The 120944-nt window shown below is 48.0% G+C and overlaps 7 protein-coding genes across 13 annotated transcripts; 3 read left to right on the forward strand and 4 right to left on the reverse strand.

Annotated features, from left to right (window-relative positions):
• The first annotated feature begins 5974 nt into the window (after window positions 1–5974).
• TMBIM1 (transmembrane BAX inhibitor motif containing 1) lies at window positions 5975–23142 on the forward strand. The gene is made up of 12 exons (XM_045559060.1): window positions 5975–6073; window positions 15210–15450; window positions 16618–16718; window positions 17433–17497; window positions 17687–17740; window positions 18235–18285; window positions 19156–19195; window positions 19455–19492; window positions 19654–19741; window positions 20058–20153; window positions 21239–21292; window positions 21683–23142. Exons 2-12 carry the CDS (start codon window positions 15249–15251, stop codon window positions 21827–21829), a joined length of 936 nt encoding a protein of 311 aa, XP_045415016.1. The 5' UTR covers window positions 5975–6073; window positions 15210–15248; the 3' UTR covers window positions 21830–23142.
• A 714-nt stretch (window positions 23143–23856) lies between these two features.
• On the reverse strand, window positions 23857–26489 carry LOC123643501 (probable hydrolase PNKD). The gene is made up of 3 exons (XM_045559061.1): window positions 26285–26489; window positions 25342–25510; window positions 23857–24246 (listed from the first exon to the last, which is right to left on the reverse strand). Exons 1-3 carry the CDS (start codon window positions 26349–26351, stop codon window positions 24054–24056), a joined length of 429 nt encoding a protein of 142 aa, XP_045415017.1. The 5' UTR covers window positions 26352–26489; the 3' UTR covers window positions 23857–24053.
• Window positions 26490–26637: 148 nt separating this feature from the next.
• LOC123643503 (angio associated migratory cell protein) lies at window positions 26638–31943 on the forward strand. 2 transcript variants are annotated; one of them, XM_045559063.1, is made up of 11 exons: window positions 26638–26920; window positions 27383–27538; window positions 28257–28376; window positions 29007–29146; window positions 29406–29550; window positions 29860–29943; window positions 30059–30174; window positions 30324–30427; window positions 30579–30669; window positions 30862–31016; window positions 31460–31943. In XM_045559063.1, exons 1-11 carry the CDS (start codon window positions 26800–26802, stop codon window positions 31533–31535), a joined length of 1308 nt encoding a protein of 435 aa, XP_045415019.1. In that variant the 5' UTR covers window positions 26638–26799; the 3' UTR covers window positions 31536–31943. The 2 variants fall into 2 exon arrangements, with proteins under 2 accessions (XP_045415019.1, XP_045415018.1); XM_045559062.1 differs by having other exon boundaries at window positions 26714–26920; window positions 27380–27538.
• Window positions 31944–32191: 248 nt separating this feature from the next.
• Window positions 32192–35458, reverse strand: GPBAR1 (G protein-coupled bile acid receptor 1). 2 transcript variants are annotated; one of them, XM_045559065.1, is made up of 2 exons: window positions 34882–35458; window positions 32192–33368 (listed from the first exon to the last, which is right to left on the reverse strand). In XM_045559065.1, exon 2 carries the CDS (start codon window positions 33321–33323, stop codon window positions 32334–32336), a length of 990 nt encoding a protein of 329 aa, XP_045415021.1. In that variant the 5' UTR covers window positions 33324–33368; window positions 34882–35458; the 3' UTR covers window positions 32192–32333. The 2 variants fall into 2 exon arrangements, with proteins under 2 accessions (XP_045415021.1, XP_045415020.1); XM_045559064.1 differs by lacking the exon at window positions 34882–35458 and having other exon boundaries at window positions 32192–33672.
• Window positions 35459–40425: 4967 nt separating this feature from the next.
• ARPC2 (actin related protein 2/3 complex subunit 2) lies at window positions 40426–68059 on the reverse strand. 2 transcript variants are annotated; one of them, XM_045559067.1, is made up of 11 exons: window positions 67932–68059; window positions 67634–67715; window positions 60060–60094; window positions 58935–59047; window positions 54148–54193; window positions 51343–51529; window positions 50716–50809; window positions 45572–45698; window positions 43950–44050; window positions 43499–43599; window positions 40426–40880 (listed from the first exon to the last, which is right to left on the reverse strand). In XM_045559067.1, exons 2-11 carry the CDS (start codon window positions 67705–67707, stop codon window positions 40856–40858), a joined length of 903 nt encoding a protein of 300 aa, XP_045415023.1. In that variant the 5' UTR covers window positions 67708–67715; window positions 67932–68059; the 3' UTR covers window positions 40426–40855. The 2 variants fall into 2 exon arrangements, with proteins under 2 accessions (XP_045415023.1, XP_045415024.1); XM_045559068.1 differs by having other exon boundaries at window positions 67634–68002.
• A 13805-nt stretch (window positions 68060–81864) lies between these two features.
• On the forward strand, window positions 81865–86235 carry CXCR1 (C-X-C motif chemokine receptor 1). Its single transcript, XM_045559069.1, has 2 exons — window positions 81865–81935; window positions 83499–86235. Exon 2 carries the CDS (start codon window positions 83507–83509, stop codon window positions 84569–84571), a length of 1065 nt encoding a protein of 354 aa, XP_045415025.1. The 5' UTR covers window positions 81865–81935; window positions 83499–83506; the 3' UTR covers window positions 84572–86235.
• Window positions 86236–106270: 20035 nt separating this feature from the next.
• CXCR2 (C-X-C motif chemokine receptor 2) lies at window positions 106271–116210 on the reverse strand. 4 transcript variants are annotated; one of them, XM_045559275.1, is made up of 3 exons: window positions 115927–116007; window positions 113212–113256; window positions 106271–108513 (listed from the first exon to the last, which is right to left on the reverse strand). In XM_045559275.1, exon 3 carries the CDS (start codon window positions 108407–108409, stop codon window positions 107534–107536), a length of 876 nt encoding a protein of 291 aa, XP_045415231.1. In that variant the 5' UTR covers window positions 108410–108513; window positions 113212–113256; window positions 115927–116007; the 3' UTR covers window positions 106271–107533. The 4 variants fall into 4 exon arrangements, with proteins under 4 accessions (XP_045415231.1, XP_045415229.1, XP_045415232.1 ...); XM_045559273.1 differs by having other exon boundaries at window positions 106271–108638; XM_045559276.1 differs by lacking the exon at window positions 113212–113256 and having other exon boundaries at window positions 115927–116210.
• Window positions 116211–120944: the final 4734 nt, after the last annotated feature.

Consider the following 120944-nt stretch of genomic DNA (forward strand, 5'->3'; position numbering starts at 1 on the left):
GGTGTGAGGGCACCGCGGGAGCCCGGCTGGCTTGGCACCCGGCACATTCATCCCTCCAGGCCCTGTGTAGTCTGAAAGGAGGTTGTGTTCATCACTGAGCGAATCACTGGGCTTCTAGCTCACAAACAACAATAACAATTGACAGTTTTAATTCTACGTGACAATTGGTATATTTATTTATTAATTTTTTTTTTTTTTTTAAGACAGAGTCTCTGTTGCCTGGGCTGGAGTGCCGTGGTGTCAGCTTAGCTCATAGCAACCTCGAACTCCTGGGCTCCAGCGATCCTCCTGCCTCAGCCTCCCGAGTAGCTGGGACTGCAGGCCTGTGCCACCACACCTGGCTAATCTTTTCTGTTTTTAGTTGCCTGGCTAATTTCTTTCTAATTTTAGTAGAGATGGGTCTCCCTCTTGCTGAGGCTGGTCTCGAGCTCCTGAGCTGAAGGGATCCCCCTGCTTCAGCCTCTCAGAGTGCTAGGATCACAGGCCTGAGCCACTGTGCCAGGCCAAAGTGGTTTTTTTTTTTTTGGCAGGTGAGTCGTTACACACTCCTTAGCAGATTCCCTCTTTCAGGGCCATCGCCCTGATAACTGCTGTTTTTGATACTTACCACAGCCCTGTGTTAAGGCTCAGAGCAGTTAAGTAATATGCCCAAGGTCACACAGCCACTAAAGAGATCTGAAGTGGGATTCAAACCCAGGTCTGCCTGGCACCAAAGCTGGGTCTACTTATAGGAGGATCTACTCATACTGCTGTTACCTGGGGCTGGGAATAAGACAAGAGGAAATATCTGTTGGCTGGTGCTGGCTGGTGATTCAGCTGGGGCCGTTTGTTTACACATCCCATGAAGATTCTGATTCACAGGTCCAGAAAGAGGTATCCCCAAGGGAATCAGCATGTTTTCATGAGCACCTCAGGTGACACTGATGGTCAGGGGAGATTGGAAAGCATCGCCCTCGCTGGCTGGGTGCCAGGCTGGTTCGGTGGCTGGGCTTCCTCATGGGGCAACCCACTTCCAGTTCCGGCAGGGTTTGAGTCACTATCAACAGTGACTATCAACCAGTGCCCTTTTCACTGCCTTTCACTTAGATGACTTCATCTGAGGCTTCAAAAGTCCCAGGAGGTAGAAGAAAGCTGTATGAGTGGACCCACTTCTAAGCAAAGTGCCAAAGCTGGAACAAAAGCCTCGCGATCAGGACATCCAAATTCACCATTCTTCCCACTCCCTATTTCTTTAGGAAAGTGCTAAGTAATGTCTCTGAATAAGGAGGCCAATTTTAGGGGAAGCAGCCCCAAAACTCCACCCCCACCTCCCCTGCACACCATCATTCCTGCCGGAGAGCCTCCCCCAGCCCACCTTGGGGCATTAGAGTTCCTTCAAGTCAGCTGTGCCCAGGCCTGGGGATGAATGAGACTTTGTCCTTGCCCTCCAGTGGGGAGAAAAAGGCATATTTATTTACCTCAGGCTGCGTGAAATGCCTCAATTCAGTAAATACAAAATCCTCTGAAAAAAGGCAACTTCTTTGAGAAAGTTAGTGATAAACACTTGGGTGGGGTAACCCGTTAAATGCCAGGTAATCAGGCAGCTATGGGAGGAATTAGTGGAGCCCTGGGGCTGGGCTGGAGGGCACATAGCAACACAGAAAGTTCTCTGCTTCCACAGATCCAATTATGTTTCCCCTACCCACTCCCTTCAGGATCCAGCCCCATCAGTCACTGAGCTTTAGTGACTCCAGTCCTGAAATAAACTCCGGCCTGATTCCTTTCGTTCCCCTACCCCTCTTCCTGCTGCCAGGGATGTGACTTGACTTGACTTTCTTCCCAGGCAGGGTTGCCAGAAAGTACAAGGTGCTTAGTAAAATTTGAATTTCAGACAAACAATGAACACTTTTTGAGTATAAGTATTCCCAATATTGTATGGGACAATGGGAGATACTTATACAAAAAAATTGCTTGTTGTTTGTCTGAAATTCAAATTTAACTGGTAGTCCTGCATCTTTGCTTGCTAAAGCTGGAAGCCCTACCCCAAGGCCCCTGCCAAAGCCTCCCACAGCCTCCCAACCTTTCTCAAGATGGCTATTCTCTGGCTCCCCATTCCCCAGAGGGTAAAACCTCAATTCCTGGCCCCCTGCCTCCTTGCCCAGTCCTATTTCTTACCCTTCCTACCCCACTGCACTTGCCCCCCGCCCCTCAATCCTAGCTTGCTGGGACAATGGGCCCTAAGCCCCTTGCTTCGGACACTGTTCCCTCTACTGGAGAACCTTCTCCCCTCCCCCTCCTCTGGCTAGGCTAATTCCTGACACCCCAACACTCAATTCAGGTGTCAGCTCTTCGGAAGATCCTCCCTCAACCCTCACTCCACTCCCCACCCGGGTTAGGAGCTCCTTTCTCTCTGATCCTGAAGAACCAAGTGAATATTTCTTTATCCCAACACAGTCAAACTGTCAAAATTGTAATAGTGTGGTGTTTACCAGCTGCCTTGGAGTATGAGTTTCTGGAGAGCAGGGGCTGTGTTCTTCAGCTCTGTTCTCTCTAGAACTGGAAATACCTGTCTGGTTGGCAAATCGCAGGGGCTTAATCGATAATTTTACAGATAAGGGCCTTGGTAAAGAGGACACGTCATTTATTGAATGCCTCTCGCCAGCTAAGCACTGTTGCTCTGGGCCAGCGGTTTCAGGTATTATTTTTGATCCCATGACCAGAAGACGGTTCAGGAGACAGCATGCAGCGAGGCTTGTGCGGGACTTGGTTGTGTGTGCTCCATATTCCACTCCTTCAGTTGGGCAGATGTGAGGCCTTGGTGTTTGCTGGCTGGAAAATGAATCTCCTTGGAAACCATCCTGGCAGTTCTAGAAAGTGGAGGTTGCTTTCCAGAGAAGGGGCCTCCTATGGTTTGAACGTTGGTGCCCCGACAAATTCATTTGGTGAAACTTAATCCTGGGTGCAATAGTATTAAGAGGTGGGGCCCTGAGGAAGTGATTAGGTCATGAGGCTGAACCTTCAGGAATGGATTTGTGCCCTTATAAAAGAGGCTGGATGGCCGGGCACAGTGGCTCACGCCTGTAATCCTAACACTCTGGGAGGCTGAGGTGGGTGGATTGCTCAAGGTCAGGAGTTCAAGACCAGCCTGAGCAAGAGCGAGACCCCCGTGTCTACTAAAAATAAAAAGAAATTAGCTGGACAACTAAAAAAAAAATACATATATATATAATATATATATGTATAAAATTAGTCTGGCATGGTGGCACATGCCTGTAGTCCCAGCTACTCAGGAGGCTGAGGCAGTAGGATTGCTTGAGCCCAGGAGTTTGAGGTTGCTGTGAGCTAGGCTGACACCACAGCACTCTAGCCAGGGCAGCAGAGCCAGACCCTATCTCAAAAAAAAAAAAAAAGGAGGCTGGATGTTGTCTATTCACTGTAACGATAGTTTCTTTGGCTGTGCAGAAGCTTTTTAATTTGCTTTTTGGGTCTTCTTTATAAATTCTTTGCCTAGGCTGATGTCTATAAGAGTTTTTCCTACATTTTCTTCTAGAATTCTTACAGTTTCCTGCCTTATGTTTAAGTCTGTTATCCATCAAGAGTTGATTTTTATGAGTGGTGAGAGGTGTGGATCCTGTTTCAGTCTTCTACATGTGGCTATCCAATTTTCCCAGCACCACTTATAGAGAAGGGATTCTTTCCCCCAGTGTATGTTCTTGTCTGCTTTGTCAAAGTGGATTAATAAAATGTGGTATATGTATACCATGGGGTACTACTCAGCCACAAAAAACAATGGTGATCTAGCACCTCTTGTATTATCCTGGATGGAGCTACAGCTCACTCTACTAAGTGAAGTATCACAAGAATGGAAAAAAGCACCACATGTACTCACCATCGAATTGGTACTAATTGATCAACACTTATGTGCACATACAGAAGTAACATTCACTGGGGATCAGGCAGGTGGGAGAGAGGAGGAGGGGACGGGTAAATTCATACCTAATGGATGCAGTACTCATGGTCTGGAAGGGGCACACTTGTAGCTCTGACTTGGGTGGTGCAAATGCAATAGATGTAACCCAAACGTTTATACCCCTCTAAAAAAGTTGAAATTAAAAAAAACAAAAGAGGCTGGAGGGAGGCTGTTTGTCTCTTCCTTTGGCTATGAGAGGATGCCACTAGAAGATACCACCATCTATGAAGCAGAGAAAGCCCCCACCAGACACCTAATCTGCTGGTGCCTTGATCTTGGATTTCCCAGCATGCAGAACTGTGAGCTATAAATTTCTATTATATATAAATTACCCGGTTTAAGGTATTTTTGTTTGGCAGCCAAAATGGACTAAGACAAGAGCCAAAGTGTAGAGAGCATGGAATGATGTCAGGACATCTGGCCAGATTCTATAGGGCTGTGCAGTTCACCTAGGGCTCTATTCCTCTAGTAAGGGCGAGTCAGAAATTGAGCAGAGCTGTGCTTGCTCTTATGAGTTCACACTTTGGGAGGAAACTTCCTAAATTGAGGTTTGTGTCCCATAGGAACTGGAATTACATTGAAGGGTTGGGTAGCTGGGAGAGCTGGCCTACCATAATGACCACCACCCTCCTAAGTAACTCCTACTTAAATTATATCTATCTATGCAAATAAACATACATAGTGTGGATGTGTTGGGGGGCACCTTTAAAATCATCTTTAATTGGTCTGAAATATATGATCTAAGTGGTAACTTCTTACGATGCTTACTACAGTAGGCCCATGGCTGTCACTTATGCTTACTATGCAAATGAGTCTCCAGGTAAATCCACAGGCCTCTCCTTCCTAAAGCTTGCTCTGTGAAAAAGCTGGACTAGCTAGTAAATAAAAGTGCTTAGTGATGGGTTTGGTTTCAGGAGGTGCTCAGGTAGTCTCAGACTAGCTCTATTAATTTCTAGCTGTGTTTTGTCAAGTCAATCCCTGTTCATCGAAAGTGTCATAGCACAAGATAAGCACTGTAAACATAACTGCTCAACCACCTGCAGCCTTGGCGTCATGGAAAGAATGTAGACTTTGGAACCCACACACTTGGGCAAGCTGGAGTGACATTTCAAAACTTCCTGAACCCCACTTCTTCCTGGAACCACTGCGGCATTCTTCACTGGGTGGCTTGAGGGTTGCAAAGCCCCCAGCCCACTACTGCTAACAGTAGTAATCTACATCTCAGTGCAGGACTCCAGGAGAACACCTGCTTTCCTGGTTGAAGGAATTCCAAGCAGAGATTCTAGGTTCCATCTCCACATTTGCATATTAGAGGTTTTAAACTTGAAAAGTTCATTTAGCTTAAAAGCATGGAATTGTCAAGGATATTCATCTTGGATTTATTTATGATAATGTAAAACTGGGAAACAAATATCCTCCAGTAGGAAACCGATTTCATAAATCGGTCCAGCCACGTGATGAAATACTTTGCAGCATTAAAATTATGCTTTTGAAGACTATTTAGTGACAAGAAAAATGTCTATGTGGGGGATGGACAGGCTTGAAGCTCTGACTCGGGTGGGGCAAGGGCAATATACGTAACCTAAACACTTGTACCCCGCTAATATGCTGAAATAAAAAAAAAAATTAAAAAAAAAGAAAAATGTCCACGATAAAATGTTGACTACAAAGAAGAGCAGCAAACAAAACATCACACAATATGACCCCACTCTAAGAAACAAGTAAAATACATAGATAAATATAACAGGCAAAGAAGCACCAAAACAAGCGCTTTCCCCCGGGAGTTGGGAGGGGTGGAAAAAGTTATTTTCTTCCCGTGAGTTTTCTAAGTTTCCATCAATAATCCCGTAATGCCTTTATGGGCTCAGCACGCTGCGGCTTCCCAGCGCTGTTATATTGCCTTTAAATCCGAAAATAACCACCGAGTTATTCGTAAGCCGTCGTGGGGGCCACCCGAGGCACGCAGACCGGGGCGGACCCCTGCGCCCCCTGGCGGCGCCCCGAGGCCCCGCCCCACGGGGCAGGAGCGACGGGGCGGGGCGCGGCGCCCGGCCCAGCCCAGCCCTGCCCGGGCACGATTCGCAACACCCGGAGGCCCGGAACGCTCCGTCGGGAACCGCGCAGGCAAGCCAGGGTGGCGGGGCCGGCGGAATGGGGGGCTGTGGGCCGGCGGGGACGGGGCAAGGGCCGCGGTGGCGCCAGGTTGGGGTCCTCAAACTTTCTCGGAGCGCGCGGGCGGCTGGGCCCGCTCCCGGGACTTAGCTTCGGGCCGGGGCCCAGCGCGAGGAGCCCGCGCCAGAATGGGGATCTCTCGCGCTGACCGCTGGGGGTTTCGCTTTCCCTGTGCGCCCGGGGCAGGCGGATAGGCGTGTGGCACCTGGTTAGCCTTGGGGGCCGAGCTGCGTGTTGTGGGCACCCGAGAGCGGACCAGGGTCCCCGCTTACTGGCACGAGTGGCCTGTCTGTCGCAGGGCGTGCCCGCCGTGGCAGCCCCAGAGTGGCCAGCTATGTGTGGGATGGGGACTTTCATGGCCCTCGCTGGTGGGAAGAGGGAAGGGAGACAGACCAGGTCCTGGCACTGAGCCCAGGTTGCCCCCGCATGCCCTGTCAACAGTCTTGGTGCAGACAGGTGAATATTTAAGGGGTGGGGGTATGCGGGCTCCTAGCTTGGAGTTGGCCGTGGAACCCAATGAGCAGCCAAAGGAGAAGCAACCGCTGTCACCATGACTTTGCCCTCAGCCAGTCCTGCTTCCAGGTGCCGCTCCCTGGGCTGGGTTCAGAAAGCTACAGGGAAGGGCCATCCTCCTGGTGACCTCTTTGGGTGAGAGTAAAAACAAAACAGTGAAATGGGGAAAGGGAAACCAAGTGGAGAAGACTGGGGCAGGAGCCAGGGAACAGTGAGTGGGAGGAAGTAGAGGGAGGCTGCTGGAAGGCTTGGCCTTGACCTTGTGGGCTCTGCACCCGTTCTTGTCCCTGTGGGGTCTCCATTCTCCTCACTCCACTGTGGCCTCCGTGCAGTACCTAGAGGCTTGGGGTTCTAGCTGAGCACCCTGGATGTGGGATAAGTGGGGGCCTGGGAATGAGGGTCAGAGCCATATGTCATGGCAGGGCCCTCAGGTGTCCAGTTCTCTGGGCTCTGAAATATTCATCTCACTGGTGAGCTTTGGTTTCAGAGGTGGTGCCTTTGGCCTGGCCAGTGAGTGGTAGCAAGGGAGCCGGGTGCTGTCTGGGGCAAAGGGAGAAACATACTTCTCGTCTGCCTGCCTTCCTTGTCTCTCCAGTCATGAGGACCCAGAGAACTGGTTTATAGCTTAGAAAGAAGTGGCAGGACCACACAATGTTGGGGTGCTGACTGCCTCCGTCTTCTTGTGCTATGACATCAGGGCCTCACTTGTAAAAATGAGCATGTCACAGAGGTAATGATGGGTTATACTGTAAGTGTCAGGAGAACCTAATGTCATGAGCTGGGGTAATAGCCACCTCGGCTCAGCCTCCTCCCCTGAGAATGGGGGCCTCAGCCAGAAACTGTCAACCTCAGAGCACCTCCAGCCCCAAAACTGCTCACTCTGGGCCCTTCAGAAAGAGCAGAAGACACAGAGAAGTGACACACATACTTGTGTGTTTTCAGAGGGCTGAACTGGGAGGACCAGAGTGGAAGCTCATACAACTCTCTGGGAGGAAGTTCTGCTAACAGTATGGCTGACCATGATGGGGCCTTCTGGATGCATTCTGTTGGGAATGCTGTGCAAGGGTTGACCTTGACAGAATCTGCCAACCCTAAGATTCTGGGATTCTAGGCAAAAGCCCGAGACTTGTTTTGAAGTAGAAATGAAATCCTTTTTGTTCTAGTGGAGTCAGAAAAAAAAAAAAAAATCCAGAAGTCCACAGGCCACAGTGGTGGGTACCTAGAGGGTTCTCAATACATTGGTTGGGGAGGAAGGTACTAATGAGTCCTCACTCTTGTATAATGATTTGTACTTCTCCAGGACACAGAGGTGAGGTTAGGGGGTGCCAGTTTCCTGGTTCTGTGCTAGCTGGCGTGTCCCCCAGCCCTTAGCAGTAAATCCCACCGTAGAAGTTATAATGGCAGCTGTGTGGAATGGGGGAGAAGGGAGGACAATTGCAGAGGATCCTGGCACTGGGATGACTCCCTGAAGGAGGGCATGCCTGGCACTTAATGTGACGGCTCTGAGGGGCGTACTTGGTATAAGCACAGGCGTTTTAAGATTTGAGGAGGTTGGACATGAATTACTCTCAGGGTTGGGTCTGTCTGTAACACAAGGAGGCCTGGATCAGCATCCCACAGGATATTAACAGATGCACCTTGATTGACGTGTTTCAGACTTAAGGAAGTCTGAAGGAACACTTGGTTAAACAAAGTTGGGCAGATTTGCTTACTGCTGGACTTCTCTGAGACAGAATGTGCCACTGTGCCTTGTGAATTTCCAGAAGGGGATGTGGACTGTTTCTCAGACTCATCTGTTTCCAGAGCTTATCCATTAAGGTCTCCTGGGGCGTGACTGTCTGGGAAATTCCTGGCTAGGTGATTCTGTCTCTCTGCTTTCTGGTTTCCAGTAAACTAGTCCCTATTCCTCTGCCTCAGAGGGGCTGATAGGGATAAAGGGAGGCCAGAGGAAGTTATTTGCCTGGATTCCCACAGCTAGTTAATGACCCCGGGTCTCCTGACTTCCTGCCTCATACTCTTTCTTTTCTACAGTGTCTTGCTGTTTGTCTGTAGGCTCTGGGCTAACTGAGCACCCAGGAGGAACTGGCCAGGGTCCAGAGGGCATTATGGGGGCAGTTTGGGAGGGAGGGAGTTACAGCCATCCCCATACCTAGAACATGCCATGCACTTCTGTCTCTGTGGATGTCCTCTGACCAGCTGCACATCAGTAGTGACCCCCAGTGTAGACTGGGAGGTGTGTCATTCTGCCCTGAAGCCTTCTGTCAGGCAGTTCATTCAGAATCAGAAACTGGCAGAGTTAGAGTGGCCTTTGATCTTTCTACTCAGCGTACTCATCTGAAAAACTGAGTCCAGAGATAGGAAGTGGCCTACCGTGACTCACGTCACACGACGGAGTCCGTACCAAAACTGGGACAAGCGTTGGTGGTATAGGGGTGAGGATAGCTGCCTTCCAAAGCCGGGACAAAAACTCAGGTCCCTGCCTCCTAACCCAGGCTCAGGCATCAGACCAAGCGACTTTCCGCAGGGAAAAGGAATTGTCCTCAGCAATACACCTGCTCAGCTCTTTTCTGCTGTTTTGGTCTCTGCCGACTGACCCCTGCCCCAGCTGCTGCCTATTCACGCAGGTGACTGGTGGGGGTGTCTCCGGGGCTTCTGCTCCAGCCGGGTGTAAAGCAAAGGGGTGCACTTTAAATCTGACATCAGGTCTGGATTTAGACCCATCTCTGCTGTTTGCCTCCCATGGGATCTTAGATCTGTTTTTCTCTGAATCTCACCGACAGAGTGGGGGTAAGAATATCTATCTGGCAGGGCTGTAGTGAGGATCAGATGTGACGTAGTTACTACAGGTTGAGTGTCCCTTATCCAAAATGCTTGGGACCAGAAGTGCTTTAGATTTTGGATATTTTCAGATTTTGGAATATTTGTGTCATACTTAAGGGTTGAGCATCCCTAATGTGAAAATCCGATATCCAATGCTCATTGGAGCATTTCCTTAGAGTGTTATGTCGGTGCTCAAAAAGTTTTAAATGTTGGAGCATTTTGGATGAGGGATACTCAGCCTGTACTTACTTAGTTGCTTAGTAAGTACTTCTAGTACTTACTACTCTAAGTAGTTCTCTTCCCTGCCCATCCCCAGTTCTCCAATGCGGGTTGTTAATTATCTGTTGGGTTGTTAATTATCTGTTGAATTCCTCTGCCTCTCTTCCCTCCTGATCTTGAAGTTCGACTGAAAAGAAACACAAAGAAGGAGGTGGATAGGGCCTGCTCTTCGGAAGTGGCAACCGCCAGCCAGTTAATGGTTTCCTTTTCCTTATACGTGCTCCAGGCCATCTGACTCCTGACTTGGCTGGGGTCTCTGAGATTAGCACGCTGATGACAGGATTCTGCCCCTAGAGACTAGCGTGATGGGGGAACTGTGGTGCCTGGGTCCTCCTTGGAGCTGGGAGCTGCCCCTCTGTCTCCAGGGAGAGGCCGCCCTGCCTGGCAAGAGATGGGGCTGGAGGGTGGGGCGGAGCTGGGGCGGGAAGTCCTGGGCTGGCAGCCTTTAACTACCGAGCCAGGAGATCACTAGAGAACGGAGGGAATGGTGGCTTGTTCTGGCTCCTCCCGAGGGGGGTGTGTGCTTGTGTCTGTCACTGAGTTCTCAGACAGTGGGCAGAACCGGGAAGGGAAGTTCCAAACCTATGACCAAGAGGCCCTGGGGTGGAGCAGGAACTTTCTTGGCTCTGGGGGAGTCCTTGTCTGTCACATGACCACATGATTCCGAAAGTCCCTTCCAGCTCTGGTATTTCAGTTTAGGTCCCTTCAGTTTTATCCTCTTGAGTAGGGTAGGTAAAGGAAAAGGGAGGGAGGGAAACAGGAAATGTCTGAGAGATCCGAGCGTGGCGGCTCAGCTGTGCGCCTGTGCTGCTGGGTGGGGTTTCCTGAGATACACACTCTGAGCTATTCTTTCCATTCTGGCTCTGGGCGACCGTCCCTGGCAGGGAGGAGGGCAGGCTGCCTGGACCCGTCAGCTGCTCCTTTCCATCCCTCCCTCCGGCACACACCCCCTCTTGCTGTAACCCTGGTAGCTCAGGCCTCCTCTACAGATTCAAGAGCCTTAACCCTGCAGATGCCCCCAGGAGAGCCCAAGCCCGGCTCCAGGGGAGGAGAGGCTTCTCGCCCTTAGACCTGAAAACCTTGACACCCAGCAAGTCCTGCTGTTTGAGCCCACCCACTTCTGCTGCCATCATGGCTGAGTCTCGGGTGCTACAGGAGAAAGTGGGGACTCTGGTTCCTTCCTGACAGGGGACTGGGGCCATGAGAGGAGCAAACTTAGATCTGTAATGGTCAAGGAGGGGCAGGGTCCAAATGCCGCTGTAAAGGTGTGAGAGGGGACAGATCTAGAGATTCAGGCTGCTGCAGACACAGCTGCCTGCTCCCTGCTGCTGGAGTTGGTTCCAGCAGAAGCCGCATGCCTACTGTATTCAGGAAAATTTGGGCTTCCAGTGGGAACTTTAAAGGTCCTTTTAGCCCCTGGAGACTTTGAGTCCCTTCAGGAGGCACCAGCAGGTCCCTGAAGGCCTGATGTCTGGTCTTTGGGCATCACCCTCACTGACGGGCATGACCTCCCTGCCCTTTGCCCTCCTTCCTTCTGTTCTCCATCTTCTCCAGCCCCCACCCTCAGACACAGCTGGGAGAGTAAACCTGGTGCTTCCCTGTTTCCCTGCTGCCTAGACAGACGGCAGCCCCAAACCTCATCCCCAGAGAGGTGGCCAGGGCACTCACGTAGGTGGGAGCGGCCTGGGAGCAGGCTGCGGAGCTGCACGCCTGGCAGCCTGGGCCCCAGCGGCTCCTGCGGTCAGACAGTGTTTTTGGCACTGCTCAGAGGCAGGTGTGGCTGAGTTTAGAAACTCCCCTGACGGGCACTAATGCTGGGGGTTTCCTCTCCTGTGCCCAGCTGTCTTTACACCAGAGAGCTAGCAGCCCGTCCTGGCCCCAGGGCCAGCTCTGTGATCGAGGATAGGTCACTCTGCCTCCCTGCACTGTGGCTGCCTGGTGGGTGAAGTGGGCTTGGCTTGCCTTGGGTGAGTGAGTTTCCTTTCAGCTCTGACCTTTATGAATCTCTGTGCCTGGACCACCCTCTTCTCCTTGGGCTGTGGGACGGGGTTTGAGCCCTGTGGCATTGTGGAGGGTCTTCCGTCGTCACAAGAGGGTCTCAGATAGGGAGCCCTGGTGGCAGTGATGAGAAGCTGGAAGGACAGGGTGCCCAAGTGAGGGACTAGGAACAGGGCCTGGGGAGTCAGTCTTGGGCCTCCAGTCTTGACTTCACCCCACCTGGCTAGGTAGCCTTGGCCAAGTGACTCCATTTTTCTAAGCCTTAATTTCTTCATTTGTAAATGGGACTAGTAATAACAGTACTCACCCTGGACCACTGTAAGGATTTAATGAAATAATAACTGAAAATAGCTAACATTTATCCCTGTTTACCAGGGGTTAGGCATTGTTCTGAGTGCTCTATGTGTATTTTTTCATTTAACTTTTAGAAGAAGTCTGTGGGGGGTACTATTATTAGTGGTGAACCCATTTTCCAGGTGAAGAAACTGAGGCATAGTGAAGTTCAGGGGTCAGTGGTGGTCTCTGGTGTAGACAGGCTGGTGGCTGAGGCCCCAGAGAACTGGAGTGGGACCTGTTGTGTTCCCAGCACACAGGCCTACTGGAGAATTCCTCTGACACCAGAAGCGTGAAGGGGCGGGCTGGGGAGCGCAGGAGGGCCTCTTTGTGAGTCAGCAGCCTGTGGGGCTGGTCTAGAACCCCGGAGCCCTGGTGGCCCATCCCAGGCTGACCCTTCTGTCCCTGAGTCACCTCTCACCCTTGGTCTGGGAAGGGACCTGTTTGCCCTGCGTGGCTTAGGGGTGGGAGGGAGGGGCAGATGTCTGGCCAGGCAGAGGGCAGGCCCTGCGTAGCCCAGTGTCCAGGACCAAAGTCTGTTGTCAGAGCTGGCAGTGGGCTCAGAGATCGTCTGGCCTGCCCCACCTCATTTCACAGAGGTGCACCCCAAGGAGGTGAAGGGATAGGTCATGGTGACATCATGGTTTGGTGGCCCTTCCGGCCAATGTCTCTTGTGCCATGTTCACCCAGCCACCTGGCACCGCCTCTCTGATGGTGGACGTCAGATGGGCCCGGGGTGCTGAGCTGATGGCAATAATGACAGACACCCCTACTCCAAAGGTGACCTGCCCTCCAAATAGGACGCCATTCTTTTTGTGGAGCCAGAAGTGTGTTTTCAAAGGGGCCAGGTAGAGGGGTCCCAGGAAGGGGAGCCTCTTGCTCCAGGGGAAGACAGGGCCCAGCTTCTCTCTCTCTCCTTTTTCTTTTATCCTATTAAGAGACTTCACATAGTACAACTACTTAATATTATTTTCCTACCCTGACATAAACCAAGACATTTTCAAAAACAGTTCAAATCTCTGCATCTTAAGCTCCCAACACTCTTTGTTGCCCTTCGCTTGTTCTCTCGCTCCGAGTTTCTTTGGGGTGTTCTGCCCACTGCGTGGTGTCTCCCCCACTCCCCCCTCCTGGTGCCTGGCTTGCCGCCTCACCTCCTCGCGGTTGGCAGGGCACTTCTCATTTCTGACCTGACGTTCCCGCTCTGGCTCGATCCCGTCTACTCTGGGGAGATGGCAAACAGCTTTCCTCAAAATAACCCACTTAGGCACCTGACCTGTCATTCAAGCTCCCTTCCCAGCCCTCCGTGCACCGTCCCCTCTCCACCTCATCCCAGTTGTCGTGAGAGAAGAGATAAGACAGTCCTCATCTGATTCCCGAGCTGCACAGGGTGACCTAAAAAGAGAAGCAGGTCTCTCTTGCTTCCAGCAGAGGTTCTGACGGATGCTGGCCTGGGTCTGGGGTATCCTCCCCGGGGGTCCTGAAGGTCTGGCCCCTGGGGGATGCACTAGGAGAGGCGCTGGCACTGTCCAGGGGCTCAGACTCTGCCAAGGCTTGTCCTCACCAGGGACACAGGGGCCTTCCAGGGACCTCCTCCTTAGCTTTTCCCAAATCTCCAATTCTGCCACCTCACAGGGTAATGCCAGGCCGGAGGCTGTTTCTTCGGCAGAGAAGGCATAAGAGCACAGCGTGACATAAAGGACGGGGCCCAGGATCCTGAAGGCCTCGATTCTGGTTATGCCACTAACCTGCTAGTTCAGTGATCCTGGGCGTCACTTCACTGTTCTGAGCCTTGATTCTCTCATCTGAAATGAACGTTTCGGGGTTGTACAACCTCCGGGTCCCCTCTAGCTCTCTTTCTGGGGTTCCTTGCCCGCCCTGCCCCCTGGCTGTGGGGCTCTTCTGGTCTTGTGGCCTGACTCCTCAGTTCCCCTTCCCCGCTAGCCACTGCCCTGGGGGAAGGCAGGCAGAAACCATAGTGATTCCAGAGACCCTGGGATTGCAAATGTGTGTCTCCCCTCCTAGCGGGGTCTGGGGCCCTGCACTCACTATCCATTCCTTAGCAGGGCCAGTGAAGACAGCAGCCACAGTCACAGGCTGCCACATGCCTTTCTAACACGCCACAGCTGTTATTTGAAGGAACCAGAAAGTCCTGTCTCAGGCCTGCCCTTTCCTGCGGCTTCCCAGCCCCCACGGCCAGCTCTGTGCACCCTCCCGCCCAGCCTCTCAGCTCCCCTGACTCAGCCTGCCCTGGTCCACTGGTCCACTGGCCCCTTCCCCCTGGGGCCTGGCAGCTCTGGCACTGGGGCTGGCTTGTTTTCCTCCTCCTCCTCCTCCTCCTCGCTTTCTACTTTGAGCCTTGGCTCTGTCCCAGCTCTGGCTTTCAGGGCTGGTGTTCTTGGCAGCTGCCTTGGGGGTGGGGCTGACCCTTTGAAAGGGTCGCAGCTGGCCCTGTGAGTCACCAGGAGGCTTCTTCTCTGGTTCTGCTGTCAAGCCCAACACTGGAAGGTTTTCTTTGTTTCTTTTTTTTTTTTTTTTGAGACAGGGTCTTGCCCTGTCACCCAGGCTAGGGTGCCGTGGTGTCACCATAGCTCACTGCAACCTCAAACTCCTAGGCCCAAGTGATCCTCCTGCCTCAGCCTCCCAAGTAGCTGGGACTACAGGCTCGTGCCACGACACTCGGCTAATTTTTGTATTTTTAGTAGAGACGGAGTCTTGCTCTTGCTCAAACTGGTTTCAAATTCCTGGCTTCAAGCGATCCTCTTGCCTCGGCCTCCCAGAGTGCTAGGATTACAGGCGTGAGCCACCGCACCCGCCTGGAAGGTTTTCTTAATTGCGAACAGGAAGTCCTGGGCTGCCCTGTCCTTGCCTCCCCCAGCACCGAAGCTCAGTGGCTCCTCTGGGCTCCCGAGCTGACCCTCCTCCTCCTGCTCTCCCAGGGCCAGGTTGGTGCAGTGAGGAGAGGCGCGAGGGGCAGGGGTTAGCTGGTGGGGAAGTGTCTGTGGACAGTGAATGACAGGCTGTGATCTAGAGAGAAAATAGGAAGATCTCCTCTGTGGACGCAGCCTGGACTGGGCTGGAAGGGGGCCGGGTGGCTGGGGAGCTGGGCCTGGGCACTCATGACTGTTGTCCTTGTCTCCCATTTCAGGTCCCAGCAGCTGGGGTTTCCCCTCAGCCCTTGAGCACCATGTCCAACCCCAGTGCCCCACCTCCGTATGAAGACCGCAACCCCCTGTACCCTGGCTCTCCGCCTCCTGGGGGCTACGGGCAGCCGTCCGTCCTGCCTGGCGGGTACCCTGCCTACCCTGGCTACCCACAGCCTGGCTACGGTCACCCTGCTGGCTACCCGCAGCCCATGCCCCCCGTCCACCCGATGCCCATGCACTACGGTGAGTGTCGGAAGGGCAGATGGTGCGTGGGTGGGAGGGGCGACACTTGGAGCAGATGAGGCCACCTTTCGTCCCTGTCTCTTCCACTTCCCCTCTGATTCCCTTTCCCTGCGTCTCCGTTTAGAGCTCTCCTTCTGTTTGCCGTGGTCGCTAACCCCCTTAGCACCTGTCCCCCAGCCACTTCATTCAGCAAGGATACCGAGTCCATGAGACTCGTACCAGAACCTACGCCCCAGAGGAGACACTGTGGATGGGTGAAGCAATGACTTCCGAGCCTTACCCCAGGCCGTTCCTGTTTCCCAACACGGCGCCTGCCACCCACCCAGGCTCCATGTCTTCCTTAGCAACTGCCTTTGGAACCCAAAGCACTTTTTTTTTAAAATTAATATTAATAGCCTTGGTGCTGAGAGATCCTCATCCTTTAAGGTAAAATCTGATTTTTGCAAACATCCAGAAGTTATTTGGAACCAAATTTGGTAAACGTCATGGCAGGTAAATGCTATATTTGGTCAGAAAGGAGGTGAGATTAGAATGCAGTGAGATTCCTTTCCTGGGTGGCTCACATGCAGATTTTGAAAGCACTTCCCCAAAAGGCATTCAGGGAATGTGTGGAGCCCCTGCAGCGTCTCTGGAATCTTGCAGTGAGTGTCCTGCCAACTCTCTGGATGTGTGTGCCGTGCGCATCTCAGCGCGCCATAGTTTACGGTCACGCACACCTGGGACGTGTCTGTCCTGTGAGGCCCGGTGCAGACCGGTTTCACCCTGTGTCCCCCCACCCCACACACATATCCTGCACTTTGCTACCTCCTTTCCTCTGACCCTCCATCCCCGCGTGCCCCACTCGACCCCAGCCAGCTGCACCCACTGAGGCTCCAAGGCCTGCTCTTGCCTACGCTGTGACCCTGCCGCCTGCCCTCAGTGGCATGGGCTGGGCACAGATCTATGCTGATGGAATGGCTCACACCTAAGCCCTCTCGTGACAGGCCAGCTCTGGGTGGCTCTGAGGGCATCTTAGAGGACCCTGGTTGGGCGAGGAGTTCCTGCGTTATAACACTTGTCTTTTGGTTGGAGATACTCAAGACCTTGTTTGAGACAGTGTCAGGGAGGCTTTGGGATTGAGGCCACATGTCCCAGGTCCCCAGTTGGTTATGTGTGATCTGTCCCTAGGCCCGGGCCAGGGCTACGATGGGGAGGAGAGAGCAGTGAGTGACAACTTTGGGCCTGGAGAGTGGGATGACCGGAAAGTCCGACACACCTTCATCCGAAAGGTGAGATGTGGGCTGGGAGGCAGATGTGCCCGGGGACCCTCAGTCCCATGGAACATGCTGGCTGCCTGCCTTCTCTAGCCCTGTGCCCTCCTCAGAGGGGTACTCGGCTCCTCTAATCCCAGTGTTCCCCTCCTTTTGCTCTTCTCTTCCTGACCTTGTTTTGGGAGAACAGATTCAATCTGGGAGAACCTCTTGGGTGGCCTCTGCCAAAGTGTTCCGCCGTCCCCAGACATCTTTCTCCCGTTAGACTGTACGCAACTTGGAGCCAGAAATGACCAACTTGCGCGTAATCCACCCTCCCCAGCTCACAGCTGCACAACACGTGCAGACCGGACGCTGGCAGTGCAGCGGCCGCACGGGTAGAGCCCTGGCAGTGACGCAGGGCGAGTTGGTGGTAACCGAGGCAGGTGCTGGACAGGAGGGGGAAGCCAGGGAGCCTGAGTGCGGGCAAGGAAGAGGTGATAGAGCAGCTAAGTCAGGTGCCTCACGGGGTCACCTCTGGGCCAGGCTGCAGCTGGGGAGGGCTCCAGAGTGGGAACAAGGTAAGAGCAGATACTTCAGCATGAAGTGGCCCCTCCCACCACTAACAGGACAGGGAGTGGCAGGGGTCCGGTGGGCTTTGGGTTCCTTGGTCTTGGGGGATGGCGGCTTCCTGGGAGAGGCCAGGGATGCAGGACGGTGACCCCCGCCCTGCCCGGGCTGCCTGTGTTCCAGGTTTACTCCATCATCTCCGTCCAGCTCCTCCTCACGGTGGCCATCATCGCCATCTTCACCTTCGTGTGAGTCTCTGCCTCGCCGCCTTACCAGCCCTGGGGTGTCGGGGTCGCCTGCTGGGAGCTGGGTTGTGTGGGGCCCGCTCTCAGAGCGACCGTGGGTGATTAGAGAAGATGGAGCCCTGGGCTGCCTGGTGGGCTTGGTGGCGTCACACAAGCCACGGTGTGACTCCTGGGTCCTCCCCCGCCCCACAGGGAACCGGTCAGCGCCTTCGTGAGGAGAAACACGGCTGTCTACTACGTGTCCTAGTGAGTGGTGCTGCTCCCTGCCCAGGGCCAGGGGGAGGAGGGCGGCGGCCTCTGTTGCTGGCTGACAGCTTTGCTGAGGGCAGGATCAAATGCTTTTGGAGAGGGGCCCCCCAGGTTGCCGGTGCCAGTTTTTCATGCTGGGGAGTGCAGGTGTGTGTGGCCAGATGAGTGCAGACTCCTGGAACTCACGGGAGCGGGGGTGGGGCGCTCTGGTGGCAACATGCACGCTGCACAGCAGTCCCCACCACCTCAGCTTCTCTTAGCCTGCCTGCTGCGGCCTCCCTAAACCTTCCTGGCCCACACCTGGTGTTTTGGAGCTTCTCACTGCCCCTGGCTGGGGTGGTCTCATCCTTGCTTCCTGCTGAGCAGCTGCCCTCAGACCTCCAGCTTTTGGGCCAGCAACCCATCAGCCTGGGGCTGCTGCCAGGAGGGGCTCGGAGGGGGCTGAGGCAGGTTTGGGCCTGTAGACTACTCCCTCATCTCTTTCTCCCCAGTGCCGTCTTCCTCGTCACCTACTTGACCCTTGCCTGTTGCCAAGGACCCAGGTGAGTGCCAGAGAACTTAGACAATGAGAAGGGATGGCAGGGGGTGGGACAGGGGCCAAGTAGTTTGGGAAGAAAACGGATTCCCGATAACAGTTGAATGGAGACTTACAAGAAATGATGATGATGATGATGGCAACTACTGTTCCAGCGTGTAAAAGGACCTTGTGTGTGCAGGACCTATCTAGCTATCATTCTCACGGCAACCCTGCAAATATGTGGTATCTTAGTCATTTAACAAATAGGAAGATGGCTGAGCACCACGGCTCACGCTGTAATCCTAGCGCTTCAGGAGGCTGAGGCAGGAGGATGGCTCAAGGTCAGGAGTTAAGATCAGCCTGAGCAACATAGCAAGACCCCATCTCTACAAAAAATAGATGCCTGTAGTCTCAGCCACTCAGGAGGCTAGAGCAGGAGAATTGATTGAGCCCAGGAGTTTGAGATTGTAGTGAGCTGTGATGATGCCACTGCCCTCGTGCCTGGGCAACAAAGTGAGACCCTGTCTCAAAAAAAAAAAAAAAAAACAACAAAAAAACCCCCCAAAACAAAAACAAAGCCAAAACAGAAACAAACAAAAAACAAACAGGAAGAACCCAAGACTCAAGGAGGCTGAGGATCTTTCCCAGTCACGCAGGCAGGCAGTGTAAGAGCTGCAGATGAATTCAGGTCTTTCCACACTGCACGGCTGTCCCACTGCCCCATATTGTCCCTGCATAGAACACCTGAGCCGGTGCCAAAGGCCACGCCAGCCTCCCCTCCGTGGGGTCAAGGCTTAATCCTCCCGGCACAGGAGCCAAGTGCTTCCTTCTGCTGCAGAAGCTGCTACTGCCTGACCAGCCAAGTCATTTAATCAGGGTTTCTCTTTCGCTTCAGACGCCGTTTCCCATGGAACATCATCCTGTTGACCCTCTTTGTGAGTCTGGAAGGGTATCAGGAGGGTGTGGAGATGGTTTGAGGGAGGGCTGGTCCCAGGGAAGGGATGGAGACGCCATTGTGGAAGGATGTCCCTTGCTGTCCCCTCACCTCATCACTGCTCTCAGTCTCCTCTGTGGCTGCCTCTCTCCAGCTTGGTCACATTTACCCCCAGCTCTGGGAGGCCACCATGACCATTCCCCCAGGGCCCTGCCTTTCTTTTTAAGTGTTTTTCACTCTTATTTCTCTCCTTCCCTTAGACTTTTGCCATGGGCTTCATGACGGGCACCATTTCCAGGTACGTTCAGGGAGGGACAAACCACTACACTCTTGGGAAGGTGTACTGCGGGGGAGTGGGGTGTTCCCGGGCTGGCAAGAGCCTTCTGGAAGCGGTGATTTTGAAGTCATTTGCACATGGCTCATGCCTTTGGCCTCTCTTAACTCCTTCTTTCCCCCTAGTATGTATCAAACCAAAGCCGTCATAATTGCAATGATCATCACTGCTGTGGTGGCCATTTCAGTCACCATCTTCTGCTTTCAGACCAAGGTGAGGACATGGGGGCCCTTCCCTGGCCACCTACCCCCTTTCTTATCAGACCTGGCCCTTTGGGCCTGGCACTTGAACAGGCCTGGGTGGGCCCAGAGCTCAGTGTACCAGGAGTTTTCCTTAGAGACCTGATCTCTTTCCCCTCATCTGCACCTATAAAACTGCTTCCTGTGTCTGTCCTTAAAATGTCATGGTCACTCTCATGCCCCCTAGGAGGCTGCACTGGAACTCCCCAGCAGGGGCTGCAAGGCCAGTCAGGCTGGGCTGCTGGTTGTGGCAGTCGTCTGACAGGTGCCCTCTTCTCCCTTCCTGGCAGGTGGACTTCACCTCGTGTACAGGCCTCTTCTGTGTCCTGGGAATTGTGCTCATGGTGACTGGGATTGTTACTGGCATTGTGCTGTACTTCAAATATGTGAGTTTCCCAGGAGAGCTGGGGGCAGGGAGCCCAGTGCTCAGAGCAGACTTCCTGTACAGCACGGTGTAGCGGGCCCCCTCTCGGGCCTGCAAGGCCTCTGGGCAGGCTCTGGCCTCCAGGTCCTGGCTAGCAAGGGTACCAACACGGAAGCACCATCCTTTGGGTGAGGTGTAATCTCTGGCCCTGGGAGCTACAGTACCTGAAGCCGGGGACAGGATCACTGATGTCCTACGGGAAGGGGTGGATTAGATCCATCTGACAGCTGAGACCAGGTTCCAGGAGGCAGACTGGGAGAGGAACCCAGAGAGGTTCGAGACGGTGGGCTTGGGTGGGAGGGAACTTAGGGATTTCTGGGTCCAATTCCATCTTTTACTCCAGTCAGCTGGGGGAGGCTATGAGCCCCTAGGCTGAAAGAGAACAGTCCTGAAGGGGCAGGATGTGAGCACGAGGGCTGCCTGCTCACTTCACCACGCCAGCCCTGCCCTCTGTGGACAGGCACCCATGGGAGTGTCACACAGGCTGTCCCGTGGGTGCCCCCTGACTCTAACACTCCCCAGAGTGGCTGGGGAGCTTCCTTCCCCATCCCCTGGTCTGTCCCTCCCAGGCTGGGCCGCAGGAACACTCTCCTGAATGCTGACTGTGACAGGGTCTGCCCCGTCCTGAGTTAGAATTCAGCCACCTTCTTTTCTTCAGAAGTATAGTGGACACCTCAGTACCTTGACTAACTTTGGAGACTGGTTTGGCTAAAAGATGCCGTGATTAGTTTTATTTTTGATTAATTCATTTTTTTTTTTTTACATTTACCTTTCTAAAAAATTTGTGCAAATGTTTGGGGTACTGTGATTGGCTTTATATGGCCCTTGTAGGATGGCCACTGCTTTCTCTGTCAACTGTATCACCATTCTTAATTTCTTGCAGGATCTAGAAAGGCAGTAGTCTTTCTAGCTGTCTAGTAGGAAAGCTAGTTTCCTGGCGCTACCCGCTCTCTTGCTAGAATCCCAGGGAGAAGCTGGGGGTGAGGGCCTGCCTTGGTCTGTGCTTTGCTAAGGTTTCTAACGCCATCCCCTGTCCTCCCTTCCCAGGTTTACTGGCTCCACATGGTCTATGCCGCTCTGGGGGCCATTTGTTTCACCCTGGTAAGTCCCTGCCCCACTCTAGGAAGGGGAGGTGAAGGGGTGGAGCATGAATTTAGGCTGCTTGGGAGGCAGGGAGTGGGGTATAGCTGGTCTTTCCTCTCCCCACTGTCAAGAGGTTCCATTGATTTTTCTGGGCATTCCCGCCATCCCTTGTTCATGTTGCCTGCTATTGGATCACTCGGTAGGCCATTATTATAGAGGACAGTGTGTCTCTTTCCTATTCTATACTGTGATATGCTCGAGGGTATATCCCACGTGTTATGCTGTTCATTAATGTGTCCCCTAAGCACACTGCATGGCACATAGGCTCCTAGGACAAACCTGCCGACCAGAAATGAGCTTTGGACACTGAGCTCTGGGTTCTCACTTCTGGCTTCTCTATCCTTGCAGTTCCTGGCTTACGACACACAGCTGGTCCTGGGGAACCGGAAACACACCATCAGCCCGGAGGACTACATCACCGGTGCCCTGCAGATTTACACAGACATCGTCTACATCTTCACCTTTGTGCTGCAGCTGGTGGGGGATCGCAATTAAGGAGCACCCCCCTGTTTCACCCCACCCTGGGCTTTCCCTTCCCTAGAGGGCTGTGCCCTGTGACTGCTCAGGGCCTCAGACCCCTCTCCTTCCCGTCAAAGAGTATGCCCAGTTTCCTTTCTGTCCTGGAGATGGTGGTCTCCGTCTCTCTGGCTCTGGATGGGGAAGTACCTAGTGGGGATGGAGAAGCTGGGGCCTAACTGTTGCCCTTGGTGAGCTTGGCAGGGACTAGGCTGAAGATGTGTCTTCTCCCCTCCACCTAATACATGGCACCACATTACAGCTGGGGTTGGGGGGAAGATGAAAAGAGCCTATTCTGTAGCTGAAAGGGAATATGAAAGGTAGAAGTGACTTCAAGGTAATGAGGGTCCCCTCCCACCTCTGCCAAAGACTTCTGGGCTAGGCACCTGGAGCTGTTTCCTCTCCCACCCTCAACAAAGCCAGCAAGCTTTGTCCCCAGCCTCCTGGACACATAGACCATTATCCTATACTCCTTTGGCTTGGCACCTTTTAGCTCAGAAAGGAGAAGCAATCTGTGCCCACGAGTCTCCTCACTTCGGCCCCTTGTTGTTTCAGTGAGACGTGTATATTGTTTATCTGGGTATCCCAGGGATGGGGGGGGGAAGAAGAGAGTGAGCAAGGTGAAGCTCCAGGGGCCAATATGGAGCAGAATCTACCCAGGGCTGCCTTGTGACAGCAGTAGAGAGAGCAGGCTGGCTGTAGCCAACTGGTCCCCATTCTCCAAAGCTGCTTGGGGCCTCCCCAGGTGCTTTTGAGATCTCTGGTCAGAGTGACTTCTTGCTTTCTGTGCTCAGGCAGCTCAGAGGAAGCGAGGGGCAAGGGTTAGGAAATGGGGTGGTATAAGGATCATGAGTGAGGTCAGGAATTAACCAGGGGGAAAAGAGACGAGGTGGGGGAGGCAAAGAAAATTCTTCGGGGTCCCCTACTTGGCCTGAGACATACTGAAGCCTACTGTGGTGCCCAAGATGACTTCTGTGTTCTTTCCTTCTGCTAACCCAAGGAGGGCCCTGAGGGGAAGGTGAGTTCCTCTCTCAGTTTGTTCTTAACTTGCACTGGGAGATTTTTGACTTAGGCCCCATTTCTCCAGCCAGCCACCGATTTCTTTGTAATATCAAAGTGCCTCAAGCTGGAATGGGGAAGGGGGGACGAGGGTCAGTCTGTCGGGTGGGGGTGGAAACCGAATCAGCCCAAGGACATACTTGGGATTTCTCTATTAAGTACTTGATGCTAAATGTATTACGCAAAGGGACGCAACTAGAAATGTAATAAAGTTTTATGTGTAGATGTTAAAACCCTGTAAGGCTCTGGTTTTCTTCACTTGACAGCTCATTCTGGGAGCATCTCTCTGGCTGTGTCCGAAGCATCCACTTCCTACTTCTGCATTCTGGCTTGGTCTTTCTCACCTTTTCCAGGGTAAATAAATACTTCGCAGCACATCCTGGGGGTGGATGCAATAGGCTGGTGACAGGGGAGCTCAACCGTGCAACACTGGATCTGGAAGGGACCTCTCAGCCAGAGTGCTGACCCCTTCTGTGCCATGGACCCTTTCCAGAAGCTCACCAGAACTATTAACTCTCTTCCCCACTAAGCTGTATGTACACATACCATTTTGCAGATGGGGGAGGGGATGGACTGCAGGTTCAGGTTCAGAACTCCATCTTAGAAATCACTAGTCCAATCTCTTACAAGCGAGGAAACTGAGGCCCAGAGATGTTGAGTCATTTGGACTTAGCCAAGAGTAGTGCTTTTTGGCCTCCACACCCTGAATGCCTTCTTTGATTCTCTTTATTTGTTTCAAGGCTGAGCAGAGCCCCACCCTCCCTGCCAGCATCTCTGAGGGCTGGGTCCCCAGGGCCTGAGCCTAGGCTTGTTGCACTTAAGTCTCTGTGGTTGCCCCACCATCCAGCCGGGAACACTGAGCTCTTCTGTGAGAGGGAGCACACATGAGTAACCAGCCCCACCCTCTACCCCTCCCGTCCCAAGGGACTCACAAACCCAGACCTGGATCCTTTTCACTCCAACACTCAATCACTTTATTTGCCTTTGGCTGGCTCCTTGGTGTGGGAGGGGCGGGGGCTGGCAGCAGCCTGGGCTTCGCGCGCCCTCTGGTGGACCTCAGAGGTAAGGGCTAGAATCAAGGCCAAACCTGAGGACTTCACAGTCAATATGATTGATACAGTCTAGCCGAGGGTTGCAGCACTCCTCAGGCCTGCACCCCGGGCCCAGCTTCAGGGGACCGGGCATGTTGGAAGGAGGCCCTGAACCTCTGGCTCTCATACTCGCCCGTGTTGGACGCCCGCATGTTCTGCCGAGCCTTCATCTGCTTCAAACGGTCCTTGTCCACTTCCCGCTTGGTGAGGATGAAGAGGAGGATACCACAGGGGAAGCCGATGGCCCTACGGGTGGGGAGATGTGCACGGGGTTTGGGGAGGGGCCCAGCCTGAGCCAGAGGCGCTGGGGAGAATCATTCCAGCTTTTATCAACTGTATGAATTTTGCAACATCTCTTGTGTCTAATTCGTCCTCCGTGCTGGCTGCTAGAGGGACCCACACAAATCAGATCCTAATGCTGCCCTGCTTAAAACCCCGTAACAACTCTCCATCACTTTCTGGCCAAGTTTAAACTCCTAGGCATGGCACAAAAGGCCCACTGTGGTTGGGTCTCTGCCTACCTCTCTTCACTCCTTTTCCCTAGAGCCCCACACTCCTCAGCTCTCCTGAGCTTCTGGAAAGGGTCCTAGAGCCCTGTACTCCTGCCATAGCACCTGTGTGTGATTCTCCAGGCCACCCAGCCTCTTTCCCTGGGTCTTGGCAAAGGCCCCATCTGCCTAATTGCCCCATATCCCCTCTCAGACTCCCCTTCTTAATCTGAGTAACTGCGACTTAGAAGGCAGCTTGGTATGGGGGAAAGAGCACACAGTCACAAGACCTAGTGAAAATCTAGCTCTGAGCCTCAGTTCTCTCCTCTGTAAAATGGGGATGTAATATTAATCTTAGAAAACTAAAACATTACATGGTAAAGCACTGGCACACCCCAGGTGCTGAAAAAAATGTTAATTTCATCCTCCTTTCCCTTTAATTTTGATCAATAATAGGTATTAGGGTCAGAGTTGCATCCAAATAACAGTGTAATACCTTCTAGGCCCTGTACATAACTAATATAATCTCACATGACCTCAATTAACTAATTACTGAAACTTGGGTCTCACCCCAAGCTCTCAAAAGGGAGGATGAGGCCAGGGACCCAAGTGTGAATCAGATCAGCTCAGCTTACTTCACAGAAAACCCACTCTCTCCCCACTTCCACATATTTCCCCACCTCCCTTGCCCTACTCCTCTGAGATTCAGATCCTTGAACCCAGCAACTCTGTTCCCACACACAACTTTGGATTCAACTCACCGTGACCTGAAACTTGGAGAAGTTTCTGAGTCCTGCCCTCCCCTGGATGTCAATTCCCATTAGTGGGCAACTTAAACTCACTTAAAACTCACCAGGCTAGTCCCACCGCTTTCATGGGGTTCTTGCCTCTCTTTCTGGGAATGTATTCCAGCTCAGGGGATAGGGGCTCAGGTTCCTCCTTGCACTCTGGGGAGCTGTGGCTTTGCAGTGCCCGGGTCCGGTTGTGGGAAGCCCTGTTAGCCGTAGCTCCTGAGAGAATCCCTGTGGATGGAGGTAAGGAAGGTCAGTAAGAGGGGATGAGGAGAAAGAAAAAGGAGAGGAGGGATAAGGGCTGGGAGGAGTGGTTGAGATCTGAGGAAGGGGAGCCACTGCAGTCTGAAGTAACAGTGCCAGGGAGAATCCAAAGAGAAATGGGAAAATCGCCATCGAGGTGGCACTTTTGGAAGCCACTTCCACGTCACTGCAGGCTCATCACCCTGGTGCGAGGAAGGCGAGATTCGCTGTTCTTCATCTCAGACGACAGGATGGGAAGGACTGCAGTGGGACTCACATGAGACGTATGAAAGAGATCCGGGAAAACGTTTTCAAACTACAGAATGTTAGCACTGCAAGGGAGCTTAAAGATAGTCTACTCCATCCCCTCGTTTTATAGAAGAGGAAACTGAAGCCCTGAGAGACGAACTACTTCTCCCAAGGTCAAACTGCTAATTTTCCGGGGCTAGAACCCAAGCCTCCAGAAGCCCGGGGCTCTTTCCTCTGCACTGCGGTGAGTGTAAAACACCTGGAGCGCGGGAGTCTAAAAGGCTTCCTTGGGTCTCCCTCTTGCAGCAAGACCCCAGAAGTGTCGTGTAGCCCGAAGGCAGGGGGATGGACTGGGTGATCTCTAGAGAGCATCTTTTCACCCCTAGATTCTTTAGGATCCTGCAGAGAAGTATGGGCAGGAATAGACAGCCCTGACCTCCTGCATCGCTGGGTGAGATGTGAAAGAAAAGGGATCTCCTGTAGTCCTGCCCTCCCCGGGGTCCCTCTCCTTACCCCGGAGGACGCGGGCATTTCTCGCCCCCCGGCCCTTCAGCGCCGTAGCAGCTACCACCGCCGCCATGTTCAGATCCCACCCCCCTACGCCGCGCTCCCCGCCGGGAATTGTAGTTTGCGTAAGGGGCCTCCCCCGCTCCTTCCGTCCTGCCTACAGGCCAGAAACTACAACTCCCAGAAACCCGCGGGACGGACCCGAGAGAACTACTCTTCCCAGGAGACCCCGGAGGCGCGCACGCTCGCTTGTTTCCCTCCTGTTGTGGGCGGAGTCAGGTGGGGCGGAGTTTGGGTTCTCTCCGCCACGCCCCGACCCGGTCTTCCAACTCTGCCCTGTGATTGGTGGCTCAGCCAGCCAACCCCTATCGCTAGTGGCCGAAGGGCCGTCGCTCTTCCTGCCGGAGACTCGCCTACGCCTACTTCCTCCCGGGAGGAGGGGCTCGAGTTCCGCGTCGTCGCGCAGAGCTGACTCTGGGAGGCGTTTGGGCCCGGAGAAGTGGATCGGCCGCTTGCGCCGCATGGAGTCCGAATCGGAAAGCGGGGCTGCCGCTGACACCCCCCCACTGGAGACCCTAAGCTTCCATGGTGATGAAGAGATTATCGAGGTGGTAGAACTGGATCCCGGTCCACCGGACCCGGGTGAGAACTGCCGTTCCTCAGGCCATGGGGCAGGCAGGAGGCGCTCACCCATGGCCTCTGACCCCTGCTGCTACCCCCCTCTCCTCCACATCCCACCGGTCATTCCTACCAACATCCTTCCCCCTCCTCCTCCCCCACCCCCACAGTTAGTTCTCAGGCCTGACGGGGTGGGGGTTCCCTGACGCCTCCTCTGGCCCTTCCCCTCACACACCCCCTTCCCATCATCCCCTAGGCCCTCCCTCCCTGCACCGTCGCTGGCCAGCTCCAGGTCCTCAGACCTGGCCTCCCGTCCTCCGTCCCACACGCCCCCTCCTCCCTGCCGCTTCTCGCCCCCCTGCACCCTGTGGGTCTGACTCCACCTTACCCTCTGGCCACATGACCCAGCCTCAGGCCTGCAGACGCTTCCCTCCCTCCCTCTTACCGCCTCCTGAGCCCCATCTTTTAACCCTCTCCTCAAAGCAGATGATCTGGCGCAGGAGATGGAAGATGTGGACTTTGAGGAAGAGGAAGAAGAGGAAGAGGGCAATGAGGAGGGCTGGGTTCTGGAACCCCAGGAAGGAGTGGTCGGCAGCATGGAGGGCCCCGACGATAGCGAGGTCACCTTTCCATTGCACTCAGGTAGGTCTCCGGGGAGATCCACCTTAAATCAGTCCAGGTGGGCATGTGAGCATTAGACATCTGCCGTGGACAGAGCACTATGAGGGACCCAGAGATGGGAAGGATACTGGCCTTGCCCTGGAGGAGCCCACAGGTAGGGTGCATTATGGTGGGATGGGTGAGAGCTTGGGTGTGGAGTCTGTTGAGACACCTGTGTGCAAATCCTACCTCTCTTACTTGCCCACTAACCTTAATCTCTCTGAGTCTGAGTTTGCTTTTAAAAAGTTATCTTTGATAAGAGTTAATGAAAGTAAGCTGAGTGTAAATTAGAGGTACCTTATGAGCATATTTTTAATAATGTTCTCAAATACTAGTTCTTAGTGAGAAACCCACAACACGGTGCTCTCCTGGCTTTCTTTGTACCCAGCCCGGTGGTACCCCATGCTGAGAACTGTGAGCCCTGCACATGGACCCCTTGTCCATGGCATCAGTGTGGGTGGTGAGGGGAGCAGCACATAAGGTGCATCTGCTCTGGAGAAGGACTTGAGTTTGGCGAGTTAGGGGAAGGCTTTCTCTAACAGCCTGATTCTTGAAACTTGCAAGGACTTGGATTCTTTTCCAGAAGGAAAGAAAGTCAAGTTGCTTTGGGTGAAAAGGGGTGGGCTGCCTGAAGGTTCTGAAGGACAGAACCTTAGGTAGGAGCTCTGTCCCCTCACCCATGGACTATCTGTTGGGACAGCATCAGTGTTTTGTGTGAGCCTGGATCCCAAGACCAACACCTTGGCAGTGACAGGGGGTGAAGACGACAAAGCCTTTGTGTGGAGGCTCAGCGATGGAGAGCTGCTCTTTGAGTGTGCAGGTGAGAGACCAAGGTAGAGGCCTGGGGGGTCACGTTCCTTTGGAGATCTTAGGGGGCTGGTCTCCAGTGGTTGTGCATCCAACAGCTATTTAGTGACCTCTGTTTTGTGCCAGCTCTGTGCTGGGCCTCAGGGCCACAAAGGGGGAGTATATAATAGTCTGTTGCAGGCTCAGGAGCAGGAGGCATTAATTGACCTAGGGAGTCTAGGAAAGGCCTGGGGACACTGGTGTAGAAGTAGGTGGGTGGAGGGGGGGATGTGGGTTTTAAGGAGAGGTGTAGAGTGAACAGAAGTGGTAAGAGATAGGAGGCCTGGGATATGCTTGGGTGAGGGGGGCCAGTGGTGTCTCCTGGAGATACCTGGGGCTCTTGTTTCCTGGAGCACCTGTGAGTTCTGTCACCTGTTCTACTGGGGCTCGCCCCTCTTTTATTTATTTATTTTTGAGATGTAGTCTTGCTGTTACCCAGGCTGGACTTGAACCCAAGTAGCTGGGACTACAGGCATGTGCCAGCACGCCCTGCCCCTCTTTTTTTCCTCACTAGTCCTTTCAGCGGGCCAGATACTGGCGTCATGTGCCCCCAGCAGTCGGTACCCTATTGTTTTTTTCTCTTTTTGCCCACTTTTCTTTGCAGGCCATAAAGATTCTGTGACTTGTGCTGGTTTCAGCCACGACTCCACCCTAGTGGCCACAGGGGACATGAGTGGCCTCTTGAAAGTGTGGCAGGTGGACACCAAAGAGGAGGTCTGGTCCTTTGAAGCAGGAGACCTGGAGGTGAGATCATCAGAGTGGGATTCATCTCTGTGAGGCCTTGGGTTGGGGGCTGAGAGCTTGGGGGGCCAGTCCTACCTCTATGGGAACAAGCCAGCTCTGAGCCAGTGTGCCACAAGGTGCAGCAAGAATGTCAATACTTGTTTCCTGGATAGTCCCTGGTGACCCCAGAAGCAGGGAAACCTTAGGTGGGGCTCGTGGGGCAGGCTTCTAGGTCGGGTGGGGTGATGGGCCTCCCTGCTGCCTCTTCTTCCCTGCCCAGTGGATGGAGTGGCACCCTCGGGCACCTGTCCTATTGGCGGGCACAGCTGATGGCAACACCTGGATGTGGAAGGTCCCGAATGGTGACTGCAAGACCTTCCAGGGCCCCAACTGCCCAGCCACCTGTGGCCGAGTCCTCCCGGATGGTGAGAGCAGCTCCCTTGAGTGTCCCTTCCTGGGTACAGAGGTTGAATCCAGGGTTAGGCACCTCCCTAAGCTCCCTCCTGGGCCGCAGCTGGCAAACTCTGAGGCCTGCCCTTGGCCTCAGTGCTGACCTCCCAGGCCCCAAAGCTGACAGCACCTTCTTCCTGCCCTGAACTGGGTCTCATCTGTGTTCCCTGGGGCAGCATCTGTGCCGTTGCTCTCTTCTCGCCTCTCCCCTTCCCCCATTCCCTTGCTCGTTGTCTCTGAGTGCACACTCTGTCCTCTTTTCACCTGGGCCTCTGGCCCTTTAGGGAAGAGAGCTGTGGTAGGCTATGAAGATGGCACTATCAGGATTTGGGACCTGAAGCAGGGAAACCCCATCCACGTACTAAAAGGTATCAGAGGTGGGGGAAGTGTTAACCTGGGCCCTGGGGGAGGGGCTGAGAACCCAGGGCAGGTCTTAGAGGGTAGAGGGGACGAAGTCTGTCTTGCCCCCCCGCTCTACCCTAGGGACTGAGGGTCACCAGGGCCCTCTGACCTGCGTCGCCACCAATCAGGATGGCAGCCTGATCCTGACTGGCTCTGTGGACTGCCAGGCCAAGCTGGTCAGTGCCACCACTGGCAAGGTGAGTGGACCTGGAGCCTGGCTGGGGCTTCTGCTCTCCCGTATCCTCTCTCCTTTCTTTCTCATTCTTCACTCCGCCTCCCCTCCCACCATCTTTCTCTTTATCGGAGGACCGAGATTCCAGGCCCCCTCTGATCCTCTTGCTTATAGGTGGTAGGTGTTTTCAGACCCGAGACTGTGGCCTCCCAGCCCAACCTGGGAGAAGGGGAGGAGAGTGAGTCCAACTCAGTGGAGTCCTTGGGCTTTTGCAGCGTGTGAGTGTGACCCAGGGCCTTGGCCCGGAGACGGCGTGGAGTGGGGAGGAGGGGGCTTGTTGGGGGTGCCTGGGCTGGAGCCCCAGGGAGAGGCAGGTACGCCCGGTAGAGGCAGGGCACGTGCATCCTCACAGTGTTCTCCTTGGCACAGGATGCCTCTAGCAGCTGTTGGTTACCTGGATGGGACCTTGGCCATCTATGACCTGTCTACACAGACCCTTAGGCATCAGTGTCAGCACCAGGTATGGACAGCTGGACCTGGGTTCCCCATGGGCTGTGGCCATGGGGAAGCCCAGGCCTTTGGGGGCATCTACCCCAGACCTGGCTCCTGCTTGGTCCTTCTCTGTGGCTGTCCTTTGTTGATGGTTGGGGACAGATGCCTCTCCACTCTCTTAACCCTGACGTCCACCCTGCATCTGTCACACCCGGGGCAGTCGGGCATCGTGCAGCTGCTGTGGGAGGCAGGCACCGCCGTGGTTTACACCTGCAGCCTGGATGGCATCGTGCGCCTCTGGGACGCCCGGACCGGCCGCCTGCTCACTGACTACCGGGGCCATACAGCCGAGATCCTGGACTTCGCCCTCAGCAAGTAAGCGCATGGGGCGAGGGCTGGGATCTCTGTATTTGAAAGGGTCCTTGGGGTGTGGGAGGGGATTGCTGGGGGAAGCTGGGCCCGAGGCCTGGTTGTGCCCTGTGAGGCAGGAATACTGGGAAGCCTGAGGGTTCACAGCTCAGGGAGTTGTCACTGCTGATCCAGCCCCCACCCCAGTGGGTGACAGCGACCTACCCTGGATCTCACATCCCAGTCACGGGGGTAGGAGACTGCGATCCATTTCCCCTGCCCAAGTCAGCTCCGTGCTTCTCCGTGCTGGGCTTTCCTTCTTCCGTCTGCTTGCTGGTCACGTGGAGGTGTCAGCAAAGCCTTAGGCACTGGAGTCTAGCGTTGAGGATGTGCTGGAGGAGGCCCTAGGGTGGGCTTGGGCTGGTCCCCAGGTCATCCCGTCCCTTCACCCACATGCTTTCTGTTTACAGAGATGCCTCCCTGGTGGTGACCACATCAGGAGACCATAAAGCGAAAGTATTTTGTGTCCAGAGACCCGACCGTTAATGGCTGCAGCCCCTGCCTTTGTGTCTGGTGTTGAGGGGCACGAAGGGAGCTCCCCCACCAGCAGAGGCGGTAGGGTACAGAGGGAAGAGGAGGGGAGGGGGCCTCGGACTACTTTCCAACCCCTTCAGCTGACTTGCCCCTCTCTGTCCTTTTCTTCTCTTTAGAGACCCAGCCCTGGGCCCCCTCCCCTTCCCCCTGCCCAGGCCCAGTGGGCCCTTCCAAGGCCCTTCAGGCCTCTGTCTCTTTCACTTTCACTTGCTGGTGTGAGCCATGGGGGTGTGTGTTTGTATGTGGGGAGTAGGTGTTTGAGGTTCCCGTTCTTTCCCTTCCCAGGTCTCTGGGGGTGGAAAGAAGGAAGAGATACTAGTTACAGATTTTAAAAAATGTAAATAAAATATACTTCCCAGAGAGGGCGTCTGTGTGGATTTTGTGGTGGCTGGGGAGCAAGGAGGAGCTAGTGAGGGCCACGTCAGGGTGACGCTCCCCTCCAGATCTGCTCCATGTCAAGATGTGTCAGCGCACCCTCTCTCAGGGGTGGTCTGTTCACACTAACAATTAATTTCCTGTCTGGGCTGGAATCTCCCCTGCTCCACATGTCTGTCCTTAGGTTCTTTCTGTAGTGGGTCCACCTGCCTCTGCCTTTCTGAGATATGGAGTGAGATAACCATAAACAGCCTTTATTGGGTCAGGGAGGAGTCAGATGGGACAGGGTCTCTGACCCAGAGACATGGGGACCTGTGGAGACAGGCTTGGCTGAGTAGGATGGATGCTCTGGTAGGGTCAGCAGAGGCCCTTCCCCTAGTTCAAGTCCAGGTCAACGCTTTGGCTGCTGGTGTGGTAGGCAGTGCTGGGGCCGGGACTGCCCTGGGAGGCCCTTCCCCGTAGCCCCTGCAGGCACCTTTGTGCAGCCGCCCTCCAGGGAGCTGTGTAGCGCTGATCACCCAGCCCCATGGCCACAGGCACAGCTGCCGCGCTGGCACTGCCCAGTGAGAGGAGGGACAATAGCGTTCCAGGCCCCAGCGGTGGGCGCTGCTCATAGGCCAGGACCGAGAGGAGCAGGGTGGCCACGTAGGGCCCCCAGCACAGCCCGAAGAGCAGTGTGGCTCCTGCCTGTGCCCTTGCCTGCCTCCAGGTGAGGGCCCGGGCCAGGGCTGAAGGCTCATCGCGGTACACTGCCCGCTCCAGCCGGCGGATGTCCTGCAGCTGGCGATGGGCGGCAACCAGCACGCAGGCAGAGAGGAGGGCGGCAGCACCCACGGCGGGCAGCAGGAGCCCATAGGTTTCAAGGTAGAGGTAGGGGGCTGGGAAGACAGCCTGGGAGCTGCAGTTGGTGCCAGGGGTCCAGTGGTTCCACCCCAGAGCAGGCAGGCTGGCAAAGGACAGGGGGCCGGCCCAGGTGAGGAGCAGGGCCAGCCGTGTGCTCCCAGGAGGCCGGAGTGGCCACAGCACGGCCATGTAGCGCTCCCCGTGCACCAGCAGAAGGTTGGCGAGCAGGGAGAGGAAGGAGAAGTTGGGAGCCAAGTAGAGGAAGAGGCAGGACCAGTAACCCCGGCGGCTCTGGCTCCACAGCCCTGGCAGCATGGGCAGCGCCAGCCCTGTGAGCAGCCCAGCCAACAGCAGGCTCAGGAAGAAGCAGCCAGCAGGTGGGCTGCGCAGACGGCGGTCACAGGCGATGCCCAGGGCCAGGAGCAGGTTGGCAACAACGATGAGGCTCGCCAGGGCCAGGGAGAGCCCCAGGGCCCCATTGGGAACAGGGCTGGGCCACTCCTCCGTGCTGTTGGCTGTCATCTTGGGCCTGGGGATGGAGCGGGCCTGGCGCAGCAGCCAGCATGCCTGCATGGAGGACCGGGCGCCAGAGTTAGGATGGGGTGAGGTTGCTGTCCTGGTGGGGACTGCATGTGAATCCAGAGGGTGTGGATCCACAGGCTGGGGGCCATATCCTATTTGCTGATACACATAATTTTTCAATTCATTGCCAATTAAAAGTTTATATAAAATTCATATTATGTTTTTGGTTTTTCTTGAAAAATCAGGTAGGTCTGGTAACACATCTGTATGGTAGAAGCCAGCAGAGCTTACTGGTGATTGCTCTCAGACAGTCCCCACCGGGCCAGCTCCACCCATTTCTGCTGTGTGCCCGGCCTCCCCTGGCAGCCGTGATTCCGCCTGTTTAGACTGCGAGGCAGACGGCTGGCCCCGCAGCGTGCAGCAGAGGAGCTGTGCATCCTGGCCTCCACCTGGGTGGCCTCTACATGGACCAAATGGGAGGACAAGTCCTGCCAGTGTGCAGTGGTCTTCTAGCAAGTCATCAGGAGAGAGGCTCCTTTGAGCCAGGTCTGGGGCACAACTGGGGTGCCCTGTCCCCTGCACTCCTCCCCCCATCTGTCCTTGTAGCCCATTACAGTTCAGTGAGCAGCCTCCGGGTAGGACTTCCAGCCCATAAACTTGACTCGTCCGCTCCGCACTAGCAACAGGTCCCTTCCTGGGAACTGGAGGGAGGAGAGGAGACGGGGAGGGGACGCCTGGCAGTGAATGTGGAGATGCCAGCAGCAAGGAGATGACCCCCAACACCCCCAGAGCCTGAAGCTGAGCCCAGAGGACAGGGAGGAGGAGCCACTGGGCAGGGCCTGGCCTCTCTGTGGCTCTGTCCCTGTCCTCCCCTTCACTTCACTCCTTGGTCTCAGTCCTCCAGTGCCATGGCCCCACAGCCCTATCCTGGGGACAGGGGGAGGGGTCCTGGGTCCTGTGGGAGCCCCTGCTTATGTCAACAGGGGAGCAGCTGCTGTTGCTAGGATTAAAGTCAATAAGGAAAGGATTCCTACTCCTCACCCCCTCCAGGTCAGAGGATCAGGGCCCCACGGCCACCCTGAGCTGAGAGAAGATGCTTCCCTCCATTCTCAGGTTCCCCAGTGTGCTAACCCCGGCCACCAAGCCCCACCCTACACTTCTGGGTCCCTTTCCCCTGACCTCAGCCCCTGGTTCCTCTTCCTCAGTGTCCCCTGTGCTGTCCACTGAGGTCATCTTTCCCTCTCCAGAGGCCCTCAGTTTCTGTTCCCCTTCCTCCTTGCACCGTAACCTTTATTAAACCCCATGAGACCCAGGGTCTGTTACCCCAAACCTGGCCTGAGCCAGAGCTCCCAGTGGAGTGGTTCTTTCCACCCCACCTCCACCAGGGCAGTAAGAAGGCAGGGAGCAGCCTGCTGCTGTGATTTCTCAGCGGGATGCTGGCTGTGCCACCCTCACAGCCTGGAGGGGCTGGTGGCTTGGACTGGGTGCAGCGGGCTCTCCAGAATCTGGGGCTGAGGTCTTGAGGTGTGGCCCAGGAGGATGTGGGGTAGCTACTCACATGGCTTTTCGGGACAGGTGTTGCCTGCCCAGCCTCCAGCCTGGGCTTTCCTCAGTGGCCAGGAGGTGCTGCAGCCATCCCTGCAGGGTTTCGGACCATGCCTGGTGTCCTGGCTGGCCAGCGAATGGTGTCTCTGCTCTGTGGGAACAGCGGTCTGGGCCGGGCTTGCCTGGGTTCCCGGAGGGATGGAGTAGCCGCAGCCAGGGCTGGGTCCTGGCCCCGCCTCTGGGGGTGGGACCTAGCACATCCTGAGCTGCGGCAACCCCTTGCCCTGACGTATCCTTCTGTATGAGTGCCTCCTGCCCCATCCCCCCACCCCTAGCCAACTGGACACATCTTGCCACCTAGGTTGTGGCTCCCCTACCTCAGCTCGGAGCCCTCTCACCCGCTAGTGCCCAGCTAATCTGACGAATGCATTCCGGTTCATGAATAATAATGACTTAGTCCACCCCTCCCCAGTGCCTGCTTCAGCTAATACATTTACATTTAGAACCTTTAAACTGGGAGCTGCCAGCCAGCTGACAGCACAGCCAGCTCCACACTTCTGCCGCCTGCCACAGGTGGTGTGTGCGAGGACAGCAGCCACAGGTGGTGTGTGCGAGGACGGCAGCGGTGGGGGTTTGGGGCCTGAGGGTCTTCACTGGCCCCACCCCATCACCTGATGGGCCTTTCAGCTTACAAGCCCAGCCTCGCCTTCCTGAATCCGGTCACTCCACACTTTCATTAACTGTTACTTTCTAAGTTCTGGGCTATGAGGTACACATGGCCCTGGGATGTGACCTTCGGCAAGCTACTGGTGGCCCTCAGTTTCTGCTACGTAAAATGGGAACAAGAAAAACCACTTCTTAAGCTTGCTGTGGGGAATGCCATGGGATAACGTGTAACCACGTACAACCCAGTGCTTGACACTCGATGGGGGGTCGTCTCCCCTTCCCCTCCACGATGATTAAGAGGCATGAGCCAGTGTTGGAATCAGAGCTGTCCGGGATCCCATTTTTTTTTAGATGTGTGAAATTAGGCAAATTACTGAAGTTCTCTTGCCTTAGTTTCCTCATCTGTAAAATGGGACTCATAATGTGATAAAGACCTGGCACACAGCACTTGGCACACAAACACTCAGTGACAGACAGCTATTATTACCGTATTAGGATTTCTGCCTTTTTCTGCACCTGTCCCCTCTAACAAACACCTCTGCTGAGGAAGGCAGGTAGGGAGCCTATGAAAAGTGAGAGGGGAATGATGCTCCACAGGGAAACTGAGAAAAGTAGGTACAGTGAAAGGGAAGGGCAAGTTCAAGAACAGGAAGCCAAGAGGTGTGGTGCTCTGATTTCCACTTTGTATCAAGTGCAGCTTTGGGGTGAGGGGGAGGAGAGAAGCCTGGCCACACTCCCTTAAGGCTGGAAATGGGAGGGAACAGGCAGACACTATAGCAAGAAAGCTGCGGGTGAGACAATAGGAAAAGCTTCCTGGCTGAAGAGCGCCAGACTAGGGAGCAAGGGGACTTCAGTACTCTCTGGGGAGACCTGGACCTGAAGGGCTGCAGGCCTGAGGAGTCTGGCTCTGCCAGCGCTGCACAGCCAGCCAGGGGGCCTGGGGAGGTGAGACTCCCACTAGGACAAAAAGCGGGAAGAGAGGAAAGCATCTAGCCCTCAAACGCAGCCCCCAGGGAGCTGGCGGGCAGGATGCCGCGCGGGGTTCCAGCACCCGGGCCCAGGACTCGCTCTGTCTGCTTGGGCAGAAGTCAGAGGCTCTGGGAGAGTTCAGCCTGGGGGACGGACACAAGTGGGCGTGGGCCCCTTGGATATGGGACTGCCAGGAATAAACAGACCTTCTCATTCCCAGCCTTGGCCTCCTCCCTGCAGGATTCAGAATGTCTGTGTTTCTTCTTCGCTGCCCTGTCTAAACACTGAGTGTGGAATGTCGTGTGAGGGGGCACAACTTAGGCAGAGGGCAGCTGGGGAGCCTGGGTTCTGTTCCCCGTGCGGCCCCATTTCCTCCTTACCCGACCATCTAGCTCCTCTCTGCTCCTTTGTCAAAGCCTTGGGGCTGACTCATCCCCTGGCGTCTCCCCTTCGCCCAGGGAGATGCAGTTTTCAGATGCTCGGTCTGGCTGACTCTGCAGCCCGGACCCAGTTCTCTTTCTGAGGTGGAGTCTGTTTCAGGGTGGCCAATCCAGAGGCACAGAATCCTCCTGGGCCTCCTCTGTCCACTGCCATTCTCGTAGATATTTGAATTTCTCTCTGCTGACCCGAGATGTTTGGGGCTGGGTGGGTGTGACACTCAAGGGCTACTGATCCTAGGCCAGGGGAAGCAGGGCTTTCTGGACCCTGGTTAGCCTCCCTGCACCACTGTGCAATACTCTCCATTCCCCATAGACAAGGGCAGATGAACCCTTCAGAGCCTCTGAAGGGCTCTGGACACAAACCTGGTTTCGGGAAGCCCTAAGTCATCTGTATGGGCAGAAGCAACTCTGTCTTCCTGTTAGGTCTAAACTGCCAGATTCTTCAGGTCTGGGATGGCTGTCTGGGTCAGATACTGACCCTAGGAGCCATGGAAATTGCAGTGCTTTTTAGCAATCCCCAGAAGGGGGCAGCACTGCTTGAACCCCAAATCACCACCGCAGTAGTAGACCCAGGCTCCTGGTTTAGGCCTCATAACTGTTGGGTCAAGGGCCCATCTAACTACCAGCTCCTGTGAGAAGGCTGACGCGGCAACTAGGGCCATTTCCTTTCCTTGGTTTCCACCCCCAACCCTGACCCTGTCCTTCCACTTCCTGCCTGCCAAGCTCCTTGTTCTTAGCTTGCCCGGGTCCCGGTTTATCCAGACATGGAGATTCTCACCACCTGCCCCTCCACAGTAAGGGCATCCAAGAAGGGGAAAATACAAAATGCCAATCATCTTAGGGAAGGCCTGGGAAACCCCAAGAACAAAATGAGGCTTGGCTTATGTTGGACCTTGCTTGCTTCTGCAGTAGCCTGTCACTTCTGATCCTCTCGAGTGTATAAAGGGAACAAGGATTTATTAAATGGCATTATAAATAATTATATGCATTATAATACATATGATGTGACAGGCATTTATCTACTCTTTTCCTTTTAAAAATCCTGTGAGGAAGGTGGTGGTATGGCCAATTAAAGGTGAGGCTGTGAGGGCTCAGATTAGGAAATTTGCTTAGCTGGGCATGGTGGCACACACCTGCAGTCCCAGCCACTCAGGAGGCTGCAGCAGGATTGCTTGAGCCCAGGAGTTTGAGGTTGCGGTGAGCTATGATGATGCCACTGCACTCTAGTCTGAGTGGCAGAGCAAGAACCTGTCAAAAAAAAAAAAAAATTGCTGTCACACAGCTCTTAAGTGGTAGAACCTGGATTCATACGGAACCATCTCTATAACATTGTTTTGTTTCTCTCCAGCTCATGTCCAAGGATACCTACCCCTCCCAGGTATGAGCCCTTGGGGCAGGTGAGCGTCAGCAGCCATGGGGACTAGACCAGCCACGCCCTCAGCATACTACAGGTGTGCACCACCACAGCTGGCTAATTTTTAAGATTCTTTTGCAGAGACAGGATTCTGCTATGTTGCTCAGGCTGGTCTCAACGGATTTTACCACTTCAGCCACCCAAAGTGCTAGGATTGTAGGTGTGAGCCACCAAGCCTGGCCTAGCATGGATTTTTAATGCTGACAAAATGTCCTGGAATTAGAAGCTTCCTTCGTAAAAAAATGTTTAGTGCCCTTTTGTTTTTCTCCTAACTCCATACCTTCTAAGTGACTTTGGTTTTGCCATCTATAGTACTTTGCAGAAATCTGATTCCCACTAGTGGCAACAGAGTACAGTGAGTTCCAACATATCACTTGTTTTTATTTTTTCTTTGTTTTTCTTTTTTATAGAGACGGGGTCTCTTTCTTGCTCAGGATGGTCTTGAACTCTTGACCTCAAGTGATCCTCCTGCCTCAGCCTCCCAGAGTGCTCAGATTACAGGCATGAGCCACTGCACCCGGCCCCCAACATATTAGAGCTATGTTCTAAAGTGAGCAAAGAAGCAGAAACATCTTTGTGCCCCTGTAGTTCCAGGTACTCTGGAGGCTAAGGTGAGAGGATCGCTTGAGCACAGGAGTTTGAGTCCCACCTGGGCAACACAGTGAGACTTTGTCTCCTAAAAAGTGAAAACTGGTTCTAGTCAAAATTACCCTCAAATAACTCACGGGGTACAGAATGCACATGTCACTTTCTCTCGATATATCTAACTTAGCCAAGTTTTCCATCTACCAGAAGTAGGTGACCAGGGGTACCCCAATAAGAGCCAATTAGAAATCAGAGCACCCCAGCTCTCTAGGAGCCCATATCAGTGAAGTAAAATGAAGTCTGATGACTGAATGACCTGTGGCTTTCAATCTTCTCCAGTGACTCACAGTAAAAGGACATTTTTACAATCTAGTCATGATGTGTGTATGTAACGAAAACACGATTTGATTTCCAGATCAATACTTACCCTTCATAGGTGTGATGCACTGATTGATCTAGTACATACTATTCTCTTTCTTAAAAATGCTGGTGCCACACAAAACTACATATATGATAAAAATGCCTAGAAATACACTACACCCCTAAAGCGTGCATGTAAAACCGGTAAAATCTGAAGCATGTGGGTGGCCTATACCAATGTCAACTTCCTGGCCATGATACTGTACTACAGTTACGTACGTAAGATGTTACCACCCGGGGGGAAACCAGGTGAAGGGTACACAGGACCCCCCTGTGTTATTTCTTACAACTGTATGTAAATCTATAGTTATCTCAAAATCAAAAGATTAGGAAATAAAAATGCTGGCTGTGATACAGTCAGGTGAGTTCACAAGTCATTAATGGGCATCAAACCAGACTGAAACACACACGCTGCCCCAGATGGAGACAAATTACAAGGCAAAGCAGGAACCATCAGGACAGCCCTCAGACCAGTTCAGGTCCTCCTGAATTCTCCTGATCAATTCCTTACTACGAGCACTTTCTGAATCAATTTTATGTCAGAGGTCAGTGTCCTGCTGGGGACAGCATGCTCCGCTAGCTTCTGCACTGTTTGTCAGGCGAGCATCTATCTCCCTGAGTGCCAGTCTTTTGGGCCGCTGTTTAAGAAAGAGAAAATGTGGCCAGTTAGTTAACATCAGATCCACACCTAAATACTCATCAGTGTCCTGCAGAACCACACATACGGTGGGACACATTTTGGGAAATGCTATACATTATCCACGATAAAGGAATAAATCAGAAAACACTTTAATTTGCCTGTCACTGGGGAGCTTCCTGGCCACTCAGGAGCAGCCAGGCAGTTTCAGGGACCAAGCTTCACAGGAAGCATGTTCAAGTTTATTTATAGCTCACTGGCCAGCCATTGTCTCCTCTAGGGGGTGAGGATCTAGACCTGACAGGCTCTTGAACCTCAGGCTTTCTCGCTCAGGTTTGCAGGTCCAAGGGCAATGGCAGGTGTATTCTTCTTCCCCTCTCCTCTCTTTTTTGGACTCACAGTCCAGAAACCCAGCAAATTCTCATGTTAAGATAGAAAGATTTTCTTTATTAATGACCCCAACCGTATTTCTTTAGATACAGGAGTTTTGAACTCAAATACTTAGGAGAAAACAAGTTAAGATTGCATTATCCTGCAACTCATTACCAGTAACATATTGCAAAGCGAAACAGCCTGGAAAAGAGGGTGGGAGGGAAGGGGAGTGAGGGAGGGAAGATAAAGAAAAGGAATTAAGTTGATCAAGTGGAATTCTTTTTTTTTTTAATTCTTGGGAACTATGAAGTCCTTGCAAGCACAGCTCGTTTCTGCAGATTATTTTCCAAACGTGTACAAAATGGAACCAAAATGGAGAATCCCTTAAGAACCTGAAGAGGTGCAACATTAAAAGCTACGATTATCCAGTAGCAAGTGTTCCAGCCTTCAGTTGCCAGACGCTTCCTCCTCCTATTCCCAGGAGTTAGCGGGATGAAAACGTCTTCCCCCTTTGAAAGGAGAGAGAAATGTGAAGGCCAGTTTCCGGCTGCCCCTTCCTCCCATCCCATACTCCCGGACTAGATGGGACCCCAAAGAGACACCAAACAAGAGCTGGAAAGTCCTAGATTCCTCAGGCAGAGGTGTTGGAACCACAGGGCACGGGCTAAGATCCAGTTTTCAGAGAATGGTTTCACCACCTCTTCCTTCCTATTGGATACTTTAGGGTACCAGGGAATATCTGTGTTAAGCACATAAAGACATTAAATGAACCACGTTAAATAGGAGCATCACTCATCTACAATTTCTGGATGGCCCAGATGTACCTGAATTTCATACTGGACTCAACTGTCTACCTTTCAGGGCTCCCAGACAGCAGTTCCTTATCTATCACCATGGGGACAAGAGGTTCAAAGCAATCCTCAAAACGTCCAAGGTTAAAGGCATTTCTGTTACCATGTACTGACTACACTCTGGCTTACAGAACACATTGTCTGGTTCTAGGTTTCTGAGTCAAGGCGTCCTGTTCTAGCCAGATTTCTCCAGAAGGGCCAGCTGGTTTCCAAAGACAGCCTGTAACTGGTACCTAAGGATATGTGGTAAAACAGCCTGGAAGCTCAAGCTAAGAACTATAGGAAATCAGGGCAAAAACCAAACCAAACCAAACCAAACAAACAAGGGTACTACATCTTTCCTGCCCTGAATGTCTCACCCACTCCAAAATGAAGGCACAATTTATTACCCTTCCCCCAAAATGAAAAGCTCCTGAGTGTTTAATTCTGGGCAGCATACTGGGGGTGCTGACACTGACTGTCAGCTGTTGATCCAGGGCCCTGTTTCTCATAGCAGGCCCACCACCCCATTTCACCCTGTCCACGCTTCTGCAGACTCCTCCTGCTCTGTCGTGTGGAGGTCCCAGCTTCCCCTGCTCATAGCTGAGACACTTCACTCCTACCCACCCTTAGTAACACGATCTGGTTTTCAGGGTGGATGCAGTTGTCTGCATCCCGCTTCTCCTTTCTGGGGCCCAACTCTGCCAAAGAGAGGTCACAGAACAGACAAGGCAGAGCTGGTCTTTTAAGTCCCAAGATGGTGGTTTATGGATTTGTTCATTTCAAGGATTCATCCTTTCCCCAGGTCCCCCAACAGGACAGGCAGCCATCCTTGCCGACATACAACTGCATTCACTTGGCAGCGACCCCCAAGACTGTCGGCTGGCTGTGGAATAGGGCAGTGGCCACTTGGTGGGCCTTCCTCCTGAATGGATAAGCAGTTGCTGGGGCTGAAGGGTGACGCAGGCAGCTTTGGGACTATTCGGATACACAGCCTTCCAGGCTGGTTGTGACGGGCCACCCAGGTCATCTCCTGGCATCTACTAAATTGCCTCTCTCTCTACCGGTGACAGCAGCATGAAATTGGCTGCCTCACATCTGAAGTCACTAAAGTGGTACCTGGTGAGAAAAGGACTCCATGAAGAGCAAGCAGGGAAAAGGGAAACTGCAGATGCCAGGATGAAGACCAGGTTCTTGAGGGGGCAACCAGAATACATGTGTCCCAGGGCACAGCCCTTCACCTGCCCCACCCACCTCGTTGGTCACTTTGCCCAGCTTAGGATCTGCCAAGAAGCTGCAGAGTAGAAGAAACAATGCTGCCATTTCATTGCATGGCATTTGGACACCTCTCTCTGAGCAGAGACTCCATCTAGACTGAACACCTTCCTTAGGCTCTGGGTGGCAGACACGGAGCTGCTACAGAGAAAGGCCTCTGCCTAAAGAAGTCAGGGGTGACTTAAACTGCTTTGTGTAAGTGTCTGATGTTTCTGGGACTGTAAGCCTCACCTATTGCTCAGGTACTCACATCCTTTCAAATGGCAGCAGAAACTAACTTGGTAGAAGCTGCATCACAGGCCAGGCAAAGGAGCGTGAAGCCCCATGCATACCACCCTGCACCAAAGGTTTGCCCCAGGAGTACTGGCTGTTGGCAAATACAATGGCTAGGAGGGAAGGCTTAGTTTATTATCTCAGGACCTTTTGTTCAAACAACAAAAAAGATAGCACATAAGCACGTATGACCTTATCTTGTGAACAGGATTTCCTAAGTCTCACCAGATGGATGGGAGACCAAGAACTAGCACCTTGCACAAAGACAGAACTCTCTAGGCTCTAGGCCACGCTGGCCTCTCTGGCACTCAGAGCCACACATTGTTTAGAACTCTGCTCATCATTTCCATCCCTGATAAAGACCTTCCTCTCCATGCAAACTTCCTGTTGAGAAGACGACCACGAAAAAGAACACTTGAAGGGTGGTGCCAGGCTTATTTACTCAACTAAATACCCTAAAGCAACTTACTCAATTTCTCCAAAGACCACGAGAAAGGCAAGACCAACCTCTCATCTAAGGCCCAAATAGACTATGGCTTTTTCGTAACAAGGTCCCCTTGCTTTTTTCCTAGCCCATTCAGGAGTGAAAAACCTGTTAATCCCATCTTCAGTCTATCTGCCCAGACCTACTGGCCTCACATGTAGCTGCTGTCCAGACACCTGGAGGGCCAGGCCACCAACACCCACGACTTCCTTCTTGGTGAGCTCAGAAGGGTTAGGTGGTCCTGCTATGGTACTGCCCTACTTACGTGATTGTTTTCATTTCTTTTTTCTCGGCATCTGGGCGTGCACGGTTAAGCACCTTGAGGAAGTCAGATGTTTTTGCCCGCATACGTGTGTGAATATAGGCCTGGGAACAAACACGACAAGTACTGAAGCAGAGTCATGTTCTAGAAAGACAGCTTTGTTTTCATTAGGAGATGTGATCAGGAAAGTTTGGCTGCACCCTGGGAATGACCTAGGCCATGCAGGGAAGCAGGAAGGTGAGGAATTTGGAGATAAATTCATCTCTCTGATATGGGGAGGTATAAGAGAAAGTGGCTTGATGAAGAAAGACCATGATTTCTTGAAGCCTCTGGAATTACCTATGTAAGAGTCAGATCCACAGCCTGAACTATAGGAACAACTTTTGTTAGGAGCTCTAAACTCTTTTGGGAAGACAGACTTAGAGCACAGGAGCTGAGATGCGGGACCCCTCACCTTAGAGCACTTGATGTGGTAGTGCAGGTAGTCCCGGAACGTGTGGATCAGGTTGATGGTGTTATCTCGAGCGCTGGCATTGGTGTGGCGAGGGAACAGCACTGACAGTGGGGACACAAACAAGGTATCAGGGTATAACACAAATGCCAAAAGGCCGGGAAAAACAGCAGCCTATAGTGAATCTCACTCTCTCTAAGCTTAAGTATAATCCACTTGTTCCAGCACTCCTGGGCTCCGTTAGGGTTTTGTCGAGACAAGGAAAGGATAAATAGCATAACCAGGGGATGTGCCCAGGAGCACAAAAGGAACAGCCCATGATGGAAAAACCCGGGTTTGACTCTGGCCACTCATCCCAGACCTGGATTCTGGGGCTGTGCATGCTGAAACCAATCCCCTGTCTGCCACACACCTACTGGCTTCTGTCTCTGCAGCTCGGCAGACCCATGGTGACATGAACTGGCTATGTGAGAAACAGTTTAGCATAATCTGAAGAAATCAGATTAGGAAATAAGGCTGCCTATCCTGGGTTCTTGGTGCTAAAATACAAAGTAAAGTAAGTCTTCACAGAAACGAGATACCAGAGAGTATCCCATATTCTTGTGAAAACCAAACACTAAGGTATAAGGACCGAACTCTCTTGGCAGCCCAGGCAGGAGGAGCTCCTCTGGCTGGAGCTGAGCAAAGTCCCCCTGTGCACCAGGCACCTGAAGACCTGCGTAGCAGGGCGTGGTCCTTTGCACCGGAGCACACCTGCACCCTTCTCCCCCTGGTGCTTTGGAATCCTCCGTATCTGCCGCACCTCCTCTACTCACTGCCCTCACCCACCACGAAATCCCCTGAGGTATCTCAAGCTTTGCTGAAGTGAAAAGGAATGCCTCCTAAGAAAGGCTGGGATTCCTGGGTCAGTTTGCCCTGGCCTGAAAAGAACTAACACCAAGTAGTTGATAACTGTATTTCAAAGAATCTAACGTGCTTATGACAGTAAGTCTGTCAGAATGTACAGCTTAGATTTAATGAAATATAGTAAATCAACTCTTTCATCACCAAAAACCAGGTATACATTCAGCACTGAGGTGAGTTAAATAAAATTTCACAAAAGGAGACATTCCAGTGGCATCAGGCGCAGCGTGTGAACGAGCTGCTCTTCCACACTGTCAGCTACACTGAATGGGCAGCTCATGAGGCTGAAGCAACAGGCAGACTCGAGTTCTCCAGCGTGTAACTGGAATATGCCAATCATGGCTGGAGCTCAGGCTTAATAACCAAAAAACCAAGAAATGCTGAATGACAGGGAACTCCCGTCCAGCTGCTTCATAATGCTTACGTGGCTCTATGCTTAACTACTGACATCATAGTTCAGTCTTAAGATTTTTCCTGAAGATTTAAGAAAAACGGAGAAATAAGAAAAAGGAAATGATGACTACACAAAAATAGCACATAGCCTGCTCTGTAATTAATGCTCTGTGATACCCTTCCTACATTATAACAATGGCAACGGGAACAACTTAGTATGCCTGCTTTTGCCCATCTTAAAATGTTAACCAAGATTCTGTGCAGATTTAGGCGTTCTGCAGTGTGAACTCAATAAAGCTGCACATAAGTGGCAAAGGCATCCTGCTCACCAAAGGTGATGTAGCCAATGTTGTCACCCACGGCGGCATCTGTGTCTTTCAGCTCCAGAGGAGGTTCCCTGTGACTAAAGAGGACCTGGGGGGCTGTGTGGCTGGCTCTGCGTCCTTCTTTGAACTCCTGCCAAGAGAAAGCAAAAGCAACCAGAAGAGAAGTGGGTGTAAGACAAACGGCAACCTATGCTATGGGGTTTGCCCTGTGCAGTGTGACCTTTGTAGCCCTTTGAACCAGACGATTAAAAATAAAACCACACCAAACCTGGAATATTACCAGTGCTGGCCGCTATCAGTGCACTTCAGATTTAAAAGGGAGGGACTGCGAAGTACTTAAAAGTCAGATCTTCAAAACATGATGAAAACACTGTTAATAATCCTTTTCCCTTTCTCTCTTTTTTCATGAGACAGGGTCTCACTCTGTCACCCAGATAGGAGTGCAGTGGCATTATCATAGCTCACAGCAACCTCAAATTCCCAGGCTTAAGTGATTCTCCTGCCTTAACCTCCCAAGTACCTGGACTACAGGTGCGTACCACCAACACCCAGCTAATTAAAAAAAAAAAAATTTTTTTTGCAGAGATGGGGTCTTACTATGTTGCCCAGGCTGGTCTCAAATTCGTGGCCTCAAATGATCCTCCTGCCTTAGCCCCCTAAAGTCCTGGGATTACAGGTGTGAGCCACCGTGCCCAGCTCTGCCCTTTCTCTTATTTTGGATCAACATAGGTGATAAAATTATTAATACAGCTGAGACTGTGTTAATTGCAAAGAACTGGTTAAATTTAAGTGCTGTTATCTTTAACCTAAGTCTTAACTCCTTCTATCTATGCCCCTAACGAGTCAACCAATTTTTCATCACTCAGCCCCACCCCCTTCTTCCAAGTTTCATGAATACCACACTTTCTCTGGGCTCTGGGTCTTTACATGAGTCTTGTTTCACTGAGGAATCTTATATTCTGTTAAGAATGCATCAATCAAAGATCTAGAGCAAACTTATTAAATCCTTTTTGGGGGCAGAAGACAATGAAGTTAAGAAGCCGAGTTGCCGTTGTGTTCCTAAGAAAGGGAGACATGTGTGCTGTGAGAAATAAAGTCTGATTTTAATTCTGGCTCTTGAATGGCCCTGGATACCACCGCCTTTGTATAAGAGCTCATCAAAAACATATCTATCCTCAAAGTACAGAAAAATGGCCAAGGGTATAAAAATCAGGCCATTCCTTCCGTGTTTCAATGTCTAAACTTCAGGCTTTCACAGTTCATGCATTCCTATGTAAAGTGATAAGGCTTTCCTCTCTCAATCAGATTTGCAAGAACAGAACTAGATTTTCTAGCAATGCCAGTAACACCGGACGATTCGAATCTAATCCACTGAGTGGGCCTTCCAAGATGATGGTTATAGGATGGCCAAAGGATGGCTATGCAAGGTCTCTCTGTCCTACAAGACGAAGCTGTGTGATCTGCAGTGCTCTTCCACTGCTGCTCAAATATTACCTCTTCCATAACACCATCTCCAACAGCCAGGGTAGGTGGCTGCTCTCTTGCTGGAGTTGTCATGTCTTTTCTACAAACCTCTACTATGACACTGTACTTATTCATTAAGGCATCTGGCTTCCCTACCTTTGGTTAAGAGTTCCTCATGCCCCAAATCCTGCTTTATTCTATTCATCTTTGTGTCTATTTCTCTGTTCTTCAAACAGACTATCTAGCACATAGCTTGCTAAGTGAAAGAAAGCACTTCTACCCTAGCTGATTTAGCAAAGAAGAAGCAGGGGCTGTTTCCATTGGCAGGTAGGAAAAATATACACTCACCAGCAAGCCTCCAGGAATTAGTGGCAAAGGAAAAGATAACACCTGAGGAGTCCCAGTGTCCAGTCTGGGACCTCACCCGTTTTGCATATTGCCCCTCAAGCAAGCACTACTTGGCTTCTCTAATGGTTGGCAGAAAATAAACGGTCATAAACTGGGTTACGTTAGCTCCTTTTTAAACACATTTTGTTCCCCAATAGCAGGGGAGGAAGGGAAGGAGTCAGGATCATCCCTAATGGAAATTCCCAAAGCAAAGCTTCTGAAATTGCCTTTCTCTAGAAAACATCTTTTATTCTACAAAGGGGTTAGGAAGCTTTCTAACTTCTACTGGTTTTACTCTTCAGCCTCAGAGGATCAAACAGAACAGATAAATAACCATCTGCATTTTTTTTTTATTAAATATCTTTAAGGCTCCAATTCACAGGTACATGTGGTATTTATGAGATGGGGGTATTTGTAAACCTGTGGTGACTTATTAGCAGTTTATCAGTTCTGCATATGAAAAATAATACATTTAAGATTCAGTCAACAATATGCTTCTGGCTTGGGACAATCCTTTGGATAATCTATGTCTTTGCTTCTCCTTGGTTCTCTTTCTTAAATAAAACTTAAAAACAAAAAACAAAACAAAACAAAACAAAACCCAAACAGCCCTCCTTCATCATTAGTGTCTTTGTTACATATAAACCAGCAATATTGCCTCTTTTCTCTCCCTCTGGCTAGGATGTCTTCTGAACATGGTATTATTTTTCTCTTCTGTCAAGGTACACTTTATCAGAAAGTTCAGAATAAATCCAAATATCTGTAGGAATTTACTATATGATAAAGGTAGTATCTTAAATCAGAGGTGTAAACACGGACTTTTACAAAATTCCTACCGGAACCTCAGTGCTTCCAGTTCAGGAAAACATCCTATAGATATAACCATGCAAACAGATATAGAGGGCCCTCAAAATAACATCTTCACAACTGTCTAAGAGGCTTATGTCTTGACCCTGAACATACAGAAACCAGTGGTTTCCATTTAACTTTTCTCAGTTACTTAGTTACTAGCTTGACTTTAGGACCTTATGATATGAAAAGAATTCTAGTTCATTATAAGCTAATCTACAAAAGCGTAACTGCTGGACCTATTGCTTTTCATGGAATGAGCGCTAAAATGATGCCATCTACCAGACTTTCTCCACCTCTCAGTTGGTATGCCTATAATCATAATACACCAACCGCAGCAGGAGGACACCCATGTGAGTGAGGAACAAACTTCCTTTTCCCTAAAGGTAATGAGCATCCCTAAGAGCCCGCCTGCCAGATGACCAGGGCAGGACTTGTATGCTGACCAGGGGATGTGCATGCTGCCAGGGCAAAGTCCACAAAAGCCCACAGCAAACACATGAATAACCATGAGGAACTTCAATGTTCCTAGGGTATGACTTTCTGTGCCAGGCATCCATCAGTCTCCTTTCTCCTAGAAATTTAAAATTCTAGGCCCAGGACAAAACTCAGGCAATTTATTTTTAGGGAAAACCTCAGAAAAGGTCCAGTTTTCTAAATTACTCCAGCCTCCAAATTTGGAAAGGGTGGCAGGGCAGAAGACTGGGCACAGCCTTTTCACGTTCCTAGACACCATCTGGCCTACACTGCACTCTAGTTAGGAGAGTCACTAACCAGAAACACTGTTAATGCCAAAATGGAAAAGAGGCTTTGTTTTGACTTTTAAATTAAGTGTCCAACCACAGGTACCTTGAGGAAGGAGTTTAAATTCATATGCACAGGCCAGGCACAGTGGCACATGCCTGTAAACCTAGCACTTCGGGGGTGGAGGTGGGAGGATCGCTTGAGGTTAGGAGTCTAAGACCAGCCTGAGTAAAAGTGAGACCTTGTCTCTACAAACAAATAGAAAAATTAGCCAGACATGGTGGCACGCACCTGTAGTCTCAGCTACTCAGCAGGAGGATCACTTGAGACCAGGAGTGTGAAGTTGCAGTGAGCTATGAAAATCCCACTGCACTCTCGCTCAGGCAACAGAGTGAGACCCTGTCTCAAAACCCCTCCTCCAAAATTCCCCTAAGGAGCAAATCTCCAGTAAATTCTCCAAGATAAGATCTGTTTAAAGTATAAAAATAAGTTGTTTCCTGGAATAAAATGGAAGACAGTAAAAAACTAGCCAAATCTAAATATACACTTCATAGGCCTTTAAAATTAGTCTGTCAGTCTGGATTTCACCCAATTTCTGAGCTACTACAGTTATCCCTGTCAATTCTGCATAAAAACACATGAAATGCCTGTCTAGAGGCTTACTTTCAGGATCCAAGAGATATGTACCTACATATATTTTTTTTCATCAAGTTCAGTACTTGCAAATGCTAAAGTGTCAGTATTCCAATTTTTCTGCATAGCGATCCTAAACTAGAGTTTCTGATTAATTCGCCAAAACACAAAACTTCACTAGAGATGGGTCAAATTGAGGATATCACTTTTGAAGATCTCCCTAGCCACTTAGCAGGCTACACGTAAAGTATCCTCACTGTTAAGCACAGCTGTCTTTCAACTCTATTTTGCAAAAAGGATTGTCTCAAAGTTTAAAAATCTTCATCACTCTGCCAAGGAACAGAATGAAGGATTTAAAGTTTTTAAAGAATTTAATCACTGTACTAGATTTTGAATGCTGAGCCATCTCAAAAGAAATCAGCCTGGACACCATCCCACCAATGAATTCTCTTATGTCCTAGAGCAAGCAACCAATTGGCTAGCAGACAACATGACAAAGCCACAATGGGTGTCTGACGACCTGAATGCAACTGCACCAAAAACCCAATTACAAAATGTCCTGTTAACGCCCATTATTCTTAGAAGATGAGCTGCTTCTGAGACTCTACGGTGACTCATCCCAACTCATGCCCAGTCTCTCCTCTGTTAGGTCAACAATTCCACTCAATAACACATTATCTACTACCTAAGAATTTGCTATAGACTCCATTCTGGAAAGACCTTAGGACTAAATCAAGCCAAGAGTAGACTTTGCTAGAACTCTGAGGAAATACAAAATGGTAGGAAACTCAACCAAGCTTTAGATCAAAGACCCCATGGTAGGAAGGATACTTAAATACTCAGTCATAGTATGTTTAATACTCAATTCTTCTAGTCCTGTCCTGAGAAGACTAGAACCACTATGAAAAAATGTAACATTCAGTGAATTCTGTGGGAGTTGTTTAGTTAAATCTTCAACAAGTTCCTGCATCAGCAGAGCTGCTAGTTCTCTTTTCTGTAATTATGGTGTGTTTTGGTGCAAAGGTATAAATCACCATGCCCTGGTTTCCCTCCACGATGCTACTCCATACCTGCATAAACACCTTTCCAATGACCACATCGTCGTCATCCTTAAACACTGTGCTGAAGACTACCGTGACTCTGTCCTTTTTAGACTCAACATACCTGAGGGGAACAAAACCCATGAAAGTTAAGTACAGCATCAGAATGGGGTTTTGTCAATAACTTGATCAAGTGAAGTAGAAGACTAAAGTCATAAATCTCTTAATTCATAAAACAAAGGTGTGCCAAGTGAGACTAGGTATTTATGGCCACAAAGTCAATGTAAACAATGCATGCCCCAAAAGAGAGGCAGGAGATGGACTGGGCTGCAGAGCTCCTCCCACACCCCCATCCATGGAAAAACTGTCTTCCATGAAACTGGCTCCTGATGCCAAAAAGGTTGGGGACGGCTGCCTTAAAAGAAAGCATTAGATTCTCTTTTCATCTTTTGTTAACTCTCAGTATCTGGAGACTAGGAGAAGTGCTCAATTTTCCCCCCTATCATATACATCTTGGCTTAAGGAATTTTATGAGAAAACATGTCACGGGAGTTCACACAACAGAATTTAAGCTTTGACTGAGCCATATTTCTTTCAGTAAGTGCCATCCTGGTGTGACAGCCACACCTGGACTTCAGGACCAAATTCTATACTCACATGGTCTCATCATCCCTATAATGGATAACTGCCCTGTTCTCTCCTTCCTTGCCTTCTTCTTGGAATTGGAAATATTTCTCAAAGACAGAGGCAAAACAATTTCGCTTCAACATGCCAGCCTGATGTACAATGGAATCCTTGGATGCAGGCAGATTTTCAAGGTCGTATAGCAAAGAGACATTGTATCCTGTGGGGAAAGAAAACATCCAGCATTTATATTTCAAAAAAAAAAAAAAAAAGCTTACTAATCTCTCCCAAGTAAACAGAGACTAGAGGCAATTAAAAAAAATTAGCATTCTAATAACATTTGTCGCAAGTGTCTGTACATTTAACCCAGGTAGAATGTTTTCTATTTCCATCTACCTCATAGTGTAAAATGAGGTGAAATTCTTTTAAAAAAAATTCTGTAAATAAACATAGCTAATTAACAAATGCTAAGCAAAAATTTGAATCAATATTAGATGACTGATTACAAATATGAAATGGGAGGGAGTCACGATCTGGAAATTTTGATTAGAAGTTTAGTGTTCCACAGACAGTTGTGAAGGGGATTACTGAATCACTTATTTTTCTGATAGTTTAACATGCCAAATGTCAACATGGTTAGCAGCTGGAGAGCTTTCTCATAATAAAACATAACCCGTTACATGCCATTGCAAACCCTTTGTGAGAGGAGGCAATGTAGAAAAACCCAAATATCTGCTCATATATATACCTCCCAATAGTTTTTATTTGAATACAGTGTAAAATTTTCCAGGTTTCTTTAATGTTTTACTTCCTTGGATCTCCATAACAATTCTCTAAAGTAGGCAGGGCAGATATGGTTATTCTCATTTTACAGAGCAAAAAAGAGGTTCAAAGAGGCAAAGTGACTTGTTGAATGCAGCATGATATACAAGTGTCGGGCCACTGTATTCTGCTGAACAGAAACTGGGTCAAATCCTGACCTTGAAAAACTGCCTAACTTCTACAACTAAAAAAAAGGGGGGGGGGTTTAAGGAGATGAGGGAGACCGTTGTGAGCATTAAAAGAATGTACAGTATTTAAAGTGTGTGGAACACAGTGGGTCATCATTACAGAGGGTGAAATCCAAGTCTGTCTCTTTATGGCATGTCTACTATGAATTTCAGGAAATAGGGCAAGAACGTTTGATTAAATAATCAAATGATTAATAAGTGCTAAAAAAGCCTATAGATGTTTTTACAAGAATATTTGTGTATTACTGAAGATCATTTCATATTGTAATCTAGACAACTGATAGGGATACCTCTACCAGAACCGTATGAATCTCACACTTCCAAATATCTCAAACCTTTATAGCGCATTGCTATTTTATTTCTTCCCCAAGAGCATTCCTGAGGTCTGTGTTTTTTTGCGGATACTCTTTGAGAGCATGGGCTGTCTAAATCTTTGCTCTGATAATGTTTAGCACATTTTTGGCACTCCAGTATTAAATAACATCAATCATCATTCCATTTTGGGTATATGAAAACCAGATAAGCACATAGAGTACAAGATGATTTGACTAAAAATAAACTATGATGACTAGATCATACTGATGATGAAGAGAAGTAAACATCCAGTATGGCCTGCTGAGTTTTCCAAAGTTGCCTAGACAGACTTATTAAAAAAGAGGAGAGATGCTACTTTCACATACTTTTACACTTTGCACTGGTATGAACACAGGGCCTGCAATCTGGCAATGTCTGTGCTTTAGCACGAGGTGGAAGAGAAGGCCCAGGGACAGAAACGTAAACTCTCCGTGTTAGGATCGCAGCTGTGACAAGTATGCCCAAGACTTCCAATGAGATCTTTCTGTCCTAGATCTGTTTGTTTCTTTCTTAAATATCTTGATTCCTCTTAAAGCCTTCACAATGTTATTTATCTTGGTTTTTATTTCTGTGATACATTTATTTCATTAATTTGGAGATTAAGATATTTCAGTATTCTTTATGGACTACCGTTCGTCAAAGCTCCTATCCACAAATACTCAGTAACAAGTTGCATTCCAAAGGCACCTTTCTTTATTAGAGACTTTGTTTCCAGAAGACACAAAGGTATTCTAATGGGGGTGTTAAGGTGGTGTCATGCTGTAAAAATGTCAAAAGGTGAGGTGAGGAAACAAGCTAGCCAAAGTTCAAATGATCGTACTTCTTGGTTCTCACTTTGGGACCCTACTAAATACCTCAGAATTTGAGACATATCACTGAATCACCAGGGTGAAAATGCTGTTTGGTTTTCCCACTTTAAACCTCCTTTGAAGCAGTGTAACATAGCTGTTCTACTCAAGGATGACATGGTGCTTTCAATTCCTCTGGCCATGAATGCAGAGATCACCTATTACAAGACTGGATTAAACAGGGGACTGACATTTTCTATTACTTGAAAATATAATAGTGTTGTGACTGTTCCTCTTCCTTCTCCAAATATGCAGTGTGCAGAAAAAGGTGTTACTGGGAGCTGAGGGTGGGAATCAATGTTTGCTCAGTCTTCTCAAAGGCATTTTAATCACCATGAGCAAACAAAGGTGGCCTTTTGGCTGGAAGATTAAGGAAGAGTCACTTGGCCCCATGAAGTAAATGTTAAAAATACCATACATCAATTCTGTACATCCCATGGTGTACCACACAGGACAAAGCAAAGCCCCTTAAAAGCTGTTTTTATGGAGGGAATGGGAACTGGACTTATGCAGAAATATCTGTAAAATAAGTAATATTTAAACAAAATCCTTTGGCTGAAAAAAACATAATACAATAGACACATGTCTTCCCATGTCATTCCATAGCTGCCCATGTAACTACATACCTGATTCTGGATTTACCAAGAAACTCCCGTACACCCTCTTTAATAACTAGGTGGAAAAAAAAAACAAAACCATTAATCAAAAGGCCATGATAATTTCATTATTTTTAAAGCAGTGTACTTGCTAAGCTCTTCCTAAGCCAGCATTCTTCCTAATTTTCATTTGGTAGATGGGAAACCAGAGACAAAGGGGAAGCAGATTTATCTAAGTCACCAAACAGGCTACTCATACAACTGTGATTAGAATCCAAAGGTTACCTTAGGATCTTTCAATGAAAGCTCTCCCTTTACTCGTTTAGGACCCGACCACACCCTTTATATGTTCTTTGTTCTCCAGATTTTACATTGTATTTAATCATCTTTTGTTTTCAAGAGAGCAGAAGGATGCCAAATGCAAAGGAGACAACAGATTATGTTAGTTATCTACTGAGCACAGGATAAGCCACTAACCCAGGTGAATGAAGCGATAAAAATGGGAATGTTGGGAACTGATTTCTGTTAGCCTACTAATCTTGTATGTTTTAAAATTACTTAGTGCATAAACAGCTTTTAAGGCAAAAGACAATGGATAACGGAATCTTAGCCAGCTATTAATATTGGTGGGTCCACAGAAGGCTGCACACTTTACATGTCTTTTCCCTTAAACCAATACTTACTCTGCTGGCTACTTTCCAGCTTTTTAAAATAAATGAAAAAACAAGAGACCCTTTTATACCTTCTGTCATGGTTTGAATGTCCCCTCCAAAACTCATGCTGAAATTTAATTGCCATTGTGATGGTAAAAGGTGATTAGGTCATAAGGGCTCCACTCTCATGAATGGATTAAGGATTAACGTCCATATTGGGGAGTGGGTTTGTTATTGTAAGAGCGACTTGTTAAAAAAAAAAAATAAGTGAGTTTGGCCCTCTCTTGCCCTTCCATCCTCTGCCATGGGATGACACAGCACAAAGGTCCCTGCCAGATGCTGGTGCCACACTCGGACTTCCTAGTCTCCAGAACTATGAGCCAACTAAGCTTGTTTTCGTTATAAATTATCCAGTCTGTGGCACTGTGTTATAGCCAACACAAAACAGACTGAGATACCTTCCTAATCTTTCTCTGCAAGTGTGACTGCTTCACCTGGTAGAAATTGCTCCTGGAATGACATGGTTTAAGAAACAAACTTTTTATTTTAAAAGGAGTAGTTCTGACTTAAATGTTGTGTGGGATACATTAAGCAGCAGAAAGGCAGTTATTTAGGATAGAAAGAAAATAAATATTAAGGTCACTAACAATCTAATAAGCTTTTTGTTTAAGAGGCAAAACACAGACATGGGTTATTAATAACCCTCATTAAAAACTCATAATTAGAGATTTGATGTCATCACTATTCCATAAGTTAAAACTGAGACTTAAATACTAAAAACTCAGTAGTACAACAGGCTGCAGGATTTTGTCTATAAGCATCCACTCAATTTCCAACACTACTGTACCACAAACACACTTATAATCCTTTAGTATTTCCTGAGATATCAAAAAGATAGGAGGAGGGTACTTAATCTATTAACATAGTAAGTTACCAAATTAGAAATGAACAAAAGCACAAACTTCGTTTTAGTTCTAAGAGTTATACGTGCTTATTTTAAAGAATTTCGTTAGCCAGAGAAAAGCACTGTGAACACAGGTAGCAGTAGAGTCGAACTCCATGTGAGGAGGTCCTGTCTTAGTCACTGCTGTGTTCTCAGCGCCCAGAGCAATACCTGCACTCAGGAACATGCAGTAAATATCTGAAGAAATATCAATGTTTTTCTTCTCATTTTATTTTCATGGTACTCTCTAGGTAGTATTAAAAAGAACAGGAACAAATCATCTATTTTATATCTCATTTGAAAAAATTATCCCTCTTATTCTTTCGAAGTAACTTAAGTAATGACCTGTAAATAGTCCATTGAACAATAATTTCTTAGTATTTCACATATTTATTTAACCATTTTCCTATAGTTGGAAGGAATTCCCCACTGGCAGTACTTGGATAATAGAGTAGAGCTCAAAGCATGAATCAATGATTACTTGCTTATACAAAGGCAAAAGGTAAGTAACACCATGTGTAGTTCCTATTTGTGATCACACAGGCACTGTGAAGTTATCTCTTTTACAGAAGAGGAACTGAAGGGAGGGGTTCAAGGTCACAGAGTTTGTCGGTGGCGCAGAAAGAGGTGACCTTCAGGTGTCCCACATACCACTTCTCCTAAGGAGTTTGGGGGGGAAAAAAGTAACATGCCTATCCCACAAGAATTTTAACCAGCATGCTGCCTCTGAGCTACAATTCTGTGTTGCATGTACTACTGGTACTAGGAAGAAGGAGAAATCAGATGTGGGAGAAACCACAGCCCCTAAGATTGAGTTTAATTCCAAGCTTACTTATTTAGTATTCTGAGATCTAAGAGGAATTTAGTGCCAAATTTATACTATGCTCAAAATTTATACCATGCTCAACTCCCTTTGGCAAAACCAGCAAACACTTCCCTGTTCATTTGCAATTTTAACTATGACTCACTTTTGAATTTGTGTCCCCTCTTCCACTCTAACACCAGGAGATGGGTGGAGGCAACCTACACTCATCACCATTAGACCTTCTCAGCCCAGCAGCAGAGGCGTTCTGCTTTTGAAAAGGGCCTCTGACAAAGTAACAAGCTTCCTGTGGTTATCACAGGCTGGTCACTGTTTAACCAACCCAAGGAGCCATTTACTGTGCATTCTGCTCCAACACTGTGAATGTCACTTACTCCACTTGAGTGGGTGGAGTTGGTTCTTTGACCCTTGAGGTAGCTAGAAGAACAACACTGTGTCCTGGAGTTCCATTGTAAGAAAAGCACAGAACAGAAAGCAGATTTAAAAAATCTAGCTTAACACTTCCTTTCCCTTGCAGGACTACTATTACTGTGCCTAGACCTTTCTTTGTTTTTAAAAGAGAAAACTGAGACAGGGTCTCGCTGTGTCACCCAGGCTGGACTCAAACCCCTGAGCTCAAGCAATCCTCTTGCCTTAGCCTCTCAAAAGTAGTTAGGACTACAGGTGTGCACCACCAGGTCTGGCTTGCATCTAGATCTTTAAAGAGAGAGGATTGTCAATGAAAATGATTATACAACTTAAAAATTGTATGTTTAAGTCTTTTTTGGGGGTAGTTCTTGCCACTTGTTTCTTCTTGCTCGTTATCTGGTGAAAACAAGAATTAGCCACTATCTTTTACATAACATTCCTTCATAAACTTCATAAAGGACTAGGTCTTCCTCCTGAAACTTTTCTTTTTCCAGTAAAATAACCCTGAATCCAAATTCTCTAAATATTTCTTCTTTCCTTGAACTTATGGGGCAAATGAATCGTGTTTGAACAACTAAGGGAAGCAACTACCTATGGCTTTGGGTATTTTGTTTGGTTCAGACCAATTTTAATTTTATATAAAAAAATTTGTCAAGTTTTTGATCATATTCCTTTACAAACAGCATTTTATTACATAAATTTTAAATAATTCAAAAGCTACTACTCTTTTCAGAAAGAAAACAGAAATGGCTGTATATTCATTCAACCAGATTAAGTAGAACCTAGTTTGTTAAAACTAAGATATTTGAAAACTGATTCAGGAACTGAGTCATACTTCCTGCTCTAAGACCCAACCACAACGTGCACACACTGGTGTAATAGCGTTTTCTTTCTTCCATAAATGGCTCTCCCCAGAGCAAATATAGTTCAACAGGAACCAAACCTGCTACTTTAGCCATTGAAAGAAGCCAGTGAAAAAGGCACAGCCATCAAGAGTTTCATAAGGTCTGGACATCCCTTCTTATTTCCCTTAAAGTAGTTATAAGGAAGAAGAGACATTTAGAGAGGCCAGCTCTAAAAAACACTAAATTAAATATTTAAAGGAAGGTTAATTGTTCCTAAACTTCTAGAATGAGAAACTAAGATTACAGAATTTAAACAAGCCAGAAGTTATATATCTGCCTTGATAACGTTACAAAAATGGAAGAGAACCTGTCTCATTCTTACAATGGCTATTTTTGTACTGGTCAAGGAAAATTATTCTTTGCTATGTTTTCGGAGAACTAAAAATGTTTTTGTTTCCACTGTTTTACAAAATCCTGGTAGCATGTAAAATTTGAAAAACGGCAGATCCTTTTAAGATTTTGATAATGTTATTAAGCTTTCGTTAGAGAACATCTTTACTCTTCAAGATAAAAAGCAAGCAGGCAAAGAGCCAAAACCTTTTCTGGGGCCGGGCGCAGTGGCTCATGCCTGTAATCCTAGCACTCTGGGAGGCCGAGGCAGGAAGATCGCTGAGGTCAGGAGTTCGAGACCAGCTTGAGCAAGAGCGAGACACCGTCTCTACTAAAAATAGAAAGAAATGATTTGGACAGCTAAAAAATATACATAGAAAAAATTAGCCGGGCATGGTGGCGCACGCCTGTAGTCCCAGCTACTTGGGAGGCTGAGGCAGTAGGATCACTTGAGCCCAGGAGTTTGAGGTTGCTGTGAGCTAGGCTGACGCCACAGCACTCTAGCCCGGGCAACAGAGTGAGACTCTGTCTCAAAAAATAAACAAACAAATAAACAAAAAACCCTTTTCTGGGAAACACACATCTTTATATCATTATGGGAGTCGAGTCAAGAGCCTCTAGTTGGGCAAGCAAGCTGTCCAGAGAGGCCTGTGCCAGAGGGGTCATTTAGTGCTACGGCTCTCCTATGAGTAGCAAGCTGCCAATAAAAGGTGAGGAGGAAATAAGAGTTCTAAGAAGAATGATGTGGAACTTACCTCATCAGCACCATGTGCCTGAAGTTCCTTGTAGAATTTCAAAGAAATACTGACCATCACTTTTGTTTTGTCTCCATTAGGATTTGAAATATGATAGAGGACCCCATCAAAATCTGTAAGGAATAAATAAGACTGCTAAACTTGGGAATGGGGAATGATATCTCAAGGCGCCTACCTTGCCGTAGGCCACAAGAAAGACCCATTATAAGAAAGCATATTAAGTAAAATGGCATTTATCTTAAATCCATGTGGGACATACTGAGACAGAATTGCTGAGTACCCATCTCTTTGCTCTTTATTAAAATCATAAATCTATGTTTTGTTTCTTTTTTAGTCTAGTCAAGTGAATTTGTGGGAGTGGAGAAGGAACAAAGAAATCTGTAACTGGCTGGGATTAATTAATTATAAACACCACTGCACTCAGACCAGCCTACAAAAGCTATACTTAATCACATACTGGTGCTGAAAGAATTTTTTAAAACACTTTTATTTGGGATGCACTTTAAACATGCATATAAGCAGAAAGAACAGTATAATGAACTCCCATCCCCATCATGCAGCTTCAAGAATTATCAACACATGGCTAATTCTTGTTTCATTTAGAGATTTCCCCTCGATAATTTATTTTGAAGCAAATCCCAGACATCACATCATTTCATTCATAAATACTTCAGAATGTATCTTTGGAAGATAAAGAACACAAGGTTATGTTTTTAAAAAACATAACCACAATACTCCTCCCCTGCCTAATGCTTCACAGAACGCAGCAACATGTCCCTCTGACTTGCTGAACAGGTCTGCAGCACGTTCTTGTTTCCCTACCACTTGAGTACTAGGTAAACTAAGATTGATGGCTACTTAAAAGATAATATAATGTAATATTTCTAAATTTAAAAAAAGCCTTTGTTGTATTATAAATTAAACCCAAACTTCTAAAATATCAGCAGATAACTTTACATGGTCATCAATGGATTAAATAGATGAGATGGTCGTCTGTAATAAAGAGCTCAGAAAGACTTGACAAGTGATAGTACCCACAATGTCAAAGCTTATTTTAGGAACAATTTTATTTTCTGTTTTTTTATATTACACCTTTCTTAATAAGATTGAGAAAAAGACACTTACCTGCAAATGTTACTTCTACTGCTTCTGGTTTGTTTCTATAAAACAAAACAAAACAAAGGGCCCTTAGTTAAGCTGTGTTGCTGCTTGTGTTCAAGGGGAACTGGAAAGGCTCCTGAGCTTTACTTAAGATTGGACCACTTTGTATAAATCTGAGATTACTGCCGATGAGAGCACACAATTCATTTTTTCATGCACCTGAACCTCTGGACTTGTTTAAAATGGAAGATAAAGAAAAGATAGCTATAGCTTCTGTTTTTCACCTGCTGTTGAATCTCTTGCCATTATTAGTGCTTACTTTCAATTCTGAATTCCCTAAGAACATCATAAATACATGTCTGTACATGTGCACCACAAAATAACATCTTTTGGTCAATGCCTCCCCCATAGGATATAGTGATAGGAGTAATACATTCAGCAGGAAAATGGCTAAGTATTATATAAAGCAGAATGGTTGTAATTTGCATAAAGTGAAAGGATGACTTTGGGCAGTAAAACAAAACAGCAAGTTCTATTCCATTTCAAAAACCACCTGTAAGTCTTTCTACTCATCTTTCCCTCTTCCTTTACATCACCAGAGTACTCACTCACCTTCACGAAGCCCTCTGGTTCTATCCTGGTTTTGTTATTAAATTCTAGCTCTGCACTTACACAGAAAAGTGCTGTACAAAAGACACTGTGAAATCACCGAGAATAGTCAAGACATCTGTTTTACAACTTTAGCTTTCTCAGGCTCATGTTCTGGTACAAACTAACATCATGAATGCCTTTGTCTTCTCACCTATCATCAATAAAATGAAAGAATACAAATGAACCTATTTACCTCATGGAACTACTACAGATAAAACAAGAGAATAGATCTGAAACAGAGCATCCTGGAAGGCAATGACTACTTAGTATCTTCTGTGTGATTTGCAGCTTAGCCTGCACATGACCTACATTCTACCTATGAACAATGATCAGTTAACCCTTGGTGAAAAGTCACTTTATATCATCCCCCCCTTCTCCTCAAAGCTAATGACAGGAAACAAATGAAGATTTTCCTGCTTGCTGCCTATAATGCAGTGATTCCACTTTGCTTTATGGGCTAACAGACAAGATATACACATTTTCACATTTATTTCTGCCTAACTTGCTCAAGACCTCTCAATCAAGTACATATCTTATGCTATCTCTGCTTTCTTACCTGTGAAAGGAACCAAGACTGAGTTGCCCTCCAGGGTTACTGAGAAATAATGGAATATATAACATGGTTCATGACTGTTAAAAAGCTGATACAGAGGTCAAGCAATACTTTTCAAGGAAACTGGCTTCTATTAAGCACATACTAGCCCTTCTGAAAATCAGCCTATATGAATCATATACCAAGTTCCACGTGGTTCTCAAAGCCATTCACACGTGACTTAGGAAAAGCATGTTGGGTGTCTCTAAGAATGGAAGGATCAAGTGGCTTTATGGAGAAGCAATGAGTCCAGAATAAGAGAAAAGAACTAGATGAAAATTTAAATTGCTTCTGAGCTTTCATTTTGAAACTGTAGCCAGGAAACAAAGGCAATGAATGGCCAAAAACCATTTCTCACCTCTAGAAAACAAGAGCAAAGGACAAAGAAGTGGAAACATTCAGCATGGCCCATCTGAATGAAATATCAAGAGGATAACCAATGGGAGGAAGCACTGAAGCACATTTTCCTGGGGAAGGTTGGCTGTGTCAAAGAGTCAGGAAAAAGCCCATAAATTCCATCACTTAGTAGGTGATTTAATTTTCTCTTTTTTTTAACACAGTTAAGGATGGATGAGTTCCTCACTCTCCCACTTCTTCACCAGATCTGAAAAAATCAACTGTTAATAAATCTTAGGGTTCCAAGGCATAGACATTTTGACTCTCTGAAATTCTGAATTTCTCTAGGTATAAAGTACCTTCTCCCCAGCAGGAGAAGTCACAAGATCGATCCTAAGTGGTTTGCTGCCTGACTTAGGAATATCTGTCAAATCACTGCCATATTTTAGTTTACTATTTATGGCTGCACAAAAGGTTGTAGAGGAGAAAGGCTGCTGAGGAGAGCATTAGGCCCCAGGAGACTTCATGAGAAGTCACCTGGGAGTTACAGAATGCCATGTCCCAACAAGGAGACTGAGTGTGAAATATCCCGTGTAACAGGATTGATTGTTTCTCCAGGTGCTTGTTATTTTACTTTTGTGGTTTAAAATCACAGAGACACAGGAGCAGACTGGCCTGGAGGAAAGCATACCATTGAATAGGCCAAAATGACAAATGGTTAAGTTATTAAACATCTGCTAAAGTTTCAGATGCCAGGAATCAGTTTAATTACAGAAAAAATAAGTCCTTCAGAGTTCAATTAAGTTGTCACTTACTGGCTGTGTGACCACAGGCAATGTAACTCAAGTGTCACTGAACTTCAGGTTCCTCTTCTATAAAATGGGGCAAGACCTACCTCACAAGGTTGCTGTGAAGATGAATTGAGATGATATATGTACAGTAGTCTTCTCTTGTCCGTGGGGGATACATTCCAAGACCCCCAGTGGATGATTAAAATTGCAGACAGTACCGAACCCTAGCTGAGGAACACCAAGGTCACCTTTTTACCTAAAGAAAGCAATCTACAGCTTCTCTTTGGCATATCGAAATTGCCAGCATCACTACTCTTGTTTTGGGCCATTATTAAATAAAGGGTTACTTGAACACAGCACCACAATGTTGCAATAGTCGATCTATAGTGTGGATATGCTGGACAAAGGAAAGATTTATGTCCAGGGCGGGACGGTGCAAGATTTTATTATACTACTCAGAACAGTGCACAATTTAAAACTTACGAATTATTTATTCCTGGGATTTTCCATTTAATATATTTGGACTATGGCTAACTGCAGGTAACTGAAACTGCAGAAAGTGAAACCATGGATAATGGGGGACTACTATACAGCAAAGTTTCCCAACCAGTGCCTCCTATTTAAGTTACAGATATGGTGAGATAATGATCCCATACCCCTTAGGGCAGCCAGTGGCAGGATCCTTAGGTTAGACCATTTACCCAAATGTGCCATACAAATATGATCATGTTCTATGTGTGTCACATGATAAACAGGGTCAAGAATCACAGTGAAGGATGCCTAGCACAGTGCTTGATACCTAGCAGTTACCCAAGGCCTACCCTCCCCAACCCCAAGAGCCCTAGTTTTCTCCACTGTAAATGGGATCTACTGTCTGTCACAAAAGATACGCATTTTGAAGTTAAATGAAACCCTCTTAAAGCATATAGCACAATGCCTGGTTCATAGAGGGTTGATAAATTGGTTTTTCTTCTAGATGGAGTCAGAGGAGACCAACTGTGGTTGGGAGAGGTTTTAGGATTGTGGTAACTCCCTGAATCAGGAATTGCTTAGCAGTACAAGGAGAAACAGGACTCCTACTAGCGCCAGTCTGTTGTAATGTCTGGAATCCTAGAACAAGCCAGCTGGGTAAGTCCTCAGAGTTACTGACTGGACAGCCCAAGACACTAAAACACATTCAATCCACTCAGATGGGTTTCAAGAGCTATTCTTAAAATCCTTTAGAAAAAAATTTCTTCCATCCTTTTTCCAAGGAAGCTTCTGGAATGTCAATAATCAGTCAAAAATGGATCATATTAGGTCAGAGGTGGTCCTATTCTTTGCTAAGCCATATCTCAAAAAATATGGAGAAAAGGAGACCTAAAAGCCAATTCACATAATGTCAGAAAAGTGATAGCTCCTAAAGAAACCAAGAATTATTCTATCTGGCTTCATTAATTCCTTCAAGAAACATTTACTGAACTGACTCTATACACAACGAGGATGCTGGCAAAACAAAAATGACTAAAATTTTAGATCCAGCCCTTAAGGAGTCATCAGTTTGGTGGAGTGCATCTCTGGGGCCAGAGGGCAGGCAGCAGTGTGTAACTATAATGACTTGTAAAAAGACCAACCAGATCTTCTTAGCAAGTCAGACACTACATTCCATTTCTTCTAAATGTTAAACAATGTCCTAATTCCAAATCATTTCAGACCAGCCTATCTCTCTGAGGACATATGCAACATATTCGGGAATGAGAACAAGCTATCAGCAAGATGTAATTTATGCCTTTCTCAAATTTCTCTTCCCATAATCCTCGCCCACCCCAACTGGCACGGCTTGCGTACTGAGCTTCACTCCCCCTCACTGTACCACAGCTCCCCACAATGTGCACAGGCTGTGGCACGGAGCCAGCATACACTTAAAATCAACAGCAATTTGCATCTGACAGCATTTCCTCAATTTTGGACTCCAGACTCTAGCTAAGTTGACAGGCCTAGCTTCTGAGGCTGAAAAGGTTCTTGGTGTGCATACTAACAAAAGAATTAAATTAATTTGCCAGATTACTTCTGCTTTAATTAGGGGTTTGGGTAAGAATTCTTAAATGAAAATGCAATGCTGTTGATTAGACCTGTGCATGAGGTTATTTGCAGTGTTGGGGTATAGCTTTTTAATCACTCACATTCTCTCAGTTTGGAGGCTGTTGGGAAGACAATTTACCTATAATTATCACTTTATGAGGATATATGGATCATTTGAATAAGCCACTCCCAGGAGTGTGACAGGAAAAAGTAAAAAGCAATTTGTTTGGAACAAACCGTAGGCTTTGTTGAACTGCCTCCAAATTAAAAGGTTATCATAACCAAATGTATTCTTGAACAGTTTAGATGACAGAACTGCTTTACTCAGAAGGAAGTTTAGCTTTTAGTAGGATGTCACAGGCAAGAAGATTCAGCAAGATGATCCAAGAGGCATCATTAAAAAAAGATCAACCTCAAAAGGAAAATTAATGCAATGCACTTTGAAGTATGTGCCACAGAACTATTTTTAAGACTATCTCATGCTTTCATTTTCAGTAGCTGGAACAGTGCTGTCCAACAGAACTTTCTGCAATAATGGAAATGTTCCACATCTGCGATAAGCACAGCAGCTTACTAGCCACACGTGGCAACTGAGCACCAGAAATGTGGCCTGTGACTGAGGAACTCAATTTTAAATTTATTTCACCTCAATTAATTTTTACTTAAATTTAGCCAGCCACATGTATGTATAGCTATCTTACTAGACATCCCAGAGGTAGAAGACACATTCTGGAAAGGTTGCTCTGAATTGTACTTTCCCCAACTGGTTTATTCTGAGAAGTGTAAAATTCAGGGTGGAGCTGACATTTCTCAGCAGGTTCCCACACTGGCAAAGCCTTTCAAATCTCTTAGGTTTCTCCTCCAAGCTACTCCCTTTCTTTAATGTCTTGCTCTGATTCTCACTCCAACACCTCACCCCTTAGCTCCTCCATAACTTAGCTATTAGGCTCTCTGAAAGGCCCTCTTTTTCTGTTGCTGCCTGGTGCTGAGCACTGGTAGAATCCCATAAGTGTTTATGATGATCACACCAGGCAAGGCTTTGTTGAAGTTCTCCTGTAGGCATAAGCCTTGATAAATATTTAACTGCTTCGCTCCTGCCTCATCTTACTGGGATGCCTGAAAACTTATACACTTGTTTTAGGCTTCTGCTTAGGTGTTAAAACTGTAACACTAGGAAAGCCCTATCTACTAGGCACCATATCATAGTATCTTTTCAAAGACTTTCAAAGTAATTTCAGCAGAATATTTTGAGCTCACTTATTGAAAGTCACATCTCAAAGGGGAGATGGGCCAGAATAAAAGCTGAAACTTAGCACTGCCCCCCAACATTCAACTTTGCTACAATACACACCTTTGTAAAAAAAAGTCTTGGAAGTTGTAATTTATGTCTTCCAGACTTGAGGGCCTAGTTTAATCCCTCTGAAAGGATTACCTGTTATTTTTAAGAATAATTTTCTAAAAGAAAATAATGGGCCACATTTTAGAATCACAAGTTATTAATACACAAATAGATACATGAATGCACTCCTACAGTAAAAGGCATGCCTCTACTTGAAAATACATAGCCATTTATCTTGTAGATCAGCTTATAACCACCCAGGTCTCATTCTTTGCTAGTCTGGACCTGAGGATGCATTAAGATCAGTTGTGAAAATGCAGAAGTTAATTCAACTTCCTCCTGTGTGCTACACTGCTCAAAAAAAGTACATAGCAATCACCCAAAATAAGACCTGGGCTGATTCACTTGAATATTTAAAATGCAAAGCAACTGGTAAGAGGGGCTGAAGATAAGAAAGAAGCAAGTCAGCTTAAAATATAAGCAACTGCAGCTCCTGGCAGGAAACAGTACTGCTCCCTGCACACATTACTTCAAGGAAAGTAGTGCTTTGTTTTACAGACAAAAATCTGCGGCATTATGAAAGAGACAGGACACACACACAATATATTCAATTTAAGCGGTGAGTTAGTACTCTTTTTTATAATGCCTTTTAAGCCATAAGTGCATTATTATGACCACTTAGAATTTCCCTTCCACCAATCCTCTCTCATCTGTGGATCTCCAAGTACTTTCCTATTACTAGTTCCCAGTTCACCAGAAACAGTTTGCACTTATTTCCTCAACTGTGAAACCAAGATGTGAAGCTCCATCCTCCCAGATGGGGAAATGAGGCAAAGGGATTGGCCACAAGCCACCAAAAATTAGAAGCTAAAACTCTCGGCTCATGTTTTAAATATATAAGAAAAGCAAAGCAGCTTTGGGGGAGGAGGTTGTTTGTCTTCTACTGATTCTTGTGTTTGACAGAGAAGGCTGCCTTGGAAATATGCTCTATGCTTATCTTTAAAAAAGACCAATCATAAGAAAGGTTATCTCAGAACTTTACAGATTCTGGAGGTTTTGACGTGTGTTAACTGGGCCACGGTTTACCACAGAAGAAATCAAAGACCAAGGGTCTCCTACAAGAATTTAAAAGATAACCAGATAAAGGATAGTGGGTGGGGAAAGAGCATTAGAACCTCAAAAGAAAGATAAGGCAGGGGTGTGGATCTTAGCTTTGCTTGAGAAATATGTAACAAAATGGCCAGTGTCTCTCACGGTAGGGTTCAGGGAAGGGCAACTAGAGAGATCGCATTTTTCTGCCTGCAAGACTGGGTCGGCTTTCAGTCTTCCCTCCTGCTCCTTTTAGAGGACATGGGGGTGGGGAACTAGAACGCTGGTGGCGATCTGGGCCTGCATCTTCCCTCCTCCAGTCCTGGGAATTCCTGAAAACTCCTTCCAACCCAATTCCAAACGAGCTCTCTCTGGGTTCAGAACAATGTCGGGGAATACGGAGGGAAGGGTCCCCTTCTCGCCCCAGAGGGCAGTAGGCTCCTCCAGCTCGAGTTCCAGCCCAAGCTGCCCTCACGTCCCACAGGTCTCCAGCCCTTTGGCACGCACTCTCCTGTCTGTTCGCTGCTTCCGCATCCCTCCTCCGAGCCTCTCCCCACGCATCTCTGCCCCTCTCCCCGCCGCACCCAATCGCCTCCCACGTCTGTCCCGCCGGGGCAGCCCCTACACCCTGCCAGGCCTCCCATCTTTCTCCTCCAGGTCTGCGGGGCTGGACGACCCCACTGGGGGGATTCGCTGGGGTCAACTCTGCCTCCCCCGCAACCCACGGCCGCGCGCTCACCCTGCGGCCGCGTTCTCGAACTTGAGCGCGAGCGTCTCCTCGATGATGCGGTTGTTCACCTCCAGCAGGATCATGGCGGCGGCTGCCCCGAGCAGGGGAAGGAGAAACAAGGGCGGGTGAGGGTGGGTTAGGGAAGGAAGGATTGAGGGAGAGGCCCTGCTGCCCCCTGAGGAGGGGGGCTGGGTGGGGTAGGAGGTTAAGGGAGAAGGGGAAAGGGATCGGGGTGGAGGGAGGGGGAAGACGCACGCGCTGGCCCACGCACGCACTGACTGTGGAGATACCCACCCACCCAACCGACCTGGCCCCAGAAGCCTGAACCCGCCTGCCGAGCCGCCGCCGCCGCTGCTGCCGCCTCACCGGGAAGCCTGGTCCCCGCCCAGCCCCCGGCTCTAGCCGGCCACTTCCGCTCTCACACCCACTTCCGCTCGCCGCCCGGACGCGCGGTCCCGCGGCACCATTTCCGCTCCAACCCCTCGTGTACGCGCACGCAGGCGCGCCAGGGGAGTTAGGAGGTGGCTAATCTTGCGCATGCGCAATGTCATCGCCCCGCCTCTACGTTCCCACAGAGTCCTTCCGTCACATCCACCCACTACTATCCACGGAGCTGGCATTCCTCAGTGCTTGTTTCACTGTCCGTCTTCTCCCTCACGCTTTTCCTGGAGGTCCAAGCCCACCCTTCTGGTCTTCTCATTTCAGAGACCCCGCAAAAAGCTCGCCCTTGTCATCTCCCAGCGGGATTCTTTGCTCTCAGCTTGTGGTTGCCCCTTTTGCATTCCAGGTTAATGGCTCCTCACGCATTCATTTCTCCAACAAATAAATACTTGGCTCTTGCTCTGTGCTGGGGATACAGTGGTAAATGAAGTAGACGAGGTCCCGCTTTCGTGAAACTTATAGTCTGGAGAAGGAAACAGGCAATAAACAAATTCTTAATTATGTAACTACACGTCGTTAAAAAGATAATGAAGGAAAGGAAAGAGAAGTCACCTAGGTGAATAGGCAACTCAGATGGGCCCCTCTGGGTTCCTTTCATACCTCCATTTCTATGCCTGGGGAGCTCCCGAACGTGATTTTTTCCTGCCTTTGAAACTCTCACCTTCCAGTACCTCTGGCAGGGGCATACCTTCCTACTCATCTGCGTTCAGAATTTGACCTCATCTTTGTGCCACATCTGCACCTTCTGCCTGTGTGCCTAGGTTTCTATTCGCCGTCTTCTAGGGAGAATATAACAAACTTAACTGAGTCCCTTCTACATGCAAAAAAAATTTATTTTCTATTAAGTATTGGCGGGGGAGGGGCCCAAAAATTGAACAAAAACTAGCCCCTATCATTAAGGCCCCCAACAGCCCTTAAAAAGCAGATTACTTAAAAGCTTCAGGACATTGCACATCCCCCCAAATTATATGCTAACATTTTAACATCGTCTATGAAGTTAAAATAATGCATATAGTTTAAAATATGTGTACATATAATACTAAAAAGCTTGTAATGAAATTACCTGTCCTACTCTTCAGAGGCAATATCCTCAACTCTTTCACACATTCATCTTGATATTTACCTTCATATTTCTAAATAAATGTTTATACCGCTATTTCTTTTCTTTTCTTTTCTTTTTTGAGACAGAGTCTCGTTCTGTTGCCTGGGCTAGAGTGCCATGGCGACAAGCTCACAGCAACCTCAAACTCCTGAGCTTAAGCAATCCTTCTGCCTCAGCCTTCCGAGTAGCTGGGACTACAGGCATGTGCCACCATGTCCAGTTAATTTTTTTCTATATATATTTTTAGCTGTCCAGATCATTTCTTTCTATTTTTAGTAGAGACAGGGTCTCGCTCTTGCTCAGGCTGGTCTCGAACTCCTGACCTTGAGTGATCCTCCCGCCTCGGCCTCCCAGAGTGCTAGGATTACAGGCGTAAGCCACCGCGCCCGGCCAATACCGCTATTTTTTTTTTTTTTTTTTTTTTAGACAGCCTCGCTTGGTTACCACAGGTAGAGTACAGTGGCATTATCATAAGCTCATTGCAACCTCAAATTCCTGGGCTCAAGGAGATCCAGCTAATTTTTTCTATTTTTGGTAGAGACAGGGTCTTGCTCTTACTTAGCCTAGTCTCGCACTCCTGACCGCAAGGTATCCTCCTGCCTTGGCCTCCCAGAGTGCTAGAATTACAGGCCTGAGCCACCGCACCACCTAGCCTTGATTTGTTAATTTTTGGCATTATCTACTGACTTCCTACCATGGTAGATAAGAATTTGATTCTATCACTTCTGCTTCCCACTACATAGTTTGTCATAATTTTTTGTTAAGCTAATAATCTGTAGTAAAGTTATTATGTATGCAAATATTGTTTGCTGATGAGCCAAGAAATGCACTATACTCATGCCTTCCAGATTATGTAGCCCTTCATTTTTGTTAGGGTTATTGCCTTTTTTCTCTCATTTATCTGATTTTTCTATATACAATATGTACAATTGGCTTGTCCCCCGAAGTGCTCTAAGACTCTCTCAGAAAGTTTAGAAATAATATTTTCCATATAGTCAAATATGTAAGTTCCACTTTTTCTCAGGAGTCTCTGTCTCAGAGCCAGCCTTCCTCTTGTTTCCATCTGAATTGACTGCTCTGCAGACTTGCTGCCCAGTTGTCATTCTGGGATTTTCCTTTATTGCTGTTCTAGGCTGGTTTTGTCCATTTCCTGGATCTTCTTTTTTATTGGTTTACTTCCTTGTTTTGCTAAAGCACCTCCTTTAGTAACTTCCTAAGAAAGGAAGATAGGGACTATGTTGTCAGAGCCTTTGCATATTTGAAAATGTCTTACTTCTATTCTAATGCTTGATTTGTTGTTGGGATGGATATTCAAGTTTGAAAATAATTTCCCCTTATCACTTTAAAGGAATTACTCCATTTTCTTATACCTTCGAGGGTTGCTATTAAAAATGTGATTCCTGTTCATATTCCTAATCTTTTGTATATTATTAATATATCTCCCTCATCACTGGAAGACTTAGGATTTTATCCTTAACCTATTTGCTTGAAATTTTATAATGATATGTCTTGCTTTACCACTTTCTTATTTTTTTGTACTGATCACTCATTCAAAATGGAAACTCATGTGCTTTAGTCCTGGAAGAAATTTTCTTTTATTATTTCCTTGACAATATCCTCTCTTCCGTTTTCTTTTTCTTTCTTTCTTTTTTTGGAGACAGAGTCTTTGTCACCCTGGGTAGAGTGCAGTGGCATCATCACATCTCACTGCAACCTCAAATTCCTGGGCTCAAGTGATCCTCTTGCCTCAGCCTCCTGAGTATCTGGGAATACAGGCACTCCACAACACCCGGCTAGTTGTTCTATTTTTAGTAGAAAGACATAGTCTGGCTCTTTCCCAGGCTGATCTGGAACTCCTGAGCTCAAGTGATCCTCCCACCTTTGCCTCCCAGAGTGCTACGATTACAGGCCTGAGCCACCACGTCTTCCATTTTCTTTGTTCTCTTTCTGGAATGCCTGTTATTTGGAAGTTAAACTTTTTGGATTGATCCTTTAATTTTATATTTTCTATCTCTTTGGGTTTTTTTGTCTATTTGATTTTTATTTTTAATTGTGCTAAAATATACACAACATAAAATGTATCATCTTAATCATTTTTAAATGTATAGTTCAGTAGTGTTGTAGATTTACATTGTTATACAACCAAAAAGAACTCAAGAACTTTTTTCATCTTGCAGAACTGAATCTCTAAACCTATTGTTTGATTTTTGTTGTTCCGGTTTTCTGGGATATTTCCTTACATTATCTTCAAGCATTTTAAATTTCAGTTCTCTTATTTTTAATTCCCATGAACTTTTTTTTCCCTGCTGTCTTCTTTCCATACTATTCCATCCTGGTTTTATGGAGAGGAATATTTTCTCCTGTCTCTCTGAAGGTATTAGAGTGAATTTTTTTTTTTTTTTTAGTTTTTCTTCTGTTTTGTCTCTGTTTTTTGGGGTCCTTTTATAAAAATACTGATTTGTTTTAGTTTCTCTTCATGTTAGTGGCCATCCTCAAAAGTCTGTCTTCTTTAGCAGTCTGTTCATAGTTAAGGATGAGACATTGAAAAGCTGAGTGGAGACTCTTTATTTGGGCAAGATGAGTTGACTAGCTCCTTGCTACTCAAAAAGGACCAGCAGCATTGGCATCATCTGGGAGATTATTAGAAATGCAGAATCTCAGGCTCCACTATAACCTACAGATTTAGAGTCTGCATTTTAACAAGATCACCAGGTGATTCAAATGCACGTTTGAATTTTTTTCTTTTAGGGTCATTGCATCCTTTGACTTATCTATGAAAGTTTTGCTTACCCGCAAGTCAAAAAGATAGTCCTTGTTTTCCTTCGAAATCTTTATAATTTTAGCTTTTATGTTTAGGTCTATGATCTGTCTCAAAATAATGTTCATGTATGATGTAGGGGTCAAAGTTTATATTTTTCCCATGTCTAGTTATTCCAGCACTGTATTGTTGGTAAAAAACTGAGATAAAAAATTTTCTTTCCCCACTGGATTGCTTTGGAACTTTTGTTGACAATCCAGGGATGGTGTGAGTGTGGCTCTATTTCTAGGAGCTCTTTTCCTTACCAGGTTTAGCTGATTTTTGCCATGGGCTCAGTGTTACCAGATCTTCCAAATTTTAAAGAAGAGCATATAAATCCTCAAATTTCTTAAATGTAAAAAAGTCTCAATATTTGAAAGATTTAAACAAACACAGAAAGCCACCCTGTGCAGCCAAAGAAACTCATATGCAGGCTGAATCAGGCCTGTGGCATTGGGTTGGAAGAGGTCATTTCAGCAGGAAGCTGGATAGATGTATATTAAATTATAAATCAAGGGTCTGGTCCTTTTTTAATTGAAAGATAATGGGAATGCTCTCAGGGCAAGTAGGTGGGTTCCAAAAGACAATGTTAATCGATGAGAAGTCACTGCCAGGGTGAAATTAAAACCTACAGGTGGAGGTTGCTTTGGTGCACAAGAAAGTGGAGGATCTATTTGTGGAGCTGTTTGCAATTGCATTTAGAAACCATAAGGTTAGAAAGGCCAAGTGGGAGATGCAGAGAGGCCAGGGCGCCCGGACCGGTGGTGGAGGCCCTGAGTGCAGACAGTTGACAGACCAGTGACTTGAAACAGACAAGGACCAAGAGAGCCCATAGTGAGCTAATTTGGAGAGTCTGGAGCAGAGGGAACAAGGAGAACCACAGGTCTCTAAGCCCAGGGCCCAGAAAGATGCTCCCTGGAATTGGCTGGAGGCCTCCTGGGCTCTCTGGGTGGATGCTGAGACGGAGCAGACAGAGGACACACGAGCGCAGACACCACAGCTGCACTCAGAGCAGGCACTTCGGCTGCACCACAGGCTTCCCAGCACTATGGTTATTACTTTTTAACATTTTAAAATTAGTTTTTACATTTAAATTGTGTACTAGGAACTATGTCACATGTTTCAAAAATTAAAATAATTAAAAGCTAGCCATGAAAAGTCATCTTCCCTGCCTGTCTCCCATCTGCCCAGTTTCCATCTCCAACCCCTCCACCCCCACCCCGTGTTAACCATTTGTGCAGGTTATTTTTACTGCAACCAAGGATACTACTTTGGCAGCAGAATGTTGACTATGCTGGTTGGGACACGTAGGGTGGAGCTGGGAACAAGTGGCCGCATGTAAGAGAAAAGAAGCAAGGCTGCATCAAAGACAGATAAAAGGTTGCTAGAATTGCTAGAGCCTTGCCAGATGAATATGCAAGAGAGCACTATCACGGAAGGAAATCATTCCAGTCAAACTAGGACATAGTGCTTGTTGTGGACTCAATGTTTGTGTCCCCCCCAATTCATATGTTGAAGTCCTAACCCCCAGTGTGATGGTATTTGGAGGTGGGGCCTTTGGAGAGGTGACTGGCTTCAAATGAGGTCATGAGGGTAGGGCCCCATGAGGGGATTAGTGTCCTCATCTGAAGCGGAAGAGACCAGAGTGGTCCTTCTCTTTCTCCTCGCCATGTGGGGACACATTGAGAAAGTGGCCGTCTGCAAGCCAGGATGGTGTCCTCACCAGAACCGGACCCTGCTGGCGCCCTAATCTAGGACCTCCAGTTTCCAGAACGGTGAGGAAGACATTTCTGTGGTTTAAATCACCCAGTGCTTGGTGTTTTGTTATGGCAGTCCAGGCTGGAGGACCAAAATGTGAGTTGTAAGAAAACTGGAAATATTTTCAGTTCTCTGAGACTTGCTTTCTGAATACCTTCTATCTGTGTGGCCAAGTGTGTCCAAATGTGCTGTATTTGAAAGTGTGGGTTAAGTCAAAGAGGCTTAGAACCTTCTGGAGGAAGCATCTGTGGGCTGGAAAAGAAGAAGGTTGACCACAGGGACAGGACCGTCAAGTGCTTGAATCTTGTGACAAGTTGAGTAACAGGCGACCACATGGGTGATACAGTTCAATTGCTCAGTTCAAACTCCATTTACGCTCTGGCTATGGCTAAACTGTCTTCCGGGAGGACTTTACGGGGAGAATGAATGCCTACGAAAGGGTTTGCAGACCTTAAAGGGTGGCGTTGGGTTCTAGATGTGGGCTGCCCAACCCAACCTACAGTTGTGCACTTCCAGGCGGCAGAGAGGGATTTTGAAGTGCATCACTTCACCTGATGGCTGCCAGTTATTTGGTTTGATTTGAAGGGAATGGTAATGCTGCCCTCTCCTGGACAAATCTTACAACTACAGGTGCTGGCCTTTAAGAATAGATTCTTTTTTTCCTTTTTTCTTGGTCTCAGGTGTTGCCAGAAGCAGCCAGTGGTCTTGTGCTTTGCTAAGTCATTTCTTACAGCTGTGGTGGATTCAACTTTCCCACCAGTGTTACTTCCTGGAGTCTGGAGGCAAGGTAAACATAAGGCAGGTCACTGGAGGGTCTTCCAGTCCTCAGAAATAGAATCTATCTTTCATCCTTTTCCTTGTCTTTCTTTAAGAACTATTTTTTTTTTTTTTAAGGCAGAGTCCGCTCTGTCACCCTGGCTAGAGTGCCGTGGCATTAGCCTAGCTTGCAGCAACCTCAAACTCCTGGGCTCGAGCAATCCTTCTGCCTCAGCCTCTCGAGTCGCTGGGACTACAGGCATGTGCCACCATGTCCGGCTAATGTTTTCTCTATATTTTTAATTGTCCAGCTAATTTCTTTCTATTTTTTAGTAGAGACGGGGGCCTCGCTCTTGTTCAGGCTTGTTTCAATCTCCTGAACTCAAACGATCCACCTGCCTCGGCTTCCCAGAGTGCTAGGATTACAGGCGTGAGCCACCGTGCCCGGCCTTTAACAACTGTTTATTGCACCTTCTTACATGTCTTACTGTGACTCAAGCAGTCTCTTAGGCATGTGGGGTACAGCAGTCAGCGTAGATGAGGTCCCCTGCTCTCGTCAAGCTTACATGCTCCAGAGGAGAGAGACAGTCAGCAACTGACAGTATGACACACAAACAAATGGTCCAGTATGTCAGGAAGGCTGGGGAGGTGCAGCTGCACGTGGAGGGCAGAGTGGGCCTCGGTGGGCAGGTGCGCTGGAGCAAACACTCGGAGTGACATCTAGAAAGAGCTTTCCCAGGGAGTGAACAGCCAGTCACTGCCCTAAGGCAGGGGGGTCAGCAAGTGTTTTGGGTGAACGATGTCCCCACCCTCCAAATGAATATGCTAAAGTCCTAACCCTCAGTACATGAGAAGATGACCTTATTCGGAATTAGGGTCATTGCAGATGTAATTAGCTAAGATGAGATCATTAGAGGTGTTCCAATCCAATGTGAACTCGTGTCCTTATAGAAAGGGGAAATTTGGATGCAGACACATGCACAGAGGATGAATGCCATGCAGTGCTGAAGACAGAGATTGGGGTGATGCTTCTACAGGCCTAAAACAACAAAGATTGCCAGCAAACCACTGGGAGCTGGGGAGAGGCACGGAACAGATTAGATTCTCTCTCACAGCCCTTGGAAGGAAGCAACCTTGATGACTTAGCAACCTAGACCTCAGACTTCCAGCCTCCAGAACTGTGAGACAATGCATTTCTGTTGTTCCAGCCACCCCTTGGTGGTACTTAGTTATGGCAGCCTTAACACACAAACACAGAGGGGTGATGGGGTGGGATGGGGGTAGTGGGAGGGGAAGAGAGAAAGGAATGCCTTGAAGACCATTTGAGGACTTTCGCCTTTATCAAATCCACTTTTTTCCTGATAGTGAGATTTATTCCAAAAATTCAAGCATTATTCAACATTAGAAAACCATTAGTATAATTCACGTACTAATATATCTGAGAAGAAAAAAAGCCAGAAGACTATCTTCATAAGCCTTTGACAAAATTCAAAACCTTTTTCTGATTTGAAAAATAAATGCAGTAAAATAAAACACAGATGATCTCCTACTTATGATGGCTCAACTTACAATTTCCAACTTTACAACAGGTTTATCTGGACATAATCCCATGGTAAGTTGAGGAGCATCTGTAGGTAACAACTTTAAAAGCAACTATTATCTAAAGCGACTATTATCTAAACTCCAGACCTTATTTGAATTTGGCCCGTTATTCCATCATCTCCTCTTTCTGCTCCAGGAACCAATGCAGGGTACCACATTGCATTTAGTTGTTGTCTCCCCAGTCTCCTGAGTTCTGGCAGTTTTGCTCAGTCTTTCCTTGTTTTTTATGACCTTGACAGTCTTTAGAAATCCTGGCCGGTGTCCTGTAGAGAGTCCCCCAATCTGGGTTTGTCTCATATTTTTCTCATGATGACTCAGGTTGTGGGTTTTGGAGAGCGTACCCCAGAGGCAAGGGGCCTGTTCACATCATATCAGGGGTTCCTGAGATCACACAGCATCGCTGGTGATGGGAGCCTTCCTCATTTGGGTAAGGTAGTATGTGTCAAGTTTTGCTGTAGTAACGTTACTCAAAAGGCACTGAAAACATTTTAGAAGCAGTAGAATTTGTACTTTGCAGACATTTCAGGGCAGTAATAAGGAGTGACATGATCTGACTTGCAAGGTAAAAGGATCGCTCAGGTGGTGAAATGAGAATAGACCTTAGAACACAGACAGCAGAAGCAGGGACCAGTGGGGATGTTTCAATGATCCAGGTGACAAGGACTGTGGCAGGAGGCAGGGCAATCACAGTAGAGCTGCCAAGAAGACAGGAGTTGGAATTTATTTTGGCAGATCCAGCAGCAATTTCTGGTGGGTTGAATGATGGGTGTAAAAGATAGAGACATGTCAGTGATGAGTCCATGAATTTTGGTGACTGGAAGGATAGAGTTGCTGTCCGCTAAGCTAAGAGGAGAATTCCATCCTACCGATTGCTCCTCTCACTCCTGCGATATTTCATCCATCTGACAAATACTTACCTGGCTTCAGGGCTGGCTGCATAATTTGCAGAACCTAGTGCAAAATGAAAATGTGAGCCCTTTGTTCAAAAAGCTGGGAAAAAAGCTTTTTCTTTTCTTCCATGGTATTTCCCTTAAGTGGACAGGGTGGTTTTTTTTTGTTTTTTTTGCTATGTAATGTTGTGTTCCCCGGGGCAGGAGGATACTGGTGGGGAAGTGTAGACCATCATGGGTGCCCAGGCTCTGACACTGACTGTCCCTGTGTCTGCACCAAGGCCACCTCCGGGGGGGCGGGTGCTGAGGACCATAGTGTTCTTGGGGTGGGGAGTGGGACTCTGAGCCCTTGTCCCTCAGGCAGCAGAGGAGGGCCAGCATGTGAGCTGAGGCTCCAAGTCCCTGTGCATGACCCTTGGCCCAGTAGACATCACTTACAAAACACACATTCCAAGATAAAATTATTAAGAGTTGTAAGACTAGAACTGCAGAATGTCAAACCCCAAGGACAGGCTTTTCTGAGCCCGGGGCCCTGGGTGGCTGCATGGGCTACATGCCTTCTCCTGGTGTCACACACTGTGCTGGGCACTGAGGATGCACACTAGAATCCTTTACAGCTCCTGCCTGGGATGGAAGGCAGGGTTGCTTTTAGAACCACGACCAGGAGTCTGTGCCAGCATCCTGCCTACTCCCAGTCCGGAGGGAGAGAAAGACTCCTGAAAATAAGTGCAAGCCGGTCTGAAGAAACAGCAATAGTGGAGAACCAAGGGGTGTGGGAGCCAGGGCGGGAGGAGGCCGCAGGGGTTTCAGGGTTGAGGAGGGAGGAGCAGAGTGGGGTGGAGGAAGCTCAGAGTCCTGGGCTCAAACTGAGCTGTGCTGGGAAATGACCATCAGAGCGTTATTTATTATTTAATGAAAATGGCTAAATATGTATTTTTTTTCTCATTGTGAAAGTCAGGCTCATTTTAAAAATTGGGCCATGATAAAAGACATAAACAAGAAAGCAAATATCTGTAATCCCACTCCCCAAAGGTAACCCCGTTCAGATTTTGACCATCTTTCCAATGTTTTCCCTGTGCATGTGATACATACATTTATTACAAAAGGTTATGCTGTATACTCTGCTTCTTAATCTTTAGTTCCACTTAGCATTCTATTATGGATACTTTCCATTAAATAGCATTAATTATGGCAGTATATTCTTGTTTTTATAGAAGCATAGTGTTCCTTTTTATAGATCCTATAATTTGTGTAAAAGATTTTTGAAGGACATTGAAATTATCACCTAGCTTTATTATTATAAACAACCCTGTGATAAACTTTGTCCCCTCCCTCCCTTCCTTCCTGCCTCACTAAATGGAATTGCAGAGTCTGCATTTGCTAGTGTGTGTGATGCAGAGTTCTCCAACGGGACCGTGGGGGTCATGTATGAAGACAGACAAAAGTGACTGAAAACTATTATTTGCCAGACACTGTGCCAAGCGCTTTACATGTATTAACTCACTTGTCCTCATGCCCATCCTAGGGACTAGGCCCTATTTTTATTCTGTTCTACAGATGAGGAAACTGAGGCACAGAGGCAACACCTGACAGGGACAGAGCTGGGATCTGCACCCAGCTGTACCGTAACAGCAGCTCTGGGGGGTGAGTCTTATTAGCTCCCCCTTTTAAGACAAGGATATTTTGAGACATATTCAGATCCTTGCCCCAGGTAACAAACTAACAAAACAGAGCCAGGATTTGCATCGTGGTCTGTCTGGTGCCAAAGCAGGGATTTCTGGGTCCTTCCTGGGGGTTTCTGAGTCCATTCCAGAGGAGTCCTCAGGTGGGCGCCATAAGCCCACCGTCCAGGGTTCTTTGGCTTCCGCGGGAGCTTGGGAGTCAGGGCTGGGAGGTCTGCACCTGGCTGGGTCATGCCTCTGTCAAGTGCTGCTGTGTCCTGACTGTCACAGCCTGGACCCTGTGACTCGCTGACATTCATGTCCTCTCCTCTCATCCCAGGTCACGTTAGGATTCCAGAACTCTCTTAGTTGAGCAGTTTTGATTGAAGGTAACAGAACACTCAATGCGAGCTGGTCTTAACAATAAAGAAAATTTAACCAGGCTGGCTGACATAGTGAGACCCTGTCTCCACAAAAAATAAAAACAATTAGCGGACGTAGGAGCAGTCCCAGCTGCTCCTGAGGCTGAGGTAGGAGGATCACTTGAGCTCGGGAGTTGAAACTGCACTGAGCTATGATTGTGCCACTGTACTCTAACCTGGGCAAGAGTGAGACCTTGTTTCTAAAACAGTAAGATTAAATTTAAAAAGAAAGAGAATTTATTGGCTCATGGAACTGAAAAGTCCTGAGAGAAGATGGCCCCCAGGCATGGTTTGCTCAGGGCTCTGGCTCCATCACCCTGTGACTCAGCTCTGCCTTTGTCCCTCCGCGTGTTTGTTTTTGACCTTGGACAGGCTCTGCCATTTATGGTAGCCACATGGCTGCTGGCTGCGAGAAGGCAACACACTTGCTTTTCGACAGGCATGGAACACACATCCAACCTTTGCTCTGATTGGGTCTTCTGAGGTCACAGACACACCCCGAACCTGTCACTGTGGCAATGGGGATGTCCCCGGGGGAGGGGAGAAACCTCCTTCCACCCCCTTCCCTCCGCTTTGGTCCCCAGATCCAAGGGGATTCTTCTGGAGGACTGTGTCGAGATGCTTACGCTGGCACAAGGTTGATGCAGGGACAACACAGATGTCCTTACAGCCACCTTGTGTTGTTCCCACGGTCTGTGTAGAAGCTGCCACATTGGAAGCAGAATGGTAAGAACAGTGGCACCCAAAGAGACGCCACATTTGCCAGTTGAGTGGCACTCAGGCTGCCCCTGTCACACCCATCTTGTGGCACTGGGTGTTCCACAGAGAAGGAAAAGTGCTTTCCCATCAGGACAATCGTAGTCAGTTTTACGAGGGGCGGTTACAGGTGGGAGGTGAGGTCCAGAAGATGGCTCGGGGGTGAGGGGGCGCTGACTTGCTGGAACATTTTCAAAGGAGGAGAATTTTCTGCCCAGGGTGTCTGCGTGCCTTTCCCCTCCTTCAGCGAAATGCTCTTTCTGGCTGTGCAGTGAAAGGTTCTTGTCACCTCGTGTCCTCCAGATCCACCTTCCCTTGGGGACCTCAGCAGTGGCTCTTGCCACCACCAGGCCCTCCCAGAGGGGCTGCTTGCCCTTCACTCCTCGGGCCTGAGGGTAGACTGGGCCCTTCCCTGGCCCCTCAGTGGTGTGTGGAGACAGACGGGAATGGTGGTCCCCCTTGACGAGGGCCCGGGAAAAGCAGAAGGGACTGACACACCGAGAGGAACTTGCCTCGTGGCCCTGGCCTTTCCCCATCCCGTGACTGCTGGCCCCTTGTGGCAAAAGCGACATTTCCCCATCAGCTCCGCTTGCCCTTGAGTACACGTGGTGTTCTGCAGTCCAGGCCCTGGGTGGCCTCTTGTCTGCTGTGTCCCCAGTGACTGTTTTCTGCCCCTGGAGCTGCCTCTTCCCTAGATGATTAACAGGGGGGATGTCTCCTCCCTTCCAGGACTGCCCCATCTTCAAGTCCTTTGTAGTCTAAGGCATCAGAGCACAGTCGTCCAACATCAGTAAAGCAAAGGGTGAGTCTCCTTACTTCCTGTCACTATTTACAAATGAGAGGACAACACAGGAGGAAAACACTACTTAGCTTACAAATGGGCTTGCCAGCGGCAGAACTGTAGGCACGGAGTGGCATGATAAATGCTGCATTTGTGGTAGGGCAGGATTTATACTTGCACAGATTGGCACTAACTCCAAACGCTAGAGGCTGGGTGGGGAGGCACCATGCCAGGCAGACCAGCCTGGCTGTGTGGAAGTGAAGCTTCCAGACATAGCTGTGGTATGAGTGTGAGGCCAAAAGCAATAGACACTCTGAATCGTGGTGATCCATGATCCATGAATCACGCGAGATATGTCTACCATCAGGTACTCCACACCATTGACTGAGAGCTGCTCTATTCGCTGGCAGAGGTGACTCAGAGAGGTCCTTGTTCTCTTGTGGCTCACAGTGTGGGGGGAGGCCTGACTTGTAAAGCCTTCACTGCAGCGCAGTAGGGATCCTGTTATAATGGAGAAGTGATGAAGGTGCTGGAGGAGTCAAGCCAGGGGACAGTCATTACCTGCTGGAGGCAGCTAAGGCAGGTTCCCAGAGAAGCCGTTTGTTATTACTGAGGGGGGCAGCAGTAACCTTGACCCCAACTCTTCCATCCCCTGATCACCCCAGCTCTTACGGTGTCTCTGTGATCCAGGCAGACATCAGGGGTGGCCCATGCTCCCAGCCTCACAGCCATCCTAATCAACCAGTCATTGGCTGCGGTTGGAGTAGCTAGCGGTGGAGGGGGGTCAGTTTTCCCGCCAAATCTCCACCAGGCCACTCCAAAGAAGCCTACGATGTATGTAAAGACTGCGTGCTTATTGTCCGTTATTGCAGTTGCTCACCTCCTTCCCACCAGATTGCCCCCGAGTCCCTCCTGGAGTGGACTCCTTCTGAAGTCTCTACGTAAAAAGTCAAATCCTTCCCCCTTTATTCTTGTCAGGCAAGTTGGAAGATTTCAAAATTGATCTAATGGGGAATTTAGCAACAAAAAACTAAATAAATTCAAGAAAAGGAAGAGAATAAAAGTGATCATCTATAGAGTAGAGAGAATTCACATAATGGACCTTCAACCCTGGCTTCAGGCTGGTACCCCCTGGGACATATGGACCCCTGGGGTCTCTGCTTCCTGGGGTGCCCTGACCTCATCTGCTCTTCTGCAAATGCAGCCATGGGTGGGGCCAGAGGGGGTGTGGCCTGCTGTCGTTCCCCTGTTTCCCTTTATTCATCAAGTTCCCTCTCACTGTTAAGTCACTCTGGTCTCTGAGCTGCAGGCTCTTACGGTTGGACACACCTGGTTGGTGCCTCAGGTAGGAAACTACCTCTGCTTGCCAGAACTTTCTTTGGGGAAGGGAGGCTTTGCTTGTCTTTGTTTTAGAAAATGCATTCATTTCCCAGGGACCTGAGGATTTCTTTCTTTTTTTTTTTTTTAAGGCAAACATGAAAATGAGGTTTATTGAGGAGAGAAAGATAGGATTATAGAGCAAGAGCAAGATACAGGTTTACAGAGCATGGTACATATGCCACAGATGACGATTGGACCCATTGTCACAGCAAAGGGAGAGCAAAAAAGGGGGACCTGAGGATTTCTGCTCAACTGGCTGCCTCCCTCCTCCCTTGTGACAATGTATTCAACTCTGACCTTGTACATGGCTGCAGTTGGTAACAAGAGGGCCACAGCCTCTTCATCCCCTCCTGTTATACCTCCCCTCCCTTTTGGGGGACAGAGGCTGACAACTCCCCAATCTAATGTTTATTGCTTTGCCCTGAGACTTTGTCTTCTGTGCAAATGTAAATACTGGCAGAGAGAGAATGTACTTGTGTGGATCTGAATGACCTTCCCATAGAATCTCAGACCTGGAAGCAAAGTAGAGGTTCCCTCCTCTGTCTTCCTCCATTTGCAGATGAGAAGGCTGAAACCCATAGAGCTAAAAGGACCCACTGAAGATCACACAGCTTATTAGTGATAGAATCAGGGTAGAATGAGGCCTGGGTGCTAAATACGCTCATTTCCATTCTGGGTGACTTTCCAGAGGTTTTCAGTCTGCTCTCCAGGGCCCTGGAGGTTTCGATGGGGCTCCCTTGAGAATGTGTGGGTAGACAGAACAGCCCACCATCTCCCACAAAGACTTAGCTTTTATCTGTTTCACATATTGGGCTTCTAGGAAGATTTTGTTCAACAAAGTGTCTTTCAAGAAAATAAAATTTTGACAACTGCTGAACAATTCTGCAGATGTTTAGTAGGGGATTCAGGGACCAAGATGGGGATTTTATCCTCTGAAATACTTAAAAATCCTTTAGAAAGAGGACCAAAGTGTTTATTGCTCTTTTGAAGACAAGGTTTAAAATACACTTTGATGTCATTGGTTGCTATCATGTCCTTTCCCTGGTAGATCTTAAAAAGGATAAACAAAAATCAGGGAGCACATAGGAGGGGAAGTATGACAGAAAGGGACACCTGGGAACAGGTTTGCCTCCTTCCCTTTTTCTTACTGCTGCCCACCCCCCCAAATGTCTAAGACCAGCCTGGTCCTCCCATCTGAGCATAGACATGGCTGAGGATGGAGCAGGCTGAAGCGGAGACAGAGGCAGAGTTGCAGGTAGAGTTGGGACAGGTTTGCAGGCCAACCAAGAACAAAGGTTTTCCCCATACTCCATTTCCATCTTACCCCACACTGAGGCTGAGCCTCCACTTTGTGGAAGGTGAATACTAGGGGGCAGCCAACCCCTTTAGAAGCCCGAGGGGAGGATCTCTGGCTGCCAAACCAACAGAGAAGCAAAAGGTGTCCCAGTAACTGTCCTCCCATCTTTGATGCGAGTGCCCTGATCTGAGCTACTCAATCACATTTCTTTCCTTCCAACCTTTCAACTAGATCAAACCATGGCTGAAACTGAGGAAACCGTTACTGATGTGTGGGATTGGTTTCATGAGTTTTCAAATTTCTCTGGCATGCCATCTATAGAAAAAGACCACATCCCCTGTAGGCTAGAGACTGAGACACTCAACAAGCATGCTGTGGTTGTCATCTATGCCCTGGTGTTCCTGCTGAGCCTGCTGGGAAACTCCCTGGTGATGCTGGTCATCTTGTATGGCCGTGTCGGCCGCTCCGTCACCGACGTCTACCTGCTGAACCTGGCCATGGCCGACCTGCTCTTTGCCCTGACCTTGCCCATCTGGGCCGCCTCCAAGGCGATTGGCTGGATTTTTGGCACAGCCCTGTGCAAGCTGGTGTCGCTCCTGAAGGAAGTCAACTTCTACAGTGGAATTCTCCTGCTGGCCTGCATCAGCGTGGACCGTTACCTGGCCATTGTCCATGCCACACGCGCTCTCACCCAGAAGCGCCACCTGGTCAAGTTTGTATGTCTGGGCATCTGGGGACTGTCTCTGATTCTGTCCCTGCCCTTCTTCGTCTTCCGCCAGGCCTATAAACCAAACAATTCCAACTCTGTCTGCTATGAGGTCCTAGGAAATGACACAGCAAAGTGGCGGATGGTGCTGCGGATCCTGCCCCACACCTTCGGCTTTATCCTGCCCCTGCTGGTCATGCTGTTCTGCTACGGATTCACCCTGCGCACGCTGGTTAAGGCCCACATGGGGCAGAAGCACCGGGCCATGCGGGTCATCTTTGCTGTGGTCCTCATCTTCCTGCTCTGCTGGCTGCCCTACCACCTGGTCCTGCTCGCAGACACCCTCATGAGGACACAGGTGATCTTGGAGACCTGTGAGCGCCGCAACGACATTGACCGGGCCCTGGATGCCACCGAGATTCTGGGCTTCCTCCACAGCTGCCTCAATCCTTTCATCTACGCCTTCATTGGCCAAAATTTTCGCTATGGATTCCTCAAGATCTTGGCCACCCGTGGCCTGGTCAGCAAGGAGTTCTTGGCACGTCATCGCATTACCTCTTACACTTCTTCCTCTATCAATGTCTCTTCTAACCTCTAAAAACCATCCGTGAAAGAATATCTGTCCTCATAAGGAAAGAGTATCACCCCAAGGCTGTGCGTAGAAAGGGGTCTGGCTCTGGACAGATACTCTCTGGGTTTGGGAGGGAGGCTATAGCGTGGCGGGAAGTTAGGGACTGGTGTCTTCAGGGGCCAAGCCAACCTTCTGAGGAACTGCTGAGGTACCACCCAGGACTGGCCTTCACACCTCCATGAACACGAAGCGTCATCATTCCTGTTGAACTCTTATATCTTTGACCCACTAACTCCACAATTAGCACAGTCACATCTACAGCCTGAATCTGATGTTAGATCAAAGAGCTGGGGCTGAAGCTGTTTGCTTACGTGGGCTGGACTATCTTGTGACCCTCTCAGGACCGTCACCTCAACCACTGAGCGTGCTCCAACCAGGCTGCTTCCTTCGTACCTCTGTGTCCTCTGATCTGAGCTTGTGGAACCGTTTTCTTATCTTGCGTATGTTTTACTGTCTGCTGGGGACATCGAGGCAGGTGCTACCAAAAATCATCAAACCACCAGGTGGCCTTGGGATGGAGTTGGAAGCACATTTCCCCCGGGTGTGGTAGGTGAACAGAGAGGAAGGGGGCGGGAAGGCAGCCCTACTGCATGAGGATCCCCTTCCCTCCCATGCAGACAGCATGTGCTGTGCACACAGCAAGCCACGGATGGAGCAGGATTAGTTCTGCCATTGTGGACCCTCCAAGCTGACACCAGCAACCCCAGAAAGCCAGACACTGTCATCAGTCAGCTGTGCAGCCAGATGTTTCTAATAAACTTTCTGTTCCAGGTTGTCCCTGGGGCAGTATTTTGGGTGTGACACAGAGTCAAATGTGTGTGCGGTGTCGGCTGTTCCTGCAGTAGAATGGGAGCAGCACGCCCCAAAAGGCGTCCCTCTGGGTTGAAGGCGACATTCCCTGGGGCTTTAACTCCCGCTAGAACAGTCTCTTGAGGGACAGAAACTCCCATTCATGCTCATACCCCAGGCTGAGGAGCATCCCTTTGTCCATACGTAAAAAGAGCTGTTCCTCCAGAGAGTCTCAGCCTCATCTTAACTTGACCATCATCTTCTGGGTTAGACCTTGCCTGGCTCCCTCAAACTATATCAGCTCACCTCCCCTCTCCCCAAGTGCTTACCCTGAATTTCAGTGATTGTCTGTTTGCCCCCCTTGGGGCAGGAATCCTGTCTCTTTTGTTCACTCTATATTCCTGTGTCTGTCACACTGCCTTGAGCCTATTAAATGCTTGGCAAACATTTATTGAATGAGTGAATGGATGCTGACCCCAGTGCATTCGTACACCCTCTGCTCCGAGCTCCTCCTGTCTGTACCCCGGTCGGCCCCCTGCTGTCCTCGGCTGCACATCGAGTTTGCCTTCATGCTTTATCCCATTAGATTTTTCTCTGTGTAGAAATGTCCCAAGTGAGTCCTGGAGATGTCAGGGCTCTTTTGATTGCAAATAATAGAAACTGAACTCAAACCAGCTTAAGCAAAACTTGGAATGTGTGGGTTTAGGTGGGATGGGGAAAGAACAGGGATGGCTTGAGGTTGGGAATGGGATGAAGCTCAGAGATGGGATTTATTTTCTTTAATTTTTAGTTTTTATGAGTACATAATAGTTGTACATATGTATGGGGTACATGTGATAGTTTGATACAAATATATAATGTGTAATGATCACATCAGGGTAATTGGGATATCTATCACCTCATGAATTTATCATTTCTTTGTGTTAAGAACACTCCAGTTCTACTCTTTTAGTTATTTTGAAATATACAATAAAATGTTAACTATAGTCACCGTATTGTGTGTGCTACCAAATACTAGATCATATTTCTTCTATCTGACTGTACTGTTGCACCCATTAGCTATCCCCTCTTATCTCCCCTCCTCACGACCCTTCCTGGCCTCTGGTAATGTCATTCTATCCATGCTCTAAGAGGTAGGATTTACATCAAGGTTGTGACTGGGATCAGCAATTGAGGTTCCAGTTAGAGACTGGGGGGCAGGGATGGGGCAGCAGCTTGGGATAAGGTCAGATGAGGATGAATGTCAGGAGTGGGGAGAGATCTAGAAATAGGGGAGGTTGGGAATGGGGTGAGTGAGATTCAGGGATGCAGTGAGGCATCGGGGACAGGGAGATTCTAGATGGGGCTGGGATCAGGTGCCGAGTGAGGCTTAGGGATGTGATCAATGAGGGGCGTAGTGAGTCTCAGGGAGGGGGTGCCAGGCAGGGAATGACTGTCAGGGATGCGTTGGTGGCTACAAGGCTGCAGCAAAAGCATCCCTGGCAAAGCCACCATCGTCTGCGGAGCAGTGTCTAAGATGCTCTTCCAGGGGAAGAGGACGGGGCTCTCCAGGCAGGGTGAGGGGAAGGCGTTAGGTGCTCAAGCCCTAAGACAGATCTGATTCAGGAGAGAAGACAGAAGAAGAAAGAGACAATCCAGGCGAGGAGGGCTGAGAACTGGGGTCTCCTTCTCCTCTTCCTCCCTCCTCCAACCCCCATACCTCTCCCACTGTTTCCTTAACATCCACCTTTCTTCTGTCACTATGTGCCAGCCCAATGACAACTCCATCAGGGGCTGCAGCAGGTAAACAAGGATCTGTATCGGGTCTGGGAGAAATACGAACGACCAATAAACACGTGGAAAGATGCTCGGCCTCACTAGTAACTTGGGAAATGGGACCTAGTTAGCTATAAAATAACTTGAAAGTGTTTTAAACAGGGGAGGGATGTAGCCAGACTCTTTTCAAACAAGTGCAACATGGTTTGATTAGATATTTTAATGAGGCATGTAATTCTCTAGATATAGCTCAAGACATAAATGATTTGGATTTCAGATTTTTACAAATGCCAGTATTCAGGTACTTAATTAACATAGTGCATATTAATTTCAAAAACTGGTGTTTCAATCACTAGATAGGGTAAGGATTAGATCTCTGCTCAAGGCCAGGCGGTGCTTCACCTCAGGGAGGGAGCCCCTGTCCAGGGTGGGGTGAATCTTAGGAGAGGATGAGGGTCAGAGTTGGGAGGGGTCAGGGAGGGGATTGTGTCAGGGAGGGGTGCACATCAGAGATAAGTTGGGGGACAGGGCTTGGGATGTGAATGGGTGTTTTGTACAATGCTTGCTGACGTTAAATTTGAAAATTTGTTATAGGCTTGGTCACAATGTTCCAGCCTCCAAGAAATTATGTCAAAATCTACTGTTTCCCCTAAACTACTTCCCTTTTGATAAACCACCATCCCTCACCATCCCTTGCCCCCATCCTGTGGCCCATTCTTGTTAGTTCCAGCAAAAAATGCTAATTGATAATCTAGGTTTTATGTCCTAGGAGTTAAAATTGCCCCTTTCCCAGAAACGTACTTTTTAATAAGGGTCTTTCAGAGGCTGAGAAGTCTTACAGATGCAAATGAAATGAAATGACTGTTTCCCCTGTGGCCTAAGGATCTTCCCAGAGCTGTGTCTTTCCAGAGGTGACCACTAATCAAGCGACAGTGGTGGAGTCCAGCCTTTAGCTGTTTCCAGGCAGAGGTTGGAGGGGCCACTCTGGGCTCGACCCAAAAAGCCACAAGGGGCTATAGCTGAACTCTCACCACCAGTGGTTTTGTCCAGCCTGCTATTCTGTTTTTAAATTCAAGATCTTTCTTTCCACCTTAAGGGTGCAAATGAATGAAAGATATAAAAAAATAAAGAATATATAGAATATGTCCACTCGCACTTCTTAATTTTCTTTTTTTAATCTAAGTATTTTATGCACATTATTGAAAAAGTGAAATGGCATTATAAAGCTTATAATGAAAACCAGCAGCCTTCTAGTCCCAAACCCTGCAGGCCAAGGCAACGACTGTCAGCTCTCACAGCTGTTTCATCTAGTAGTGGTCTACATGTTTCTAAATATCAAACTTATTGTGCTAGTTCTTCACCTGCCCTTCTGTTTTAGATATCATCATTGACTTTCTGTTTTGACATATGAGAATTTAATGCTCTTTCAATCACTCTCCTGCTTTCATCTCCATCCAAGCAAACGCAAATACTGCCTCCCCCTTCCCCCAGGATACAGATACCACACTTCTAGGTTAAGTCAACATCCAGTGTTTTTGTTGCGAGGACTATGTAAAAAAAATGATCTGCAGTTGGGTACAATGTTTACAATTCCTTCCTTTGTACAAGGTTTGTTTTCCCTGGAATTGATGAGAGGATGTTCCATGGACTTACCGTAACATCAGTCCCAATGTCTCCCTCAACACATTCACATTCATTGGATCATCTATTAATTTCTCTTTCCTGAAGACCTCTCTCCTGGAGCTCTTCATTGTCTTCTTCCCACCTGGACAGGTGACTTCCCAGGCCTGTTCCTCTTTCCTAAATTGCCTTGGCTAACTTTCTAGATAAATTTTAGAATCCACTTGTCAATTTCTATAAAATATCCAACTGAGATTTTGATTTGCATTATGGTGAACCCATAGATCAATTTCAAGAAAATTGACATCTTAGCAATATTAAGTCTTCCAGTCCATGAACGTGGTATCTTTCTCCATTTATGTAGGTCTTCTTTAATTTTTCACAAAGGATGTTTGGTAGGTTTTGGCACATAGATCTTGTACATATTTGGTTAAATTTATCTCCAAGTATTTTACAGGTTTTTTGGATGCTATTAGAAATGGAATTTAAAAACAATTTCATTTTCCAGTTTTTTGTTACTAGTTTATAGAAATATAATTGTGTTACGTGCATTGACCTTGTAATCTGGAACCTAAGTGAATTCAATTATTAGTTTTGGTAGGTTTTTTAAAAAGAATCTTTTGGATTTTAACTGTATGCAATCATTTAAACATTTTAATCCTCTCTCTATCTTTACTTTTAGAGTGCATGGGGATGTGCCTTGGTCTTTTTTCATTCATTGTGCTGGGCATCTGGTAAATCCTTTTAATCTGGAAATTTAGGTTATGTGAATTTTTTTTGTATTATTTCTTTGATACTTTTCCACCCTTCATTTTACTTATTCTTTTTTTTTCCTAGGATTTATTTTATTTGGGTGTTGAATCTCCAAGATTAATTCTCTAATATTCTTAATCACTTTTTGCCTATTTTTCAATATCTTCATCCTTCTACTTTCCAAGAAGTTACTCTAAACTTTATCTCCCAGCTTTTTCCTGGGATTTAAAATTTCTGCCATCATATTTTAAATTTCCAATAGATATTATTCTATTTCCCGATGTTCCCTTTTATAGCATCCCATTCTTGTCTCACAAATGCGATATTTCCTCCTATCTTTCAGAGGCTATTAAGGTTTTGTAAAGATTTCTCTGGCTCCCCTCGCTGTCTCTGTAGCTTTTCTTCTTGTCTAATAATTCAGTTCCCACTTGTCCATCTACTCTCTGACTTCCACTTAAAATAAAATTTGTTATCTTCTGCTATTTTCCTTCACATTTTCTTTGTTCTTGTATCTCAGGGGACAATGCCTTTAAAAAATCCCTTTGGTATCATTTTTAGTGGATTTTTGAGAGGGGGCAGATGTAAACACATTCATCCAATTCTCCATTTGATATAAAATGCCTCTGGATTTTAAAAATGTGCTTATTTCATTTATTTTACCTTTTTTCCTTGTAAAGACACAGTCTCACTGTGTTGCTCAGGCTGGTCTCAAACTCCTGGCCTCAAGTGATCCTCCTACCTTGGCCTCTTACAGTGCTGGGATTACAGGTGTGAGCCTCGGTGCCCAGCCAAAACATGCTTATTTTAAATTCATGTTTAGATTGCTCTGTTATCTTTAATTCCTCAGGTATGAATTCTCCCTTTTATCAGGTCAGCTGACTGTTGGTAGCAGTCGCTGTTAGTGCTTTGGAATATTTGATTTTGAATTCACCTTTTGAAGGTGTTTTTTTTTGCACAGGAGACATGCATGAGCTCTGCATTCATTATGAAGAAGTCTACACAGGGGCGGTTTCATGGCTGTACTTGCTGGGGCCCTACTGGGTCACATGGTTCAAAGCATTTTTTGTTGTTGCTATTTCTTGGCCCTGAATTTCCACACCATTCCAAACATCCATTTTGGGTCCTCATCAGTTCCTCCCTAGGACTGGGATTCTGGAATGTCCCTCAAGTGGCCCTCTTTCTCCCGTGGCCTAGGGCAGGTAGCTCACTTGGGGGTCATGTCTCAGAATTGCCATGTGTTTTTCTATTCCCAAACAAGGGCAGGCCAGTTCTTTGCTGGTTCCTGACTTTTGGCGGGAATCTAGTTGCAGTTCCCTGCTGTACATGTGGCCTGCAGCTCCCTGGTGTCACCATTCCCATGCTGACCATGCATGACCAGTTCTAGTACCTTTCTGGGTTCCTGTGGCTTCCATCCCACTCCCTGATAAGTCTGCACATCTCCAGGTTCCTTCATCTTTGGCCCTTAGAGATCTCTCTTTCTCTCTCTTTTTACTTTTGACCTTAGAGATTTATTTAAAAACAAAAAAAGTTATCTAGTATTTTTATGATGTTTGTGTGTGCACGTTGGTCGGCGTGTTGTTCCCATGCCTCCTTAGTCTACTATCATGACCAGAAATCAGTGAAAACAAAAATAGTACATAAAATGAAAAACAAAACTTCCCTTCTTGTTCTTTATTTCCTTTCCTTAGATCAAATATTCTTAAAACCTTCTCCCAGTGAATTTTAAATGTTAACCAGGAAGATACATAGACCAGCTTTCTAGGTAATCCACAGCATGTATGTTGCATATGCACGGTGTGCATGTGTACACGTGTGTTGGGAGTGAATGAGTCCACCGTTATCCCAGAACTGTCACCTCTTTCTTTTAGCCAGGCTCAAATTAGGGGGATGGAAGGAGTAGGATCTCGAAGGTAAGTGGGGAAGGGCCTCTGAAGAAATCTAGTCACTTCCGACATGGGAAGGAATGGTGTTGCCCAAGAGAAACCTAAGAGGCCACATCCGCAGCTCTTCCTCTGTTTCCGTACTGTAAACAACACGGCTGTCTTCTGAAAGAGCTGGCTGTTCTCCAACCTTGAAGGTCTTGAGGGTGTGAGCAGACTAAGCAAGTGCAGACATCAGGGCCACGTGGTGCAGGGCTCTCACCTTGCCAGCATCCTTCAGCTGTCCTCCTAGCTGGATCCTGCAGTGCTCAGCCTGTGCGGTCCCCTGTGCACAGTCCCACATGTCCATAAGCAAGAATCAAACAACCCGTTTCTGATCATGTAACAAACGCCTACTTGCACCAACTTTGCGCTAGGCCCTGAACACAAAGTCCATACTATAGAAATGAAATTTAGGAGACACAGGAAACTTGTGAATGGAGGATGTGTGAGGAGTTATGAAACCTCCTGTAGTTCCATGAACTGGAACAAAAAGATCTACTTGGGGGTCCTAGTGCACCACAAGCTGAACCTGAAGATTTTGAAAAATGCTCCTAATTAAATAAAAGAAAAATAAAAGAAAGACTTAGAAGCAGTGTGACTTGAATATTCACTTAAACTTTCTGAATTTCTGTTTTCCTTTCCATGAGGTGAGATTTGGTTAGGTAAGTTCCCTTCCAGTTCTAAGAAGAGGAGGATGCTCTAAATCTGAGAGTCTGCTGAGATGTATAAGTAGGATAAAGCTCTCATGAACTTGTTATGAAATGTCTATCTTTGCTCAGATCATGATTGTCAGTAGTTAGGTGCTCCCGAGAAGGCCAGTTCTCAGCATGTACTTTCCAGGCAGCTGCTGACCATGCCTGGGATGCCTCCCTCCCTCTCCCTCCTTCCTTCTCTCTCCCCCCGCCCCCCATCCAATGCCTCTCTCCCTGGTCTGCCAGCCACCCTTCCTTTGGGGTAGGCAGTTCCTTTAGAAAAAGAGCAAATGCCCCTGGGTTGGAGAAATACTTTCTTTCTGTCATTAAGCCTGGGATGAGAATGGGGTTTTGAAATCGTCCTCTTGCACAGAAGATCCTCTTTTTCTGAGCCTTCAAGGTCCTGAGCAAACTGGCACACCACGGTCCAACACACCAGCTTGGCCTCTCACTAACAGATGCGTCTGTGCTCACTTACGTGGCTATGCTTTGGATCTAGAAGCAGTCTCTTCGAGTCCAGCATTAATCTGTTGGAGAGTTTGCAAGGAGAGAGAAAGCAGCAACCTGGGATTCCTGAGGGCTTCCTGCAAGGGGAGAGCAAGGTGTTGAAAGGGACCTGAAGATACGCTGCTTCTGCCCCCGTTTCATGGAATTGTTGCTTTAATCCCTGAGTTCGGTTTTAGATTTTACAACATAAGGAGACCCCTCATCTAAGTCCTTCTCTGTGTAATGTGTTTCCAAAGATATTACTCAGCCGACATTTATAACTATTATTGGCTGATCACTGATGACTTAAACACCGCATAAAGCACTTTTTACATGAATTATTTCATTTAATGCTCATCAAGACCTTGTGTAGGAATTATTGTCCTTACTTTACAGAAGAAGAAAATAAGGCCCAAAGAGATTAAGTACCTCACTCAAGGTAATACAGCAGCCAGTAAGTGGCAAACCTGGAGTTTCTTTTTTTTTTTTTTTTAAATTACGGATATATAATAGTTATATATATTTATAGGGTATATGTGATGTTTTGATACAGGCATACAATGTGCAATAATCAAATCAGAATAATTGGAGCATCCATCACCTCAGGCATTTATCATTTCTCTGTGCTAAGAACATTCCAATTCCACTGTTTTAGTTATTTTGAAGTATAACATAACTTATTGTTGACTATAGTCACTGTGTTGTGCTATCAAATATTGTTCATTCTATCTGTCTAACTATATTTTTGCACCAATTAACCGTTCCCCGTTTATCCTCCCCCCACCCCTCCAAAACCCCTGGTGTTAAAGTCGGGGGCCAGCTGCCCTCAGAGTCTGGGCTCCCGGCTGCTCTGTGACATGGGACGAGGCGCTGTGGTGGAGAGAGCCGCGGGGTGGCTTTGAGGTAGGCAGGGGCTTGGTTGATCCTGACTTGTGTGATCTTGAGCAAGTAACTTAACTTCTCTGGGCCCCAGTTTCCTTGAAGAGATGGCAGCAGTAGAAGCTAGTTGCCAAGGTTCAAGGTAACGTACCTTAGGCTCTTCAGATAGGCTGGGGTCTCTATAAACGGCAAACATTATTTATCATAGCAGACATGTCTTGGAAAGGTGAGTCAGTTGAGGAACTGGATGTGACGCTGAATCTTCTAACTGTAATGGCAGTGCTTCCTGCAGGATGTCACAGGGCCGGGGGCTACTAGGAGAATTGGGATACACCACTTTCCGAGGCACTGGGCTGCTTGAGATGAAAGGACAAGGCTTGGCAAGGGGATAAATGGCCCTTCTCATGTGCCTGCGACATCCATTTTATTCTCTTCCGGACTGTTCCATCAGTACACCACACCGCTGCTGTAAGAGCTCCCATTTTATGACAACCTACGCTTGCCCCACCTCCTGTCAGCTACAGTCCTATTTCTCTGCTCCACTTTGCAGCTAAAGTCTGAGTCCCGCTGTTCAAGGGACACTTCAAGCCCATAAAGGCTGATTAGTGCTATTTAGTAGAGTCTCAGTTTGAACCTAACTGGGCCCACCCTGGGATTCACATAAGTCTGGGCATACCTGAAAGGAATGCAGGGTCAGGGACCCTTTAAGGACGAGCTCATGTCTGAGGGGCAAGAGTGCACAGGGGGGCAGAAGCACACAGGCCACCTAAGGCCATGACGTGGAGTTGGGGGCAGCAGGGCTTGAGTGCCAAGGTCAAGATGGGCCCTGGCCGGTGGACGCTCACCTGAGTGGTAGGGAGCTGGGGCTGGGAGTGAAAGCAAAAAAAGTGGGGTGATCTTGGTGGTGCAAGCAATGCACTCAGGGAGAGTGGCCCTGTACCACTCCTGGTGGCCGGGCTGGAACCGCTGAGCTGTAGAGCCCAGGCAACCTCAGGGGGCAGGCGGGAGCCGGGCAGGGCCCCTCCCCGTGGTGCGGATCACAGGCTCGCTGGGTGGGTACACACACAGAGGCTGTGAGCAGGAGAGAACTGAGAAGAAAAAAGGCAAAAAAGTGCCCACTTGACTTTGATACTAGGCTGCACAGTTTTGGCTTATTTCCTTCCGGCATTAAAAAAAATAGACTTTATTTTTCAGAACAGTTTTAAGTTCACAGCAAAACTGAGCAGAAAACCTTCCAGCATTTTTTCTATGAAATATTTATATTTTGAATGTTACAGTGTCACCATGTCACAGTACCACAATGTCTTGTTGGTACAGCTTAGGCTGAGTCTCGCTAGTTCATTTAATATAAGGTCATTAATATAAGGTTTAATATAAGGTCATTTTCATGTTATTATCATATTTAGCTTTTCCTTGGCTGTGTTTATTACTCCCACTTAGTAATTTTCTCTGACTTTCTTCTGGCCTCTTGTTATTTCTTTCACTTTCCTCTCTAGCGTCTGATTCCAGGGCTGGGCCCTGTCTCACTCTCTCTCTCTCAGTTGGTTCTCCTGCCTCCCGCTTATCTAAGAGAACCTAAGCTGTTGGGCAGGAGGCTCCCCAGCAATTTGACCCCTCACCGGCCTCTGCACCCACTCCCCTCTCCCCCACTGCCTCTCCTCTGATGTCCACAGAAGGGGAAGCGTCTGTTCCTTCTACTCCGTCGGTGGAATCCCCTGCAGGGTCCGACCCACCCTCACCCCTCAGCGATGCTGAACTCACTCTGCTTTCAGTCCCCTCTGATCCCACTGTTGTGTCACCCTCCTCCAGGCTTCTGCTCCTTCCCTGATGTCTCTGCATATGGCCTTTCTAGATAACACTTCCTCTCTGTGGCATTTGACACTTTCATATCATTGTCCATTGAGGAAAAAAAATTATGAGGCTGGGTGCAGTGTCTCATGTTCATAATCCCTGCTCTTTGGGAGGCCGAGGCAGGAGGATTGCTTGGGGCCAGCAGTTCAAGACCAGCCTGGGCAATATGGTGAGACCTTTTCTCTCCACACACACACATACACACACACACACACACAAACACACACACACACACACACACACACACACACACACACACACACACACATGGAGCAACTTCCGTGTGCCAGGCCTTTTGCTATGTCCAAGGAATTTTGGGGGCAAAGTGCTCCCAAAGCCTTGCCCTACGAAAAAGTAAATCCACACTTCTTGCTTGAGTTTTTAAAAACCAAAATGACAAGATTCATTGTATAAAAATGAAAACATTTATTGCATAAAATATTATCTTGTATAAAAATTAGAAAATTCAGAAAAGCTAAAGAAGACAATAAATACCCTCGTTCCCCACTTGGAGATAAGCACTGTCAACAATGAGCTATACATCCTTCCATAGCTCGTTCTATGCATATATCACGTTTTTTAAAAAACAAAATTAAAATATGGTATTTCATAGCCTGATTTGTTTTTCTGTCAATACAATCTGTTTTGCTATAACACCATACGACATTCCTAAGAAATTTTGCTATAGCAAATTGTCTTAAAGGGGAGAAAAAGGGTTAAAAGCAAGAGAGGTCAAGTTCACAATAACAGTATTGCCCTTAGGAATGTCCATAATGGTAATGTTTGAAGATAGTTAAATCTAAGACTATAAACCCTAAACACCACTGAGTGAATTTGGAGTCACAAAAAGAATCTCTTTCTCTGGTCACTCCTGGTGACACAGAGTCCTGGCACTTCTCTCACCCATTGTGCTGGACAGTGAACGTGCTGGGAGGGCAACACTTTTACCTCCTGGAGCCGAGGACACCCGTTCCCTGCTTTGCTTGTTAAAATTAACAGCAGTCCTTGAAACTGTGCATGCACGTTTCTTATGTCCAGTTCATGCTGGAGCATAAACTTCTGTTTATCATAAAATCTTTTTCATGTTCATAAATATTCACCTACAGCCTCATTTCTGGCATGGCCGGGTTTCACTGTCAGGATGGACCATATGTCATCTAACCAATGTACTCTTGGAAACAATGCTGCAGCAGACATCCTTGTACCTAAAACTTTGTGGGTAACATAATTGTTTTATTAGAACAAATACTTAGAAGTAGAATCTGGGTGAAAGGGCTCTGGATACATATGGCCACATTTATTCATTTAACAAATACTTAATGACCACTATTTTCCTGGCCCTGATGTAGGTGCTGGGGATACAGCAGTGGTCCAAGCGGATGTGGGGCAAGCTTGCATTCTGCTGGGCACATAACAGCAAACAAATGGGAATAACTGTAACGTCGGGCAGCGATTAGTGCTTTGAATAAAGCAGGGCAAGGTGGCAGGGAGTAAGCGGGGCTCATGTGGCTGAGGTGGTCAGGGAAAGCTTCTTGGGTAAGGCGATATTTGAGCAGAGACCTGAAGGAAGTGAAATATCTGGGGGAAGCTCATTCTAGGCAGAGGGAATGGCAAGTGCAAAGGCCCTGAGGCAGGACTCTTCTTGGCATCTTCCAGAACGAGAAGGAGGCCGATGTGGCTGGAGTGCAGTGCTGGGGGAGCACTGCAGGAGATGACGTTAGAGAGGCAGCCACAGGGCACATCAGGTCAGGACACAGGAGCCAAGCATGAGAACTGTGAGCAGGATCTTCATCAACCTGGCAGCCAGGTGGAGGGTGCAGGAAAGGGTGGAGGCAGGGAGAGCAGTCAGGAGGCTGGAGGTCATTCTGGAAGAGAGATGATGGTGGGTCTTGGACGAGGGTGACAGTGGAGGAGACAGTGTAGAACAGTCAGATTTCCACTCCCCTGGTCGGGTATGAGTGTGTTATTTTCTCACATGTCACACTTCCTCCTTCTTCAACTTCTCCTTCCCTGGGCTCCTGTTTTCCTCTGGTGTCTTTGGCTTCTTCTCAGTCTCTTTTGAGGGCCCGACTTCCTCTTTTAGTCCCTTCAGTGCTGGCATTCTCCAAGATTCTCTTCTCTCTGATTTTCTGTCCTTTCTCGATTCTCCAGTTTCCCTGGGTGACGTCCCCTACTCCTGTGGTTTTAATGATCTGCCATCTCTGTGCGAACAATCTCCAAAAACGCCTGTCCAGCCTAGCCAATTTTCCTTGGGCTCCCAGAGCTGGATGTTCCAATGCACACTGACATGTCTACTAGTACCCTCACCATGAGTCCGGAATTGGAGCCAGCATCTTCCCCCGAAACCTGCCCCTTTGAGCCATTCATCCAAACTATGGGCTGAAGAATCCTGCTTGACATCCTCTGCCTTTCTCACTGCTCCATCCCCATCCAGTTGACAGCCAAGTCCTGTTGGTTCTCCCCTAAAGATCTCTTAATCTCGTCCCCTCACCTCCATTCCCAGTGTCATGACTGTGCAGACCTGCACTGTTTCTGCTGGGCCCCTGCCCCTCTCACTGCCTTCACACACAAGCCAGGTAAGCAACTGGACGGTGTTATTCATCTGCTTAAAGCTCTCCCAGGGCTCCCATTGTCTGCGGGATAAGGTTGCAGTGTTTCAGCACAGCACTCAAGGCCTTCTGTGGCTTGGCCTTGCCTACTCGCCCGGGCCCCTGTCCTTTCTACCCCATCCCATGTCTGCTATGGCTCTTGCTTTGGCCATGCCGGATGCGTAAGTTTCCCCTAACACGTCATCATGCTGTCTGCCTTAGTCCAGATTTCTGTGGCTGTGAGTGACAGAAACCTTCTTTAAAGAGGTTAAAACCAAAAGGAATTTAGTGGAAGGATCCAAGGGTATCTGATGGACCCCAGGGTCATGAAATTGCAAGGACGAGAACTAGGAGCAGTAAGATTGCTCCTTTCTCAGGCTGTCTGTCTTTGAGGCCACTGAGTCATCTCTACTCCATTTAGCTAGTCCATTTCAGTTCTTTTTCTAGGCACACCCGCTTTCTCTACGTCTTTTAGCCTGTAGACACTTTTGAGTGTACATTACCCCTACCAATGGAAAAGTCCAGGTAGCATCCCAGTTTCCCATTTCCAGGAAAGCAACTGTGGGTGGCCCAGCTATGGCCATGGAGGCAGCATCAGGCAGACCAAACACAGCTTGGAGAAGGAAGGCTTGTAGGATAGCCTCAAAGAGGTCTCCAAACTTCCCATGCCGAGCTTTTGCATATACTGTTCCCTGTCACTGGATACCCTTCCCTGCACTTCATCTGGCCAAATTCTATTCATCCCTCAAGAGTTAGCTCAAGGGTTAGACCTCCCTGAAAGCCTCCTTAGGCTAAGAGCTCCTTCATGTGTTCCTGTAAAACTGTAACACACCTTGATTCCAACACATCACATTTGGGTTGCGTTCATTAATTTTCTGTCTGTCTCTCCATTAGACCATGAGATCCTTGGGAGTAGACACAGACCTGTTCCCCTTTTTCTCTAGGATCAGGGGAACAGTCAGGTCTAAAACAGGGACAGATTCAACTTTTAAGTGAAGGAACTGAGCAGCCTATTAACCTCCATCCACCCCATGCAGGTGATTCTTGGGGCAAGATTCGGGTATGTGATGGGAAAAGAGAAAATGCCACAGCCGGCTCATTGCCTTGGCTACGTGTTCCTCACTGTTCATTCCATGAGTATCAGCCCTCAGGAAGCTGTGTAATGTAGCATTCGTTTTCTGCAAGTTTACAGAGTTATCTATGGGTTTCTAGATAAAAACTTTCTAATCTGACTCATTAGGTGGTGTAAATAAATGAATGGCTAAAAGTAGAATAGGTCAGTTTTAGAACTGATTTTAAAAATGCCACTACCTTTATTGACAGGCTAGTTGATGCTGCCTATGTACCTTTTCATTAACAGTATAGCTGGGAACTAGTTTGAACTTTATATCAAAATTTCTATGCATAAAGTTTAGCCCAGATTACCATATCTGTGAAATTGGAACAAAATATTTAAATACATATTAATAGCTAACATGTACCGAGAGCTTACCATGTTCTAGGTCTTGGACTAAGTGCTCTATATGTATTTACTATTTTAATCCTTAAAACTACCCTACGAGGATGGTCCTATAATTAGCCCATTTTACCCAGTAGGAAACTGAGGCACAAGCATTTTAATAACTAGAGTTGGGATGTGCCTGTGGGGATCTAGCCCCACTTTGGTAACTTTCTTCTAGTACTTATTTGTTAATGGTTGCTATTTCAGTTATGCCTTGTTTAATAACTCATAATTTAATAGAGGTTTTCTTTTAACACATCCTTTATGTTTATGTTTTTGGGTAAGAATCATCATCTCTCTGTGTGGGTGAGAGGCATCTTGGCATTTAAAGCTCCTGCAAGAAGCTCTCATCATGCCAATATTTCCTGCTAAACCTGCTCCTAATGGATGGAAATAAATGAATAAATGAAAGAATAGCTTTAGGACTGCCTTTTGCATCTTTACTCCTGGGTTTTCTTTACTTCTGAATTTTTATATAAAGATACTAGAATAAAATGATCATGGGCACAATCTTCTCAATCCTGCTGTCAGTCCCATGAGAATCAGGTTCCCCAGTGACTTCAGAGGAAACTTCCTGGAAGTGAAGATGGTAACGAATGGGGAACCCGGAGACCAGGGTCCAGTATTGCTTCTGTCACTTGAGTTCAAGACAGTTGGCAAGCGTCCAATTGCTCTGGGCTTCCAGTAGCTCACCTGTCAAAAGAGGAGGTCAGTTTCATAAGTGGACCTTCAAGTTCCTTTCCACTCAGACATTCTAGATTTAGGTCAAGCAGTTCAGGGCCACCATTCACATAAGTGGTGAGTGGAAAGTACGATGTCAATAACATACTTATGTGTATATGTCCTAAGATGAGTTAGAATCTTCCCATACATGGAGGGCTTTTGTGCACCCCAACCTTGATGCTTGGGAGCTATTGAGATCCCTGAGCCTTGCAGAAGCTTCCTGGCAGCACTGCTTATGCATTTTGGGCAATTGGGTTGGACCCTTGGGCCAGCTTGGAGTTGGGCAGGTGGCAGCAGATGTGTTCAAAGTGCCACAGCCAGCCGTGCACCTGGCATAGCAAATTCCTTAGTGTAGTGCTGGACATCTGAGGAAGTCCTCTGGAAATGCTAGCTGGAATTATCACTGTAGTGGAACAGAGAAAAGAACCAGGACAGACCACCTCATGAGAACCAAGACATTAGCCCTGCCTCTGGGTCTGCTTGGCGCAGAGCCAGCGTTGATGGGAAGCTGGCCCTGCTGTTTATGGCCAGGGGAACGTGTCTGACATCAGACCTTGCAAGACCTTGTTGAGAAATCGGTGACATGTTTGTCTTCTCCAGGAAGGTGCCTTCTGCTCGTCACTGAAACCGCAGGACGCAGGACCCTTGAGTTGGGGCCATGCCCTCTGCTCCTCCCCATTTCCCCTCCCCACTCCCACAGCTGCTCCACCTTGGGCAGAAGGAATGGTCAGGAGGAGACTCCAGTGAAAGGCCACCTTCCTTGTGGCTAGGGGTCAGCAGGTTTTGGGGGTCTTGGGGACTGGCAGTGCACAGGAGAGAGAGGGGAAGTAGGGTACATACCTGTAAGGGAAAGAATTACCCTCACAAATGATTCTATTTCCAAGAGGGCATTTCTCATCTCCAGTTAGGCTACCTAGCTCTGCCACCATTGCTTCTGGGTCAGTGGGTTTTAATCTCTATCTTGATCTGAGTCATTTGGGGCTCCAGATTCCCATGTCCTCCCGTAGCTATTCAGATTTAGTAGAACTGGAACCATTACCCTTAACCTTAAGCTGGGTAGTGAGTTGAATATCTGTTTTTTCCTCCAGATCCACTCTCTGCCTTTTTCTAGTGTGATCTATGCCCTGGGTTACTGATCTATACAGACTGCCTCAGTGGACTCCCATCTCCTCTGGTTTCTGAGCCCAGCCAGTGGGAATGCTGCAAGGAAGTCAGAATGGGTTCAGTCAATGGGAATCCCAGTAGGAGACTGGGTTGAGCTCAACCCAGGGGACCCAAGTAGGAGACTGGACTGGGTTCAGTCAAGGGGAACCCTGATAGGAGAAGCTTCAAGAACCCTGAGCAAGAGGAGTGTCAAGCCAGGGCATGTCCTCCATCAGGCCTGTCCCTGCTGGTTGTTGGGGTTGGCAATCTACAGGCATCCCTGGTCACATGGCTCTCTCGCTGGGATCCTGTAATGGCTCCTCACCTTAGGGCCCCTTTAGGTCTAGGGATAGTGACTGCTCCCCACTGTCACTAGCCTTAGGATACTGTATCATTCCTCATTACTTGCCCCAAACCCTTCCTACACTTTGTTCAAAGTCCCTTTATTCAACTCTTATTGAGTTTGATAAAACTCTCTCTCGTCGAGCTCAAGTGCCTGCCTGGATCCTGCCAGGACGCTGATCCATTTAGGGATTGTGAATAAATCTACCTTTAAACCAGGAGCCCATTTTAAACAGGAAGTGTTTTAGAAATGCTGCCCCATGGCCATCAATGCTGCCTAGTTCTTTTTTGGTCTAATATCAATAAGCCTCCTTATTGCTTAACTCTTTGAGACTAAGGTGATGTTTTTCAAACAGCAACTTTACCAGGAAATGGAGTTAAAAAAAAGAGGACTCATATTGTCCAATGAGAGAATATAAGACATAGAAATGGGCATGTCCACAAAGCCCAGCTTCCTTGTCTACAAGGAGGGCTGCACCCATGCTGGCCCGGCAGGCCCCAGCCACCGTCAGCCTTAGATCCTTCATTTTGGGCAAAATTCAGCCCCAACAAAATAAACTGAAACAATGTGAAACTGTACAAACCAACATGAATATGACTATATCCTCCAATTCTCCAATTCTCAACGATAACTCCTATTAACAGCTTGGTGTATATCCTCTTGACATTTTTCTGAACATTTATAAACCCACATATGTTATAGTGTTTTTTTACACAGATGAGTAAGCCATTCACTATACATGGTGTTCTACCTTCCCTTTTCTTTTTTCTTTTTGTTGAAATTTTAAAGAAGTTGAGTAAACATCAATTCATGAATCATCTGCCTTCCTTTCTCATTCAACATTATTTCATGAAAACCTTTCCATGTCCATTCATATATTAATAACTACTTCCTTATTTTTAAAGATTCTTTTTAAAAAACAGCTTTACTGAGGTGTCGTTTACCTACTGTAAGATTCACAATCTGTTTTAAATACACAGCCCAAAGATTTTTAGTAAATTTACGGTTTTGTGCAACCTTCGCCATAATCCAGATTTAGAATATTTTTATTCCCCAAAAGAACCCTCGTGTCTTTTGCAGTCAGTCCCTGTTCCCACCCCCAGCCCCGGGCAACCACTCATTTGCTTTCTGTCTCTATAGATTTGCCCTTTTCTGGAAATGTTTCATGACAATGGAATCATACAAGATGTGGTCTTCTTTTCTGGCTTCTTCCACATAGCATAATATTGTTAACATTATTTTAAAACCACTGCATTCAATGCATTTTGTAGTGTGGATGTATTTTCATAGTGTATTCACCAATTCCCTATTGTTGAACATTTAGGTTGTTTCTAAGCTTTGACTTTTATACATAATGCTGTGATGAATATCCTGTGTACATTTTCCACCGAGGTGGGCATTTCTATAAGGTAGCTTTACAGAAGGGAGTTCCTGGATCAGAGGTGGTGTGCATTCCAGTAGATAGCACCAAATGCCTTCTCTAGCGGCTGTGCCTGTTTACTCTCCTCCCAGCAGTGGGTGATACTATCTTCTTTTAATCTGGTGAGTTGTGACCCTGAACTATAAGTCACAATTAGACTCCCTGAAGTGGCGCCTCAGAATGACCCGAGTTGTCCCTTTGTCCTTCTGATCACTTTCTCCTTAATTTTTCCCCTATATTTTAGTGGTTAAAAACATTTTCATTTTGAATAGCATACATGCTACAGACTACAGAAAACTTCCATTTGTAGCCTAAGGAACACTAATTCAATGACTCGCAGGCATCTGTCATGTAGGTTAAGAAAGAGGACATTTTCATGTCCTCCGAAACCACAGTGTGCTCCTCCCTAACTCATGGCAGCTCCCTCCCCGCCCCCACTGGGGGAAACCTGTCCTTTTCTTAGGGTTTGCACCCATGTTCGTGTGGAGGATTTGTATTGAGTCAACTTAGCTAAGATGGAACTGTTTCCCCAAATTCTCTTCCTGGCCAGAAGGGGCGGTTCATGTGGATCTGGCGGGAGGAAGAGGAGCAGCGCCGGGGTCTGTTGGAGGCTGGCGGGGGAGCGCAGGCACCAGGCACCCAGCCTGCTGTGGCTCATCTGCCATAGGCAGGGGCTGGCCGCAGCCCCTCAGGGTGGGTTCACCTGGTGAATATGGTCCACATATTGAACTGGGACCAGCGCAGGTGTCAGTCTGTCCTGTAGGTTCCAGACTGTTCTCACTGTTCCTCACTTCACGTCCGTGTTTCCTTCCTGGCTGTCTGTCCAGCCGAAGAGGCAAAGCCACAGCCTGACAGTGTCACCAGCCCCCAGTTGTGTAGAGTCCCGTCCCCGTCACACACTCCCTCCCAGTGGCTCTGCTGCAGATGGACCCCTGCCTGACACAGCAAGTGCCCCAGATAGAGGGGCTGGATGTGCCTGACTTTGTGTTTTGTGTTGGGCTGTGATTGTCGCTTTAACTGTCCTGCCTGCCAGCTCAGAAGAGGGGAACCCAGTGAGCCTGTGCCCACCCCTGTCCCCTGAGCCTCAGGTGGGCCTGGTCTCTGTCAGCGTGACCGGGACGCCAGCAGCCCCAGCTCCAGGCACAGAGGCGTCCAGGTGCGGAAAAGGCAGACGGGTCCTACTGTGTGAGGGCAATGCTCTGTGAGGGTCATACGTATAATTTCCCATCTGTCTGTCACATGTCTGAAATGTCACCGTTGGAAAAGCAAAATAGATGGTAAAAAATGAACTGAAGTAGAATTTTTAATTCTTGCTCTACTCCTATCCCGCCATGAGACTGTGGCCAGGCTGCTTCCTCCTGCCTCAGTGTCTCACGTGTGTCTTGTAGGGTCGTCCTGGAGCTTTAGGCCTCTTGGCCTCTGCTGTTGCCTGCAGTGCGGTTGTCCCTGGGTCTACACGCAGTGACGTCAACGTGACGTGTAGACTGGGGGTACTTCGCAGTGTCACCCAAACTACACTGGAGGCTGTCTTGATTTCAGGAGCAAGGGAGCCCATCCTGCGGAGACTGGGGATGGTGGTGGAGAGAAACGTCACCAATTCAGGGGGACAGATTACGAAGCAGACAGACGGCCTCAGCAGGAGCGAGGAATGCAGCTCTGGAAGCAAGAAAGGCCAGCGCAGGCGGGGCAGGCAGATCCCGGCAGGACCCTGGGACTCAGGCCAGGAAACATCAGAGGAAAGACATCAGCCACTCAAGGCAGGCCGTGGATTTGCCTTTCCTAGCGATGGCTTGGCTGGTAAATTATTTTTGCCAAGACTGTTCTTATGAGAGGAAGAAAGAGAGAGAGAGAGAGAGAGAGAGAGACAGAGAGAGAGAGAGAGAGAGAGACAGAGAGAGAGAGAGAGAGAGAGAAAGAGAAAGAGAGAGAGGGAGAGAGAAATTGAAAGAGACAGAGATAAATACAACAGAGTTTACATCAGTGCGATTCATCTCTGCCTCATTTGTTCTGGGCTTTTCGTCCATGTCCTTCTCTTTTTCTTGGAGAACCACGTTTCCTCCGGCCCTTGTGAGGGAGGAAAGAGCAGAGACCTGAATCAGAGCGAGGCTTAGGCCTCCTCCCTCTGAGTGTCATCTCAGGGAGGCATGTGGCCCGTGCGCCTTGGCCGTGCAGGACACCACGGGCCCTCTGGCAACTCGGGTGTTTGCTAAACACACCTTCTCCTGCATTTCCCGCCTGCTGACTCAGAAGCTGTTCCTAAGGCTCGGCCAGAGCAGCTGAGGCACACGTGATCCTGACTTTAGCACAGTGCCTGGCACAGAGTGGGCAGGACACAGGGCGTGTTGGTGCTGGATTGATCCTGTCTGCTGATGTGACAGGAAATGTACTCTCTGGCCTAGGAGTGAGGTTCCCTGCCCTCGGGCCCTCAGCACAGAGCAGGGCTCCTGCCTCCCTGCTAGGTCTAGATCTAGTTGGCAGGTGGTTGTCAGCCTGAAGGGGGATGTTTGGTCACTGTGGAAGCTCAATGACTCTTGCTTTCTTCCTTTGCAGGCTGCTCAGAGCCCCTCCTGACACAGCCCCTCCACGACAAGCCCCAGGCAGGTGAGCTCCAGTCCATTGTGGTCGCTGCTACATCCCAACTCTCGGAACAGTCAGCAGGCAATAAATGTTGCAGGGATAATTCTAATCCTATGTTTTCTCAGAATGACAGGTTATAAACCATGTCCCCACCTGCACTTGGGCACTCTCATCCAACCCTGAGTGGAGGGGGAGTGTGTGCTTGGCTGGGGAAGAGAGAGGGAGGGAGACTATGGTGTGAGCTGCTGGTTGAGCTCAGGAGAGCTCTCTGCCCTCCTGCTCCCTGACCAGGCTGACTTGGTGGATTCCCTGAACCCTCTGTGCCTTCTAAGTCCCTCCCTTGACACTCTACAGACGTGACACACCCTAGAGGATCCCAGAACACATGTCTTTGCATGACACTTGGTCCACAGCAGGAGGCATGGGTTGGGCATGGGGGTGGGCAGCCTGGTCCCCATCTCAGTTCCAATTCTTCTCCCTGGACACAACACATAGCAGGGGGACTACTTCCTGCAAAGCCCCTCACCTGGGACCTCTGCTCACCCTCGCCCCACCTCTCTGTAGCAGTTTGGATGCTTCTGGTTGGAAGTGGTAGAATAAATACCCAACTAAAAGTGGTTTATACAAAAAAAGGTATTTAATGATCTCACTTAACATGAAATTATAGGTAGTTGGCTTTTCCGTTGGTTCAGTGGTTAAAGTCCCTTTTGAGGTCCAGGTTTTTTTTTTTGTTTGTTTGTTTTTTTAATTGAGGTAAAAAAATCTATTTTACAAACTTTACCAAGTTAATGATTTTTAGTTATATGGTTTACTGCCATTAAGCACTTTCACTACGTTGTGTAACTATCACAACTGTTCATATTCAGAACTTTTTCATCATCCAAAACATAAACTCTGTACCCTTTAAACAATAATTCCCCACTCTCCCCTGACCCCATCCCCTGGGAAACACTATTCCACTTTCTATCTCTGTGAATTTGTCTATTCTAAATACCTCTTATGAGCAGAATCATATGATATTTTTCCATTTATGTCTGATTTATTTCACTTAGCACAATGTTTTCAAGGTTCATCCACGTTGTAACACGCATCAGTAATTCATTCCTTTATGAGAGAGAGAGAGAGAGAGGGAAAGACAGGGATTGGAAGAGATAGGGATAAATATAAGAGTTCCCGTAAGTGCAACTCAGTCTCTGCCTCAGTCTTCTGGGCATATCGTTCATATCCTCCTTTTTCTTGAATGATATTTCGTTGTGTGTATATACCACCTTTTGTTTATCCTTTGATTCATTGATGACCATTTGAGTTATTTCCACCTTTTGGCTCTTGTGAGTAATGCTGCTATGAACATGGGCCTATAAATATCTGTTCCAGTCCTTGCTTTAAATTCTCGTGGGTATAGTCCTAGAAGTGGAATTGCTGGGTCATGTGGTGGTTGTACAGTTAATGTTTGAGGAAAGCTGTCATCCTGTTTCCTGCAGTGACTGCATCATTTTACATTCCTATTAGCTATGGACAAGGGTTCCGTTTCTCTACACTTGTGATTTCATGGTTTTCTTCTTTTGACAAGAGCCATCCTAGTGAGTGTGACGTGGCATCTCATTGGGGTTTTGACGAGCACTTCTTACAGAGCAGAGTGTGTGGCCAGTGGCAGGATGGACAGAGCTCTAGCGCTGGCCTAGTGATGATGGCAGGGGGTGGGGACCAGGGCAGGTTTTCTAAACCATGCAGTGGGGGCCTGGTAAGGATGTGGGCTCTGCCCCTTCCTGCAACCACAATGGGGGCTGCAGTGACACTCACACCATGAACAGCCAGTGGACGTGGGGCTTAGAATGGGATGCTGAGGGGAAGGGAGGAACCCCGAGGGGCTGCACTGAGGCAGGAGTCTCAGAGGGTAGTGGACGTGTTCCCTGAAGAAGAGCCAGCGAAGGAAGGCCTGCTGTCCTTGGGCAAGAAGTCCTTGCTGATCAGGCCACGGGTGGCCAGGATCTTGAGGAGTCCATGGCGAAACTTTTGGCCAATGAAGGCGTAGATGACAGGGTTGAGGCAGCTGTGGAGGAAGCCCAGAATCTCGGTGGCTTCCAGGGCCCGGTCAATGTCACTGCGGCGCTCACAGGAGTCTGCAATCATCTGTGTCCTCATGAGGGTGTCAGCGAGCAGGACCAGGTGGTAGGGCAGCCAGCAGAGCAGGAAGATGAGGACCACAGCAAAGATGACCCGCATGGCCCGGTGCTTCTGCCCCATGTGGGCCTTAACCAGTGTGCGCAGGGTGAATCCGTAGCAGAACAGCATGACCATCAGGGGCAAGATAAAACCAAAAGTCTGGGGCAGGATTCGAAGCACCATCCGCCACGTGGCTGTACTGTTGCCTATGTCCTCGTAGCAGACTGGACTGGCGGAGGGTGGGTAGATGGCCCTACGGAAAATTATGATGGGGAGAGACAGGCACAGGGACAGGGCCCACATGCCCAGACATATGAACTTGACCAAGTGGCGCTTCTGAGTGAGAGTGCGTGTGGCGTGGACAATGGCCATGTAGCGGTCCACGCTGATGCAGGCCAGCAGGAGAATTCCACTGTAGAAGTTGACCTCCTTTAGAAGTGACACCAGCTTGCACAGGGCTGTGCCAAAAATCCAACCATTCACCTTGGAGGCGGCCCAGATGGGCAAGGTCAGGGCGAAGAGCAGGTCGGCCATGGCCAGGTTCAGCAGGTAGACGTCGGTGACGGAGCGGCTGACACGGCTGTACAAGACGACCAGCATCACCAGGGAGTTTCCCAGCAGGCTCAGCAGGAACACCAGGGCATAGATGATGACCACGGCATACTTGTTGATTTCTAGGGATTCTGGCCGGCATGGGGCAGAATCTGGTAGAATAGAGGGCAGGTCAGTGCTGTAACTGTAATTACTAAAATCTCCATCGAATAAATCTTCAAAGTTGAAGTCCTCCCAGTTAATATCTTCCATTGTTGAGGCAAATTTAAATCCTGGTCTAGAGAAGAGAGACGAGAGTGATTGCACAATAAATCCTGCCCAGGATCTTGCCCGTCCACCCAAGAAACTGGGATAGGATAACTTGCGTTGGTGTGTATATTTCATGGAAGCAACTTTCACTTCAGATGTGTAAGTGTTAGGGGCACTAATGTTATGAGACAAGTTTAGTGATAAAAGGTAAACTTTATGACAATACTATAGTTGTCTTCAATATCAGAGAGAGATTCTTAGCATTTTCTTTTACATGGTCATCACTCAAGACTGTGTAGAAAGTTCCCTTCAGATAATCCCTACAGAACACAGGGTCCTGCTGCATCGCTCAGTTGTGAGCATCTTTGGCTGTCGAGGCTGCATTTAATGCCCAGAAATGTGAGATGCCATCAGTTCTTACTCTGTGGATTAAGCACGCAATCCAATTGACTTGCACCCCATAGAGAAAGGTCAAGATTTGTCTACAACTCTGAGGGGTGAATTCTTTTGTGAAACTTTCTGAAAGTTATTAAAGGAAGTATTCTGGAAAAAGGTTTGCGCGATAGCAGCATGAGGTTTCTGAAGGCTCGAGCTAGAGGCATCTTTAGTCAGTTAACAAGGCCCAGTGGTTCTCTTCTGGGAAGAAGGAGGCCTGATCTGGGAGTATTTGTGTACTTTCAAAAAGTGTATTACAAATGATAGGCAAGTGGCTTTCTGATTCTCCAAATGGGTGGAAACGTAACAGATTATTTGGGCAGCTGTGGGCAGCCACGTTCTGCCATGCTGGGTGAGCAGAGACAGCCAGTCTGCTCCCCAAACAAGGGGATGGGTGGCAGGAAGCGGGGAAGACGAGGGGACACAGTACCCTTGTTTGCTGGCTTTCCATTCCTGCTGGGTACGCTACCTTCCTGCAGGTGCCTGCCTTCATCCACCTGGACTCCCCTGTCCCCACAGACTTAGTCTACGTCCAAAGGCTCTGTCGTTGCTACAGGGACAGCAGAGATTCTGCTTCAGCGCATGCCTGGGTGTAGAGGGCTGGCTACAGCCACTGGGAAACATCATCCCAGTGTCTCAAAGATTAAACTAAAGTAAACCAGCTCCTGAATTTGCCCACAAAATAGATCCCCATCTTGCTATTTCTTTAGAGCAAAGTGTGACTATACTGTTGCCATGTGGACCCCGGTGTTAGAGCAGAAACAGAAGTAATCAGTCCCAGGAACCCCTTCACCTTCACCAGGCTGTGCATACTGAAAACACAATGGACAAGAACAGTGTTGGTGAAGATGTGAAGAAATTGGAATCCTAATACATTGCTGGTGGGAATGTAAAATGGTGCAGCTGCTGTGGAAAACAGTTTGACAATTGCTTAAAACATTTAACCACAGAGGTGCCATGTGACCCTGCAATTCCCATCCTAGGTGTATACCCAAGACGAATGAAAATGTGTGTCCACACAAAAACTTTCACATGACTGTTCATAGCAGCATTCATCATAATATGATGACTGTTTCCACATTTTAGAAAGTAGAAACAACCCAAATGTCCATCCAGTGATGAATGGATCAACAAGTTGAGGTACAGTCATGTGCAGGATAAGGAGGTTTTGGTCAATGATAGGCTGAATATATGACACGGGTCTCATGAGATTATAATACTGTATTTTTACTCTACCTTTCCTATGATTAGATATGTTTAGATACACGAACACTTACCGTTGTGTTACAGTTGCCTGCAGTATTCAGGACAGTAACACGCTGTGCAGGTTTGTAGCCTAGGAGCAATAGGCTGTACCATACAGCCTAGGTGTGTAGTACGCCCTCCATCTAGGTTCTAAGTATGTTCTGTGATGCTTGCACAACAACAACACTGCTTAACGACACATTTCTTGGAATGTATCCCTGTTGTTAAGCAACACATGACTGTGTTTACATGGAATGGAATATTATTATTCAGCCATAAGAAAGAATGAGGTACTGATACACAGTATCGCATAGATGGGCCTTGAAAACGTTATTCTAAGTGAGAAAGGTGGACACAAACAAGAGTCTTCATCCATGTATGTGAAATGATCAGAATAGGCAAATCGATAGAGACAGAAAGTAGTTTAGTGGTTACCAGGAGCTGGAGAGAGGGAGGAAGGTTAATAAGCACTGGGTTTCTCTTTGAGTTGATGAAAGTGTTCTGGAGTTAGTGGCTATGGTTGTACAACATACTAAAAACCACTAAATTATACACTTTCAGTGGGTAACTTTTGTGGTGTGGGACTTATATCATAATTAAAAAAAAAAGATTAACCAAAGATGCACAGCCTTGCAAAGCAAATACAAATATTAAAACAACAACAATAAAAGCCCAATGAAGGTTTTCTCTTTAGCAGAAGGCAGTCTCTGTTACTGTCAATCATATCTGGCAAAGTACAAAGCTGAATAGGATTAAGAGAAACTGGGAAAATAATGCCCCTTTCCTCCAAGAGTGATAGAATCCTTAGCCTTCACCTTCCTGAGAAGGTACTGCTTTCTCCCCAGAGTGACGGAGGCCAGATAAATTACTCTCCCACCATGCCAAGAATACAGGTAGAGAAGATTCGATCAGTTGGTGAACCTAGAGGGAGGTGGTGATGAGGGTGGGGCCCTGCCTGGCGGGCAGCCCGGGAGGCAGTGTGAGAGCCAGGTAGTGTAGCTGGCCTGGCCAGTGTGGTTGGTAAGACCTGAAAGAAGTCGCTGGCTCTGCAGTCCCATGTTCAAGAGCAAGTTTGCTCAGACGCCTGGGGTTTATGTCCGGTGATGTCACGAGATCAAGGGTGGGTCACTTCTGAGAGCCGATGCTCTTAAGGGAACAAATGACCTGAGAGAAGACCCACCTTTGAGAGCAGACGCAGGGCCTGGTGGGGGCAGAGAGCTTGTGCCCGTAGAGAGCAGAACATGGCATGTATGAGCATGGGCTGTGAGAAGACAGGGCGGGGCTGCCCCGGCAACTGCCTTATCGGCACAGGTAGCCGCGGCAGAGCATGTTTCACGGGAAAATCCTCATTCTGGATAACCCCGTGCTCAGCTGTTCTGGGGTGGGCTGGAGGTGTCTGGGTGAGCTCACGTCCCCAGGCATCGGGGGGCAGCTGGAAGTTCCAGAGGGAGAACATGCACGTCAGGACAGAAAGTAGAGAAAAGAGAACCAGGACAGACCAGTGACCCCCAGTCCCTGGGGCAGGGGTAGGGATGTTCGTTGTTGGTGTTTGTTCATTTTTGTTTTTCTTGAGACAGAGTCTCGCTCTGTTGCCCAGGCTAGAGTGAGTGCCGTGGCGTCAGCCTAGCTCACAGCAACCTCAAACTCCTGGGCTCAAGCGATCCTCCTGCCTCAGCCTCCCCAGTAACTGGGACTGTAGTCACATGCCACCATGTCTGGCTAATTTTTTCTATTTTTAGTAGAGATGGGGTCTTGCTCTTGCTCAGGCTGGTCTCGAACTCCTGAGCTCAAGCGATCTTCCCTCCTTGGCCTCCCAGAGTGCTAGGATTACAGGCGTGAGCCACTGCACCTGGCCTCATTTTTTAAATTTATCAAATCTACAGAGAGGACAGACTAAGAAGCGAAGGGAGATGACACATCTGAGGTCCACTCTGTGCCTCACAGCTACATGATCTCCCTCACTCGTTACAAACAGACATGATTAGCCCTGTTTAGCAACCTGCCTGTGATAGCAGGGCCAATAATTGGTGCAGCCAGGGTTCCAACTAGGTGTAACGGGCTCCACTTATATTATCTTCAGTCTATAGCCCTGCTTCTTGAAAAACACCAAACAAACCACATCTCATATGTTAGATAAAATTGTAAGCTCAGTTTTTGAGCTATCAAGTCAGCCTGTATATGGTGCACGCACGTTCGATGCTCTGTGCGTTGTTTTCTTTTGCTGTCTGAGGCCCAGGATGAAAGAAACAGCTCTTGCAGGAAGGATAAACCCATCACCTTTGAACTGGCTCCTACTGCCCACCCAGCCATGCAGTCAGTCATGAGACCAAGTGGGAGCTTCCTTGACGCGGGAAAAATGCCAGCCCCTGAGTGACTCCCGGTAGCTCAGAAACTCCATGGGTGGGATGAATTCTATCTTATCACAAGAGAATGCTATAGAAAGAGGGGCATTTACAAGATCTCAAACACTTAAGGCAATCTTTTTAACAACAACAAAAAATTCAAACGGTCATTTTAATACAATTCCAGTATTCCTTCTCTTTATAAATACAATCCCCAAATATTTGCGTTTAGCACAGGGAGTGGGCAGTCAACAGTGTGGCTCCTCCTCAGACCCGATCCCAGCCCAAGCAAGGAGGGCTGGCTGAGTCTGGGGAGGCCACGGGGCCAGGGGAAGGGGGTGGGCAGCAGGCTGCCCTGAGTGGTTGTTGCGGAGGGCTGTGGGGAGGAGGGGCAGAGGCTCTCCCTTTGGGGACAGGGAGGCCTAAAGCAAGAGAATGAAGAGAGGAGGGGTGGGGGTGGAGGTGAGGGGCCCACCAACGGTGGGGACAGCTGCCTGGGATAAGTGCAAGCTGGGTGCCCAGGGGAACAGAGAGCAGACACACACAGGTGGGGGGAAGGGTGGGTGTTCCAAGACTTACCAGGATGCTGGGTTTTTCACCTGTGGGACCCCTCCAGGAGGGCAGCTGCGGCCAATGAAAGGGAGTGGCGGTGAGAACACAGTGGAGGAAGTGAGTGGTGGATTAGATTACTCAATTCAGGGGTGGAGTTCCTTAGGGTGCAGGATGCTTTTGACGACTTTGAATAATTAATTCCCAGGTCAGCTCTTGGATGCGTACTCATTTTATGGACTCCTAGAGTTTATACTGGGAAGGGACCTGTGGGGTTTTTTAGCCTGTCTTTCCATTTTGCAGATGAGGAAACTGAGGCCCAAAGGAAGTGGATTGCCACACGGACTCCTCTCATCTTTGCTGTGATCTCACAGCCCCTGCGCTTTCAGCCACCCTGAGTCTCACCACGCTCCAGCTGCCTCAGGCTTCCCTACCTTACTGTTCCGCAGCACTGTGGCTCCTGAATGGCTTTCACGCAGCAGCTCACTGCAACAAAAGAGCTGGAATTTGTGCTGCCAGTGGTCTGGTAGCTTTCTTCCCTGGACCTAATGCCTCTCATCTCCACCCCCCCCCACCTCCGCCGGCCCCCTCATGCCATTCCTACCTTTCTTGTCTTCCACCTCACTCCCCGACCATCTGCTCTGAGCACAAGCCCATCTTAGGGCCCTGCTGTTCTTTCTTGGCTTATACACTCGGCATTGGATCTGAGGACCCCACCGCTGTTCCGCTGTAGCAGCCACCACCCATGGAGTGGTACCCTCTAATTTAGCAAGAAAAACTTTTGGAAAAAGTGAAGATCCCACCCAAGTCCAAACACATATTTAAAGACAGTATTGAGTGACCTTACAAGCGTCACATTTGCTCTTGGTTACAAATGAGAGGATTAATACAGGTAGAGCCATGTACACTAATTCAGCTCCCTCTCAAGCCCCCACCCCAGTGATCAATGCCTCAGTCTCCTCCACCACTTACACTATCTCTTGCTCCACGCATCCCAGGGCCCAGAGAGCACTCGAAGCCTGCGGCGGATGCACTTAACCTGCCTCCTCACCCCAAGGAGAGAACCTTTGAGTCCAAGTGTTCAGCAATCATTCCTCAGTATTTGTCACCTCCCTTTCACATGTTGGGGAAGAATGCAAGGCCACCTGGCCAGCCAATGCTAAAACCAGACGGAGGCTCATCACACACGCAGGCAGATGAGAGCAGAGCTAGCTGAGCAACTCCGGGCAAGGACTTTTCCTTTCTGAGTTTTAGTTTACTCATCTGTAAAATGGAGCCAATAACAGAATCCAACTCACTGGGTTACAGTGAGGATGAAATGAGGGATCACCTGTAAAGCGCTTAGGACACCCAGAGAGCACAATGCTACCTTTTATTGTTGTGATCATTATTATTAGAATAGTTTAGCACCCGATGATGTGGTATCTCCCACCGTACCTACAATCGAGGGAAAGCAGCGAGTGTGCTCTCGAGACTGACTTGGAGGTACATCCTACTTCGCTTTGACCCGGGTAACAATCGTCAGACCAGCTGCAGTGTTGAGTGCTTACTAGGTTCTAGTTTCCGGGCAAAGTGCTTTTCAGAATTTATATCAATTAATCCTCACATCGACCTCATGAAATAGGCACTTTCTGGCTGAGGAAACGAAGACTCTGAGAGGTTAAGCAACTTACCTACGGTGACGCAGCTGAACTAAGTTTTAAGAAGTTTTAAAAACTTTTAGAAAAATCTGCTCTCAAAATTCTACCTTCTGTCCACTGTGACAAGGAGCTAGATCTCAGCCTCAGGTTTCAGAGCTCCGTTCGGCACCTCTCTGTCCCTGACAGCCAGAGACAAAGGCTGCGGGGGGGCGGGGGATCCAGGTTTGACATTTCCCAGTGGGCCCAATTCTTGATGTTTATTTTGTTTATTTAATTTCCACTAAGCCCATCGCATGCATGTGTGTGGTGGAGGGAATACAAAACTGGCTTCCAGGCCGGGTGTGATGGCTCACACCTGGAATCCTAGCACTCTGGGAGGCCAAGGAGAGAGGATCACTTAAGCTCAGGAATTCGAGACCAGTCTGAGCAAGGGCAAGACCCCATCTCTACTAAAAAAATAGAAAAATTAGCTGGGTGTGGTGGCGCGAGCCTGTAGTCCCAGCTACTCGGGAGGCTGAGGCAGGAGGATCATTTGAGCCCAGGAGTTTGAGGTTGCTGTGAGCTAGGCTGACGCTACAGCACTCTAGCCCAGGTGACAGGGTGAGACTCTGTCTCCCAAACAAATAAACAAGAAAACCCACCAAAACTGGCTTCCAATGCTGGCTCTGCTGTTGATGGTCAGGGTGAGCTTGAACAAACCATTTCTCTCTGGGCCTTGATGTGCTCCTCTGGAAAACGAGCAGATTGTTCTAAGTCTGTCCTGTTCAGAATGGTAGCTACTAGCCACAAGTAGCTATTTAAATTTAAATTAATTAAAATAAAATAAGAATTCGATTCTTCAGTCGCACTAGCCACATTTCAAGTGCTCAGGAGCTACCTGTGACTAGTGGCTACCATATTGGACAGTGAGGATCTGGAACATTTCCATGATTGCAGAGTTCTTTTGTACAGCACTGTCTAGGTGAACATGTAGTTACCTTCAGCTAGCTCGAAGGTTCTGCAATTTATCACCCCCGTTCTCAGAGGCCTCAGAGGAGGCAGAATTTTCCAGGTCCCTTCCATCAGAAATATGTCTCCAGTCTCTCAGACTGAACAGCTCACCTACCTGCTGCTGCTACAGCTGCTGTTGTGATTAGAGTGATCGCTGCTATCCACGCTGTGACCCAAGGCTTGGTGGTGGTCAGAGCTCTTCGACAGGAAAAAAGTGAAGCAGACGTGTCGAAACTTCTGCCTGGGCTGCGAGAGGGAAATCCAGGGGGAGGTGTTCCCTCAGAGGAACAAGGAGGTCTGTCCTGGGACTCTGACCCCAGGCCAAGGTCCCACCTGAATGACTCTGGGATGAGCTCTGGGGTTTTCACGCCTTTCTGTCTAATGGCTTCTGGAGGAGCCTGCTAGTGTGGAGGTTTGCCTATCCACCTTCTGACTCTGAGCGTTTTGAACTTGCACCTCTTTTATTAACAAGGAAGAAGCAGGCATCCTAGCCCCCTGCCGACAGACTTGCCTGCACTTGCACGCAAAGTTTCTTCCTTCCTTCTAGGGTCAGGATGAGAAGCATCCCTCCTTCTGTTTCCGGTGCATCCCCGCACCTGGCTGTGGGACCTGCTGCCTCTCTCGTCCTTGAGGATCCTGCCTTCCGTCTCCTCTGTCCCTCAGTGGGCTCCTTCCCCTTCTGCCCCAGCCTTACTTGTGTCTTTATCACCCTCCCTCTGTCCCAGGACCCTTCAGTGGCTACTCTGCCGTGTTCTCCTTTCGCCGGCAAACTTATGAAAATGGTAGTTAGTGGTTGCTCTCTCCACTTCCTCACCTCCCGTGCGCTGTTCAGCAAAGACCCTGCAACTGGCTTCCTTCCTACTGCGCCACTGAAACGGCTGTGTCAAGGTTCCCAACGAGCTCTGGGTTGCTAAACCCAGTATGCCCTTTTCTTAAATAAAACCGCTTTAATATTATAAAAACAAAGCACGGATATTGTAAAGAATGCAAGCAGTACAAAACACATGAAGTAAAACTTGAAAGTCTCCCTTCCTTTCCTCTCTTCACCCAGATCTTTCTCCAAGGTAACTACTGTCTACAGCTTGGTGTGTACATTTTTCCAGATTCTTCCCCATTCAAACAGAAACATATTTTCCTTCCTTCTTTCCTTAATAAAAAAGCCATTTTTACTAGTTATATTGTCCTGCACCCTAACAATGCATTGCAGACCTTTTCTACATGAATACATGTAGATTCATCCTCTTCTTTTCAGCGACTACGTAATAGTCCACGATGTGGATGTATCATGGTTTATTTGATAATTATCTTATAGATGAATACGTGAACATCTTTGGATACAGGTATTTGGGAATTTGTATGAGTGTTTCTGCAGCTTAAGTGTAATTTTTTGGGGGTAATATCTGTGTGTATCTACATTTTGATAAATACTACTAAATTGCCCTTCAAAAAGACTGTGCCAATTTACTTTCCTATCATGAGTTTATGAAAGGCCTGTTACTCTGTGTATTCACTACAAACACTGTAGATGATCAATTTCTTTCCCAATCAGATACTAGGAAACGTTATCCTATTGTTTAATTTGTGTTTTTTTTTGATTGCTGGTCAGGTTGAGTATCTTTGTCTATAGGTATTTGTATTTTTCTCTTGTGGATTAGTAATTCTTATCTGTTTCCCTTTTGCATTGGGTTGTCATTTTGTCACTGATTTATAGGAGCTCTTTATATAATTTGGGAGTATTACATTTTAAATATTTGTGAATGATGTTAACATATTTTCTCCCAGCCTGCTGTATGCTTTTTAACTGTATGCATGTGAAACGGTTACCATTCAGGTCTCATCTTGCTTGGTCTCTACCTCTTTGAGTCCCACTGACCCATTCTCTTCTTAGTTTCCCCCATTTCTCTTGGTCTCTTTTGTTACTTTACTTCTCAATTCATTCCTCAAGTATGGATGTTCCTCAGGGTTTTCTCTTGGTCCTCTGCTCTTCTCACTCTACCTGCTCTCCTTAGACCAGTCCACCTGCCTCTGTGGTGTCAGCTGCCCCCCACATGCGTCAGGTCTCCCACGCCTCTTGTTCCCAGCCAGCCTCCTTCCTGAGCTGCAGGCTGACATGCAATTACCTGCTGCCTCTCCCCCAGGGCCCACAGATGCTGCAAACTCAACATGTAGAAAACCCATCTCGTTGCTTTCCTGACGCATGTCCTTCTCCTGCTGAGGGTTTCTTCACGCACTCCTCTGCCAAGCCGGAAGCGTGCCCCCTGCCACACGGCCTCACTTTTGCTCTGCTCAGCACAGCTCCTGACTGGCTCCTCCTCCCCATCTTCATGGATGGTGTTAGGCAGCACCTCATTTGCTCGTGCCGCGACTACAGCAATAGTCACGCAATAGTTGTGGGTTCTGAAGCTGGGCTGTCTGAATTAGGATCCATTTACTCATCCCAGACTTTGGGCAAATGATTTTACTCTCACTGGGTCTCAGTTTCTTCATCTGTAAAATGGGGATAATGGGAGCACCTACTGCACAAGGTTGTTATGTAGATTAGATGAGTGTGTATTTATAAAGCACTTAGAATGAGGCTTGGCACTGTTAGCTGTTTCTCCTCCTCCTCTTCCTCCTCAACCCCTCCTCCTTCTCCTCTCCTAAATGATTTCTGCCTCAAGTCTTTCCCTCTTCAACTCCCGCTCCACTCTGCCGCCAGAACAATCTTTCTAAAATGTGAATCTGATCCCCCTTTTTTATATGCATAAACATATATGTATGTTTATCTCTATAGCCCCAAACCCAGCAGTGTTCATCATATCAAAGACACTTAATCCATTTTTGTCGAGCACTGAATGAATTGACAAGTAGGGGAAAATGATGTATGTTGGGGCATCCCAGTGACATTTAATTTAAAGTAATAATTACATTGCCCCCGTTTCCCAGGGCATTCTCAGCCTGTGAGCACAGATGCAGTCACATCAATAGCAACAATCTAGGTTGCACTGGCCCAGACCGCATTGCTCATGCAGGACTTCAGCCCTGTACAGTGCTCCTCAGGGATTTGGGGGCAGTCTGTTAGGGACATCTCCCCTGCAGATCCCTGGGATCTGCTGTTGTTGACATGTGCCCTGGAGTCACTGCTGAAGGACAGGTGCCCTTGCAGTGCCAGGCCCTGGGTTGTCTATGGTGACCTTTGCAGATCTCTCTGCTAGAGGGTTCCCCAAATCTAACTTTTCTGATTTCTTTGTAGAGCTTTTCTGCTCTTCATTGAACTTGGTGGGGACTCTTTGGGGACAATGTTGAACTAGAGGCTGGTCCTCAGCATTGCCCGTCCTTTCTCTGGACAGCGGGAGGTGGTCAGGCTCCTTCATTCTTGGTCCCAAATTCCCTTCCAGTTAGTGCTCTTCTGGAATCACCCTGCTTCCTCTTTGAAAATAGACTTCTACTGTGCCCTCCCTACTCAGTTCATCAGGAAGGCCTGAACTCCATGCTGGAATTCCTGCTAGAATAGAATATGAGCTCTTCTGCCATAATGAGAACCCTGCCCTCATTAAAGTATGGGGGTAAGTCTGATCGCCAGGAAGGGACTCCTGCCCTTTAGGGTAGGGGCGACTTTATTGCCCTTATTGCTCCCAGAGCCCCTCATTCCTTCTCCCAGTGTTGTTGCTGTGTTTGCTAAGGAGAAATTATCCCCAGCTCTCCAGGGCAGAAACTGCTGTTGCAAAACTCTTGGTCCATGCAAAGGCAATGGGATGCAACTCCGCGTGGCCCCGACCCCAAGAGGCCATCCATGGGCTCTGGTTAGAGCCACAGGATTGCCCAATCACTGCAGGGGCTCTGGCAGTGCCTGTAAGGCAGAGCAGATGGGGACAGTGTGAATGCCTGTCTGGGCCCACAAATCATGCCCTAGAGCCTGGGCAGGGCAGCTAATTGTCTGTTGTAGAGCGGGGTGCACACTTCTGAAACACTATTCTCAGAAGCACCACAATTAGGTGCCCAGTGAATGACATGCAACTTTCATAAGCCTTCTTGGATGGTTCAGGGGACATGATCTCACACCCCCGCACTCCGTAGTTCTCATAAAGTGTTTTTATCAAAGTCTGGCTGATTGAGCACTGCATAGAGATTCCCTTGGACTCCTCTATCTCCAGGCATTCACGACATAGGACAAGTCACCACAGTGGTTGGTAGGGGAGGACAGAGAGGCCCAAGTCCCCTCCCTGTGCCTCCTCCCCTGCCCACCAAACCCAGACACCCTGGGAGCAACTGGGACTCTCCCACACTGCTGGTGGGAAGGTGCAACATATAACCTCTCTGGGAAACAGTTCAGTAGTTTCTTACATGTTAAACATGTACCTGTCACAAGACCCAGCCATTTCATTTCTAGGTATTTACCCAAGAGAAGTAAGTGTATGTCTACACAAAGTTTTGTCCACAGATGGTCACAAGAACCTTATTTGTTATAGCCCCAAACTGGAAACAACCCAAATGCCCAACAATAGGTGAATGTATAAAAAAATTGGCATATCCATACAGTGGAATTCTACTCAATAATAAAATATATTGTTGATATATATAATACAACAACATGGGTGAATCTCAAAATAATAATGCTGAGCGAAAGAAGGCAGGCAGTAAAGAGTACATATCATATGATTCCATGTATATAAAATTCTACAAAATGCACATTAGTCGATGGTTCCTGGAAAGATGTCAGTGGTTGCCTGGGTGTGGAGGGAGGGGCAGAGGGAGGGAGATTACACCGGGGCAGGAGGAAACTTGGGGACTGATGAATGTTTATTATTGTGAGTATGGAGATGGTTTCACGCATGTGTGTTAAATTAAAACTCATAGAATTGTATACTTTATGTGATGTTTATTATGTCAATAGTCCCTCAATAACACTGTTAAAAATAGGCCAGGCGTGGTGGCTCACGCCTGTAATCCTAGCCCTCTGGGAGGCTGAGGTGGGTGGATCGCTCGAGGTCAGGAGTTCAAGACCAGCCTGAGCGAGACCCCGTCTCTACTAAAATTAGAAATAAAAATTATCTGGACAACTAAAGAAATATATATAGAAAAAAAAATAAGCCGGGCATGGTGGCGCATGCCTGTAGTCCCAGCTACTCGGGAGGCTGAGGCAGTAGGATCGCT

This window comes from Lemur catta, chromosome 8 (assembly GCF_020740605.2).
Source record: "Lemur catta isolate mLemCat1 chromosome 8, mLemCat1.pri, whole genome shotgun sequence".
Taxonomy (NCBI): domain Eukaryota; kingdom Metazoa; phylum Chordata; class Mammalia; order Primates; family Lemuridae; genus Lemur; species Lemur catta.

Excerpts from the sequence above, each read along its gene's own strand:
- TMBIM1 (XM_045559060.1), top strand. The coding sequence starts at position 15,249 with ATGTCCAACCCCAGTGCCCCACCTCCGTATGAAGACCGCAACCCCCTG. Across the intron at positions 19,196-19,454 it reads TCATCCTGTTGACCCTCTTT|ACTTTTGCCATGGGCTTCAT; the intron begins GTGAGTCTGGAA and ends TCCTTCCCTTAG. Across the intron at positions 21,293-21,682 it reads GGGCCATTTGTTTCACCCTG|TTCCTGGCTTACGACACACA; the intron begins GTAAGTCCCTGC and ends CTATCCTTGCAG.
- LOC123643501 (XM_045559061.1), bottom strand. The coding sequence starts at position 26,351 with ATGGCGGCGGTGGTAGCTGCTACGGCGCTGAAGGGCCGGGGGGCGAGA. Across the intron at positions 25,511-26,284 it reads AAATGCCCGCGTCCTCCGGG|GGATTCTCTCAGGAGCTACG; the intron begins GTAAGGAGAGGG and ends CTCCATCCACAG. Across the intron at positions 24,247-25,341 it reads AAAGCGGTGGGACTAGCCTG|GGCCATCGGCTTCCCCTGTG; the intron begins GTGAGTTTTAAG and ends CCCCACCCGTAG.
- LOC123643503 (XM_045559062.1), top strand. The coding sequence starts at position 26,800 with ATGGAGTCCGAATCGGAAAGCGGGGCTGCCGCTGACACCCCCCCACTG. Across the intron at positions 28,377-29,006 it reads GCTGCTCTTTGAGTGTGCAG|GCCATAAAGATTCTGTGACT; the intron begins GTGAGAGACCAA and ends TTTTCTTTGCAG. Across the intron at positions 31,017-31,459 it reads CTGGACTTCGCCCTCAGCAA|AGATGCCTCCCTGGTGGTGA; the intron begins GTAAGCGCATGG and ends TTCTGTTTACAG.
- GPBAR1 (XM_045559064.1), bottom strand. The coding sequence starts at position 33,374 with ATGCAGGCATGCTGGCTGCTGCGCCAGGCCCGCTCCATCCCCAGGCCC.
- ARPC2 (XM_045559067.1), bottom strand. The coding sequence starts at position 67,707 with ATGATCCTGCTGGAGGTGAACAACCGCATCATCGAGGAGACGCTCGCG. Across the intron at positions 54,194-58,934 it reads AGGCACATGGTGCTGATGAG|TTATTAAAGAGGGTGTACGG; the intron begins GTAAGTTCCACA and ends TTTTCCACCTAG. Across the intron at positions 50,810-51,342 it reads TATAGGGATGATGAGACCAT|GTATGTTGAGTCTAAAAAGG; the intron begins GTGAGTATAGAA and ends TGTTCCCCTCAG.
- CXCR1 (XM_045559069.1), top strand. The coding sequence starts at position 83,507 with ATGGCTGAAACTGAGGAAACCGTTACTGATGTGTGGGATTGGTTTCAT.
- CXCR2 (XM_045559273.1), bottom strand. The coding sequence starts at position 108,613 with ATGGAAGATATTAACTGGGAGGACTTCAACTTTGAAGATTTATTCGAT.